The 141,063-nt window shown below is 39.3% G+C and overlaps 12 protein-coding genes and 3 long non-coding RNA genes across 21 annotated transcripts; 11 read left to right on the forward strand and 4 right to left on the reverse strand.

Annotated features, from left to right (window-relative positions):
- Positions 1–3,119: 3,119 nt before the first annotated feature.
- LOC133739727 (chloroplast envelope quinone oxidoreductase homolog) lies at positions 3,120–5,314 on the forward strand. Its single transcript, XM_062167518.1, has 4 exons — positions 3,120–3,275; positions 3,713–3,854; positions 4,271–4,362; positions 4,470–5,314. The coding sequence occupies exons 1-4, from the start codon at positions 3,201–3,203 to the stop codon at positions 5,160–5,162; spliced, it is 1,002 nt and encodes a 333-aa protein (XP_062023502.1). The 5' UTR covers positions 3,120–3,200; the 3' UTR covers positions 5,163–5,314.
- A 4,253-nt stretch (positions 5,315–9,567) lies between these two features.
- On the forward strand, positions 9,568–12,052 carry LOC133738227 (chloroplast envelope quinone oxidoreductase homolog). Its single transcript, XM_062165691.1, has 4 exons — positions 9,568–9,724; positions 10,041–10,182; positions 10,962–11,053; positions 11,142–12,052. Exons 1-4 carry the CDS (start codon positions 9,650–9,652, stop codon positions 11,829–11,831), a joined length of 999 nt encoding a protein of 332 aa, XP_062021675.1. The 5' UTR covers positions 9,568–9,649; the 3' UTR covers positions 11,832–12,052.
- Positions 12,053–15,844: 3,792 nt separating this feature from the next.
- On the forward strand, positions 15,845–17,899 carry LOC133739854 (chloroplast envelope quinone oxidoreductase homolog). Its single transcript, XM_062167660.1, has 4 exons — positions 15,845–16,009; positions 16,282–16,423; positions 16,954–17,045; positions 17,150–17,899. Exons 1-4 carry the CDS (start codon positions 15,944–15,946, stop codon positions 17,837–17,839), a joined length of 990 nt encoding a protein of 329 aa, XP_062023644.1. The 5' UTR covers positions 15,845–15,943; the 3' UTR covers positions 17,840–17,899.
- A 121-nt stretch (positions 17,900–18,020) lies between these two features.
- Positions 18,021–21,156, forward strand: LOC133739853 (chloroplast envelope quinone oxidoreductase homolog). Its single transcript, XM_062167659.1, has 4 exons — positions 18,021–18,806; positions 18,938–19,082; positions 19,621–19,712; positions 19,813–21,156. The coding sequence occupies exons 1-4, from the start codon at positions 18,741–18,743 to the stop codon at positions 20,503–20,505; spliced, it is 996 nt and encodes a 331-aa protein (XP_062023643.1). The 5' UTR covers positions 18,021–18,740; the 3' UTR covers positions 20,506–21,156.
- A 10,934-nt stretch (positions 21,157–32,090) lies between these two features.
- LOC133739601 (chloroplast envelope quinone oxidoreductase homolog) lies at positions 32,091–34,249 on the forward strand. Its single transcript, XM_062167386.1, has 4 exons — positions 32,091–32,394; positions 32,521–32,662; positions 33,155–33,246; positions 33,334–34,249. The coding sequence occupies exons 1-4, from the start codon at positions 32,320–32,322 to the stop codon at positions 34,021–34,023; spliced, it is 999 nt and encodes a 332-aa protein (XP_062023370.1). The 5' UTR covers positions 32,091–32,319; the 3' UTR covers positions 34,024–34,249.
- A 3,384-nt stretch (positions 34,250–37,633) lies between these two features.
- On the forward strand, positions 37,634–39,819 carry LOC133738534 (chloroplast envelope quinone oxidoreductase homolog). The gene is made up of 4 exons (XM_062166091.1): positions 37,634–37,792; positions 38,164–38,305; positions 38,627–38,718; positions 38,987–39,819. The coding sequence occupies exons 1-4, from the start codon at positions 37,727–37,729 to the stop codon at positions 39,674–39,676; spliced, it is 990 nt and encodes a 329-aa protein (XP_062022075.1). The 5' UTR covers positions 37,634–37,726; the 3' UTR covers positions 39,677–39,819.
- A 1,341-nt stretch (positions 39,820–41,160) lies between these two features.
- LOC133740374 (serine/threonine-protein kinase MHK) lies at positions 41,161–47,538 on the forward strand. Of its 4 annotated transcripts, none has more exons than XM_062168323.1 (18): positions 41,161–41,422; positions 42,121–42,460; positions 42,568–42,646; positions 42,840–42,908; positions 43,047–43,136; positions 43,309–43,447; positions 43,553–43,655; positions 43,881–43,933; positions 44,133–44,199; positions 44,327–44,438; positions 44,518–44,583; positions 44,667–44,735; positions 44,831–44,888; positions 45,014–45,139; positions 46,026–46,060; positions 46,217–46,262; positions 46,625–46,700; positions 47,155–47,538. In XM_062168323.1, the coding sequence occupies exons 2-18, from the start codon at positions 42,453–42,455 to the stop codon at positions 47,282–47,284; spliced, it is 1,326 nt and encodes a 441-aa protein (XP_062024307.1). In that variant the 5' UTR covers positions 41,161–41,422; positions 42,121–42,452; the 3' UTR covers positions 47,285–47,538. The 4 variants fall into 4 exon arrangements, with proteins under 4 accessions (XP_062024307.1, XP_062024308.1, XP_062024309.1 ...); XM_062168324.1 differs by having other exon boundaries at positions 42,194–42,460; XM_062168325.1 differs by having other exon boundaries at positions 42,284–42,460.
- Positions 47,539–47,802: 264 nt separating this feature from the next.
- LOC133740373 (uncharacterized) lies at positions 47,803–52,114 on the forward strand. Of its 2 annotated transcripts, none has more exons than XM_062168321.1 (9): positions 47,803–47,956; positions 48,089–48,158; positions 48,361–48,561; positions 48,774–48,955; positions 49,046–49,220; positions 49,312–49,523; positions 49,672–49,797; positions 49,882–49,976; positions 50,316–52,114. In XM_062168321.1, exons 1-9 carry the CDS (start codon positions 47,929–47,931, stop codon positions 51,852–51,854), a joined length of 2,628 nt encoding a protein of 875 aa, XP_062024305.1. In that variant the 5' UTR covers positions 47,803–47,928; the 3' UTR covers positions 51,855–52,114. The 2 variants fall into 2 exon arrangements, with proteins under 2 accessions (XP_062024305.1, XP_062024306.1); XM_062168322.1 differs by having other exon boundaries at positions 49,885–49,976.
- A 1,609-nt stretch (positions 52,115–53,723) lies between these two features.
- LOC133738545 (GTP cyclohydrolase 1) lies at positions 53,724–56,903 on the reverse strand. Of its 3 annotated transcripts, none has more exons than XM_062166104.1 (3): positions 56,256–56,394; positions 55,539–55,782; positions 53,724–55,271 (listed from the first exon to the last, which is right to left on the reverse strand). In XM_062166104.1, the coding sequence occupies exons 2-3, from the start codon at positions 55,579–55,581 to the stop codon at positions 54,088–54,090; spliced, it is 1,227 nt and encodes a 408-aa protein (XP_062022088.1). In that variant the 5' UTR covers positions 55,582–55,782; positions 56,256–56,394; the 3' UTR covers positions 53,724–54,087. The 3 variants fall into 3 exon arrangements, with proteins under 3 accessions (XP_062022088.1, XP_062022089.1, XP_062022087.1); XM_062166105.1 differs by having other exon boundaries at positions 55,539–55,629; positions 56,256–56,377; XM_062166103.1 differs by lacking the exon at positions 55,539–55,782 and having other exon boundaries at positions 56,256–56,903.
- Positions 56,904–68,664: 11,761 nt separating this feature from the next.
- Positions 68,665–70,027, forward strand: LOC133738880 (uncharacterized). The gene is made up of 3 exons (XM_062166548.1): positions 68,665–69,428; positions 69,541–69,665; positions 69,742–70,027. The coding sequence occupies exons 1-3, from the start codon at positions 69,151–69,153 to the stop codon at positions 69,771–69,773; spliced, it is 435 nt and encodes a 144-aa protein (XP_062022532.1). The 5' UTR covers positions 68,665–69,150; the 3' UTR covers positions 69,774–70,027.
- A 6,730-nt stretch (positions 70,028–76,757) lies between these two features.
- Positions 76,758–80,365, reverse strand: LOC133740552 (cyclin-C1-2-like). Its single transcript, XM_062168509.1, has 9 exons — positions 80,211–80,365; positions 80,015–80,121; positions 79,687–79,726; positions 79,543–79,587; positions 78,666–78,784; positions 78,437–78,551; positions 77,826–77,876; positions 77,414–77,561; positions 76,758–77,107 (listed from the first exon to the last, which is right to left on the reverse strand). The coding sequence occupies exons 1-9, from the start codon at positions 80,240–80,242 to the stop codon at positions 77,003–77,005; spliced, it is 762 nt and encodes a 253-aa protein (XP_062024493.1). The 5' UTR covers positions 80,243–80,365; the 3' UTR covers positions 76,758–77,002.
- A 15,905-nt stretch (positions 80,366–96,270) lies between these two features.
- LOC133740296 (uncharacterized) lies at positions 96,271–104,731 on the reverse strand. The gene is made up of 4 exons (XR_009861105.1): positions 104,411–104,731; positions 103,875–103,945; positions 103,541–103,608; positions 96,271–97,904 (listed from the first exon to the last, which is right to left on the reverse strand). It is a non-coding gene; the product is annotated as an uncharacterized LOC133740296 (long non-coding RNA).
- Positions 104,732–106,870: 2,139 nt separating this feature from the next.
- Positions 106,871–108,910, forward strand: LOC133739759 (uncharacterized). The gene is made up of 4 exons (XR_009860812.1): positions 106,871–107,124; positions 107,210–107,354; positions 107,940–108,008; positions 108,603–108,910. It is a non-coding gene; the product is annotated as an uncharacterized LOC133739759 (long non-coding RNA).
- A 5,778-nt stretch (positions 108,911–114,688) lies between these two features.
- LOC133740182 (dimethylnonatriene synthase-like) lies at positions 114,689–117,404 on the reverse strand. Its single transcript, XM_062168104.1, has 2 exons — positions 116,386–117,404; positions 114,689–115,734 (listed from the first exon to the last, which is right to left on the reverse strand). The coding sequence occupies exons 1-2, from the start codon at positions 117,352–117,354 to the stop codon at positions 115,111–115,113; spliced, it is 1,593 nt and encodes a 530-aa protein (XP_062024088.1). The 5' UTR covers positions 117,355–117,404; the 3' UTR covers positions 114,689–115,110.
- Positions 117,405–117,873: 469 nt separating this feature from the next.
- On the forward strand, positions 117,874–119,585 carry LOC133735962 (uncharacterized). Its single transcript, XR_009859368.1, has 3 exons — positions 117,874–117,998; positions 118,069–118,977; positions 119,137–119,585. It is a non-coding gene; the product is annotated as an uncharacterized LOC133735962 (long non-coding RNA).
- Positions 119,586–141,063: the final 21,478 nt, after the last annotated feature.

Below are 141,063 nucleotides of genomic sequence, written 5' to 3' on the forward strand. Positions count from 1 at the left end.
ATGGCTTTTACAAGCGATAAACCCTAAAAGACATAGTTCTGGAGTCCACCAGAGAAATAGAGAAAAATTTCTAGATTTTATTAAATTTGATATGATAAACTGATTCTAGTACAAAGCATAATGGTGCTTATATAGGCATCCAAAACCCTAAATCATAATCTATCAAGAAATCCTAAAGAATCCAAATTAAAAAGGAAACTAAAAACCTAAAATAAAAGGAATCCTAAAACAAATGTAAGACAAGCCTACAAATATATCCTGAATCGGATAATTAAAACGATATATTTTGGCTTAAATCTTTTAGCACGAGAAACCTGAAAAGTCCAAAACCAAATTTTCTTGGATATTGCAGCGGCTAGTAACCTCATTATGCGTGAATTACCTATTTTCCAATCACTCTTCTTGATTTCATGCCGCTTATTTATTTTTCTAGTTTTCCTGCTAAACCAGACCCATTCTCGTCCTACATCATACATGGTCTCTATATCATGTGGATTTCTTGGACAGTCCTGCTTTGGTTAGTGTCGCTGATTTATTTCATGGTTCTAGTTCATTCCCTTGTCTTGAGAAACTGACTCCGTGATTTTGCAAAGGTATAACCGTATAAATCATCTCAAAATTAGCTGCTATATAGGTGCATTTTATTAATACTCATTTTATCTATATATGCATGCCGTTTCAATCAAAGGTATATTTTGAAGGGGGTTTACCATTCTCTTTTATGCAATTTAAGACCTTGAAAATCAAATTTTGTTTGAACAAATATGATATCCCAGGCATGGCATGCTTGTTCAAGAGCTCTCCAGTAGTCCACACGCTCAAGATTAAAGTTTATATTTGCTGCAAAGAACCTAATCTAAGTTATCTCATGGTTCCTGCTTTTATTTACATTAATTTTGCACAGTTTTACACCTTAAGAGAACCAAAAACTCAAAAAGTGAAAATGACTAATGCATGACCCTAGGCATAGGCATGTTCACAGAATATAAAGAAGTGGTTCAGCAGTTGGTTGGAAGAAGCCTGCTGCACTAAGGAGGCAGAAGAGCTATACTGGGAAACTTAGCTCAACCTTTGAGTCATTTTCTCTGTCACCTAAAGGTTGTGAAGATTAGTTTTTGACAGGGGAAGTATGAACCTTGAGAGAGTGATTCAATTCGCTTAGTTTTTGCTCAAACATGGGAGATTCTTGCAAGAAATTATTCTTAGTTCTAAGAGTGCCAATATTCTACCACTTCAAGGGATTTCATGGGGCTTCTGCCCATGTTAACATCAGTGAAGCAGATACTGGTGTTTTCCCAAGTAAGAGAAAAATGTCTATTTAAAGGTTCGTAGTGGGTGACAAAGTTGTAGCTTTCTTTCCCTTGATCATATTCCTAATTGCTTCCTATTCCTGGTAATTCTGCTTTGCCTCACTTGCAGTATGCTGATTGAAGTTGCATATACTTGTTCTGCTTAGTACCCTTTCTTTGCATATACTCACAAATTTACTCATTTTGCATGTTCATAAGTGGTCTTCTTCTAGACATGGCCTAAGTTTTTTGAGGATAACAGTCAATCGGTGTCATATGCTTAAACATATCAATCAGTAGGGGAACTGAAGCATAGGAGGACAATTTGATTGCAGACCATCCGTCAGAGTATGGAACAACTTGTTTACATTTGATTCATACATGAAAGTATCAGGACAGCAGTAGTGACTAGTGAGCAAACACTTGTAAGCAAATATAAAGAGAGACATAAATTAAAGAAAGACATAAATTTCCCTATGGCTAACTACCTAATCATATAGTAGTCAGATATCAACCAAAAAAAAAATCTAATTGGAAGTGACTGAGAAATTTTCCAGATGATGATACAACAACTGCCCCTTATAAAACTACAGTACAACAAATTAAAAATGAGTCCCAAGGGTTATATTATGTAAACTAATCCCTGATGTTAACAAATAACTAACATTACCTATAGCCTATAGGCTATAACCTTGTGACCTCAACTGTGTTGAAGGTTCAATGATACTTATATAATAATTAACAAACTTGTAGCCTAGTCTGTTCTCAAAGACTTGAACCAATCAGCAAAAATGGCTTTCTTCCTTCTCAAGTTCATCTTCTTCACATTGAGATTCATATCGAACTTGGTTTCACGCTTGATCTTATCTGCCACTGCCCATCTTCTGGTGTTATTCATCCACGGATTCAGAGCACCAGGCCAAGCCAGCCATGGTGCAATACAACGAGTCTCAGAGGTCATCAAGTCATGGTTTGAGTACTTGTTGGAGCTTATAATGGAAGCAATAAGTGCTCTAATTTCTACCTTGTTTGATTATCTAATAGAAGGTCTCACAGCGTCTGCTTCAGGTGCCACTTCAGCAATTGGAGGTCTCATTGAGAAAACAAAGAATTCGCTCGACGGGCTCACAGGTTTCCCAGAAATTTTTGAGGGAGTTCCTGAGATGGTTTTTGAAATGGTGATGGACTTGTGGAACAATTGCAAGGATGCTTTAGGATATGTTATAGAGAATGCTTGAGATATACTGTGTAACTATATACTTCATTGGTTGTAAAACATGTCGCATTTATTTGGATGGACTGCAATTTTTTTTCTTTTCTTTTTCCCTCATCTCTCAATACTTGTAACTCCATTTTTCAATAGGAGAATCGGAAATGATGCCCTACTGCCCTAAATGATGTTGTGTTTAGTTACGAAACTCCGTTACAAGGCTTATAGCAATCTCAAGGGTATGCTCCAGCATAGTCAAAGGTGTGTTACACTCCTCCAGGAGGGAAGAAAATATGGAACATGTCCATGGTTACCATTTCATGGGCAAGTCTTATAAGAAATTAGTAGTATACTAGTATATACATGTCCCCCAGTTCACTCTTTGCATCTTCACTTCACGAAGCCAAGCCTGGCCTACGGTTCTTTTCTTTTTATCGCTAGATATGATTAATTACTACTCGCAAGAACAGAAAAGCAGTTGATTGCTTTCTTGTTTTCTACTTATGCTCTTAATTTGGTTTATAGTATTTCTTCCACTCTTATAATATTAAAAAGAATTCATGTACAGAACAATGAAAAGTGTCGTTGGTGTTTGTAATTTACTCACTCGTCCGGCCGCTATAAAACTCTAAAACCCATGTCAGAAACCTCGCAGCCTCCTCTCTCTTTCTCTCTCGAAAGTTTCTGTCTTTGGGTTTATCATGGCAGCCATGCCGAAGAAGCTTATGCATGCGGTTCAGTACGACGGCTATGGTGGAGGAACTTCTGGTTTAAAGGTTCTTTCTTTATCTCTGTTCCTGTTCTTCTATCAATGCTATTTTGTGAGTAGGCCCTCTGATTATTCTTCAATGCCAAGAAAAAGTGGGAAGTTCTTAGCTTTGAAATTAGGATGAGATTACATGAGACAAGCCATAAGCTAGGAAGGTGATTTTATTTTCAAGATTTTACTTGAGACAATCTTGCTGCAATTTGCCTATCTGTGATTCTTGATTTAAAGGATTTGCAATTGTTTGCATCAAATTATGGGTCACGTGATTGAAATGCCTGAAGGGAAAAGAGAGTGAGCAAGCAAACCAAGACTTGAGTTGAAGTTGTGAAATGGGTTTGTGGTGCTGACTTGATTATGTTTTTACTTCTGCTAATATCTTTAAATTGATATAAATAATAGAGAAGATGTTGATGTTAACTTGATTGTATGTATCTGTTGTTGCAGCATGTTGAGGTTCCAATCCCAGCTCCAATCAAAAATGAGGTTCTGCTGAAAGTGGAAGCAGCTAGTCTAAATCCAGTTGATTGGAAAATTCAGAAAGGCCAGCTGCGGCCTCTTTTCCCATTGAATTTCCCTCTAATACCTCGTAATGCTGCTTTCCCTGTGATTCTGTTATGCTTTGGCTTTTGTAAATTGAATTTATGCCTGGACAGTCGATATAATTTCTTATTATTTTTTTTTTTTTTTAACTTTCGGAGTGAGTTTGTGTTACTAAGTTTGCAATTTGTTAGTCCTGTGCATAAAACTTGGTGGTAAACTGGCATCTACTCATAAAAGTTGTCTGTCCAATTGTTCTCTCATTTGCACTTGATTCATATATGTAACCAAGTATTGAGAGTGTTGTCAGGTAGATGAATTAATTGCGTTCTGAATTCAGAAAGGATGTGGACATCTTTCTTAGCTTGAAATATGGGTTGCTTTTTGCTTCAAGTCGTCAATGCCATCGAGTCTTATACTGGCAGGTTGCTTACTAACTCTGGTTTATGATATTGTTGGGAACAGTAACGGACGTATCTGGAGAGATTGTAGAGGTTGGAGGAGGAGTCAAAAAGTTCAAAGTGGGAGACAAAGTTGTTATAATGCTCAACCCTTTTGTAAGTGAATACAATCTCTCCCTTACTTGAACAATGTGTTACATGTGTGTATGGTTAGGAGTTTCTGATTTAAAGGTCATTTGTTTGTTGCTGATACATATTGGTAGTACGGAGGTGGGTTGGCTGAGTTTGCTATCTCTAATAAGAGACTGATGGTTACTAGGCCACCTGAAGTTAGCGCAGCTGAAGGTGCAGGCTTACCTATTGCTGGTCTCACAGCTCACCAGGCTGTCACACAAGCTGCAGGGATCAAGCTCGATGGCACTGGTCAGAAGCAGAAGAACATATTGGTCACTGCGGCCTCTGGTGGAGTCGGTCACTACGCAGTCCAACTAGCAAAGCTTGGAAACACTCATGTTACCGCCACTTGTGGAGCTCGGAACATTGAATTGGTGAAGAGCTTAGGGGCAGATGAGGTTCTTGATTACAAGTCCCCTGAAGGGGCTGCTCTAAAGAGTCCATCTGGTCGGAAATATGATGCCGTGATCCACTGTGCAACTGGCATTCCTTGGTCTACTTTTGAGCCTAACTTGAGTGCAAAGGGGAAGGTCATAGACATTACTCCTGGTCCAAGTGCCTTCTCTACTTGTGTTCTGAAGATGCTAACTTTCTCCAAAAAGAAGTTGGTGCCACTTATGTTGTATCCCAAGACTAAGAACCTGGATTATCTTGTGAAGCTAGTGAAGGAAGAAAAGCTCAAGACGGTGATCGACTCGAGGCAACCTCTGAGCAAGGCTGAAGATGCTTGGGCTAAGAGTATTGATGGCCATGCAACTGGGAAGATCATTGTGGAGCCTTAATTAGCTAATAGAACAAGGGATACATAATGTGTGTGTGTGTGTATTGATTTGATTTCATTTGAACATGACTGAATATTGTAAATGGGTGGTTTGGGTTTATAAGGTCATGTCTTGTGGAAGTTATACTTGACAGGACTTCACTGGTTCATGCACTTGTTTTGGTTTTGAGAAGAAGTTTACTACATAAGCTTATCCTGCCGAGAAGAAGTTTACTACATAAGCTTATCCTGCCTTTTGAAGCTTCATTTCTCCTTGCTAACCATCTCCCTTTCAAATCAGTTAGTCGAACTCATTTTCTTCCAGTTCTTGTCGAAGTTTGTTTGAACATTTGGTTTCATATACTCTTTCATCATGCACGTGAGGTGAATTTAACAAATTCTCTCAAAAGAAAAAATTAACAAAAAATGTAATTTCACAAAAAATAGAGTAATATGCCTTTTATCAAAACTAAATTAAAAATTTAGGTCTTTTCAAAAAAAAAAAAAAAATTAAAATTGAGGTTCTACTACAAATGGAGGCTCTTTTTTTTTTGTGTCAAATGACTTCACTAAATTTTGAAATGCCCATAATACCCTTATATAGCATAATTATCAAATTAAGCAAATAAAATATAAACAGACAAAAGTGTAAAATTAAAAAGATAACCAAACAACCACTATTTTATTCTTTTTAATTGATCCACTAAGCCAACTCTCTAGGGAGATGGTTAAAATTTTAAACTTCCTACAAAGTCTTTGATTCATAAAAATGCTTAATGCTCCAACTGCAAAATTATATTTGACATGGGTAAAATTGGAAAATAATTTATCAACACATAGAGATGTTGAAAAGAAAAGAAAGTGGCAGCAAGCAACCGACATTGGGATAACACTCATCAGTTTTCAGTAAACATGTAGATAACTATCATTCGCTATCTCATGAAGAAATAAAAGGGAATAACTCCAACTCAATCTCAATTTTCTTTTCACCCAACCTTAAAAATTGAAGTTTGCTATAGTCCTCATTGTCCTCACTTGAAGAAGATTTTTTAAAAAATTTGTTTAGGATTAAAGTATCACTTTCATTACGAAAGAAACAATGGTGCAGATAAAATAAACGGCGAGAGAAAATTTTATGAGAAAATCAAAATGAAGATAAAGATGAAGCTAAGTGTCGTCGGATTTATCATCTGGCGGCAACATAGTAGGAAAGCTGTGCTAAAGCTGGCAATTATGCTACGTTGTAATCGTGTTACATATCGAGTTATCTTTCCGTTATGTCACTGCTATTTCAAAGCAAATGGAGCAGCTTGTAGCGCGCTCTTTGCTAGTTGGTGCTTGTTAGAATACAAGAATTGTGTAGAGATTCCTGATATTATTTCGGGACATACTCTAGTTGCTTATTGTAATTAGGGGTTAGGCTCAATGTCCCCCCCTTGTATTCAACAGTTTCATTAATCAAGGCTTGAGGGCAGCTGCACCAGCCCTTCTTTCAAAAAAAGAAATGGAAATAGAAGTCGGCGAGGAGAAAAAGTTGAAGATGCATGAAAAAAAGGTTGGATTGGGAGAAATTGGTTAACAAGAGAAGAGAGCCAAAGCTATATGATAATCTTTAATTGGTTGTAGAGCCGGAAAAATGTATTCAAAACATGTTAGACTTTATATATTTGTTTTTTTTTATATTTGAAATAGAAGTTGAATTCATTAGATCAACAGCCAAAGGCTAGAGTCTATCATAACTTACAAAAGCAAGCCTCGGCAAGAAAAACCGAAACAACCTATCTAAGCTAAAGCAGATCATTAAAATCTTTAGGACGCTCGCTTTTAAGCAAGCCTATCTAAGGATGAATAAACCTCGCCCTCTACGAAAAGGAAATCATTCAACTAGTCCTTCCTTGCCAATCACGCAATTGTGGTATAAGCAAGAAACTAGAAACGTCATAGAAGACTCATAGAAGTCCATTCACTCTCACACAGGCTTATAACCCTAGAAAGAAAATTAAAAAATAGTCAACTCCTTCCCTTTCGAGTTGGAGCTCATACCACTAGTAGAATCAGCCACATTGTCCTTCTTAGATGTCTTTGTCTTCTCAAAAGCCTTAACAGGCTTAGCAACCTTCTTCTTACCAAAAGGCAATAAAATACAGAGCCCAAAAACTAAGGCCCAAGGCCCAGTAGAAGGCTCCAGACTCGAGCCTGTAACAGCGCTGCACAGATCTTGCCCTGCAACCCAGCCGTCATGACATCAGTACCATCGCCGAACTCAACGCCCTGCAACGCTGACTTGGTAACCTTGGAGCTACCACTGGTCTTCCAAAAACTAGAACTGGCACACAAACTACCATGAACAGCACCGCCAAAGCCACCGCCGGTTCTAGCAAACCAAGCTGTCGCCCTAAAAGGAAAACCAATCCGGTCTTCAGCCCACCAAATCGAGCTGCCAGAGCCTAGAGCCATCACCTCCTCAACGCCAATCCCGCCATGGCAGAACCAGAAGAGGAAACGAGAAGAAAGAGGGCATAAGCCCACCAAACACCCCAAAAGGGGATAGTGACAGACACACCAACCCGAGAAGTTGGTGGACCAAATTCATGCTCGATTAGTTTTGCGGCTAGGCAAAACCCTAGCAAAGCAAAAAGTCCCATCTCGTCTAAGGCCGCTGTTTCCAACTAGTAAATTGTTGAATTGAGTTAGACTTTATATATTTGTTGTTTGTTCTGTTGTGTTGTTTCATACAAGTATAAGATTTAAGTTAATACTAATATTTGTTTTTAGGAGACTATATATACATCTAACATTGCTTTTTGTCTTTGTACGAAAGGATACAAGATTGACATATAGATGCTTATGCCCATTGTACACTCCAAGCCAATCTCGACACCAAAACTCTCTCTCTCTCTCTCTCTCTCTAATCCATCAGATTCCGTCACCCCAATTCAATCCATGGCTGACATACCTAGATCGAGCTCCGACAACCGCCGCAACGAAGCCTTCTCCAGCATCGCACTACACCCCCGGCTCTCTCCAAATAAACCCTGTAGCTGATTAGAATGTCGCAATCCCTCTCATCTCCCCCTATCATCTGGCTGAGACCTGAGACCAAACCCTGGGACAACTCATACCTCCTCCACCACCAGAAATAGCAAAAATTTAATTTGCCACTTCATTAGGCCTGCCCCAGTTCCAATTAAGTTTTGCCACATCTTCATCACTGGTGGATCTAATGACATCGGCCTCGCCCTGACCCATCGCAACGGAAAGCCTCGTAACACGTCTTCTTATAGATAAATTGTTATGTTGGATCGACCTAAAGAAAGATAGATTATAATGATCATTTTGATATGTATTGACATGCATGTACTGATAATGGTCAGCAAATAGTGACATGGTTAGCGACATGAGACAAGTCCAAATCCAACTTGATTCAAAGCCCTCAGTTTTCCCAACCCATAAACACCGGTACGAGTCTTGATTGTCCTCACTAACCTCTGAACCCACACCATTGAACTTCCATGGCTTCTCTGCCAAGCTCTCTCCTTCTTAAGCCTGAAAGCTCTAATCTTTCTCTCATGTTTTCACAATTTGGGTTCGGTTTCGTCCAAATGGAAAGGCCAGTGCGTAACTAGAGAGAATTTTCCAGCAAGTTTGTGTAACCAAAAGTTCATGCTTGGTGGTCCGGGAATGCCCGACTTATCAATATATCCTATAAACTACTGGGGCCCATGTCTGGGTTCGAATCCTACTAAGAGGTCCACTAGAGATTAGAAATTGTTGGAGAAAGAACAAGATATTTCTTTTGTTCCTTACAGGCGATCGGAGCAAGGTATTTCTGCGGTTGGTACGGTTCTACCAAAGGGGAACATGAACAAGACTTGAAGGGCAAAATAGGAACCAAGTCAAAAATTAAGTGAGTAATTTAACATAAACTTTAAAGATTAATAATCTAATTTTGTATAACATGTAAAAGTGAAATGGAATTGGTTTACTCATTTCATTTCATAGTCCATTCATATAGGGAGAGAATTACAACGGAAATATTAATTACAATGATGACATTAAATGCTGATTGATCTGTAATCCTTCTGATTTATGGTAATCGCTAATTCCTTAATTCTCTCTTCATCAGTCACTTTAACGAAGATACATAATGTGTTTTTCCTTTAACATAACACATATTATAAACCTAATTTAATATTTCATTCTCAAAAAAAAAAAAAAAACTAATTTAATATTTAGTTACTCATATAAGAGATATTTATCATTTCTCCCATTTTAAATTAACAGCAAAAATAGAAAAGGCAATTGGCTTCCTCCGGCGATCGACATACCTTAAAACAAAAACAAAAAACAAAAAAAGCAGATGAGTCATGAGCTCTTTTTTTATTGACACGTCATTTCCATCAGTTGACAGTGGTATACATATACACCTGGCGCTACGAACAAATTCGAATCCCATTCCGGAAATCTAGAAACAAAACACCTTACACCTCTCTGTCTGTCTCTTCCCGAATGGCAGCCATGGCGGCCAAACTTATGCATGCGGTTCAGTACGACGCTTACGGTGGAGGACCTTCTGGTTTAAAGGTTCGTTTACTGTTTCTCTCTCTGCTTTCTTTTCTCTCTTGTTATCCAACCTTTTCTGATTTTTTTTCAAATATCTTTGGTTTTTTCTACACATACATATTTGGGCCTCCATGTACAATACTAGCAACGAAACTGTACTAACATCTGTGATGATTGAAGTTAGAGAGTATGTTAGAAATTGAAATTAGAGAGACATTGAGAGAAGTCGAAATGGAACGATCTCAGTGTGGAAATGATTTAAGGTTGAGTTAAGACTATGTGCTTTTCTTTTGATTCTTTTATAAAAATTGATATGATTTAATGTTCGTTGTTGCAGCATGTTGAGGTTCCAATCCCCACTCCCAAAAAAGATGAGGTTTTGCTGAAATTGGAAGCGGCTAGCATAAACCCAGTTGATTGGAAAATTCAGAAAGGCGTAGCGCGCCCTATTTTGCCACGCAAATTTCCTTATACACCTGGTAATTTTGCTGTTCTTATCGCCATTTGTGGTGTTGTGATTGTGTGATACCCATTTTGAGAATTTGAGTGAACAATATGTCTGTCATAAACTCGGGAAATTGATTTTGTTCTGTTGGTGTGGGCCGGGTCTGAGCGGTTTCAAGGTTACCTGAACTTGTGTGTAGATTGGTACAATTACAAGCTGGTATTGGTAGGAACTTTGTTTTGACAAGGTCAACAGTTCAAGAATTGGGATCTGTTTTTATAGATCTCTTATCGCATATCCCTTATTGCTGTTTGTAGTGTTTAGTAGTGTCAAATTTAGACACTTTTGTTTAGTCTTTGGATAATTGGTGCCTGCTCCGGGCAGCTGACTAGTTAAGTCAAGTCATCTTGATAGCATTTGATTGGTGTTGTAAAGCTGCGACATGTCATGCAATGTTCTGAGTGATAAAGTCGCCAGATTTTGATTAATCACTATATCATTGGCAACATAAGGCATTTGTTCGTTCTGCCATAGAGCGTACTTGGAAGAATTTAGTATTGAAAAGATTTAATAGTATGTCTTCATTATAAGCTCTCATTTACACCTGATTCATAAGCGTAACTATTGGTTGAGTTGTGAGCTAGATGGATAGCTTGAACGTACTCTTGAATTATTTTCTACCATAGATGATTAAATGGATAAACTCGCATACATTGACTAGTTTAGTAGTTTGTTATTTGTGCATCAATATCTTTGACTTTGAGGCTGGTAGATTTATATTTTGAATTTGGCTGTTGAAATCATTGGGTACAGTTACTGATGTGGCCGGAGAGGTTTTGGAGGTTGGACAAGGAGTTCGGAAGTTTAAAGCAGGCGACAAAGTTGTGGCATATCTCCACATCGTTGTAAGTGCTCATTTTTGTTCCTTTGGTAACATCATTTGTTTTATGCTGATTTCATCTATGGCCCGACTTTTATCTGTGGTTATATTAGAATGGAGGTGGATTTGCTGAGTTTGCAACTGCTAGTGAGAGTTTGACGGTTACTAGGCCGCCTGAAGTTTCAGCAGCCGAAGCTGCAGGATTACCTGTTGCTGGTCTCACAGCTCACCAGTGTCTCACCCAAGCTGCAGGAGTCAAGCTTGACGGCACTGGCCCACAGAAGAACATATTGGTTACTGCTGCCTCCGGTGGTGTGGGTCAGTATGCAGTCCAACTTGCAAAGCTGGGAAACTCCCACGTCACAGCTACATGTGGAGCTCGTAACATTGATTTCGTCAAGAGCTTAGGGGCCGATGAGGTTCTTGACTACAAGACCCCAGAAGGGGCAGCTCTGAAGAGCCCATCTGGTCGCAAATATGATGCTGTAATCCACTGTGCGACGGGCATTCCTTGGTGCACTTTTGAGCCGAATTTGAGTCCAAATGGGAAGGTTATAGACATTACTCCTGGTCCAAGTGCTTTTTTTACTTTCGCTCTAAAGAATCTCACCTTCTCCAAGAAGAAGCTAGTGCCGCTGCTCATGAATGCCAAGGCGGAGAATCTGGATTATCTTGTCAAGTTGGTGAAGGAAGGAAAGCTGAAGACAGTGATCGACTCAAAGTATCCTCTGAGCAAGGCTGAAGATGCTTGGGCTAAGAGTATTGATGGCCATGCTACTGGGAAGATCATTGTGGAGCCTTAAAATAGTTGCAAGGCTGAAGCTGAAGTTTGTACTGTTTTTAGTAAGGAAGAACAGGATAGTTGGTGTGTGCTATAGAATACCGGATTTAATAATACGCGGATTATGTTGTAAATGACAGCGTTATACATGTTTTTTCTTTTTTATTTAATTACAATAATTACTTTGACACAGTGGATTTTTGTAAATAATGAAGATTGGAAATGTGGTGATATTTTTGTAAATTTTGATATTTTTATTTTATTTTAGTGGTTTTATAAGGAATAAAACCCGTCATGAAAAAGGCTAGTTCGAAGTTTGATCTCCAAACTTAGTTGCAGATTTGGAGGGAAGTTTGATCTCCAAACTTAGTTGCAGATCAAAATATCAAAAACCGAGTGAATCATATCAAAATATCCATTCATGTAGACTCGGATGGGTCTATTTTTCTTCCTCCATCGAATTGGCAGAGGAAGCTGGGGCTCACGCTTTAGGCCTAGCTAGCATCAAGACTCTAATGCCGATCCCCACCGATACCACCACTTTGTGCCCAGCTCCATGCAGTCTCAGACTGACCTGCATCAAAACCCATTTTTCTCTCACTAAATAGCATTCCAAATCAGAGAGAGCTTTTTCATTTAAAAGTTGAAACGAAGAAGAAGAAGAAATATTGCATTTTTGGTTAAACAAAGAGAAAGGGATGTGTTTTCATGAAAAGGAGGAAGACAAATTGGTTAAAGGAGAAGACTATTTTTGGCTATAGGTTACCGATTTGAGTTATATATTATTTTTGTTTCAAATATACCAATATATCTCAAGTGACCTAGTGCTTGGGCTCACACATTGCATATGCAAGGGGTGGGATTCGAATCTCGAAAAACTGAGATCTTAGAAATGTTAAACCGCCGCCGAACCGGCTTACATGAACATGTTCGGTCACATTATTAGTTAATGATTTTCTTAGTTTGGGGCGGTCCGATTTTGGCTGGTTCGGCCCACTCGACTAAAGTTGCCAGCCCTAACGAGGAAGGAAGAATTTACCTCTTAAGTTTCAGCCAAAATTTTTCGACTATGCTTTCTCCCTCCATGGATAGATCGAATTGATGTGCATGATTGGTGATGTTGGAACAGTAAGGAAGAGAGAAACATAACCCAAGTGGTGGCGGAGTTCGCGGTGGCAGGAGGAGGAACCTGTTTGGGTTCTCCTCTTCAATACGCTGTGGTGGGTAGTTATAGAGGGTGGTGGAGCTTAGGCAACAACTAGATGAGGGTAGGTGGTTCTTTCGAGACCAGTTCCATGGTCGGAGGTAGCGCAGGAACAGAGGAAAAATCGGATCATCATTTTTTCTGTGGTGGTTGACCCACTAGTATATATACACCTACAATGTATAGAATAGGCTCTGACAATTTGACTTGTTTAACCATGTTGCATCAACTAGCAATATCATAAAGGGTGGTTCTATTCAAACTTCCTAATTTGCTATTTAGACCTCTCATAATTTTTGTATAATTTTATTTTCTATTTTACTCATTTTTTTTTTTTTTGTTAACCCCAACCCTCCTCACCCTTGAAATCAATATGTCGCCGATCGATTTTTCATGTTTCATCATTGGGAAAGATCACATCATTGAGTAAGTTAAACTGAAATGGAGAAGAAGACGACGGGGATGGGAAAACAACTACTATGGCTTTGTTGCACTAGTGGATCTTTTGTGTTTTTTTTTCCCCTATTTGTTAGAGGGAGGAGGGTAAAATAAGAAATAAAATTATAAAAAAAAATTTGAGAGATTTAATTAGTAAATTGGAAGGTCTGAACATATAACCAACCAATCACAAATTCTTAATTACCATAATAAACTCGCCCACCTAGGACCAAGAGAACATTAATTTTCATTGTCTGGCAATAGATAAGGAATAAAAATATTGAAAGAGGGAAGCTAGGTTTTGCTCTGAAAGACCCGAACTGCGTCTCGGGTACTGAACTTTTCTTCTCGTCCGGCGGCGCTCGCCGGCTCTGGTTTGCCTCTTTGGGCTGCTGCTGGACAAGCTCTGGAATGCTAATGCCTCGGTGGCTTCATGTGTGGGAGGTTTGGCTCGATGGTTTTGCCGGAATGGGTGGAGGTGGAGTCCGGACTACTTCTCTGATTCCAGATCGAATTGTACAGAGACGGTGGGTTTTGTCATGGGCTTCCAGGACCTGCGGTGGCGTCTTCGTCATGAGATTTCCAGTTATGGAGGCGGCGGTGGCTATGGCGGAGTCGGAGCAGATTGTGTCGCGGAGGCGTGGTTTCGGTGGTCTGGGTGGATTGCTGCGGCAGCGTGGCTATGGAGGGTCTGACCAGATCGTAAGGGCCGACGTGGCTTGGTGGTTCTCGGCGGTTTTGTGGGGTGGCGGCGAGGTTCTGGATGGTGGTGGTCGGTGGCGCTGCACCGAAGCTGGGTTGGTGATGGTGTTTCGGCTGGGCTTGGAGCACCCTTCTCTACTGGGTCGTGAGCTGGACTTCCTCTCTCTTGGAGTTGCCCTCTTGGGCATTTATTTTGGGCTGAGGTGTTTTGCCCTAGGCCCATTTCTATGTTTTAGTTTATCTATTTACAATAATTTCCATTTTAGGAACCTATGCACTTTTGTGCACCCTATGTACCTCTAACGGCTCTAGAGTAGTATCGAAAGAGGACTCTCGCTATGTCTACATACTCAATTGTCTAATGAGTGGGTCTATAGCTATGTATCATTGTGGGTACTGTTGGAAAATTTGGTTGATGGATGTTATTTGAGTCACCATATTTTGATTCTCCTACAAAATCACATGAATACAATATATATTAATAATAAATAATAAATAATTATAATAATATTATTGTCACAATAAATTAAATAACAATGATTATAGAACTTATGTCTTGGATTTATAGGCTTCCAAATGACATATTACTCGAAAAGAGTTTAAGGTTGAGGCGTGTAAACACTGCCCTTAAGAGTAGATTTCGCCCCTCGGAGACAATGTCTCGGTGTAGCAGGTTTGTGGCACCCTACCCTCCAGGGTACAACCTCGATCATGTAGGTGTACACTCACAATACTCGGATCATATCGAACAGCTTGAAACTTTCTTTTAGAGGAATAAATAAATAAAATGAAACACATGAATATTTTGAGCTCGGAAAGGAAACAAAGGAGATTGAATATTTCGCCCCTCGGAGACAATGTCTCGGTGTAACAGGTTTATGGAGCCCTACCCTCCAGGGTACAACCTCGATCATTGTAGGTGTACACTCACAATACTCGGATCGTATCGAATTGCTTGAAACTTTCTTTTGGAGGAATAGATAAATTAAAGGAAACACATGAATATTTTGAGCTCGGAAAGGAAACAAAGGAGATTGAATTTCTTGTTGTATATTTTGATTTGGAAAGCTAGAGATTATATAGGGCAAGGATGATTAATGCAATAACAATTTGCCAATAGTAATTAAGCTTTGTAACTTATGTAACAGAAATGAATATAATGACATTGATTAGGAAAAATCAAAACTGAAGGTATCAAATAAGGAATGAACCAATATAATTGCAGAGTTAACCAAATGAATAATCCAAACTGATGAAATCTTTGTAATAATCACAATCAAAGAGAGTTAATGACACAAAAAGAATTAATGACTATTACTATCTACAAATAACGGTTTAAAGGAGGTTTAAAAACTAGCAGGTATTTTGAAATATTCTAAATAAATTCCAACAGGTACTACCACTAGTTTCTTGTCTACGGCGGAAGGGTATGTACTGGCCTATTCTGACTTGTGATGCAATATATTGCCACCCGTTTCGGGTTTGATTCAAAAAAAAGAGAACATTAATTTTCATTAAACCCTCCCACGGAAAATAATAATTTCTTCTTATCGTTTTGGGAAAAAGAAAATTCAAAAAAAAAGAAAGAAAGAAAATCTCTTTTATTGCCGAAAGGGACTGGAATCACTGGATTTCTGAGATCGCGCTCATCAGCAAAAATATCACGGGTCATTTACGTCATTTTCATTATTTGAAACGGTGGCATACAGACACCTGGAGCTACGGATAAAATTCGAACCCGCAAATCCAGAAACACACCCTCTCTCTCTCTCTCTCTCTCTCTTCTTCTCATGGCGGCAAAACTTATGCATGCGGTTCAGTACGACGCTTATGGTGGAGGACCTTCCGGTCTAAAGGTTCGTTGATCTCCATCTGCCTCCTTTTCTTCTCCTCCAAATTTTCTTTTCTCTTCGGGTTTTTGCTACCGATCGACGCATTTTATGGTCCACAATCTTCAGGGAACTTTAACAACCTGTCACTATATATATATATATGGGATTAATATTTATGTTCGGCAATTGAAATCAAAAGTGTGGAAATGTTTCGGTTGTGTCTTGGGTTGAAAGTTTTGTTAAACTAATGAATATATATGTGCACTGAAATCTGAATGTTATGTTTGTTGTTGCAGCATGTTGAGGTTCCGATCCCAACTCCGAAGAAAGATGAGGTTTTGCTGAAATTGGAAGCGGCTACCATAAATCCAATTGATTGGAAAGTTCAGAAAGGCCTACTGCGCCCTTTTTTACCGAGAAAGTTCCCTTATATACCTGGTAATTTTCCTTTCAATTATCGTCAGTGTCTGGTTTAATTTTGTGAGTTTTGGGAATTCGAGTGAATAATATGTCCGTGAATTTTGAGATATCTCGTATCACTGTTTATAGTTTTTACTAGTGTTGAATTTTTGCTTGCTCCAGGCATCTAACTTGTTAAGTCACTTTGATAGCATTTGATTGGTGTCATAATTAAGCTCAACAATCTGATGCAATCTACTGATTGATAAAGTCACCAGATTTTGATTTATTACTACATCATTGGAAACATTAGACATTTCATTCCGTCTTCCATACAGATCAAACTTGCTCATTTATACCGGAATTATAAACAAAAGTGTTGGGAGAGTTGTGAGGTAGATGGATGAGTTGAACTCTTATATTATTTTCTACCATAGATGTCTAAATGGATAAATATCTCTCATGCATTGCTGAGATTAGGAGTGTTGTTATTTGTGCATTAATGTCTTTTAAGTCTGAGGCTGGTAGGGGAATTTGTTGACTTTGGCTAATGAAGTGATCGGGTACAGTTAGTGATGTGGCTGGAGAGGTTGTCGACGTTGGACAAGGAGTTCAGAAGTTCAAAGCGGGCGACAAAGTTGTAGCATTTTTCACCCAGGCTGTAAGTGCTCAATCATTTTGATTTTTTGGTAATATCATTTGTTTCATGCTCTTTTCATCTATTCACTGACTCCATCTGTTGTCATATATATAACAATTAAATAGAATGGAGGTGGATTTGCTGAGTTTGCAACTGCTAGTGAGAGTTTGACGGTTACTAGGCCGCCTGAAGTTTCAGCAGCCGAAGGTGCAGGGTTACCTATTGCTGGTCTCACAGCTCACCAGTGTCTCACCCAAGCTGCAGGAGTCAAGCTTGATGGCACTGGCCCACAGAAGAACATATTGGTTACTGCTGCCTCAGGCGGTGTAGGTCACTATGCAGTTCAATTGGCAAAGCTTGGGAACACTCACGTGACAGCCACTTGTGGTGCACGCAACATTGAATTTGTCAGGAGCTTAGGGGCCGATGAGGTTCTTGACTACAAGACCCCTGAAGGGGCAGCTCTGAATAGCCCTTCTGGTCGGAAGTTCGATGCTGTTATCCACTGTGCAACTGGCATTCCTTGGTCCACATTTGAGCCGAATTTGAGTCCAAATGGGAAGGTTATAGACATTACTCCCAGTCCAAGTGCATTGCTTACTTTCGCTCTGAAGAAACTCACCTTCTCCAAAAAGCAACTGGTGCCGCTGTTCGTGAATGCCAAGGCAGAGAATCTGGATTGTCTTGTGAAGTTGGTGAAGGAAGGAAAGCTCAAGACAGTGATTGACTCAAAGTATCCTCTGAGCAAGGCTGAAGAAGCTTGGGCTAAGAGTATTGATGGCCATGCTACTGGGAAGATCATTGTGGAGCCATAAAATAGTTATAGTAAGTTTGTGTTGTTAACTTCATGTACTTTGTTGGTATGTGCTATATAATATGGGATTTAAAAATATGTGGGATATGTTGTGAATGATAAGGTTTATATTTGATGTTCGAGTTCTTGTTAGTTACATCTGATATTGCTATAATGCTTTTCATCGAAATTTTATCATCTCGTTTGTTGCATTATGATTTATCGGAAAGGAAAAAAAAAAAAAAAAAAAAAAAGGATAGAAGCAAGATATAATTTGCAACATGTTTGAGTTGAGAAGAAGCAAGATGAGTGAAGGAGATATTTACCCTGTTCTTGTTCATAGAAGATGTGTATGAGTTTGTTACACGATATACGTGGCTCCTTTCGTCATTTCACAGGTCTGATGGTGGTCTACGGTGTACCCCTACCCACCCATTTAATGCATAAACGTTCATAAAATCTGGGACGACCTTCAAGCTCGGACGGCTTTGGTTCAAGTGCAATTGACAAGCTAAAGATTTGCACAAGCTACCCGAACCTTGTTTGAAAATGGGCATTTGACATTTCGATGTTGTGTGTGATCATAAAAATGTCACAGGAGGAAATTCAAAGTCAGGCTTTTCTGCTTTTCTTTTCTCTGGTTGGGGTTAGAGGTTGAGGTTGTGGCTGGGAATGATACTTGGGAGTCAAGACACTTCGGTGAATTGCTAAAACAAGTTGTGCTTGAACATAGATTGTTGAACATTGAATAGCATATGAATGATAATTACAAGTCACGAGTCATGACTAAGAAAATACCAATTTTGATACCCTTAATACTTTTGTTTTCTTTGCTTTTGCCAAAGGAACCATTGCGATAAATTAGTTGGAGAAAGAAACGTTACGCAAATAGAAACTTACACTCTCCTCTTTCTGCAAAAGCCATGGCCGTAAAGCTTATGCATGCGGTTCAGTACAACAGTTATGGTGGAGGACCCTCTGGTTTAAAGGTTCGTTACTTATCTGCTTCTTTTCTATCTAGCTTTTCAATCCAAAGTTGAAGAATGAAATGAAGTTTGTTAAGAGAGTTTTTGGTGGTGTGCAGACTTAATTAGATGATACTGTTTATTTCTTGTTGCAGCTTGTTGAGATTCCAATCCCAACTCCGAAGAAAGATGAGGTTTTGCTGAAATTAGAAGCAGCTAGTCTGAATCCCGTTGATTGGACAATTCAGACAGGCTTGATGCGGCCTTTATTTTTCCCGCGCCACTTTCCTCATACTCCTGGTAAAGTTGCTGTTCTGAATTCTGATCATAGTGTACGTGCATGGTTTGTGTTTGCCTTTATTTTTTTGAAGAGCATTTGAGTGCATTTGTAAGTCATAAACATGGGAGCCCCAATGGATTAGCTTCGAACAACAATGAATTTTAAATGCTCTGTTGGTGTATGTTGAGCAGATTCAGGGTTACTTTGATAAAATGATTGGAAACTTTGTTTACACCAGCCACTGTTAATTGGTACTGTTTGGTAGTGTGAAATTTATAAGCCATATGTGTCCCATAGACATTGAACTTGGAAGAGTCGAATATTGAAAAAGATTAACATGTTTCAAAATAATCTCTCATTTACAACTCTCCCAACACTTCGATATATTGAAGTTGAATTCTCCAATTACTTCTGCATAGAGTTGAATATTGATAGGATCAGTCGCATGTTTTCAATATATATTTCATACGTTGATTATTTTGTTAGTTAGACATCAATTTGATTCTTAGCCTGGTAGATTAATATCTTGACTTTGGCTGACAAAATCATCGGGTACAGTTAGCGATGTGGCCGGAGAGGTTGTCGAGGTTGGACAAGGAGTTCGAAAGTTCAAAGTGGGCGATAAAGTTGTGGCAATTCTCACCCTCTCTGTAAGTGTTCATTTTGTGTCTCTTCGGTAGCATTCATTTGGTTTATGCTGATTTCATTGATGCCTTACTTTATATCTGTTGGCATATTACAATCATGTAGAATGGAGGTGGATTTGCTGAATTTGCAACTGCTAGTGAGAGTTTGACTGTTACTAGGCCGCCGGAAGTTTCAGCAGCCGAAGCTGCAGGGTTACCTATTGCAGGTATCACAGCTCACAAGTGTCTCACTCAAGCTGCAGGAGTCAAGCTGGACGGCACCGGCCCGCAGAAAAACATATTGGTTACTGCTGCCTCTGGAGGTGTAGGGCACTATGCAGTCCAACTAGCAAAGCTCGGGAACCATCATGTCACAGCCACTTGTGGAGCGCGTAACATTGATTTGGTCAAGAGCTTAGGGGCTGACGAGGTTCTTGACTACAAGACCCCTGAAGGGGCAGCTCTAAATAGCCCTTCTGGTCGGAAATATGATGCTGTGATCCACTGTACAACAGGCATTCCTTGGTCCACTTTTAATCCGAATTTGAGTCCAAATGGGAAGGTCATAGACATTACTCCCGGTCCAAAGGCTATGCTTACTTTCACTCTACAGAAACTCACCTGCTCCAAGAAGCAGCTGGTGCCGCTGCTGGTGATTCGCAAGGCTGAGAACCTGGAATATCTTGTTAAGTTGGTGAAGGAAGGAAAGCTCAAGACGGTGATCGACTCGACGCATCCTCTGAGCAAGGCTGAAGATGCTTGGGGTAAGAGCATCGACGGCCATGCTACTGGGAAGATCATTGTGGAGCCTAAATAGTTATACAGTATTTATTGTAAACTTCATGTACTTGATCTAGGTTTTCTATATATTGACATATGATGGATAGTATGCAGAATAGGATATGGGATTTCATTATGTTTGTTTCCCTTTTTTGTTCTTTGGGAATTGGGAAATGATTTCAATATTGTAAATGATATGGTTTGGATTTACATTCATTTTATCTCAGATTATGTGTGACATAAATTTGATAGATCTCTCCCAAAGTTCATTATATTGCATCATGGGAGGACATTTGTTATTATCTTCCCTCTTCCTTTATAACTTATCTTAGTTTGAGTCCAAATGAAGGTTATAGACATTACTCCCGGTCCAAGTGCATTGCGTACTTTCGCTCTGAAGAAACTCGATCACCTTCTCCAAGAAGCAACTGGTGCCGCTGCTCATGAATGCCAAGGCGAGAATCTGGATTATCTTGTGAAGTTGGTGAAGGAAGGAAAGCTGAAGACAGTGATTAACTCAAAGTATCCTCTGAGCAAGGCTGAAGAAGCTTGGGCTAAGAGTATTGATGGCCATGCTACTGGGAAGATCATTGTGGAGCCTTAAAATAGTTATATATATAGTAAGTTTGTGTTGTTAACTTCATGTACTTAGTTGGTATGTGCTATAATTATATGGGATTTAAAAATATGTGGGTTATGTTGTAAATGATAAGGTTTATATTTGATATTCGAGTTCTTGTTAATTACATCTGATATTGCTATAATGCTTTTTGTCAAAATTGTATCATCTCGTTTGTTGCATTATGATTTATGGGAAGAAAAAAAAAAGGACAGATGCAAGATATAATCTGGAGATTCTGGAACATGTTGAGGTGAGAAGAAGCAAGATGAGTGAAGGAGACATATATTTACCCTGTTCTTGTGTTGAGAATATATACATCTCACATAGAAAAAATGGGACATTGCCTATGGGTTTATAAGGATTTGGGCTACTCCATCCATTGCCAATTGGTTTTTGATGTGAACCCTAGATTACTTTATCATGGTATCAGAGCGGGTTTCTCACGTAAACGGTTTCAGCGATGGCCACACGTGTTCACCGTCACCCAATATAACTTGTCCACGTGTATGACTTGAGAAATTGCCACACGTGCGGGGGCATGTTGAGAATGTGTATAAATATAACTCCCACATTGGAAAAATATAATTTTGCTCATGGGTTTATAAGGGTTTGAGCCTCTCCATCCATTGCCAATTGGTTTTGGATGTAAACCCCAGATTACTTTATCATGGTATCAGAGTAGGTTACCCATGTGTGCATGCCTAACGGCCACACGGGTTCCACGTCACCCAAAATTTGTTCACATGTATGGCTTGAAAATTCGCCACGTGTATGGCTTGAAAATTCGCCTCACGTGCGGGGGCGTGTTGAGAATATATACATCCCACATAGAAAAAATGGGACCTTGCCTATGAGTTTTAAAAGGTTTGGCCACTCCATCCATTTTTCTTGAGATCCATGGAAGTAAGCCAACCCTCAAACTCGACCAGTGTTATTGTCTTCGCTGATTTCATATATTCATCAAACTTCAAGTACAGAGATCCAGATGTTGCATGTTCCGTATAAGATCGGTGACCATCCATCCCAGGGCCAGTGTCAAATATAGAGATCATGTCATCTTCAACATCCATCTACACTTGGGGCCGATGTGAGAGAGCGGAAACCCTAAGCGGCGGAAGAATCTCTATGGATATTGCAGATGACATTATCTCTATATTTGACACTGGCCCTGGGATGGATGCTCATCGCTTAGGGTTTCCGCTCTCTCACATCGGCCCCAATATGGATGTTGCAGATGACATGATCTCTATATTTGACATTGGCCCTGGGATGGATGTTCACCGATCTTATACGGAACAGGCATCTTCCGCCAATGTCACTTGTTCCGTATAAGATTGGTGAACATCCATCCCAGGGCCAGTGTCAAATATAGAGATCATGTCATCTGCAACATTCATCCGCACTTGGGGCCTATGTGAGAGAGCGGAAACCCTAAGCGGCCCTAAGTACAGATGGATGTTGCAGATAACATGATCTCTATATTTGACACTGGCCCTGGGATGGATGTTCACCGATCTTATACGGAACAGGCAATATCTGGATCTCTGTACTTGAAGTTTGATGAAGATATGAAATCAGCGAAGACAATAACACCGGTCGAGTTTGAGGATTGGCTTACTTCCATGGATCTCAAGAAAAATGGATGGAGTGGCCCAAACCCTTATAAACCCATAGACAATGTCCCATTTTTTCTATGTGGGATGTATATATTCTTAACACGCCCCCGCACGTGTGGCAAATTTTTAAGCCATACACGTGAACAACTTTTGGGTGACGTGGAGCCCATGTTTCCGTTAGGCATGCACACATGGGTAACCCACTCTGATACCATGATAAAGTAATCTGGGGTTCACATCCAAAACCAATTGGCAATGGATGGAGAGGCCCAAACCCTTATAAATCCATGAGCAAAGTTATATTTTTCGAATGTGGGAGTTATATTTATACACATTCTCAACATCTTGCTCATAGAAGATGTGTACGAGTTTGTTAAACGATAGACATGGCTCCTTTAGTCATTTCACAGTTCTGATGGTGGTCTACGATGTACCCCTTACCCACCCATTTAATGCATAAACTAGCATGTTCATAAAATCTGGGACGACCTTCGAGCTGATCGGACGGCTTAATTTGGTTCAAAACTTCAAGTGCAACTGACTACGATGTTTATGGTGGACAAGCTAAAGGTTTGCACAAGCTACCCGAACCTTGTTTGAAAATGGGCATTTGACATTTCGATGTTGTGTGTGATCATAAAAATGTCAAAGGAGGAAATTCAAAGTCAGGCTTTTCTGCTTTTCTTTTCTCTGGTTGGGGTTAGAGGTTGAGGGCCGGTTGTGGCTGGGAATGATACTTGGGAGTCAAGACACTTCGGTGAATTGCTAAAACAAGTTGTGCTTGAACATAGATTGTTGAACATTGAATAGCATATGAATGATAATTACAAGTCACGAGTCATGACTAAGAAAATACCAATTTTGATACCCTTAATACTTTTGTTTTCTTTGCTTTTGCCAAAGGAACCATTGCGATAAATTAGTTGGAGAAAGAAACGTTACGCAAATAGAAACTTACACTCTCCTCTTTCTGCAAAAGCCATGGCCGTAAAGCTTATGCATGCGGTTCAGTACAACAGTTATGGTGGAGGACTCTCTGGTTTGAAGGTTTGTTACTTATGTGCTTCTTTTCTATATATCTAGCTTTTCAATCCAAAGTTGAAGATCGAAATGAAGTTTGTGAAGAGAGTTTTTGGTGGTGTGCAGAGTTAATTAGATGATACTCACTACTAGCAAAAAGAGCAACACGTACACACAAATTTTAAACACACTGACTCTCACACTAATAAAAAATCAGTGGGTTTTAACATGTAGATACAGACATCTGTGAGAATGAATGGGTCTCACACAAGAAAATGCTTACACATTTACTCACTGAAATCAGTGTGTCTAAATTTTCTCACATATGTCGGTATGTACCAAATATTTTGTCTATACTGATATCTGTGTAAAGCATTTATACATGGATATCCGTAAAGAATAGCACAATTATAATTTGCAAGATGAGTTTTAATTCATAGAGACATATGTTACAACAACTTCCACACTGTCATCCGTATGAATATGAAATAGCCACTGATATCTGTATGAAGTTTTACATAGTTATCTGTAGCAATTGCTACTTGTTTGGCTCCAATTTTGTTGCAGCTGGTCAACAGTCTCTTTTCTTGCGCGGGCGTGCCAGCACCGTTCGGGTGCGGTCGTCGGGGGTGTCCCTTGACCTGACTTCTTTCAAGCGATTGTAGACGAGGAGAGCACCAACCTCGTCGTGGGGATTCTTTCTGCCTCGTGGTGAGGACTTTGCTGAAGTTTCTTCTTGTTAACACAATCGATACTCAATATTGTAGATCGAGCAGAGCGACATCACCGGGAAATGTTGAGATCTTGCTAAAGCGTGACTTTAGCTTGGCTGGGTTGCTAGGGCGTTACCCTTGCTTGGCTGGTTCTGTAACCGTTGTGGTCTCGGCACTACCGTCGGCTCCCGAGGAGACTAGGACCGAAGTACGTTGACAGAGGGTTTGGTGGCACTGAAAGTCGGCTTCTGAGAAGACTAGGACTAGGAGTGTGATCACCGGTAAGAGAAAGAGAAAGAGAGGGAGAGGAGTTGCTCTTAGAGAGGTTTGCTCTAGAGAGAACTTAGATCATCTTAGAGATGTTGTTGTTGAATGTGAATGTGTGTTTTAGAATGAGAGGAGAAGGTGTTTATATAGGGAAGAAAAAGAAGAGTGAAATGATGAGTGGAAGAAAAATAATGAAAGTGGAGTATGAAAGTGATTTGTAAAATATGGAAAAGATAGAGAAATGATGAAATGAAAGCAAAGCATGAAGGTGTAGAAACATGGAAGTGATGATGATCTATTAAAGAGATTGTCTTGAAAAATATATCCAAGGAAAAGAAGAAAAGCATCTAGCTTTCTTCATGTGGGTAGGAAACATGAACATGTGAATATTGAGCTGGTTTTAGGTCAGTTTCTGCCCCTTTATTCCTTCAATTATTTCTCCAACAAGACTTCCGAATGAGCTTTCGGCTTCTTCATAAAAAATGTTCCACTATGAGTGTAGATCATCCTGACAAATTTTCAGAGCTTTATTCCATGCGGTTGGGCTGGAAATGCTGCTGGACCTCTTACAGGTCCAGTTTTCCAGTTTTGCTTCTGTAGAAAATTGGACTGATTGTTTGAAGGCCTTCCACTCTAAAATATCTCTGGCACTCTTCATAAGAAATGATCCTTGGGCTGTCTAGAATGGATCTGCAGAGTTTCAGCTCATTTCAAGTTCATTTGGTCAGGCGGCCGCCCCTCCTTCCTTGTTTAGCTCGGTTTCTCCTAGCCGAAGTAGGAAAATGTGCTAAAGTTAACTTTTCATGCTTCCATGCTTCCATAGTAGGCTTTATTTAGCCTCTAAATATATAGGGAAAAATGCATAGACAGTGTCTGAACACTCTGAGGACTGTCAAAATGATACCTGGACTTTCAAATGTATCAAAGTGATACCTGGACTTCTAATTTGTTGTCAACGTAGTACCTACGGGGACTTTCCGTCACGGCTCCGTTAAATTTACCACGTGTGAGGCACGTGAGGTACAAAATGAAGGTAAAAAGACTGATTTGCCCATATAAATGACATTTTATTTTTTATTTTTTTGGTAAAAACATATTAAATATTTTTAATAAAAAAGATCTATTTACCTTTAATTTTTTTAATTAATTTTTGTTCACTTCTCCACCTCTCGTCTTCTTCCTCTGCCCTCGATCAACCACTCTCTGAAACGACTGACTTGGCTCGCCGATTTTCCCATTCAAAGCATACCCATTGATCATCGAATGCCACAAACTCAAATTTCTCTCAGGCATTCTATCAAACACCTTGTGTGCATCTCTCATACTCCCACACCTCTCATACATTTCGATCAATTTCACATTCAACTCGATATCTCCTCCTTCATGTACTGTTCAATCTTTCTCCCAACCTTCAAATCGTCACAAAACTCCAGTAACATCCAAAAAATATGGGGCACCCAATCACTCCTCCCTCCTCATCCACCACCACAGCCACCATTAGATCATCTACGGCCACCACCACCACCACCAATTGGGTCTTACCTTCTTCAAACTCCAGTAGCTTCTCTGTAATGGCCAGAAAACATCCAGTAACATCCAGAAAACACCATAATCAGCAGAAACGCCATGACCCATATACTCCAAGGCCTCTTCGACCTTACCCTCCTTGCACAAACCCATCAAGTCCACATCTTTTCGTGATGCGTCACTCACATTTCGATCGTTGGACTCATTTGTGGGTTCATTTGGGTTCGGGTAGTTGCTGTTCTTGTGTAAAGGTTGGGTCTTGTAGACGGGTTTGGAGCGAGGCCTGGTGGTTTGCGGCTGGGAGGAGCAGTCGTAGCTGCTCGATTTCAGGCACACAACGCCGACGCAATTGACCTCGACGAAAGGATCAACGGCGCACTCCATCGCTGATTTCAGATCTTCATTTTGGAGAAGACTTCGTCCTTCATTTTGGAGGACGAAATTGAAATTGGGATTGGGATTGAGATTTGGATTTGGATTGGGTTCTCTGTAAACTTTGATGGTACTCAAAGCAGGACTTGAGATCGAGGAAGGAGGACGGAGAGCCCAGCTAGCTATGAACACCAGAATAGAATCATGATGATGATGATGATGATGAATATGAAAGCCCAGCTAGCTATGAACACCAGAACTGATTATCATCATGAAGAAAAAACCCATATTCAAAAAATAAAAGAAAACCCAATATACGTGAACAATCAATGGAACTTATAGAAAGGTAAAGGATGATGATTCTTCGTTCTACCTAACAATTCTGCTTGTGTTCTTCGTGGCTTGAATACCCAGAAGCGAAAAGTTGAAGGCTTTGGACTTTAGAGAGAGAAAGTCTCAAGCTTTGGACTTTAGAGAGAGAAAGGACTCTTTTTCAGAAGAGGTAAAAACGTTTCTGCGAGAGAATGAATGAATTCATGAATGGGTTCAAGAACATGAACAATTGGGATTTCTTTTGTTTTTTTTTTTTTTTTTTTCTTTTTTTCTGGGTTTGAGAAGATGAACATGAAGATTGGGTGGAATGATGCGTATGAGTTGTGGGCTTGGTTCATACCTATCGGATTGGGATGTTTTTTTTTTTTGAGAATATAATGGATTGATCTTGGTTAGTAGAAAAAGCAAAAAAAATTAATCATCTTTTATTTTCAATATAATAAATTATTCTGTTTTTATTTTAAATTTTAAATTTATTCATTTAGGATTTTGATGGAGTGGAAAAGTCTTTTTTGCCCTCATTTTCGGTCTCATGTGCGTCCCACGTGGTCAAAATTGACTGAGCCGTGACGGAAAGTCCCCGTAGGTACTACGTTGACAACAAATTAGAAGTCCAGGTATCACTTTGATACGTTTGAAAGTCCAGGTATCATTTTGACAGTCCTCAGAGTGTCCAGACACTGTCTATGCATTTTTCCCAAATATATATCTCGAGCTTGTCGACAATATATAGCTTGAGCCACTGACATTGGCTCAATTTCTCCAACACATGCCTTGTCAGGCCAAAATGTTCATTTTGGGTCCAAACACTACTCTCCCACAGATATCCGTGTGAATATTTGATTGACATATACGATGTGACATGTTTGCATCTCACACGGATATCAGTTGTATTATTGTTGTTAATTCATACTGATATCAATGTGTATTGAGGAATGTGAAAAATAGACTGATATTAATTTATTTAGAAATCAACAACAATATTGTAAATGTTTTCCTTATTTGTTCTTTGGGAATTGGGAAATGATTTTAATATTGTAAATGATATGGTTTGGATTTACATTCATTTTATCTCAGATTATGTGTGACATAAATTTGATAGATCTCTCCCAAAGTTCATAATATTGCATCATGGGAGGACATTACCTCTTCCTTTTAAAGTTAAATTTTTTTTTTAGCTCAGTAGCCAATTTGCTACTCTTAATTTTATTTTTGTTAATTTAGTACCATAAGTTTTCATAATTAGTCAACTTGTTATCTTAAGTTTTATTTCAACCAATTAATTACTCTAAGTTTTCAAAATTAGTCAGTTTATCATTCTTTCTTGAAATTTATTTTTTAATAAAATAAACAACTCATATACAACAACTAGTCTATTGTGAGTCGACTCACGACTTCCCACTTATAAAATAGAGACTTATACCACTAGACCAAATGGTATGTGGGCAGAAATTAACTTGTTTTAATTCATCCATTGTTTCGTCCAAATATTGGTTAATTTTGAAGGGTGAATTAATTAAGAAAACAAATTTGAAATTTTTTTTTTCATTTTGATAGACCTGCAACCTGAGTACCTAAGGAGTAAAAAATTCACAAACCAAGAATTTTTTGTTCTTAACCTCCAAATAAAGTTAATTTACTCTATGTTACATGAAAATTTAAAATTAGTTTTTCAATTGATAATCTTGATCGATTTGGTATTCTAAATCGGGTTTTGTCTGCAGTAAATGAAGGATTGAGAAAAAGAAATTATTATTTAATCTCAACTAATTGATCACCATAGACCTGCAACCTGAGTACCTAAGGAGTAAAAAATTCACAAACCAAGAATTTTTTGTTCTTAACCTCCAAATAAAGTTAATTTACTCTATGTTACATGAAAATTTAAAATTAGTTTTTCAATTGATAATCTTGATCGATTTGGTATTTTAAATTGGGTTTTGTTTGCAATAAATGAAGGATTGAGAAAAAGAAATTATTATTTAATCTCAACTAATTGATCCCCCTCCCCCCCCCCCTCTCTCTCTCTCTCAATTTTGAAAGACTAAAATAGCAAATTTGATGAAAGGGTAGCAAATTAAATTGGCTGATTTTGAAAACCTAAGATAACAAATTGACGGAAACAAAACCTAGAGTAACAAATTAAAAATTATGCCTAGCGATTTTTTTCAAGCATATTCTTTGTGAAGCAAACTTTACTGTAGATATCATATGAAAAAAATGCTCTTCCTTTAAGTGCACTTCCTGCTTCCAATAACTTTGATTTCTCTGGATGTAACTGCAATCGAGGCTTTTCCTTACTCAATTGTTAATGCGCAAACGCTTCATAAATTCTTAGACGAGCTTTCAACTCCTGACTGCTTTGGTTCAACTGAAGCTTACTATGGCAAACAAAGCTTATGCATGCGCTTAAATACCCAACTGTAGTTTCTTCCTCACGTAATAACTCACGGTTACTCCCTCTTAATTTGTACACAATTTCTTTCTATAAATGTTCAATCTGTAACTGTTATTGTTTTTATTTTTATTTTTTAGAAGTGTGTACATAACTTTTTTTTTTGAGAGAAAGATAGACATTCATTCAATCAACCAGAAAACATACATGGGGGGGGGGGGGGGGGAGGTGGGGACAAGAACCAAAACCCCAAGAAACCGCGATTACAGATACCATCAGGTCAAGGGGCCCAAACTCTAACCACCATACACCCCTTTCCAAGGCTACTTTGATCATATGAACCTGAAAGTTCCAGTAAAACCTCGTAGTCAACCGCAAAGAAGACAACGTCCTCTTCAACACCATGGCCAAAAGTACCAGACCACGTGTAAAGGATCACTCATCAGCGAATCGACAACAAAAGTAAACCAGAATTGAACCAAATCGTCCTCGTCCTCGTCCTCGGGAATGACACCATTTACATGGCATAACACCTAGACCTGATCCTAGCCTAAAGGAGTAGGAACCCAACCCTATCTCGGAAAAGTAGGGACTTCTTAACACTAAACTAACCAAAAATAAAACCCTAATTAAAACCAATTAAACAACCGCCTCCACGAACCATGTCCCGTCGCCGAGTAAACGACCCTGATCCTTCGATAATCCCCAGTAGCCGGAATAGGGAGGTCGGTGACCAAACCCCCTCTATTAGATCTGAACCACGATGGACCCTGAACCAAACCACCGTATGGAGCCTCCCCCAATCCAACCTCGCCTCCATAATTCCACCCTTGCTGGAACCATCAGGCTCCCATGAACACCATTGCACTCCCCTAAGATCCACCACAGCCCATATCCGACACACCCCTATCACACCATCGGGGCAAATCACAACACATCCTATCCAGCCACTGAGAGCCCCTCCACCATTGATCAAAACCCAGTGCGGCCCAACTAGAGAAATCTAGCCATGCCCGCAGTCCAAGCCTTAACCAAAGCAGGAAGCCAATCAGAAGAACTGCCGCCGCCACCCTGACGAGAGAGACATCACGAACAAAAACCCCTCCTACGAGAACTCCACACCACCGGGGAACAACCATAACCCGTCTTGCAGCAACCACAGCACCATAGCGTGGCCAAAGACCAACGCCAGAATGAGGGGGCCGCCAGACGAGGACCGTCAAACACAGGGAAACCAAGTTTTTTTCTAAGTGTGTACATAACTTGAAAGTATAACAATACAATAATTAGTTAATTACTGGCTTTTGACTATATCACGCCATTGTGTGCTTTTGCTAAACTAAGAAATATCTGGTCATAATTAAATTTCCAAATAAAGCAGGAAGAGACAACAAATTAACCACAAAACTACCCAAAGTTTCTAAACACCACACTTTAAACTTAAACCCGCAGCCAAAACTCATATAATTAGCCAATGGCTCATAGTTTATACCAACATCAAGTGAATACGATAGAACTGTGTACGTTATAGCAAAAAATCATGGGGCTATCAAACATGATCCTTCGTCTGCTCATAATTAGCATGGTGGCGTTGAACCATGAAGTCGCAGGTGATAGGAAATTTCTTGACCCTGGAGTTATTGATCCTTGCCAAAGACCCGGTGGATCGCACCCAGGTTGTCTTCCTAGAAACAACAACGGTGAGCGCACGCCTGCTAATCCTTATCAACGCGGTTGCTCAAAACTTACTCGATGTCGTTCAGATCCACTATGATGGTGATTATATAAAGTTCTTATCTAAGAGTGCGCTAAGTTATATGGAATAAGATCGATGTGTTTCAATAAACTGACCTCAATGTTGAAGGTATTTGAGAGATGAAATTAAAGTTCTAAAAAATAGTAGTTTTGAACCGTGAGTAAAGGAATTTCTCTAAAATTTGTAATAAAGCGAGGCCATTGCGTGTCTAAAATTGTATTATACCCCGTCAAGTTGACTTGCCTTCTTAGTTCCTTTCTTTGTTTGTTTCCTATGTACAATGTGTGCTATTTTTACTACGTATGTGATCTTACAGGTCTTTGTTGGTATGTTTGATGCTTTCTTTCTCTAGTTATTTCTTACTTAGCTCTGCATTCTCTGGGTTGAAAATTTGTTACACATCGCTAAATATATAAAATGCAAAGTAACAAACTGGCAACAATTTGAACATTCTTTAATTGATCGATCTAATACTAATGATAAAGTAAAATATTGTCAAACACACTATCAATTCAAGACGAAGAATAAGATCATAGCCTACTGTAAGAACAATTATGGCATTTGATCCACACCCAAACATCTATAGCATCTTTTTATTGTTGCATTCGCACTTTAAATCATTTGTGTTCGTTTTTAATTCACACTCAAATGAAAATCTCAAAACGGAGATATGTGTCACTATGAATGCGATTTTTACAAATATGTCCCTGCTTTGTAACGCTTCATAAATTCTGAGACGAGCTTTCAACTTCTGAATACTCTGGTTCAACTGAACATACTATGGCGAAAAAGTCTATGCATGCTCTTCAATACAATGCTGCTGGTGGGCGACCTTCAGGCTTAAAGATTTGTTCGGCCCGCATTAATTTGCTTCAGTTCACATAAGCTGACCTCACCTTATAATTTGAAAATGGGCATTTGACCTTTCAACGTTTTGTGTGTGATCATAAAAATGTCGAGGAAAATTCAAAGGCTGGTTTTTCTACTTTTCTCTTCTCTGATTACTTGGTTAGGGTTAGAGGTTGAGGTTGAGGTTGTGGTTGTGAATGATACTTGGGAGTACGTCAAGACGCATGCTATTATGACTAGCTAGCAGATACCAATCTTGATACCATTAGTCCATTACTACTTTTCTTTTGTTTTCTTTTGCCAAAGCACCCGTGCTTATAAAATTTGAAAGCCGTTCTGCAAATCTACAAACTTACACTCTCCGATCCTCTCTCTCTGCAAATGAAAGCCATGGCGGTAAAGCTTATGCATGCGGTTCAATACAATAGTTATGGTGGAGGACCTTCTGGTTTAAAGGTTGTTATTTATCTGCTTCTTTTCTTTCTGGCTTTCGAATGCACAGTTGAGGGTTGAATTGAAGTTTGTGAAGAGAGGCTTTGGAGTTGTGCAGAGTAAGATGATACTGTTTGTTTCTTCTTGCAGCATGTTGAGATTCCGATCCCAACTCCGAAGAAAGATGAGGTTTTGCTGAAAGTGGAAGCAGCTAGTATAAATCCAATTGATTGGAAACTGCAGAAAGGCGTGGGGCGGCCTTTTTACCCACGCAATTTGCCTCATACACCTGGTAACTTTGTTGTTCATTTATAATTTGAGTGAATGTGTTCGTCATAAACATGGGAGCCCCAATTGTTTAGCTTTGAAAAACAATGAATTTTAAATGCTCTGTTAGTGTGCGTTTGAGCAGATGCCACGTTACTTGAAAAGTTGGCATTGATAGTAACTTTGTTTAAACAAGGCATTGTTGGAACTGTTTGGTAGTGTGAAATTTACATAGCATTGGTTCTGTGTCCCATAGAGATTACATTAGGAAGAATCGAATAATGAAAAGATTAATATGTTTCGATACAAGCTCTGATTTACAGTTGAGTTATAGATGAAAGAGTTGTTAGGTAGATAAGTAAGTTGAATATTTAAATTGCTTCTGGATAGCTAGAAATGATAGAATTGAATATATATTGAAAGGATCATGTTTTCAACATAATCTCTCATTTGTACATTGATCCTTAGCCTGCTAGATTAATTTCTTGACTTTGGCTGATGACATTATCGGGCACAGCTTGTGATGTGGCCGGAGAGGTTGTCGAGGTTGGACAAGGAGTTCAGAATTTCAAAGTGGGCGACGAAGTTGTCGCAGCTCTAACACTTGCTGTAAGTGCTCATTTTTGTTCCTTTTGGTAACGTTCATTTGCTTTATGCTGATTTCATCCATGCCTTGCTTTATGTATATGTTAATAGACTGGAGGTGCATTTGCTGAGTATGCAACTGCTAAAGAGTGTTTCACGGCTACTAGGCCGCCTGAGGTTTCAGCAGCCGAAGCTGCCGGGTTACCTGTTGCTGGTCTCACAGCTCACCAGTGTCTCACTGAAGCTGCAGGAGTCAAGCTGGATGGCACAGGCCCTCAGAAGAACATATTGATTACCGCTGCCTCTGGAGGTGTGGGGCACTATGCAGTCCAACTAGCTAAGCTAGGAAACACCCATGTCACGGCCACTTGTGGAGCTCGTAACATCGATTTCGTCAAGAGCTTGGGGGCTGATGAGGTTCTTGACTACAAGACCCCTGAAGGGGCAGCTCTGAGTAGCCCGTCTGGTCGGAAATACGATGCCGTGATCCACTGTGCAACAGCCATTCCTTGGTCTACTTTTAAGCCGAATTTGAGTCCAAATGGGAAGGTCATAGAAATTAGTCCCAGTCTAAGTAACTGGCTCACTATGGCTGTAAACAAACTCACCTTCTCCAAGAAGCAGCTAGTGCAGCTGATGGTGAATCCCAAGGCTGAGAACCTGGATTATCTTGTTAAGTTGGTGAAGGAAGGAAAGCTCAAGACGGTGATTGACTCCAGACATCCTTTGAGCAAGGCTGAAGATGCTTGGGTTAAGAGTATCGATGGCCATGCTACTGGGAAAATCATTGTGGAGCCTTAAGTACGTAGGAGATTTCAAAATGTTGGTATTGTAAAATTCATAATATTGCATCAATTTTCTTAGTTAGTAAAAATTAAACAGAGAGATGAGCGGTAGATTTTCAGTTGTGACGATTTTTTTATTTTGAGATTGTAGGTGGGTGCTTGATGCCTCAAATTGATCGTCACAGAAAAACTAATATTGCCTAATCCTCCATTTTTTTTATATAAATAATACTATTGCATCATGGCATACTCATTGTTAAAAATAAGAGGGTGTTATCATAGTAGTGTTGTACGGGTGCCTCCAAATGACACCCAATTGTTGGAGCGCTATTGTAGTTGTGTTGTAAATTTTTGTGTTGTAATTACAATTATGTAACCAACCACATAATTATTTTGCGGTCAACATATGATACTCATTAGTTATAAGGGGCCGTGACCACTTACCCGATTTTAGGCTAAAAATTGCCACTTACTCCAGCAAGAGTTTTTTAACCTCATTTACCCAAATCAACAGTGTTTGACAGTATTACCGTCGTTTTACTTAATAAATTCCATTCATCTCTCTCTCTCAGACTCACTCTCTCAACTGGATCTCGCCGGCCCTCCCACCTACGTTTCCTTCTCCCACCACCGATCACCTCTCAATCTTCTTCTTCTTCTGCACTTGCCACCGCAATGTCGACCAAGCCCTCCACCTCCTCTACCACCTCCGCCTCTGTGGCTACCGCCCCGACCCGCTCAACCTTAGCAGCGTCATCCACGCTCTCTGCGACTGCAACTACCTCGAAGAATCCCACGACTGATTTGCCCACTCCTTGACTCAGATCTACAACTCAGGACATCAGCGAATCAGACCGCTGCAATCCCTTCCTCTGACGCTGCTCGTCTCTCATCCTTTGATAAATTCCATTTCTCTTTCTTTCTCTCAAAGATCGGAGCCCAGCCATGTCCGACGAGGAGTACCATTTCGAGCCCAGCCATTTCCTTTTAATTTTGTGACGGATTGGATAGTGAAGAGAGAAGAGGAGCAGGAGGAAGAAGAAGAAGAAGGCATGGGGTGCATGACGTGGAGAAGACGAAGGCGATCCGGCCGGAATCATTCCGGAATCGGGCTGGAGGAGCGTGGGTGGCCGGAGAATTTTTTTTCTTTCTTTTTTCCTGATTTCGATGGTTTTTTTTTTTTTTTCCTGATTTCGATGGTTTTTTTTGTTTCTGATTCGATGGGAAGAGCTCCGAGAATGGGGGAGGAAAAAATATGCACAACTAAACATATTGGTTTCATTGATCAATTGTGTCTATATTGTATTCATTTTGGTTTTTGAGAGTTTACGAAATTCACTTGAGGGCAATAATATGATTATTAGAGGGTAATAATATGAGCATTGGGGGCAATAATATGTTTATTGGGAGACAATAATATGATTACTGGGGGACAATACTCATATTACTGGGGGGCAATAATATGCATATAAATTGATCAATTGTGTCTGTAGGGTATTAGTTTTGGTTTTGGGAGTTTATACAATTCACTGGACGACAATAATATGATTATTGGAGGCAATAATATGATTATTGGAAAGCAATAATATGAGTATTGGGGGGCAATAATATGATTACTGGGGGGCAATAATATAGTTACTGGGCATTATTAGGGGGCAATAAATTCAGACGCCGGAATCCGGTCACCAGTCCGGTAGCCGGATTCGAGATTCGGCGACCAGTTGCCGGAATCCGGTCACCGGTCCCCGGAGTCCGGTCACCGGAGTCCGCGGCTACCACTGGTCACCGGAGCTTAGCAAGGTGGAGGATGACTTCTCTCTATAAGTGAGAAAGAAGGAGAGGGCAAAAAAGTCCCAAAAATAAATAAAAAGAATTAAAAAAGAATTAATTGGGTAAATGGGAAATAATCTCTTAGAGTGTTTTGGGTAAATGGGGTTTTTAAACTCTTCGTTGTGCAAGTGGGCAATTTTTAAGCTGAAATTGGGTAAATGATCATTTCCCCTAGTTATAATCTATTATTAGGAAACTTGAGAATGATCACTATGTAATTTGGAAGTGTGAGTTTTTTTTTTTTTTTTTTTCCAGATATGAAAGTCTCTTGCAACCAGAATTTACATTGTCAAATAAAATGGCTCTAGAATAAGTTATTTTGTGAGTAATTACCAAATTAACTTGTGAGTGATCATCAAGTAACTTCACCCCTATATATATATTTTTTTGAAAAGCCTTCACCCCTATATAAAAAGAACTAAGAATGAAAAAACACACAACTTTCCCTCTAATAATCTCTTCATCTTCTTTCTTTCCGGCAAAGTTAGCTTTTTTTTTTTTTTTTTTTTTGAAAGGAAGTTAGCTTATTTTGTTAGCTTATTTTATAACAATCAAGATTTCTTTTTTTTTAAAAAAAATAGCACCTCAGAGTCAAATGGCTCTAGGGTTTGAGCAGAGAAGAGTGCAGCGGCGACCATTGCGGCCTTGCCAGACCGACGGATCTAGTGCGGCGAGGTGTCACGTCATCGCGGGTATTGTGGCAGCGACGTCAAGATCAGAGTCGGTTTCTCCGGCTGGTGACTTTGGCGGCGTCCTCGTGTATGTGCGTTTTCAAATCGGATCTGGTGCAGAAGCGGCAGTAGGTTCTTTGGAGGCGGGGCTAGGCTTGAACCTCCTTGGTGTGGCCGGCTGTGAATCGGGGTTTCGTTTGCAGCAACGAAGTCGGCGGCGGTTCATAGCAAAGTTGATCGCCGAGGTCGATTTGGGAGGCAGATCGGGGTCGCGTTTGGATTCTACTGGTTTCCAGCCGGTCGGATCTCGCGGGTGGATCAGTTTGCTTCGATACAGAAAGTCGGGTATGGCTCTCTGGAGAAGACGGCCGCCAGAACTTGCAGCGGCGGTGGCGTTGCTCAGAGCAGATTCCTGGTCTTGGAGTTGGGCCTGGGGTTCTGGGTCTGACTTTGAGCTTGGGTTAGTTGGGCCTAGTTCGTGGGCTATCAAGGAGGGTGCCTTGCCACCCTCATTTGTTACTTAGTGACTTGGGCAGGCCCGGCCCAAGAGTTTGACCTAATTGGGCATGTTTGGGTTTACCTATGGTCTTCAAGGGCCAATCTATTCGGATCATGACTTCTTCGAAAGTTGGTAATTATCTTGGATGTGATTGGTGTATTTCAAGCGGCTTATGGATAAGGAGATACTCCTATTTGTTGGCTAGGAAGTGGCTTTCTGTTGGTACCACAATTGCGTGATTGGCTAATGGGAGGCTAGTGAATGATTTTGCCCTAGAAGACATGGAGTTTCTTTGTTTATAAGTTCGCTAATTATAGCGAGCTTATCATTGACTTGTAATGAGTTTGTTTCGCTTAGATTAGGGTTTCCGGTTTTTCTTACCGGCTATCTTTTTGTAAGTGCATCTAGACTCTAGCCATTGGCTGAATGCCGGCTATTGATCCTAATGATATCAATTTCTATTCAAAAAAAAAAAAAAAAATCAAGATTTCTTTTTGTTTTAATGAAAAGTATGAAGATATTTAGTAGTCTCATCTGGTTGACAGATAGATTATGTGTACAAGTTTGTTCCACAATAGTGGTGGGGCTACTTTAGTCAATTCACACGTCTGATGGTACACAGTGCACCCTTTACCCGGTTGTCGATGCAACGCTTCATAAAATCTGAGACGAGCTTTTCAACTTGTGACGGCTGAGCTCTGGTTCAAGTGAAGCTGACTATGGCAAAAAAGCTCATGCATGCCCTTCAATACAATGCTTATGGTGGAGGTCCTTCAGGCTTAAAGGTCAGTTCAATCCGCATTGTCTTCAGTTTTCTATGGTTGTGTCTGTAATATATTGGTCGTTTTCTGGCTTCTTTGATGTTTAGAAATCTCTAGGACAAATTCCCAAAACCTTGTTTTAAAATGGGCATATCCCATTTCCAAGTTTTGTGTGTGATGATTGAAATCTCAACTTGTTAACCTTTTCCATCTTTCTCTCTCTTTTGGGGTTGGTGTAGTGGCTTAGGCTGTGGCTGTGTATGGTACTTGGAAGTCGAGAAAGTTTGTTTATGTTGTGATTGAATGTAGATCATTGAGCATTGAAGAATATTTGAAGGCTACTCTTTGGCCTTTTCACAATTGGGGGGTATAAAACAATTTGGTGTGTGTTGCAGCATGTTGAAGTTCCGGTTCCCACTCCAAATAAAGATGAAGTGTTGATGAAATTGGAGGCAGCGAGTCTAAATCCATTTGATTGGAAAGTTCAGAAAGGCATGATTTGGCCTTTGCTGCCTCGCAAGTTTCCACATATACCTGGTAATTTGGTTTTGTTATCTTGACAGACTTTCATTTAGGGGATATATGTTATATAATGCTTTGGTACTTCCAAATATCATACTGAAATTTCAACTAGCTTTTTCTTGAACAAATGGGATGAATATATGTTCTATAATGCTTAACATGCATGCTGATAACTTTAATTAGTGCGTTTCTTTTTCATTTTGGGGTGTCCTTGTGTGTGGGTAGCCGACTAGCCGGGCATTTTCTATTAGATGAGCCTTAAGAATGAAGTTTCCGTTGGACCAGTTGTTTTCTAAGAATTGTTTGGTGCACTGAACATGTTGCTTGTTGGAATAGGCACTGATCTGGCGGGAGAGGTTGTAGAGGTTGGACCAGAAGTCAAAAATTTCAAAGCCGGTGACAAAGTTGTAGCCATGGTTAACCCTCTTGTAAGTTTCTATTGGCATATTTCATCTTTTCCACTTCATTGAATATGTTGGAATTTAGTCTTCACCATTGAAGAAGTATGACCCTGTGTTGATGATTTAAAGTGAGAACTCAAAACTGCCATCATAGTTTCGTTACTATCTTGTTAAATTCCACAAACTTTATATGCTGAATTTGCAAACGAGGTACGTGATAAGATGTTTGTGCGTCGTGCATCAGTTAGTGAATACTCATTTTGTCTGCTGTTGATCTTGGATAATGAAATCATAGAGTGGAGGTGGCCTAGCTGAGCTAACCGTGACAAAGGAGAGCTTGACTGTTGCAAGGCCACCCGAAGTTTCAGCAGCCACTGCTGTAGGATTACCTGTTGCTGGTCTCACAGCTCACCAGGCACTCTGTCAGTCTGCTGGAGTCAAGCTTGATGGAAGTGGCCAACAAGCAAACATTCTGATCACAGCCGCCTCAGGCGGTGTAGGTCACTATGCGGTTCAATTGGCAAAGCTTGGGAACACTCACGTGACAGCCACTTGTGGTGCACGCAACATTGAATTCGTCAAGAGCCTAGGGGCTGATGAGGTTCTCGACTACAAGACTCCAGAAGGAGCTGCTCTGAAGAGTCCATCTGGACGGAAATATGATGCCGTGATCCATTGTGCTACAGGCATTCCTTGGTCAACTTTTGAACCTAATTTAAGTGCAAGTGGTAAGGTAATAGATATTACTCCTGGCCTCAGTGCAGTGATGAGTTTTGCTGTAGGAAAGCTTACCTTTTCCAAGAAGCAACTAGTGCCACTGCTCCTAGCTCCCAAGGCCGAGAACCTGGTTTACCTTCTGAAGTTGGTTAGAGAAGGGAAGCTCAAGACAGTAATCGACTCCAAGTATCCCCTGACCAAGGCTGAAGATGCTTGGGCTAAGAGTATTGATGGTCATGCTACAGGAAAGATAATTGTGGAGGCTTAGTAGGTGTATCTTGTACTTGAAATTGCCCAATTTTATCGTTTTATGAAGTTAAATGGGATGGTTGTGTATATGAGCTATATGGATGTGCCGCATGGTCCTACTGTGAGTTGCTGTAAATGATGATGCTTTGAGATTCCTCTCCATCTGGATTTTGGTATTTTGGTGATAAATCTATGAATCAGTCTGATGTTCTTTTGCTTCAAAAGCACATACTGAAACTCTTAAGAGACCAAAATAGCTAATAAAACATAAGATGGTGGATAAACTGAAGGATCTGATCAATACAAAAGTTAATGTTGAAGTCAAAGTTGAGAAACCGAACTTCTCATAAGCAGTTCCACCGTTTTTTTTTTTTTTTTTTTGAAAGGAGACACTAAACGCTATGGGTTTAGTGTTTCCTTTCAAAGAAAAAAGAAGGTGTTGAGATGGCTTCTGTCACATCATTTTTTTCTTTTGGCAAGTTTGCCACATCATTTGAGATTCATGTTTGGTATAATATTTTAGTATATGTATTTTTGTAATACTACTTTTGAAGAAATATAGATTCTGGGCGTTGGGCTTGGTTGGACATGATGACATATCGGGAAGATTCTAGCAAACTCTTTTCTTAGTTTTGCGAAAACCGACCTTGGATTCCCATTGATATCTTCTACCACAATTGAAATATTTCGAGTATTAGACATCGATATGGGGCCAATACTATTTGGATCATTGTTTTAGTTTGTCTGAACATGATAATTTTTGTTCTACGGGTTGGAATCCAACATGGTGTATATATTATTTTAACTCTAATCATGTATAATTACTGAAAATTTTACGTTTCTGCTAATGAGAGTTAGTTCAGTTGGCAAGAGCGGACTTGAGGTGTAAATCCACACAAGTTCGATCCCCGCTACCAACAATCTCTCATTTGGTGGGCAATCTAAAAAATCACCTGCATAATTCCATACCAATGGACTGGGCTGGGACACTGGCCAGTTTCGTAAATCCTGTTGGGTTGAGGTCGTAGGTTTGCCCTGACCCTGGTAGTGTAGGGAAGCCTCCCTCTTACCTAAACTTTTTGTAACAAAAAAAAATTAAAAAAAAATTTACGTTTCTTTCAGAAAAAAAAAAAAAACTGGTAGCTTCTACAGTTCTACTCTATTATTGTTTTTATTCAATTCTTCCACATTCCAACAACATTTGAGCTAATTTCAAAGAAGAAAAACCTCAGACTTATTTGTTATTGTGGTTTGGCAGTTGGCAGTCACCCTTCATCCTACCAAAGTCAATCTCAAAATTCTCGACTAGCGGATTATCGCCTAAAGATAAGATGAAATTATTTTCATAATAAAAAAAGCAACAGAGGAAAAAGAACGAAAATATTGAATATGCCCATTGGGACCCACCCTGTGTTCCCCACCACAACCAAACATCTCCCCATATTTCCATTTCTATTTTTAGTTTTTAAAATAATTATAAAATAACGAAACGATTAAATCATTACAAACCAAAAAATTAATTTTATATTAATTCGCTTTGGTTTCTTCCTCCTCCTCCTTCTTCTTCTTCTTCGCTTCTTATGCGGAATCCTTCTTCCGCTCATGGCTTCACCAGCAATCCAAATTCTCTCTCTTTCTAAATCTCTCTCTCTCTAGAACCAATATACGTATCTCTCTCTTCCTACAATTTCATTTCTGGTCTCTCCCAGAAAATGCATTGTTGATCTGTTTCTTCACCACACCTATTTCTTTGGTTTTCTCAATTGTGAGTTCAATTTGTTTTCAATTCTGTGCAATTTTTCAATTTAAGGGCTTTGAGTTTGTCTTTATTTTTTATTTTTTTATATATAGCTGATTGAAATGGAGTTGGGTTCTCAGTCTAGGCTCTGTTTGGTTCAAAAGAAAAGGGGATGAAAATAGAAAAAGAAAGCAAAGAAAACAGAATTCTGGGTGTAGTTTTTTGTGTCTTTGGCTTCAACTGGTTATGTTAGTCATCTAAAGTTTGATTCTTTTCTAGTGTATTGGAATTTACATTTTTCTAATTTAGTATATATTTTCATGTGTTGTAGAAGATGGGGCTATGTTTGTAGATTTGCTATTGCCTATCATTGTTTGATCTTTGAATAAGCTAGGATGGGGAGGGGATCAAAAACTTGAATTGCAGAGTTGATTGTAAGATTGAAAGTTTTGTAAGCCTAACCCAAATTTAATGTTTGGTTGGTGTGATATTTTGTTGGGGAACCAAAATGTTGGGAGGCATTTGATATTTTGATTGGGGTTTTCGGGTTTGGTGTTCTTTTGTCTCTGCTTCATTTGTGGTGACCAAACAGTATTGTTTCGTTAAAGTAAAGGAAACAGTAGTTAGGCTGTAGCTAATCATCACACATGATCATTTTTCTTATGCTGCACAGTTGGGTTTGTTAAGAGTTCTATTAATCTTTTTGTCTTTATCATCTGCTGCAGTGATATAGCCCCAGTTTTTTTTTTTTGCGGCTATTAGTAAAGCATATGTAAAGAAAATGGATTGATATTTCAGCATAAAGTTTAATGCTTGGTGTCTGGAGCTTCACGTCGGGGATTGCAAAATGTTGATAAATTTCTTGGTGATTGTGAATCACCCCTACAGTGACCACTGGATTCTTGATGATGCCAAATGCTTGATGCTTGACGGTTGCACTACACCATGCCTACAAGCAAATGACCAGAACTGTGTTGACAGCGTAGACACCACAATTTGGAGGATGTTTAAGTTTCACTAAAACGATTGTTGACTATAATCTGTTGCAAACTCACAAATGGAGAGGCAAGTTGCTTTCTAATACACTGAGCTGAGTAAATTTGAGTAAATTGATCAGGTTTTTATTTTATTTTATCCTTGTGATTATATTTGTTTCAAAATTCTTTTTCCAGATATAAAATTTTGGCGGAACTTGGTGATGGCACTTGTGGTAGTGTATATAAGGCTCGTGATTGGAGAACAAATGAGATTGTATGTTTCTCCTTACAAAAATAATCTAATACTTCTAGCAATATCTATTTAGCTTTACCTGTCAGTACTAAATTTTGCATGATGATTATCAGTTAATCCTAATATTGTCATAGGAATAAGTTATTTAGTATTGCAGAGTAGGCATTCATAAAATAACACTCTTCCTCGTTTTACTTTATTCTTCTCTTCTCAGGTTGCTGTCAAGAAGATGAAGAGAAAGTTCTTTTTCTGGGAAGAATACTGGAGATTGCGAGAGATTAAGGTATATTCATGGTCATTTTGCATGGTTCAATATTGTTTTGCCATGTGCCTCTTTATGTGAGCTTTCACATTTTGTCGGTTGGCAATAAATATATCCCTCTTTTGTTGTTACTGATAGAAGTAAAAATGCTTTTCTCAGGTCCTTCGCAAACTAAATCATCCAAATATTATAAAGTTAAAGGAGGTGGTTAGGGAAAACAACGAGGTGTTCCTCATTTTTGAGTACATGGTGAGGACCTTTTGCGTCTCATTGATCTGTGATTTATTTGAGTTTCAGTTTTAACTTTCATCGCAAACAAAATTCTATGATGCTCTTAGTTTGGAAGTTAGATGAACCCCAGCTTATTAAATTAATATAAATTAGGTAATATGTGTCTGATTCCAAATTTTACGTTTTACAGAACTATAATTTGTATGAAATAATGAAAGAACGACAAAGACCCTTTTCAGAGGATGAAATTAGGAGCTTTATGTCTCAACTGCTGGATGGGCTTAATCATATGCATAGAAGGGGATATTTTCACCGAGATCTAAAACCAGGTGAGAACTGTTATCAGTGTTGTGCTTTCAAGCATCTGAATAGTCTGAAATATCATTTTGTATGTTTAGGAAATTAATATTAAGACAATTTTTTTTTCATTGAAGAGAATTTGCTGGTGACAAACGATATTCTTAAAGTTGCTGATTTTGGATTGGCTAGAGAAGTGTCATCAATGCCTCCTTATACTGAATATGTTTCCACACGCTGGTGAGTCATATCCCACCATGTTATTGTTTACACGCCCACATATTCTCCGTGTGTATGGTTGTTGGGGGATTAGGGTGTTCATCTTAAGTGTTATCTTATTGAGAACATGTCCATGCACATCTGTGGGTGCATGTCTGCACGTGAATGCTGCTGCTTGTTTTTGCACATGTAGGGCTATGCAGACTAATATTCTTTTCCATTGTGCGGTGTTTGTGGGCGTCGTAGGTATCGAGCACCAGAAGTCCTGTTGCAGGCCAAATCATATACTCCTGCAGTTGGTAGTCATGTTTTTTCTTTTCCTCCTTAATTGCACCTTTGTTGAATTTTTTTTTTCTTAAAAAGGATTTTTGGGCTATTACTTATTAGAGGTGTTGTGTTTCTATGATTAGGCTGCATGAGGTTTTCCTATATCAAGCTTGACTATCTCTTGGTTTGTAATTCTTCAACTGATGATTAACAAATGCAAAACATATGCAGACATGTGGGCAGCGGGTGCAATCCTAGCTGAACTTTTCACTTTGTCCCCTATTTTCCCTGGTGAAAGGTGATTATACCACTCCCACATATGACCAAATTGTCAAATTCTTTGCTTAGATTTTTCTCCTTAAATAACAGAAAACCTTGGAGAACCTCCCACTACATCTTACAAAACTAGTTTCTTCAATGGACAGTGAAATAGATCAGCTGTACAAGATTTGCTGTGTACTTGGTACACCAGACTTGACAATCTTCCCTGAAGGGACAAATATATCTCGATTATTTAGCATTGTCAATTTTGAAAAGGTAAGCTTTATCGAGGACCTGTTTATTATTGTTTTCATATTTACTTGGCTTTCACTCATTATGTCATTCTTGTGAATAGATCTTGCCTGCAAATCTCTCTGATATCATTCCAAATGCAAGCGCAGAGGCTATTGATTTGATTATGGTAGGAGTTGTTTTATAGTTTGCACCTGTTAATACTATGACGATTTGTACAATGCTTTAGTATTCTCTCTTGACTATATGCAGAAACTATGCTCATGGGACCCATCAAAGAGGCCAACTGCAGATGAAACATTACAACATTCCTTTTTCCATGTAATATATCTTTTGAAGTTATCAACTGTTCTTGTATGTTATCTAACTGCAATCCTGTATATTTATCAACTTACAAACAAACGATATATATATAGGTGGTTTGGATTCCTCGTTCACTGCGTGATCCACTTGACCTGAAGCTAAGTAACATAGGTGCGTCTTGAGGTTCTCCTTTTCCTTTCTTTGTTGTGTACCTCCCGTATAGTAGTGTCCATTTAGATTCTTCATTTTTTTTATTGGATTTAAATGCATCACTTTTCTTCTGTATTCTTTCGCAGGGGCAAAGCCAACACTTGAGTTGAAACTGTCGGACTTTGGTGCTGAACCTGAGGACTGCTTTCTTGGCTTGACGTTGGCTGTGAAGCCCAGTGTTCCAGACTTCGGTAGATTTCATTATAACTCTTGTTCGTATACCAGTAAATTTGTATCTTATGTTTGGCTATGGGTAAACTAAAACAAATCATTGCACAAGAGTTTTGTTTAATTGCAATATGTCCATTACGTGCTTGCCATGTTCCTAGCTTCTGTTTTAGCATTTCTTTTTTAATCCAGTTATGTGCAGGCAGGCCCTGCTTCATTTTAAGCTCTAGGTACTAATTGTTTCATTGGTCAACAATATCATTATTTGCATTGAACCGGAGATGCTTCCATTTTTGTTCTCTTGATTCCATGATAGTGATTATTCTTCAGAATTTTGTAGAATCAATTTAGGTTCATCAAATTTTGAGGATCTATCTGACCAATTATGAGACCATTAGTACTCGTTACAATAGCTCTTGGGAAATGTTGGAGCATTGCTTAGTAAACTCTGAATTTTGTTCATTAGTTCCTGGAAGTTTTAGTTCTGGTTATCGAGTAGTTGCCTGATTAAAGTATATTTTAACCTGTCTATCGAAAATGTTAAAGCAACATTACCATATTGATTACTACCTTCAATAGCAACTAGAAACTGTTTCTGAATTTTAGCCTTTAAAGGCTTTCATCTCTCCGCAGATTACCGCTTGAAATATGTGAGTGAGTTGCTTTTATGGAACCCTGTTACATATATTTATTTTTACTCTGATATAATGTTATAATGCCCACACTTCATTGGTCAATATCTGTCTTGTTACTGCTTTTTAAAGTCCCATTAATCACTTCTTAGGGCAAAAGCTTCCTTGATTCCAGAATTGTCATGATTGAAAAATTCAAACTTGCTGCCATTTTTATAGATTCTCTGTTACGGGTTTCCCTTGCACTTTATTTTGCTTCAGAGAGCTATATTCATCTGACTGTGATTTTGTCATGCAGATGTGGTTCATGATGTGTCTCAGAATATGGAAGAGGTAAGCCGTACTATTTTCATAGGAACTTCTCTACTAGAAACAACTTGCATGGGCCTCTTTGCCGTTAACTTTTTTGGGACATATTATGCTCAGAGCATTAGAACCAAATGAAAGATAATTGACTGTAATTTGAATTATGTTAATTTCATTATGCAGGATACATTATTTTGCTCTGGTTTGGAAGATCATTCAGGACAGTCCGGTAATTATCCTTTTTCTCAAATCCCTTCTAGATTAGTAGGCCTGCCTTAATTAGGGAGGAAAAATAGCTTAGTAGTTGCTTCTACATTTGCGAGGCAAAAATGATCTCTGGAAAGAAGTTTCTGAAGAAAACCGTTTTTTTTTTTTTTTTTTTCTTTCCCATTTTTAAGCCTCTGATATGTAGGTAGCTTACTCTACTGCTGAGAAAAATTCATAATGTAGGCCATCATAACTTTTTTTTATATTTTTACTGCAAATAAATGTAGCTCAGTAAGAATAAGTTATAGGAGATAAGAAGAAGAAAGTTTTGCCTTTTCTTGGATTTCTTTGTCATTGAACTGATGCGTTGTTACTACTCTCCAGTTTTTTGGTCTCTAATGCCTCCTGGTCAATCTGGAATATGTGCCCCAGTTGAGCCTTCGTTTTCTTTGTCATTCAGGTCAGTTCACGTCTCTATATAGACAATAGTTTGTCTTGCTTATGGTACAACTGGTGTATGTGGTTACAGTAGACAATTTTTGTATCCCTTCTGCTTTGGAAATTTTGTTGCGGTGAGAACATCTCTCTTTTGGGTCATGTGATCTTCCAACAGAATCAATCTAATTCAGTGCAACGGTTATTTAACATATCATAGAGGCAATTCAGCAGCAGTTAATCCGATACTGTCGCTCTATATCTTAGCTATCTTTTGATGCACTTCCTTCTCTATAACAAGTAAATGATGATAGACCAAGAAATTGTGTGCCTGTGCTATTTAGCTAGGGAAGGGAATATAAACAGATAGAAAATGATGATAGACCGAGACATAGTCTGATGTATAATAGTTTCTGTGGTTGAAAATTCCTGATTAAATAATGACTTACATCTGCTCTTCTCCACCTCATTTTCTGCAGTTCAATACAACATCCATCAGTCAGAGTTCCACAATCACCTGGGTTCTCCATGCCTTCTTTGCAGTCTAACATTGTAGATGGTCCATTATTGGCCATGTCTTCTCCCTTCCCGCAAAGTCATTGCCACTGAGCGAATCAAGTCGATAAACTTGGGAATGACCTAAGAACGAAGGCTGTAATCTATTTCATTTGTTAATACAAAGGTTTATTGGGCATGGTGAAGTGTTGTTGTACCATGAACATGTAGAATATATTTTCCTGGTGTTCCCTGGTTATGAATTTCGGAAGTTACAACTGGAACACCAGAGAGTATTGAAAATTTGAATCAGAATCAGAGACGATTGTATTTCGTGAAGTTTTCCAACTGATCTCTTGAACCCGGTCTTCTCTTCTTGCCTTTAAAATTTGTTCATCAGGCAGCTTTAATGTTCAATGAACCAACTATTATAAACAGTCAAAAGGTTCATGTAGTAGTATTACCTCATTGAACACCCAAAAAGAGAGAGAAGAAAAATGGAATATTGATTGCCAAAAAAAAAAAAAAAAAAGGAACGACTTTAATAGGAGGATGACACGATACAAGGTGCCGTCTCCATCCACAGCTTTTTTTAATTTTGGTTCCTTAGTAGTTAAGGGACTTAACCCACAAGTTATATAAAAAGAAAAGGAAAATTCGATTCGCACCTAAGAAAAGAAGAAAGGAAAGGTAAAAAAAAAAAGCAACCATCGTCTCTCTGAGAAGTCTGTGTGTTCTGAAACTGCTAGAGTGGCGATATGGGTGGCGGTATAACCATTCCTCCTGGTATTGGTGACTCTGATTTTCCCTTTAAATTTTGTAATTTAGTTTTGGGTACCTCAAAGATTGCGTCTTTTTGAGTTTTTGATATGTTGGGTCAGTGACACAGTAGGGCTGACTCTCTAATCAAACATGCAGATAACACAACAGGGGAAGAAGACTCCTCCCTGGACCAGGATTCTTCCCAACTGTCGTCTCCACTTCTCAGGTTCTTGAAATTTTCAGCTTTTGTTTACTCCCTATATATGATCATAGTTAGTTTTGTGGTATATGAATTATGCATATTGGTAATATAGGTAGAACCCATGTTTCAATATTTTGTGTATAGCGTTATACCGGCCAAAATGGAATTTGGGTTTGTTGTGAATTTGTCTGAGAGGTGAAAGTGGTTCTGGTTTTTGATGAAGCAGAAGTGAATTGAGCATGGGGGCTGAGGAGGGTGCGGTAGATAAACAAAGTCAGAGTGGTTCGGTGTCTGGAGACTATAAGAGACTGCGTGATTGGGAAGCCAGTGAGAGGATGAGGGAAAATGTTTATAGGAAAATTATGCAGACTGGTGAGTTATTGGGGATTCGAGGCAAATCGAAAGAGGCTAAGGACAAAATACTGAGGTAACCCATCATTCAACTTAAGATTTTGTGAGGAACAGAAAATTTTTACGTTCATGTTCATGTGGAACAAAACCTTTAGTATGGTCATTGGATTGTATGTAATTATGTGAAGATAGCTCCTGTTTATGAACTTTGTGCTATTTATGGTGCCAATGATGGGCAGACTGTTAGAATGGTTGCTTGAACTGATTTGGTGTTCTTGAGTTTCACAGCTACACCCCTGGGGCATGGATTGAGACTGCAGGTGGCATGAAAAGGAGGGACTATGATGTGCCAAAGACGACTACTCTATTGTTGGTTGGTCCAAAAGGATCTGGAAAGAGTAGTCTTATTAACAGAATATCAAAGGTGCTTGAAGATGACAAGTTTGCATCAGAAAGAGCACAAGTCTCATGTATGCTTTTAGTAATGTTTTCTGCATAATTGGATAAACTTGCTCCATTTATTTTAGTACGGCTTCACATTTATTTATTTTTTATGTCAGACAATTCATCTATCGGAGATGGAACCCTTTTCCTCCAGGAATGTATGATACCAAGAGGTTCAACTTCGTTTTGCATCTATGATACTCGTAGTCTGTCTGACGATTCAGCTGAAAACATAAAAATGCTGAAGCATTGGATGGAAAATGGTGTTCGTCATGGGGAGCTTGCTATTAGGTTTGAATTCTTAAGTCTGCATAGCCTCTCATTTGGGTTTAGGAATTTGTCTTACTTTCAGTATTATCAATCTATGTGAATTAAATATCAGGGATTCAGACAGTCAAAGTTTGAGGACTGCGATGATGTGCAAAGCTCATGACAATGATCATCTTTCCAGTGCGATCAGGAAGGTTAACTTTGTCATATTTGCTGTTAATGGCCTTTCAGTTCTGAAAGCACTGGAAAGTGAGGAAGATGCAGAGACTCAATACACTCGAATGATTGCTTCCATGTTCAACTGCCCATACTTGGCATTTAAAGGTATTAGATGTTGATTTTTCATGAATCAATTTTACCTATAGTACTTATTTTGTCAATTATAATAGGATAAGAGTAAGGGGACTTTGTGAGAACGTGAATTTAAGGGGACTGAACTCTCCATCTCTATTTTTTTGTTCTTTTTGGGTAGATGATAAACCTGCTGTTGTTGTCACTCATGGTGATCTACTTTCACATGACGAACGTGCTCGTGTTCGTGTCCATTTGGGAGAACTATTGGGTATTCCACCTACAACCCAAATATTTGACATCCCAGGTGAGCAATGAAGTTATTACTCTCTACCGTCTGATATTTACATTAGTGGCATCATATAAGATGAAACATAACTCTTCGTGATAGCAGAAAGCAGTGACCCAGTAACTGAGTCCACAACAATTGACATGTTACGCTATTCGCTTGAGCATGCTGATAAAAATTTTACTCATAAGAAAAAGGTATTTTCCTTCATGCACCAGGTTCATTCTTTTTGTTTAATGAATCACAGACTCTGCTAGAACTTAATAACAAATATAACATTCATCTTATGAATGCCAAATATGTCTTAGTTTCTAATATCCAACCCACTTACTGTTTTCAATGATCTTTCAAAACTCATGCAATAGCACCTGTTCATTAATTAATTAACGATTCTGTTAAAAATCAGTTCGATCACCAAAATAAATAAAAAATACTCCACGGAATTGGCCTGTCTGTTTTGACTTTTGGAAACAAAAGAAATTGTTTTGAATGGCTCTCTAGTTCTGCTTCTCCTGATTGTGATTGATTACATGCAGGTTCCTGCAATATCACTACTACCATTTATGCTCCTGTTAATGCTTCTTGGAACTGCCACCAATTTATGGTGTATGTATCATCATGCACATATTCAGCAGGGTCCTGCAACCCTACCGGCAATTCAGCACTGTCAGTGTCCCCAAGCGCATATTCAACACTATCCTTTGCCCCAAGCTCGTATTCAGCATGACCGTGGCCCTTTTACCGAAGAACATAATCAGAAAGAACCTTTGCCTGAAGAATACATGCAGAAAGAACCTTTGCTTGAAGAATACATTCAGAAAGAACTACAAGACCCTTTGCCCCAAGCTTTGCCCCAAGAGCAGGTTCAGCAGGACGCTTTGCCCCAAGACCAGGTTCAGCAAGACCCATTTCCCCAAGACCACGTTCAGCAAGGCCCTTTGCCCCAAGACCATGTTCAGCAAGACCCTTTCCCCCAAATGCATGTTCAGCACTGCACTTCTCCAGAAGGTCATGTTCAGCACGATTGTGGCCCTTTGCCTGAAATTCTTACTCAGCACAGCCCTTCACCCTCTTTGGCCACTTCAACCCCTTCGCCCCTTGCGGCTCCTTCAACCCCTTCAGTCCCTTCTGCTCATGAGGATGGCTCCTTGCCCTCTTCTCCCCAAGCACATGTTCATCCTGACCCTTCACCCTCGAATCCCTCATCCCCGCAAACTCCACTTCATGGTCCTTTGCCCCGAGTGCAAGCAGAACTTGAGAAAATTAAAACTAAAGTTGAGAAATTTAGGACAAAACTTGATTGGAGTAAAATCCGTCATTGGACCCCTTCGGTCCCTTCTGCTCATGAGGATGGCTCCTTGCCCTCTTCTCCCCAAGCACATGTTCATCCTGACCCTTCACCCTCGAATCCCTCATCCCCGCAAACTCCACTTCATGGTCCTTTGCCCCGAGTGCAAGCAGAACTTGAGAAAATTAAAACTAAAGTTGAGAAATTTAGGACAAAACTTGATTGGAGTAAAATCCGTCATTGGACCCCTTCGGTCCCTTCTGCTCATGAGGATGGCTCCTTGCCCTCTTCTCCCCAACCACATGTTCATCCTGACCCTTCACCCTCGAATCCCTCATCCCCGCAAACTCCACTTCATGGTCCTTTGCCCCGAGTGCAAGCAGAACTTGAGAAAATTAAAACTAAAGTTGAGAAATTTAGGACAAAACTTGATTGGAGTAAAATCCGTCATTGGACCCCTTCGGTCCCTTCTGCTCATGAGGATGGCTCCTTGCCCTCTTCTCCCCAACCACATGTTCATCCTGACCCTTCACCCTCTAATCCCTCATCCCCGCAAACTCCACTTCATGGTCCTTTGCCCCGAGTGCAAGCAGAACTTGAGAAAATTAAAACTAAAGTTGAGAAATTTAGGACAAAACTTGATTGGAGTAAAATCCGTCATTTGTATCTAGATGAAGATTCTAAGATACATATAGAGTGGAAGAAGATTCGACACTTGTATCTAGACGAAGATTCCAAGGTGCGGATAGATTGGAAGAAAATTCGTCATTTGTATCTAGATGACTGAGACATCGTTGATGACTACTTATAGTCTTTCTAGACAGAGGTTGGGAGTTACAAAGACTGCCTGTAAATCTTTGTTTTGATATCTTACGATCCACTCTTGACAGAGTATAACACTCGGTTGATGCTTTATGTATTGTGTGACATAATGCTCATGTTTTTGTGGTTTTGCATATTTTAGCTCAGAGGCAAACTTCCTTGTGGATGATGATGATATCTTTTATTATGTGCTGTTGATCTTTTGACAACCAAGTTATTTGCACATTCACGCTGTTTTATTTTTATGGCATTCTCATTAGTAGCTCTCTTGTTTGGTTGAATATAGCTTCGAGTTAATTGGTAGTATTAGTCCTTGTCTGGATCTGGATAAGGTGGATTCATAATAGTAGTCTATTACCTAAAACTGAGTCAATTTGTAACATACTGCTCATCAGTTTGATCAAATTTCACCTCTGGTTTCTGACGAGGAAACTTGGTCGGCTCTCCAACATGAAAATACTTCTTTTCCATCAAAAACATTTTGGTACAATATGTAACTGTAGCTAAACCGATAGAAGTCATCTCAGTAACCCTATAGGATATAGCCACATAGGTATGAAATTTGGAAGGGTTTTATTTTTGATTTGTCTAGAGCAACGAGATCTCAACTTTTGTGTTGATAATATAGTACAGGTTCAGCGTGCTCATGCTCGTGTCCATTTGGGAGAACTACTGGGAATTCCACCTACAACACAAATTTTTTACATCCCAGGTGACCCTTGAAGTCGCACCTTCTTCTTTATGGTTCTCATATTAAAATGATTAGAAAAAAAAAATTAAAGCTTTGTTGTAGCAGAAAGCAATGCTCCGGTAACTGAGTTGACAATGGTTAACATGTTATGCTATGCTCTTGAACATGGCTGACAAAAATCATCCTCACAAAAGACAGGTATATTGTTTTTCATACACTAATATACATTCAATTTTTTTACTTCCCTTCTTTCCTCCCAAGTTCGTTATACTAAATGGTTGCACGCTTGCACGCATTCAGTGACATAAATCTCATATATATCATTTTTACTTCCCTTATTTACTGCAAAAGTCACCTTATAGAGCCTATTTGTTTCTTATAAGCTAGTAATGTTAAGAGATGATCCTTCAAAACCCATGCAATAACCACAGCTAATTAGTTAATTAGTTGAAAGTCATTTGTAATGTATCTTCCAATAAAAAATTGTTCTGCCTCTACAGAATTGACCCTCATCTGTTTGCCAAGGTAATTTCCCATGTTTTTAATGGGATCCTAGGTTTTCTGATTGTGATAAATTACTGCAGGTTCAAGCTGTGTCAGAATTACTATGTATGCTCCTGTTGATAGCAATCCTGGGATTGCTAATAAGGGATCGCCAATGAATTATGCCCTTGTGCCCATATCAGAACTTCACTTGAGTAGGAAAGTATTGGAGAGGACAAAGGTTTAATTTTTGCCTGTGTGTACTTGTGGCTGAACACTTCCATGTATATATAGTGACTGGCCCATAATCGTATCGTTTTCTATTTGCATTTGCAACTCTGTTATCTCGGGCAACTCTCTGACAGATGAAATTTAACTTTCTGTTGTTTGGATTGTGTTTAGTGCAAAGTTATTTTTGTTTTCTGTGGTAAAAGTCCTTTCTGCAAGCACCAAACAAGCAAATTGTTTTATGGCGCTAAACATCAGCTAGAAGCCTACAATTTTTACTTTCACAGGAGATTACATTTGTCAAAGTAGTTTGGAGTTATGTTACTTGTTAATGATTGATGAAAGCTAAAATGTGAGCAAGCTAAAAGACATAATAAACCAGATAGAGCCTTCCATGGTCAACAATTTAAGGTACTGCAATGACTAATCAAGTAACAGACTAAAGCTTTGTGGGTATTCAATAATCAATATGATTCGTACTATCAATATATCATTCGTATGCCAGTAAAGGGAATGGAAACAATCTTTGAAACAAAGAGAAGCCTTGGAATCTTGCAAGGGTATAATGCTACAGATAATAGATGAAACAAAACAAAACTTTAGGATCCTCTGTCATGAGACCATGGGCATTTAGATAGTTCAGTTAAAACTTCCATACCACCAAAACAAAAATGAGGCAGGACGATTGGCTACAGGTCATCCTTTGACAATGTCATAAACTTATGGCTGAGCAGCATAAACCACCAAGGCAAAGAACTGAGTAGAAAAGAATCGATAGTTAATAGATGAATTGGAATCACGGTCCTGAAATGGCAATGTTTGGGAGGCTCTGCAAAAACTTGGCCCTTGCAGCAGGGTCAGTTGAAAAACGACCCAGTACTGCGATGGTAGCTGTGCTACTTCCAAACTTCTCAATCCCTCTAGAGATCATACAGGTGTGGTTAGCCTCCACAACAACTATCACATCTCCACCTGAAAGTGATGCCACAGTTTCTGCTATCTGGCGTGTAAGTCTCTCCTGCACCTGGAGCTTAAAACCATAGAAACAGACAATTGATTGTAGAAGAGATTTTCCAATGGGATTGGATCCTTCTGTGGCCGTATATCCTATATGCACGACACCATAAAAGGGAAGTAAATGATGCTCACACTGAGACCACACAGACAAGTTGAGCTCAGAGTGGATTTGCTTTTCTTTGCAGCTATCTCCATTGGGGTGTAGAGGATCCACCCTAGCAGAAACAAACCCATTCAGATTCATATCCAAATTACAATTCTGGAAGTTCATCAACCATTTCACAAAGCGAACAGGTGTTCCTACGAGCTCCTTTCTCAATGGGTCTTCACCCAGTGATCTAAGAATTGAAGCTACTGCAGTGACCATTCTCTGATTGGCTGATTCAACCTTGGAGACAGAATTAGCACAAGCTGAAGATCGAGATGGACACCAATTGCTTGAGTCTCTCAAGCCAGTTTTCTCCACATCTATGCCTCTGAATTTCAGAAGACTCAAAAAATCTGCCCAAATATCGGCACTTTCATTTTCAAAAACTCCAGAACCTGAACTAACCAGCAATTTTACCCATCCTTGGTGGTTCGAGTCGAGAAAAGCTGATTCTAAATTTGGGAAATGAATGTGTGAACACTGGAGCATGACAGCGACACCGGCTGGCTTGATGCCATGGTGCAGGGCTGAACACACTTCATCTGCTAGACGCTGCGGCTCTTGAAGACGTTTTCCAAACACATCAGCTACTCGAGAGAGCTTGCTTAAGCCTACAACTCGTTGACCAGAAGGGACATAACCCACATGACATTTAACCTGGAATGGTAGCATACAAGATTCACAATAGGAGAAGAGGTTCAGATCTCGAACAACCACAAGTCCACCAGCTCCTCCAGCATGACCTACTGCATTATCCAGACCAGCTTCAGGGAACAAAGCACCTTGCACAATGTCCTTAACCTTTTGTCTATAACCTTGAAGAAAAGATAATGACTCAAAATCAGTACATGCCCTAGATTATTTTGATGTGAATAGTATAAAGATATCAATATCACCAACAACATCCATTTCAAAAGAAATATATGAATGAATCCGGAGCATGCTCAGCGCTGCATAAAGAATCAATTTCGAAAGGGCCTTGAAAACAGCCAGTTTACTTGGTGATGATGTATATGCACATATATGCCAGTGATGAGCTTTACCTCATACGGTTTACAATTACGATAATTACTCTACCCTACCAGGCGACAAGCAGAAGTCATTCTTGATGCTTTTGATAGGCATGATGAAATGGAAGTAGGAAGGTTGGGTGCATCCAAGATCTCCATCTAGCTACAGATAAATTAGGCACAGTTTGAAAAGAATTGACAACAGATGGTCCCTTCTTATTAGATTGATTTGTCATCCCATTACTTACGCATTTGAAGCTACAGTTTTAACATGAAGATTGATAATCCCAGCAAATGGCATATATATTTTTAGTTCCTGAAAGGTAAGAGTTTTATTAGGGCATTAAGTTGCAGAGGGGGAAGCATTTTGAACTGTGTATAGTGTGTTATCTATCTGGCAATCAAGCTGAAAAACAAGAATAGTATCTTTAATAATGGATCATAAGTTTATAACACATACACACTACTGTCACCATCTAAGGCTACAGATATTTCATTTACACACTAAACACATTCCATGCAATTAGTTCTAGCCAACATAAGAATTTCAGAGCATTCAGGTCTTGACAAACTTAAATAAAATACTACCTAACCAACTACCCAAATCTCAAAATTTGGTAGCTATCAACAATAACTAATCAAAATGGTTGCCCAAATACAATAAGCAATGGAAAGTTAGATTAACATAGCACAAGAGGAACAAAACAAAGTTACAATCTTTCTGAACTATATTGATAAGCATTGAATTAGTAAGTAAAGTTATCTAAACAAGGCAAAGAAAACAGTTACCCCTTGTTCCTTCTCGAAGGGCCTTGGCAACACGAAGAGGTGTCTTCTTGAGACCTTCTCTGTTCACATCCTCTCCAAGACCCTGCAGGAGAACTTTGACAGCATCCTCAATAGCTACGGTCTCGGGTTCGGCATCAACACTCAGCTCAATACAACCCAGCTTCACTCCATTCTCAAGTTCCGAACAGAAATGCCCCTCATCCAATGCGCCCATTGACAGACCACCAAATCCGAAAACAGGCACCGACCCAGATCCCAAATCAACCACACTGGAAGATATCACTGCAAACTTGGAAGATAAAGACCAAATCTTTGACGCAAACCAACAACCAATACTCGGAACAAAGAGCAACCCAAATCACCCAGACAAGAGAAAAATCAATAGAACCCAAGAAGTAGCTTGGGAAGAAACGAACGGAAATGGCCTTTAAAAGGAAGAGGGGAGGCCGAAAAGATGTGAAAATGAAACGTAGGGTTGGAGTTGTTATTGGAATGTGTGGATCTTCCTTGACGAATCTCTCATCGGAATGTGGGACCCAATCAGGGTGTGACCGGAGGACCTGGGTCGGTGGTAACCACAGGGCTCTCTCTCTCTCTCTATTTCGTTATCCCTCTTTTGAGTTGTGTCTGCTCTGTTTTCTTGTGTTATATAGACGAATGGGGGCGATTTGACGCTTAAAGAAGTGAGTCAGAAGAAAACGAAAACCAACCCAAATGGTATTAAGATGGGGTATGGTATGGTACCTATCACACACCAACCCACCACCACTTCCCACCAACGAAGAAAGAGTAGTACTCCAATCTCACCCACCGCATATCCCGGATCTCTACGACTTTGGTAAGAGCAACTCCAACAGCTTCCCTATATTTTGATTTTTCTCTACTTTAGGGAAAAATAAGCCTCTTTTGCTCCAACAGATTCCCTATAACTATCTCTATTTTAGGGAAAGTGAGGAAAGAGAAAACCAAATTCCCTATATTTACAGCAAGCTCTAAAAATTTAAGGAAGAATATGGAGATTTTAGAAATTGCTGTAAAATAGAGAATCTGTTGGAGTTGGAGAATAAAAAAATGCTAAAGCTTTGACTTTTACTTCCCTATTATACAAAAATTATAGGGAAGCTGTTGGAGTTGCTCTAACGATGCTCTACTCCTTCTTTATGGTCAAATGTATGTGTATCTTTCTGTATTGTAAAGTTTTATTCTATGATTGTGGTGGTCAAAGGTTTCATAAAAATCCTTGTACTTTTCTACTTGTGGAGAGTGAATCATTGTACATGCCGCAGGATCTAAATGAGTCTAAATGCATCCATGGCAAGACCTTAAGGGAATATCAACATTGGAAATACACCAATGTATTTGTCTTGCCTACCAATGTATTTGCTTTACCTATACTCACATACATTACTTAGGTAACCATATCAAATCTAGCTATAAATTGCGGTGTTTGTTACTATAATTTCTCGACAGTTCAGTATGGACATTTCATCATGAGCAAAGCAATTTCTTTACTTTTGTAGTTGCTGCAGCTGCAGCTGCAGCAGGCCAGCAGCCAATGCATATATGGATTTTAATAGTATTAGGAAGCGAGATATTCTTTAAAACCACTCTGCCACCATCTTGTGGCAACCTGCCCCTACTGATACTGTCAAAATCAATTTTGATGGTTTTGTTTCAAAAAATAAGAGAGTTGCAAGAGGGTCTGTGATCAGAAATCATCTTGGTGAATCTATTGTGGCATATGTTAGAATAACGGGAGACTCCACTATTCCAACTACTAAAGCAATTGCTCTCCGTGACAACCTGCTTTAGCAAGGGAGAGAGGATTTACAAAAATTCTTATAGAAGGAGACTCAAAATTGGTGATAGACTGCACAAATGGAAGCATTTCCACACCTTGGAGGTTATTAAAAATCATTCGAGACATTCAAGAAATTGCTAAAGGATTTGAGAACATCCAATTTAGACGTATTTATAGAGAAACAAACTATGTTGCTGACGTGCTGGCAAATATAGGTCATTCTTGTCCCAATGGTAGATATTGGGATAAAATATTACCTTTACGTGTTTCTAGGGCTTTAGATTTTGATCATTTGGGATATGGATGCCCTAGAGGCTTTTGTATTTAAACTCCTTTCTATTATTTTTCTTATCAAAATAAAAGTGTAAACCTCTAAATACATGCTCCTTTCACTTTCTCTCACTATACTAACTCTCTCTTTCTCTCATCACCTCGTGAGTGACTTGAACGACAGAGAGTTATCGATTAATACACACCAACCATTCCCCTAACCACTTCTACGTCTTGCAAGTACTGAAGCCAATCTAATTAGTCCCCTACAAATCACATCAATAAAGAGAAATAACATTGTTCATCAAAAATCATATTCGCTTTGTTTAATTTTCCATGTCTAGTTTAACTTATTTTTCATAAGCATGACTTTTGATTTTATTATTATTATTATTATTATTATTATTATTATTATTATTATTATTATTTTGGCCAAAGAAAACTAGTACAGAAAGAAGAACATAAAACAAAGACTCAACTCCTCACAGAAGAAGGAGGAGGCAATCCATCATACAATAAAACATGAGACAGAGAGGAAGGAGGCTGTTGAACCCAACTAGCCGGACACATCCTCTTTCGAGCTAAGGAGGCTACAAGATCAGCAGCTTTGTTAATTAGCATCCTTGTTGGTCCAATGCCAGTTGATAGAGGGAGCCAGAGGCCTGCGCCAAAGAGGTGAAGGTCTGTAACTAATGGCTAGGCGAGCCAATCCACTAGGAGGCGGTGATCATTGATTGCATTGATCAACTGAATGGAGTCCGATTCTAATAATATTGGAGGCCTGAGGCAGAGAAGAACAGAGAGAATAGACTAACTGGAGAGCAAGAGCTTCAGCTACGCATGGGGAAGGCGTAGAGGAGAGAAGAGCTGCTCCATTGATCAAATATCCATCAGAATTTCTCACAATGGTAGCTAAATCACATTCCAAAGAATTCAAGTCTGAAGAAGCATATGTGTTTATTTTAAAGGATGATGGGGGAGGAGGGTTCCAATGATTCGAAATTGAAGACTGAACTTGCTGTGGACCAGAGGAGAAAGGTTTCTTGGTATCCTTCTGGAACTCATTGAAAGATTGGGTTGCTTTCTCAATAACTTTGGCAGGCGAGGGGGAGAGATGGTTAAACACACATGAACAATGATGTTTCCATATTTCCCAGTAAAGAAAGCTAATAGAAGACCAAATTACCTTTTTTTTCCTTTGATATGCAGTCCAAAATGGACTAAAGCTACTAAATCCACCGATCTAAGGAAGAGATTGTAGAGGGATCCATCCTATAACTCAAAGGATGGCTGAACCATACCGCTGAAGTCCATGGACAAGTGAAAAGAAGATGCTCCAAAGTTTCAAGATGAGCGTTGCAAAAAGTGCATATTGGACTACTAGGAAGGTGACGCCAAAATAAGTTGGCTTGGGTGGCAAGAGCATTAGAACAAGCTCCCCAGAAGATAATCATAATATTCGGAAGGGTATTGGGGCTCGAAATCCATTTCCACACAGAGGAGGGAATTTGGTGCGAAGCTTGGGGGGTATGTCTGTGGCAGGCTGAAAGGATCTCTGCAGATGATAAGCCTAAGTGAACCAAATATGAACCTTTTTTCATAGGGCCAAATAAGCTTGTTAGGCAAGGAAGAAGAGATCAATGGAATGGTCTGGATTTGCATTAGCTTCTGCAAGGTTAATGTGGTTCTGTATTAACTGAAGATTCCAATTGCAGGTAGACCAATTGATTAAAGAAGAAAAAGAGACATGTTGGGGAGGAGGAGCAGACTGAAGCTTGAATTTAGGAAGAGTTGGGACCCAATTATCATCCCAAACTGAAGTGTTAACACCATTACCAACTTGAGTAACCATACCCTTGGTAAGAAGAGTTCTACTAGCAAGAATGCTATTCCAAATCCAAGAAAGAGAAGCCCCCTATCTAGCTTACATTAGAGACGAAGATGGGAAATATCTTGCTTTAAGAACCCGGACCCAAAGAGCATCCAGGTTGTTTATGACTTTATGATCTGCCAAGATTGCTTAGCTAGTATAGCTAAATTGAAATCATTAAAATGACGAAAGCCGATACCTCATTCTGACTTAGAGAGACCAAGATGTTGCCAATTCTTCCAGTGTATCCCTCTTTCTCCATCTTTTCCCCACCAAAATTTAGCCTTGGCAGAATTAATATCATTGCAGATCGATTTCGAAAAGAGCAAATAGGCCATTGGGTAAGCTGGAATTTTATTGAAATCTCCTTTCCCAGCTTGAGTCAATGTAGCTTGCTTCCAGCCTTGCATGTTGCAAAAGATTGCGTCCTTGATGTAGGTAAAGGCTGTGAGTTTAGACCGGCCCCAAACTATGGGCAGCCCTAAGTATTTGCCGAGATTTGTAACAGCTTGCATGCCCAGAATAGTCTATAGTTGAGATACTAGTGCTTGAGGAGTATTTGGGATGAAGAAAAGAGATGATTTCTCTTGATTGATCTGTTGACCCGAAGTTGTGTAGTAGGCTTTGAGAATATGAGAAAGAAAACTGTAGCTTTGTTCAGATGCTTTGATGAAGAATAACGTGTCATCGGCAAACAGTAAGTGGCTTATGTCTGGGCCATTTATCCCAATAGAAATAGGGACAATCTATCTAGTAATGCAGGCCTTTCTGAAAATGGTGGATAACACGTCGCTCACAACAAGAACAGGAAGGGGGACAAAGGGTCGCCTTCTTTAAGGCCCCGAGTAGGAGAAAAAGGCTTGGAAGGCTTCCTATTGATAAGAATCAATGAGGAAACAGAACGAACAGTCGAACACAGTTCATATTCAATAGAATCTAGCAAACCCCAAATCGGTTAATACAGCTTCAAAAAAATCCCACTAAGGCGATCATATGCTTTATTCATGTCCAATTTGATGCCTAATTCATATTTTGATTCGGTCCTAAGGAGCTTGAGATGGTGTAAAATTTCATGGGCGATGATGACATTATCATGAATTTGGCGTCCAGAGACAAATGCTGATTACTGTTCCTAAATCAGTACCGGCATCAGAGGCTTTAGTCAGTTGGTGAGGACTTTGGATAGGATTTTGTAAGAAAAATTGCAAAGCTCTACAGATCTGACTTGAGAAGGAAGTTGAGGGGCTCTGACTTTTGGAAGCAGGAATAATGTGGGTTTGATTAATAGAATGTAAAATGGAACCTATATTCCTGAAGTCTGAGGTAGCTTCAGAGATGACTCAGTTAATTATTTCCCAGTAAATCTGATAGTAGATTCTCGAAAAACCGTCAGGGCCTTGAGCTTTAAGGCCTCTCAATTGAAAAACCGCATCATGAATCTCCTCCACAGACGCAGGAGCAAGGAGGGAAGAGTTCATATCAAGGGTGACAATCAGATCTATCAAATGTAAAACATCCTCCCAATCTCGAGGACCATCTGATGTATAAATCTATTGAAAGTACAAAGATATGGTATCATAGATGTCTTTTTCAGAATGAAGCCACTGATCAAAGGAGTTCTTGATCTTAGAATCTTGTTTCTTTATCTTCTTTTGATGGTAAATTGATGAAAAAAATGCGAATTGCGATCACCAAGATTTAGCCAACTGATTCTGGATCTTTGGTGCCAGAATAATTCATCCAATCCCCAAAGATGATCGATTTGAGAGTAAATTTGCTGAATATGATCACCATCAAAGTAGGTAGCGTCTACAAGAATGATATCCAGCTCAAGTGAGAGTTCATCAATCTTTTCTTTATTATTGGGAAAGGCTAACTTACTCCATTTTCGTAGAGCTGGAATTAGACATATAAAATAAAGTTCTGATCACATTGAATTGTTTTATAGAGCATAAATCATGCAATCTCTATGTTTTCTTATTCGAATAATCTCTCATTGTAAGGTTCCATATTCCAATAAATGTAATCCTATCTCAATTTTACACGTGATGAACATGTGACTCTAATGATGACTGAGATACCTTCTTTCTTTCTTTTTTTCGATACATAACAAACAAAAGCACAAACGAAAAAATAAAAACTAAAATCTGCAAAGGAAAAACCTATACAACAACCATTGCCTAATTGTTATAAATACAGAGCATTTACAACCGACAAAGGCAAGGTTGAGTTGATCGATGTCCAGTATCTACAACAACATTCACTAAAAAGTTGGTTTTCCTAAGCATATGCTTAAAACAGATGAGAGACAAACAATTGAGGCAAAGTTAGCTCTCAGACTAGCACACTACAAAAAAAAATTCAATTGGCCACGGCGCAAGGCCGTCGCCGAAAGCCAAAGTGCCGTCGCAAAATGCATATCATTGATTAAAAAAAAACCTGGCATGCAATTTTGCATACCAGATTTTTATTTTTGGAGCAAAAGAAGCCAAATAATAAATTTTATATAAAATGCACCAAAACATGAATACCAGATTCAAATACATATATAGCTAATAACCCTGTTTGATCAATTGAACAACACTTGTCATCAACCAGAGAACAAAAGAAAATAGGGAATGCTTTCTAAGTACTTGGCCCAACACAGTACAACACCTTCTCTAATATTAGTTATGATTTCTGCACATTTCCAATGAGAGATATTATTGATCGGTGCTGAAGATTGACAACAACAATTTTCTCCAGTTCTTCCACAACATGGTCAAGTTCCTGCCAACGTGCTTTACCAATGGTTGTAGCTGTCAAATCACTACCATCTCTACCCAGCGTGGTCACTGCACATGATCTCCACCCCTGCAACCAGAAAAACGAAGTCTTCTTCTATTCCACAATTCATTGTTACTGCAATAGCCAATAGTCACAACATGTCAAGTATCACTAATTTGAGTAATTTCAGCAATGAATGAAAGAACTTTTCGATTTTACTCTTCGAGTTCTTGACACCATAACTGTACTTTAAAACTATCATCTATCAAGTACAGATGTAAAACTGGAAATCAAAATAAGATCAAAGAAAACAAATTGAAACAAATTTCAGAAACCTTTACCATACATGAATAACAAAGGTTAAAAACGCTATCAAATAAAGTAGATAAATGTTAATGTTCTGTTGTGGGTTACACATCATTACACCATTACAGTTTCAATTATGTTTGCAGTTCATTGTCATGAGAACAGACAGAGAGCAGAATATATATATATATATATATATATATATATATATATATATATATATATATATATATATATATATAAAAGAAATATCAATATTGATTCCTCTACTTGGCAGCTATGTTTTTAGAGTAAGTGTTAAATGAATAATAAATTATCTCTTGGCAAAGCAAAACCAGGCAATCCAACAATGTCTTTAAATGAGAAAATACATAACAATAAAAGAATAGAAATTCAGAAATTCATGAAATTTAGATTTTCATGAATAAAAATAAAATTACAAAATTTAAACAAAAAGAAAAGTTAAGACTGTTTTCCACAAAGAATCAAGCTCAGTTAAACTCAAAAACAAATTGAACAAACAAAGGTTAAATAGCTCTATATTAAGCGTAGTTGCACAAAATTAGGTTGTGATTTTTACTACAATAGGAACAAAGATGATCGATAGTCCTTCGAAAGTTATACCTGGATCCAAAACCGTTAAAGAATCTGACTGCAAACTGTTCCTAAAATCTGCAAAATGAAATAACAGTTAAAAGGAATTGATGCTACTACGGCCGAACACGTTATAAAGTGAACATAGAAATACTCTTATAGGACTTTAAAGTTTATACCTGAATAACAATATGAAACCAAGACTATATTGGGTAGCAGACAAAGGAACAGCAGCAGAAAAATGGTGCCAAAACTTTTATGCATAAAATCTGCAAAAAAAAAAAAAATCAATGTACACTGCAGAACAAAATAGATACATAAAACCAAAAAGCACTATTCAATGTACACTGCAGAAAAGAAGAAAAACAATTTTTGACACAAAAATTGAAGGACTTGAACACAACGTTTATTTGATCAAAACTTTCTTTGCCATTACTCTTGTTCCACTCTTACTTCATCATTAAACTCTAAAATCCAATAAACAGTATGCAAACATTTCCATGACAAAACCGAAACCATTATATGACATCCGCAAGGCATAACCAATACATCTGAATCAACAATCTGAATAGGAAAGGCTGCTTCTCTTTTCACAGAGGTTACAAAAACATTTGTTTTTGTCTTTTCTAGCGATAAAGGACTTGCTCACTTTTAAAAGAATTTTCTGCAATGTTTTACTGTACGATTTTTGAACAACTCTTTGCCAAATAAAAGAAACATAACACTAACTCTCTTTGCTGTTTAGCATATCGTAAAATCAAAAAATAGGAAAGAACAAACCACTTACCAAAAAAGTACGTCCCTTGACGTTTTGAATAATAACTATCAGCCTCCTGTACAGGGGAGGAAAAAAAAAATTAGACCTTTTTCTCTCTTCTGCTTTGGCTTGTAGGAATTTTAAAACTTGATCTTTCAAACTCCCTCAATATACGTAATGTTCAATCCCCAACTACACAAAAAATTACAAATCAAATTTTCAATGTCAACCAATGATAACAATAATCAATAAATAAATAAAATTTTATAATATCTAAGCGAAATAAAGCAAAGACACATAGTTGACAGTAACCATTTGGCAAACAGAATGGGAGCACTTCCAAAAATCCACCATCACAAAATGAAATGAAAGTGTTCACCTTTATTGAAGTTACTATGCAAATGCATGCATATAAGCTCAAAATATTAAGACTTCATTGAAAGCTGGACTCAACCAAAACCAATCTAACCAATGGACAATCTTTAGTTTGTTGCTAAATCAAATTCTCTCAACCTAGTCCGAAAATCAAAGTTTGACATCAAATTTCTTTTCATCCAAGCTAATGTAATGAATGTGAAAATTAAATAATTAAACAGAAAAAACAAATATCATGAATCCAGTATCTTCCATTCAAAGCCATAAGCAGGACCATTTACTAAACAACAAAACAGGTGAAGGAGATTAAAAACCAAACCTTTCCTCTTTGTTTCCAGTCCAAACCTCTGTCTTTGGGAGTAGCAAAAGTCTTGGTTTTCTCAGCTTCTTGATTATAGGATTAAAGACCAGCCTGCATTTTTCCAACATCGATTAGATTTTCAGAAGAAGGAAAAAAGGTCTAATTATTGTAAATGAGATGACATATTTTGAAAATTTATATGTGAGCCACAAAGCAGTCAACCCAGATTTTTTTCATCTGATATATACCAGAAAGAAAAACTTCTTTGACCTTCATGATCAAGTAATTAACCTTTTTATCTGGTCAGTCATTTCTTTCACCTAAACAGTAAGGCACCAGATATCAAAGGGAAAAGTAGCCTAAGGGTCAGTTAGTCATATTATTTTGGAAAGCAAAAACAAAAAATCCCGGAATTCCCATTTCCATTCAATTGAATTCTCAGTTTCCAACCAACAATTTATTTTATTAACATGCCATCTGAATTGTGAACAGCACAGGAAATTCTCCACCAACATGTTATAAACAATGTAAAGGTTCCACTTTAGTTCACTTAAAGAAGGTTTAAACAGTCAAATAGGATAAATCTCCTTTCAACGAAACAATAGGGTCAACTATTGCAATAAAAGCCTGTACAGAGTCCATAGGAATAATGACCCACCAATCTGTCTGAACTAATCTGGTGATCTGTACTGATATTCATTCCTCCTCTAACTCAGATTTAATATCAAAATTCGAAAACAAAAAATTAAAGAAAGAAAAGAGGATCGCATGGCTATTTCTTAATCTTCAAATCTTAATTCAAATCATACCCACAGAAAAGCCACATGATTCACCACAGATCTGGAATCTCAGATAGGCTCGAAAAATCAACAAAAACCCAACACAGCAAAGACGCCCACAAAGAAAACCTCTCAAAAAAAAAAAAAACACAGATATAACATATAGATACAGACATATACAGGCACATGAGAGAAAGATAGATAAGATAAGAGAACTTGCAGAAAAGAAGAAAAAAAATTCAAAAAGATCAAAGTGAAAAAAGATCATTCTCTTTCTTTCTGGATCGTGGATCTTTCTTCTTCTCTTTCTAATCACATCAAAACGCAATTATTGTTCTGAAATTCAATTTCATATATCTATTTGTATATATTGGGAGTTTAGGGGCTTACACTGAACAGTTGATTAAGCGGCATGAGAGAGAATTAGAACTCCAAAGATGCCGACCAAGAATCCTAAACTGAAACCCATCTTTTCCTTCTTTTTCAGAAGCTGGAACAATTTCTTTCTCCATTGTCAAATGACTCGAATCATCAGTGGCCATATTAAGAGTAAAATACTAAAATCCCTATCAAAACAGAAAGTACCGTTAATCATTTAATTGAAATAAAATAATGGATCTCTTCTACAATTCACAACTCAAAATCAATCAAAACATTCAAATAATCAAATCTATTAACTGGAGATCGATGGGTCGGAGACCAACATCCCAACAATGAAGTATAGAGAGAAGGTTTACTTACAGTGGGTCGAAGCAAACCCGTGGGTCGGCGGTTCAGCGGTTCGAGATTACGAATAGGAAGACTGAGACTGAGTGGCTGAGGGAGTGAGATGACTGACTGAGAGGTTAGAGCTAGCTTAGAGATAAGGCCGAACCGTCGAACTTTGCGGTGGGTCGGCGGCGACTGAAACTGAGGGACAGAGGGAGTGAGTCGAAGAGAGGCTGAGGGTCAGGGTCAGTCGAAATCTCGAATAGAGGCTGAGGGAATGAGGGATTAGGGTTAGCGACTTAGATTTAGGTGGGATCGTAATCCCCTGCAACAAACATATCGTAAGCATATTATTTTACTACGGCTAACTCTTTCCGAAGTAAATCATTGGGTTTGCCACGCCCAGTGGCGACGGCAGTTGTTACCGTCGCAAATATTTTGCACAATCGCGACCCCTCAGTTTTTGCCGTCGCAAAAGAGGAGGCATTGGCGACGGCAATTGAAGGCCGTCGCAAATTGGTGAAGCTAATACAATTCTTTTTTGTAGTGACACGAGTCGAGGCTATCAATATAATGTCATAATTAGTTGATCCGTGTCAAATAAGCAAAATAAGGTGTATAAACAGAAATTTTGATGACTTCACAACTTTGAGCTAACCAGGAGATGTTTGAACTGAAAAATCTCCAAGACATTTGAATACCTCCCTTAATACTTACTATCCATCAAAATCTTGGAATAACGTTCTATTTAAATGTTAGAGTACCCACAAAATACTGCTTGTCTAATAACCTCACAAAGAACTAAAGCTTCAGTCACAAAAATAGAAGTCTTTCCCACATTCTTAGCAAAAGCCAGAAAGAAATTCCAACTAGAGTCTCAGATAACAAACCCAACAGTAATTGGTTGATTTTGGTGAACATAACCATCACAATTGATTTTGACTGTATTAGAAGCAGGAAGATTTCATGCTAATCTTCTCTATATCATTTCAATTGGGTCTTTCTAAATATACCCAACAAATATCTAAATACACTCAACACTTAAAATATTGTCATATACTTTCCAACTTTACCCTTGCTTTGATTTACAAACCCAGCAACCAGATCCAAGAGACGTCGACAAGACTAGGAATTGATCTCTCGCAATTGGACCTCAACTCTATCCGTATCCCTAATGGAGAAACCTTCGGCATTCCAAGTGACGATGAAGATATCGGCAACGATGCGAATTCGGAGTTGCAGTCCAGGTTCGGCAACATAATCGTTGTTGATATAACCTTCCGGTGGTTCCGATTGAGAAGTTTGAGAAGCTTGAAATGTCATTCGCATAATTTACAGCAAAGCTAGCAATAACCTTCTGGTGCCCACTGATCAAGGAAGATGGATTTTGGATGCCTCTTGAACCCGAAACGCAGAAGTCCATAGGCTATATGTTGCTTCATTGAGTTCAATACTCCTCTGGAAGCCGAACTTGCCAGGGAGAAGACTCATGGATACAAGCTGGACAGATCACACATTTTTGTTGTCAGCATGTTTGCTGACTTTGATTGATTCATGAAAGTTCCTAATCAGTGGGCTCCTCTATAAACAAGACTAGTGTTCTCTCTCTTTGGTCTCAATTCTCAAGTCTTAATTGTGATGATGGAGATGACATTTACGTTTATATCGAGTACATGTTTGCTGGGTTTGAAACTTTGAATGATGCTTGCTGGGTTTGAATGGTGCTTGCTGCCTAGAAGATTGCTAGGTTTTTGGCTGGGTGTATTTTACTTAAGGGTAAATTTGGAAAATTAAACACAATATTCTAGGACTTGGTATGTTAAGATATTTGCTGGGTATATTTAGAAACACCCTTTCAATTTTATCTGTCACACCCTAGGGAGGATAGTGCACCTGGTTGCCTGCTAGTGCCTCTAGTACCCGCCCACATAGGTCGAGCACGGTTTTATTCTTGGGCTTTCAAGCGAGAAGATCTATCACTTCAAGGATAAGCTATCGGCCGATCGCAACTACCACCGACCTGATCCAAACCCAGCCTCCCAACTCGACTCGATCTATTGCTCTACGAACTGCAATAAGATACAATCACAATTCTTTAAAAAAAAAAGGTTACAATCACAAGACAATAGCTTGCACCCTATTCGACTGCCTTTCACCCCACTGGAACCACCAAGGCCAACTGAAGCACAGGCCTAGAACACACCGCCAAGGTACCCGACCAAAATCCCCAACAAATCGAGCCAGCTCCACCACAACACCAATTGATCCAACGAAATATCCAGGCCGATTGGCGAAAAAACAAATTCAGAACCCAAAATAGGTTCCAAGATATCAATTTGCCGGTCACTCTTCCCAGTTTGAACAATCCATGGATCCTCCTCATGGATGCAGGTCATGGAGGCCGTGCTTACTTCACCATCCCCACCACCATCTTCACCATCACCATCATCACCACCCCTTATTCCTCAACCCCCACCACCACCACCATCACCACCACCACTTCAACTGCCACCACCACCATGTTCGCCCCAATTTCACATCTTTTGCTCAAAACCCAGAACAAGCTACTCCCGTTCCTTTCCCAACCTATTCAAAGTCGGAAACTTCTGGGATCAAAGGCGCGTACGATTACAATCCTACCCCCCTGTAAGTAGCTTCAACTTCTTATAACTTCATCTTTTTGCTTCCGCATTGCTGCATATATTTATTTTCCTTTGCTTTTAGAATAATGCTTCGTTTTGACTGGACTTGAAAACAGGGTATTGCAGGAGCAGAATCATGATGATGTTGCGTTAGAAGAGGAAGAGGATGATGACCCAATTTTCGTCTTAACTGATGAATGGAAAGAATTTTTCGCGAAATCTGAAGCTAAGAGGAAACTAGGTACACACCATTTCTTAGTCTATAATATCATAGATACTTACTTCGATGTCTAATTTTTGTTTTGGTTTAATTACAGAGAGGAAGCAAGCTAAAAAGGGAAAGAAGTAATGTCTCAAGATTCCAATGTCCTAGAAGAGTGATATGAAATCTTGTTTCTCTTTGAGGTTATGGGCTACGAGTCGAATAGAAATTTTTGTATGTATGACTCTGATATGGTGATATGAATTTTGATTGTGATCCCATTGTTAAGATCAGTAATTCTTGTAGACATTTTCATTGAGGTATGTAAATGATGGATTGATATTATTCTCTGCCTTCTTGAAAATATATGCAAGTACAGTACTCAATGCATTACATTTTTACATAGTATCTCACCTAAAGGATAACTTTATCTAAACTGATACTCTTAGAACACAGTTTGGCAGTCTATAATCAATCAACTTGGGTGTTGTTCAACGTATTAAAACAACTCTTGATGTACATTGATACTTAGAAGATGTAACGGGAACAGGTAAATGGAAGGCAGAGTCATATGAAGATGTAACATTAGATTTCCTTAGAGAGACTCCAGTTTCTATCCAACAGGAGATATGATTCTTCCTTTGACTGTGGTGACATTGTGTGTGATTTGTTGTTCATGCGTGTCACATCTGTCAGTTATATGCAGGAGTTAAAGTGAAATAGATGGTGGTGAATGATGAGGTCAAGGTCGTCCGCCGAGATGGCGTTGTCAATACGTACAGATTTCTTGTTGCAAACATCACATGTATGATCACCCCACATATTAAGTTATGATATCATATTGAAGTACTCCAACTAGCTAGTAAATCTGAATGTTTGATGAATGATCCTGTCTTCAAGCTTTGGAGAGTGGATCACCTTTATATATAGATGTCTGGTGTGCGAGTCCTTTTACCTATACACAATGGTTTATTTTAGAATTGTGAATAAATCATTCTGTCTGTTTCGGAGCTTTTCTTGCAGGTTACCTCTTCTGGGTTTCAGATTCCCCTTTCATATGACACAAACCCAATTATAAGTTCATCATAGTTCAACAATTCTGTTATTCATCTCATTTGCTTTTGATCTCTCTACAGTTTGGTTCTATTTCTTGTGTATATTTTTCCGGGAATTGACTTGAACCACACAGAAACCGATCACCGGACCCTATTTATCAGCTAGCTGTTACCAAAGATAGAGCCTATTCCTGGTAGACTAAAGCATATTACTGGTTACCCCAAGTCTGCCCTAATCCTAATTAAGTAATCTGCCTTTCTTAGAACTATAGAAAATCTGTCTTTCTAGAGTTGTCATCATTGAATTTCAAATTATCTAGGCATGTCCACGAGCGAAAACAGAACACAACACAACACCTGATAAATACAAGAAAGAGTGACAGGGGACGCGGACAGACCCTCTTGTATGTTCTTATGGCTTTGGCCCTAGTTGTGGTGGCGATGGCCTTCCATAACGGCGGCCGGTGGACTTCCATAATAAATCAGTTATGGTGGTGGCAGTGGCCTTCAATAACAATGTAGCACCACTAGTGGTGGCCTTCCACAATAGCTCGGTTTTCGGTGGAGCTACAGGAAGAGTTCCATTTTTAAGGGTATAGTTCAGTGTAGTTTTGAAGCCTAATTTTGTAACCGTTAGCATAGCATCTCTGAACCCTTGGCCATAAACTTCGTCTTCCCGCGTCTCAATCCCTTGTGCCAAGTACTTTATCAACTTTCTTGTGTATTGAGCATGATCTTTGGTTTTGTAAGAAGAATGAAATCCAGTACTAGAACAAAACCATTTCAACCACTTGTAATACATTACTTCGCAAATGCCTTCTTCAACTCTTCTTTCCCATTCCCATGGCTTACCTATTAATTAGAACACATATACCGGAAGAAAATGAGTACCACTCATATACAAACAAACAAACAAAAAAATTGTAGACATAATCAACTAATTAAGTGCAAGATAAACCTCTTTCTTTTTCTTTTTTTTAAGCAAAGTCGGATTCAAACAAAAAAAAAACACAGAAAATCAAACCTCGAAGGCGTAACCATGCATGCATCATCTCATGTGCCAAGATCCCACCGATTTCCACACTGTATGCAAATGTAAATACGATTTTTTTTAGTTAGGTATGTGAAGTAATAATAAGAAATAATTCCTAGAAAAATGCATGGCCTAAATAAACAAGATATGCAAAGGAAGGAAACTATGATGCACAATAATTTATGAACATAAAGAAGATAGTAAGCTATTTGCTTACTTTGGTTTTCCGAACAAAACTACAATTGTGACTCCTTCTAAGAGCTTTGGGACTTTCGTCAACACTTCAATATTTCCTTTAGTTTTCAAATATTCAATCTGTTACAAACAAAACAAGGAGACGATGTGCATATATATTATACTCATAATTTGAATATATACGTACTGAGCAATTTAAAAGATTGGATAATAACATATGATATGACCAAATGTTACTAAGTATATATATTTACAAGAAAGTAGGAAATCAATTTAGCATCAGAACTCTTACAGTTAAAATAGACAGGTTCTTATAACCTCTTGAGAAATATAAACCATCAGCATCTGCATAAATTACCAAAATGAACATGAAAATATATATTTTATTATTTCAGGGTCCTCCTTTTCTAAAATTTAGTCAACTCATGCCTTAATGTTTTTAGTAATCATCATTTTTATGAGACAAATTATATTAAACTTTTTTTTACTCAATTCTCAATTTTCATGAATAAACAATTCTCAATAATCTGACTGAGTAATTTCTTGCAATGATGTATCTTTCTATAAACAATTGAATTTGCTCTCATATTACCTTCTTTACATGTATTAATTCTGCGCATCTCATTCTTGTCGGCGAATAGAATATGAACGCTTTTGTCTATTCTGAGATTTAAACTTCTGTAGAACTTGAACACATTTTCAATAATGGCATTGCATTCCTCTCGATTCAAGACCGCTATAGAAGAGCAATATGAGCAAAGATATCGTCCATCACCAAGGTTCAAATATTCTGTTTCTCCAGCTTTCTACGTCATGTTAGCAACCAAAAGAAAGTTCCAATTATCTATGTCACGTAAACGTGTTCTTAGATTATTTAAACAAAATTGGAGAGAGAAGAAGATAATATATCAAATATCTTTCCACGGACCTTAAATCTGAAACAAGTACTACACCGCAATGTACCATCGGAGTAATGTTCCTGACAGCATCTTTGATCCCAGAATGGTCGACGCACCAGTCCAGCCTGCATGAAAATAAGAAGCTGGCTGTTAGTCTATTAACTGCATGTTATGTAAAAACTGTAAAATATGTGTTTCTTTTTATGGGTTTGGAAGGGAAATTCTAGTGGAATCTCAAGGTTTTCATCCCAACGTACTCTATCTTTTTCTTTCTTTGTGTGTGCATCTATTCTGTTTTCTAAATAATTCCTAGCTAATTCTATTATAACGAGATAAAAGAAAAAGATTTCAAACGACGACAACCTCCGCACCTGACCTCCAGTCACCGGCAGTCCTCCCACTCGACGAACGACAGTGGAGTGAGAGAGATGACGGCGAATAAGGAGGTGGAGGTTGCCGGCGTAATGGCGTTGTGAATACTTACAGACTTCTTGTTGCAAACATCACAGGTATTAATGTCAGACATATTTATGATTATATTGAAACTCTGACCAGGACGTTTGATGAATGATCCAGTCTTCCAGTATAGGAGAGTTTAGGGTTTAGGATTTAGAGATGTGGATAAACCAATAATTCGATCTCTTTCGAGGTTTTCTTGGCGCAGGTTACCTTAAGGTTTAGAATTTCCCTCCGAAAAGAATTCCTAGCACACACGGTATTTTCACCATATAGTTATGTTTAGTTATCTAAAGTTGTGATACGTACATATACGTAGGCTGATGCTGTTCATGATTCATTGTCAATTTATCAAACAAAAAATAAAAAATAAAATTGTTTATCGATCACGCACAGAATGAAAGGATGAATTCATATTCGATTTAGACTTACCACATTTCATATAAATCGGCACAGATCGAGCTCTTCGAAGTTCGAACTACGATAGCATTCTACCGATGTATGATGTATCAGCAGCAAGTTTATGCATGACAGAGAAGAAAACGGAAAGTTCTATAGTACGTACATATTAGTATCTCATCCTCACATTTACAAATGTGACAACAAATTTGTTGTCATTGTGGTAACTTGAATCCTATTTTGTGTAATCTTAGTTCTATTAATGGTAATTACACCACCTACGATCTTGTTACAAATTTTTGAACAAATTTGTTGTCAATATTGTAATTTTGATTTAACTACATGTAAATAGTGTAAACGAATGTAATAATTTTGATTTATATAAATTGTAATTTTTGTTCAAATAGATGTAAAATCAATGTATGATAAACATCACAGTATCATACCCTTTTCTATGACTCTAATACCCTTTTATACGACTATAATCTATTCCAAATTTCCGATCATGCAAATATGTAATACAACACTTTAGAAAATTAACCAAGCGATAGATTGGATTCCTACAACTGGCATGTTTATATATGTGTGTGTTTATTTTTTTATATATAGTCCTTCTTGGCTAAGGACATCCTTACCTAAGATTAGGTACGGATTTACAGTTTTTAGCCACTTTTCGATCACATATTCACATCTTAACCGTTCAGTTTTTGAGTCCTAATGTATAGATCATCTCTGCAAAATTTCACTCAAACTGATGATCATTAAGGCATTCAAAACTGCAATTTACAACAATGTACACGAACGGTTCTGGTTCGACAGATTCGGTTCGTTCGTGTAAATTGCAGTTTTGGATGCCTGTTACGATCATCAATTTGGCTGAAATTTTGTAAAGATGATCTATACATTAGGACCTAAAAATAGAATGATTAAAATGTGAATATGTTATCGAAAAGTTGCCAAAAACTGGAAATCTGTTCCATAAGCTTAGGTAAGGATATATATCCTTACCTAAGAAAAATTCTATATATATATACCGTTTAGAAGCGGGCGTCCGCAACCCAGAAAAAATGCAGACGTCCCTCCTCTGGCCTCGATCAAGCGGCGATGGAGGCACTGTGGTTGCCGGACCCGAACTAGGCCTCGATGTCGAGCCTCTGCTTGCTGCTGGAGTCGTCAATGAAGAGTTCGAAATCAACTTCGATGGGCTTCCATGGTTTCAGGAGAGCACGCCGCGCACACCTTCTATTCTGATCAGCTGAGCCTTCGCCTTGATGGTGACGCAGTCCCGGATATCCAGAGGGTTCGTCCGGCAACCGCAGCGCCTCCATCGCCGCCTGATGGAGGCCGAAGGAGGGACGTCCGCACTTTTTCTGGGTTGCGAACGTCCTCTTCTAAACGGCTCTCTATATATATAAGAGATAAGAAACTCACCCATTTTCATGATTGACTTGCCAAATAGAAAAAAGAAAAAATAAAAAGAAACATAATTACAAGGGAGGGTAGTTAAGATAATTTGTAGAAACAAATTGAATTAAAATAATAAGAAAATAGAGGGGGTGTGTAAATAGATAAAATGAGTGTGAATAGCACCATATGTATATATATATATATATATATATATATATATATATATATATATACAGTCCGGCTACACTAAGGATGTCCTTAGTTTTTCTTAGGTACGAATTTCCGGTTTTCACCCACTTTCCGATCAAATTTTCACATCTTAACCGTTCAGTTTTTAGGTCCTAATGTATAGATCACCTCTGCAAAATTTCAGCCAAATTGGTGATCATTAAGGCATCCAAAACTGCAAATTACAACAATGTAAACGAACGGTTCCGGTTCGACAGATTCGGTTCGTTCGTGTAAATTGCTGTTTTGGACGCCTTAACGAACACCAAATTGGCTGAAATTTTGCAGAGGTGATCCATACATTAGGACCTAAAAACTGAACGGTTAAGATGTGAAAATGTGATCGGAAAGTGGGTGAAAACAGTAAATCCGTTCCATAAGAAAAACTAAGGACATCCTTACCTGAGAAAAATCCTATATATATATATATATATATATATATATATATATGAGGGCCCTTCCACTAAGGGATCCCTTTTTTTTGTTTTTCTAGGGATAGGGCATTAGACCAACTTTTCGATCACATTTCGGCATCTCAACCGTTCAGCTTTTAGGTCCTAATGTGCAGATCATTTCTGCAAATTTTCAGCTAGATCGGTGATCGTTAAGGTATCAAACTAGATTAAATCAACGAACGAACCAAATCTGTCAAACTTGAACTGTTCATACTTATAATCTTAAGTCGCCATTTTGAATGCCTTAACGATAATTAATTTGGCTGAAAATTTGCAAAAGTGATCTACACGTTAGGACATAAAAACTGAACGGTTGAGATGCAAAAATATGATCGAAAAGTTGGTCTAATGCCCTATCCCTAGAAAAACAAAAAAAAAGGATCCCTTAGTGGAAGGGCCCTCATATATATATGAGGACGGATCAATAGCCACGTAAATGGTAAATTATAGTTAAAATTGTGCTTTGATTCTAGACCATTAGATTAGATAACAACTAACGATTGAGATTAGATAATAATTTCTTCTAGGTTGAGATAATAATTATATATATTATATAAATATTTGCCGGTGACTGTAGGTTTTGTGAGTATTGGAGAACTTGGAGTCCCCTGGGCGGTGTGCTAATCTTAGGAAGTTGTAAGCAAAATCTTGGGGTTTTCTTGGCTTCTGAAAACCTTTTTAGAAGGGACGCTCATACTTCCCTTCTGAAAAAGTTTCCCCAGGATGCATGGAAGGACCTCTTTTGGAAAAAGTCGAAAAACTGAAGCTTAGCTAGGTTAGTTCTCTACCCTTCACTTCCTTTTTCTTCGGATCTAGAGTTCTGTGATACAATCTCTAATTAGTTGAAGCAGAGGAAGAGTGAGAGACAAATTAAAGGAGTAAACTGAACATTGACATAAAATCAAATTTCTTATTATGGTTCTGCCTTGATAATGGAACGTTTATCAGTATTCTGAAAGTAATGCATGCATTACAAAAAAGGGCCAGTTTCGCACACGTCATAGTAATCATACCAACGAAAATCCATTGCAATCTGAAACTGTTTATCCAAGTGGAAAATCAGAGAATATTGATACATTCAGATTCTGGAAAACCTATAATACTACTTTCTACATATATTGCTGTCCCGAAAGGGTGACTATGAAACATAAATTGATAGTCACAGTAGTACAAGCACAATGACCATCAGAACTCATTCATGATCAGTAGTGGTTTCTCAAGTAGCTTTTACAGTCTGCTGTCCAGCCATCTATACTCTGGAGGGTAGCTTGTTGAGAGCAGCATTACACCGCTCTTCCGTGATCATTCTGTGGTTTTCGTAGAAATCTAATATCTCCATCGATATGTTTTTCACCTGTCAAAATATGATAAACAAATGTGTGAACAAAAATCTAAAATATGAAAGCAGAAGAAACCAAAAGGAAAGATTATAAATAGCAGAATCCATCTGTTGAGGTCTTCAAAAACTTTGGTATAATAAAGCTTCTTGGCCTCTAAGGCCCAGGACTAGGCAATTAAAAAGACTAGCATTGAAAAGCCAATCTCACATCCACTTGAGGTGAATAAATAATCTCCATTAATAAAATGGTCTTGTTCTCTTTTTATACATAATCATAATGAAAGGATGAAGAAACATCTAATGTTCGACTGAAAGACTCACCACATTCATATCCACACGGAGCTCCTCAAACCATGCCGTGGTGTCTTTCTCTCTGAGTACGCTGGCAATGTATATGCAAGCTAGAGCAATAAGGTGTGGAGGATGTACAAGTGCAAGGTCCATCTTGTATGTGTCATTCACAATTCCCCTGTGTGTATTAAACTGTTAAGGTTGTCTTATTTATTTGTAATATCTTTTCAAGACCATGAAAAATGTTTACAAAGAAAACCTCTATCTGAAACATAAAGCAACACAATTGAGGTCAAGTTTATACAGGGAAAAAAAAAAAAAAAAAAGATAACAGAATATTTCATATGGACTGTATAAGCATGCAGATAGGTACCACAACTTTAGTTAAGCATGCAAACACTAAATACAACTAAGAAATTAAACAATCGATAAATGGCCTTACCAGGTTACTTGTGTCATAGTTATATCATTCAAGCCTGTATCCTGAAGCAACCTGGAGAAAAATAGAGTACAACTATTTCAGAATAGAGAAGATGGAAGATAGATTCCTATCAACCTAAAATGGTGTGAACTTGAGAAAAAGTAGTGCATAAAAGCATTTGTGGCATCGACAGAATCAAACTTAACAGTTTTAGGTGCATGGTCTACTATCTTTATGCACATATAGCCAAAATAACTACAACATTAAATTGGATTCTAAAACATATTTGAGGTCATGTGTGGGAATCTGAAACCACCCAATCAAAACCTGCAGGAATTGAAGATTCAACTGTAAAACAATGGAGTGATCAAGAGAAAACAAATGGGCGGATCAGTTGGTACACAAATTTTACTTAAAGTTTTCCACTAAAAAGATAGAACTTTTTGCCATATCATGTTTAATCTCTGCCATTTAGAGTACTAATCTAATGGATAATAATTGAAGTCAAAACATGAGTATAATTTGTACCACTGATCCACCTGCAGTAAAAATTATTGTCATCAGAGCTTAATCAGATAGGAATTATCTCTAAACCTATCCGACTAATCAAAATTGTGAGACAAAATGCTTACTGAGACAATGAACGGTAAGGATGGTATATAACTAGATAATAGTTGAGAGCTTCTAAAATCTTCATCTCCATTTCAAGTATGTCTTTGATCTCGCACCTATACTTTTCATCAGAATCTGTACAGAAAAACAGAAGACTGTAAGTGCTTCGGACCATATATAGAATGCCAATAAGTAAATGATTAGAAAAGATGAAGAAAAAATCTATTATATTCAGTAACAAGTGATTACATAATTTCCTGATGTAAAATACAAGAAGTTTAGCCTGAACTGTGCTTTCTTCTGCTTTTGATGCCAGGTACAAGCAGGTTGGAGCCACAAGGCGTGGATCATACTCAGACATAGTCTTCCTAAAACAAGAAGTGGAAGTCATGCCTAGCAAGAGAAATTAAATATAGACTTTGTAGTCTTGCACTGACAGATTCTAACCCAAAGGACAGAGTGAGGAATGTTAACAATAGCTGTATATACAATGAGCTGAGACAAATAAGAATGATGCAGCACCATACAAGTGAGAGTGAACACCCATATATATGCAAGTGCATTTATCATACAGTTCATACGTAAAAACTCTTCTAGCTGAAGAAACATTATGGATGTGATAAGGAATCTCAAAATTTGCGTCTTAAAAATGTGGGAATAAGGAAATGTTCCAGCATACTAGGTTGAACTTACATATGAATGCAAATACAGATGTTACTTTAAACCTTTTTGGGGATGAAATATTAATGAGTTGATAAGAAATGGTCAGAAAACATCTTAGCAACATGTCATTAATGGGAACAGTCACGAAAACAAAAACAATCAATACGTATTTGTTATCATGATTGGGTCTTGCTTTGAGGATATGCCTAGTTTATTACTTAAAAATTCTGCCATAATTAAAACAAAAGTGAGTGCTGAATCGGTGAAGCCAAAAAATGTGACTTAGCTAAAGAAAATGATAAACTTAAAAGATACGAGTTTGACAGGAAATGCAGGTTCTAGGATTGAAGAAACTCAAGGCTACTACTAAGACAAAAGACCATTAATGTGGTTCACGAATAAACCATAAGCTGGCCAGTGGCTGAACAATTTTTCCTCACTATTGAATATTTGGTTAACATACCTGGTATACACACGCCTCATATATGTAACTGCAGTAGCTACAACCCTGCAAAATTGACGAGTAAAAAAGACACCATCTGAGTATGCAGAAGTGAATCAAATATATTTCTGCACTTGATTAAAAAAATGAAGCTATTCAACGAACCTTTGTCTCACTTTCACATGTTGTGCCACTTTGGATATATCTGAAAATGGTAAGAGGGAAAATAACCAGAAAAATTAGTCTATAATCAAGTATGACATTTTCAAGGACTCTCATCGGAACGTAGCATCACCATGTTCCGCTATTTCACTGAAATTGCTCTTATCAATCAAAACAAGGAAAAGAAAAAACAAAAAAACAAAAGGAAGCGAAACATTTCAGCATCAGCCAGAGATTTTATCAAAAAAAATACAAAGATCCAAATTGCAGGGAAAACCCAATACAGAAACACAATCCAAAAAGCAAAATCAATGGAGAACAAAGAAAATACAATTGGCCATATGCATCTTGATGAGCTTGAAGTCTTCAAGAGTGATGCCCTTCTCTTTATCAAGTGGGAGCACAACATCCACATCTTCCTGGTCCGAAAGCTGTTTGCTGCGCACCACAAGCAGCAGAACCCCAGAATCGAATTAGAGAGTGAAATTAGAAACCAACAAAATCATCGGAGAGAGGATCAAACGTACTAGTGAGACGAAGTCCAGAAATTGGAAGCCATGGCTTTTGTCGGATTTTGAAAAATGTCCCCAAACTGTTAATTACTTCGTCGTTATAAATTTCGGGACTCTCCAATGTTATGGATTCAGATTTTGACCCATTGCGGGACTGCGGGTTGTTCAATAGGCCCACACCCATCTCTTTGTAAATCCAACTAAATCGGTCCAATGGGAATTTTGGTACTTCATATTTATATGATGAATTTTGATATGTTTTGGTCGAGACAAAGTTGGACAACTCAGTTTCAGCAAAGTTCAAAATTTAGGTTTAAACAAATTTTTATTTTTTTTTTATTATTATTATTATATTTTTTTTAGAATGAGGTTTTAACAAAAATTTTGGTACTTCAAAATTGTGGAAATTTCAATAGATATTTTGCGCAAATTCAAATTTAGAAAATTCGATGGAAGTTTTGATATATTAGGTAAATATTCGTACCTAAAAACTAGTTTTGAAGATATTTGGAGAGGCTCAAATATCGATAAGGCTAAGTTTGGAAAATTTTATAATTTCGATGAAATTTAAATCCTTGATTCCATATGTGATTCTGTATACACCAGAATGAACATGAAGCCAAAACTCTAAAGATCAAAAATTACAGATGATCATTCTGAATACAATTCATAAGCAAATTGGCCCATACTTTAGCCGGGAAAAAAAATTACAAACAAAAACGAGTTGTACAAAACGAATGCATAATCTCCTCCATTATGATACATTATACTGTAAATGAAGGCTCGCCCATATTAATAAGGTCATTCATCGTTTCTAAATAATCAAATTTCACAATGAAAAAAGAAAAATAGCTATTTATTGCAATTCACCGAGTCCAGTCTGGTAGCAAAACATTCAAGAGCAAGACTAGAAATATCGCAAGCTTCATTTTTGGCTACCACTCCCATTATATTTTCATGATGTTCCACACCCACTGTGGTGACTCGAGAGGGGGTCCCACAGCGCCGCGACTCCGAGCCAATGAGGAATCGACATGTCACGAATGGCATCTCGATAGCTCATCAACCCGAAACCGCAAGGCCTTTTGAGTTTAGGTTGTTGGTTTACAAAACACTTTCTTGGACAAATCATTCTAGCAACCTAACAACACATTTTCAAAAGCGGAATTCGAAATGGGCTAAGAGTTTTGGGCTTGCGATCGGAGCCCAATTTGGAAAATAAAACACATCTCTAAGTAACGACAAGTATGGGAGACGCGCCCCAGGGTTACGGGTCTCCCGGAATTTTTGTAAACGAGTAGGAAATAAATAAAAAGTAAATAAACAAGCTACTACAAAATCCGATTAAGGACCAAAACCTTCTTTTGATAAAACTAAAGAGAAATGCGCCAAGCCGTGCCATGTGCCTCCCCTGTACGCTTCTCGACCACATGCTCGAAACCTGCACACTATAGTAGGGGTGAGCTTTCGTCCTCGCATGCCCAATAGGGGCCGACCCAACCATGCTAGGTTTGAAAAATAATATACTTGAAAATATTTACTACATAATATTGTGCACGATTATCGAAAAATACTTTAAGTAAAGAGGCAACCACAAACATTTGTTTTCTTTCAAAAAACATATGCAGTATGCTTCACACAATTTGGAGCTCCGAGATACTTACCTGCCGGCTAAAGTAAAATAAATCAGTGACCGATCTGGTTCGTCCTGAGTAAGAGAACCAGCCAACTACTTTGTAGTCCTTGTGACTACAAGTAGCGAAAGTGTCCATTTCCTGGCTCTGAGTCTCCTATGACTGGTTCACTGTCTGTACTTACCTTTCCCCGACAAACATAGGAGCACAGCCCCCTCCGGAGGTTCACGGTTATCGACACCGTGGGATCCCTAGGAATCAACGCGTCTAGGTCCCATTCACTTTCAGGTCACAAACATACAAAGGGTACAGTATCTCAACATGCAAGTCTAGCCTCGGTTTTCGCAATCAACAATTATCAGCTCTGAAAACACATGTATCACGAGGCATCGACTGATGAACAACCAAAAACGTTCTTGCAGGCAACATACTATCATAGTATAGCATTCCACATATACTGAAAACCTCTAACAAGGAAGGGACAGCTCACCCTACCTGGAATTGGAGTGCTTGCCCGCATTCGGGTTCGTTCCCGACTTTCGATCCTTTATCCAAATCCAAGTGCACACGCTCGGTCCTTTATAATAAAATTAAACCAATAAGTAACTTGACTTCATTATAACTCAACTAACCGAGCAACCAAAACATTTACTTAATTTCCTTATAATCCATCGGATTATCCTTTAATCGAACAATGATCTAGAACTTGTGTTTATAGAATTCTCCTTTAGTTGATAAATTCTATTATCCATTCCCAAACAATCCAAATCCAAATGATATAGCATTTGAATCATTTAGGATATGGTGATTATACTTAGCACTTTCACCTTCATTTCTTTACCCTTTTTACCTTAAGAAAACAAATGGCAATTTCCATTCCTGAACAATTCATTTAACATAATAAGCTCATTCGGGATATGGTGGTCACACTTCTTCCCATATTAAAATTTCGGTCAACCGGTTTGACCTCATTTTATTTAGCGTTTAAACCCTAAGTAATTAAACAGCAACCACCATTCCCGAATAATTTCATTATACGATAATTCCAGGATATGGTAGGTTTGGAATATTTCTATTCACGGACTATTAATTCACTTATCCAAAACCGGTCCATTCTTATTTTACATTTCGACGTTGATAAAAATTCATCCTTTTAATTCTCAAGACAATTCTCCTCTATTCAATAAGCCAATTCATTCCAAGTTTCCAACATAACTCAAACAACAAGTACCACTTTCGTTTCTAATATTTCACATAACCATGACTTCACCGAGTACACACAATATACAGCAAAATCATATCCAAATACCCAGACCCTTACCATTCTTCTTTTCCAAATTGGGAATCAAGTCGTTGCTGCTGCAATCCACCATCGACAACAGTTTCAACACCTAACGAGCATAACAAAATTAACAATCCATCTCTTCACCAATACTTGTATTCAAAACATAACTTGTGAGCACTCCTTACCCTCTTTCAGTCGTAATCAAAACTGACGCAGTGGCTTCCTCGTTTCCAAAACTCTCAAAACTGCAGAAATCCATAACCTCACACAATCCGGAATTCAAACGATAGAGTTAGGGTTTTCTGTCCAAATCAAACTACAGGATTCAAGTATAGGGAGGTGTGACGAAATTACCCAATCGTGACGACCTGGGGGTATGGCAACACGAGCGGCGGAGCTGCAGTGGCTCACGTGCTGCCGCCGGCGCGTGTAGTGCGTGCGGAGGCTCTGGTCAGAGTTAGAGGTCGGGGTTATCGGGTTTTGGTCAAGGGGAGAGATGCTGACTCCATGTATGGTGGTGGTTGGGCTCGTTTCGGACTGGAGATCGGAGAATGGAGACATGCAGAACCTCGAGTTCCGGCGAGCTAGCACAGCGTTTCCTGGCTTCGGTGGGTGGCGGAACTTCTGGGTTTTGCTCCTCGTTGCTTGCTGAGTCAGGCGGCGGCGTCGTTGTGGCGAGGTGATGACCGGAAATCAGAGGAGGACAAGGAGCAGTGGCGTCGCTGCTTCGAGGAACCCGTGCGGAGGCTGGAGGCGATGCATGTCGACGGTGAGACTCGGGCTTGGGTCGGTTTTGGGTGCGGCGTCGATTGGTGGTGGCGGTAACAAGAGCTGGTGGCCGGAGATGGAGTTTCCGGCGCTGGCAGAGGGAGAAGGTGAGAATGAGAGAGTGAGGTCGGGGAGAGAGAGAGTGCGGCCGAGAGTGAGGGAGAAAATGAGAGTTTAGATGTTAGGGTTTTCCACTTTTCCTATTTATACCCATGAGTGTGGAATGACGGTTTCACCCTTAAGACAAATTACGGAACTCTCCTAGCTTACTGCTTTCCGTTTTTGGGCTCGTAATCTTTCTTTTCTTCGTTTTTCATCGAGAACTTCCTAAATTATTTCTCGACTTCGTCCTAGGCCCAAACTTAAATTGTCGGCCCAGTAGGTGGTCTCGACACCAAAACAATTTCCAAAATCGATTTCTTCACTTAAATCACCTTGCGAAAATCTTATTGGCGAAGAATTACATTCTAAAAATTAAACAAAATTTTCGGGGGCTCACACCCACACCCACACCCACACCCACACCCACACCCGTCAACAAAAGAACATTAAACTAAGAAAGACAACCAACAAAACCTATAATAGTCTCAAAAATACAAACATGATATACAGTTTTGCATGGAATTTATAAGAAAAATAATATATAATGTATATTATAAATAGGTCAAAATTCATTTTCGTACTTCGATCTCAATCCCCAATATCCCATTTTTCGATCCCCATCCTGATTCCCATCCACTAGTAATGAAAATAAAATTAAATTTAAATTGATTATTCATTTAAAAAATCTAAATACCAATGAGTTATATATATATATATATATATACTCGTTACTCCTCATACTTTGCATGAAAAACAGTTTAGTCCAAATTTTTTTTTTTTTTTTTGAATAAAGGGCTGGTGCGGCTGCCCTCAAGCCTTGATTAATGAAACTGTCGAATACAAGGGGGGGACATTGAGCCTAAACCCCTGATTACAATAAGCATCTAGAGGATTTTCTGAAATAATATCAGAAATCTCTACAGGAGACTTGTATTCTAACAAGCACCAACTAGCAAAGAGTGCACAAATAGCTACTCCATTTGCTTTAACATAGCAGTGACAAAGCGGAAAGATAACTCGATATGTAACACGATTACAACATAGCATAATTGTCAGCTTTAGCACAGCTTTCCTACTATGATGCCGCCGAAAAAGAAATCCGACGACACTTAGTCTCACCCTGCCACTAGGCGGCAGCGCCCATTTGACGAAACAAATAGCTCGCTGCCGACCTAGAGCAGACAAGGCACGTAGAGTGCATACACAGGCACATGGCCCGATTAGGCCTACACAATACATGTAGGATTTTATTGGTCGCAGAAAGCGCATCCAACTTAAAGAAAATAAAAGTAAAAAAACTTCAGAAAATAAAATAACCTGGGCAGGACCCAAAAATTGGGCCCAAACCCTAACATAGATCCATGAAGCAAGGATATTCCAGCCACAGTTTAGGGCCAAGCCCAAATCTGATCCAGCACGCGTCTTGGGTCGCCGCCCATGAAACCTGGTCGCCACCGCCTGAAACGGAGCACGCCCACCTACATTGGACCCTCCCCTGCGTCCGGCCACCACCTACGTCAGACCTCTGCCGAAGTCGGAGTAACCTCCGAATCGGGTCTAGACCTGCAACAAATCGTCCCCGGCCACCTCATCTCCAAACCAGTTGTCTGAAGACGCTGTTCGCATCCACCATCCTCGAGCAATCCGACTGCCGAGCGTAACCCAGGATCCGGCCTCCCATCTGACCCGCCACATCGTCCTGCCAAAACTGTACAAAACCCACACCGCCACCGCAACAATCCCTGCCACCGGACACCTAAAGCTCCGATCTGAAGCAAAAAAGCCCCGATCAAAGGAAATTCGATCACTTAGGAATAGATCTCGTCCGACGACAGCGTTCATGCAAAAATATGAGGAGTAACGAGTATTTAGTCTATATATATATATATATATATATGTGTGTGTGTGTGTGTGTGTGTGTGTGTGTGTGTGTGTGTGTCAAATTGATTATTTTGAAGGGTAAATTTTTTTATTCAAGGATGTTAAAAAAAATGGAGCTTCTATTCATACCTCCAAATTTGGCATTTGGATCTCCCCACTTAATAGACCTCCAACTTACTTTTACAAATAACCATTTTGCTATCTACACCTCTCTAATCTTCCTAAAATGCCCATCGTCCAATAAAATCAATAAAAGCTTTTTTTTTTTAAGATTCTATTCATACTTTCAAAAATCATTAGTTGGACCTCCTTCAGTTTTTGAAAATTTGGAATTGCAGCAATTTGTTTTTCTTTTTTGGAAGTTCATCCTCCATATGCCAGTTACAAAGGTGCTAGCACTTTTTCAATGAATTGTCGACTCTTGGTTAGCATAGGCAACAATACCATGTTTGCTCATCATCTCGTACAAACATGTTTTCCAAGTATTATTTTCATTGTATTTAGGTGTCATTATCCCTAAACTGATTCAATAGCAACTTGAAATGAACATAGTTCTTTTGTTTTAGATATGTATGTGATAGTAGAGGAAATTACAATAATCAACCATGAGTCTAGTGCATTCTCTATATATTTATATCATAAGGTTGAATTTTTCATCATATCTATAGAATAGTTCCACATAAAATTGCTCTGACTAATGATGTGCGGGAAGATCGATCTTGTGGACAACTACCCATTGCTGCATTTATCATATAAACGTGCTGGAGTACTGCTTTTTGTCGCCACTCGTTCACATGTTTGTTTGAGTAGGGCTTCATCAACTGAGGTGTCTTTGTATTTCCTATTTTCTCTCCTTTTATTTTTTATAGCGCAATGATAGATTTTGTAAATTGTCAGCTGTGTGAGCAAGGAATCTATCACTTTACGAGGACAAAGTCAAATTATGAAAATTTTGACTACAACGTTATATAACGTTTGGCGATATATATTTTAGCGTTTACATTGAAGGAGAAAGTTTTTTCCAAGTTGAAGAGTATTACTATTCGTAGAGATAAGAAGAGATTTTTTTTTTACCTTATTTATGTCTTTATTAGTAATTTGACATGAGTTGACAAAGTCAACTATTATTTTAAAAAAGGGAGAGGTCCAAATACCAATATTGGAGGTATGAATAGAAGCTCCCTAAAAAAAAAAAATAAACAAAACAAAACTGGGTTTTGGGTTTAAAATGAGTTTTGGGTTGTGAGTTTGTTGCAGAGATGAAGACTCGAAGTCTGGGTTTAATTGATGAGTGGGTTTGACATGAATTTTATGGAGGATTAATTTAAACTCCTTCAACCTCTAAACTACTCTCACAAAGATCAAGCTTAACAATGGCGGTTCCATGAAATCAACAAGCACAAGTTCAAGTGAACTTTTCCAGCAAAAATTAGGGTCTCCAGGGAAATCTCGCATTTGGGTCTCTGAATTTCGATACTCGAAACGCCTCTACCACAGAATAGCTTAGATAGTGTAATGTAGGGATACTCGAAACACCACTACCACAAAATAGCTTAGAGGATACACTGTCTGTATTGTAGGGATCCTTATTTAATTAGAATATCCTGTAATTATAAGAAGATTGTTTCCTATTAGAATACCACTTGTGCCTGTATATATACCTCCAATTGTGGGAATAATAATACACCGAAAACATTCCTGAATATTGAATTCTCTTTTTCTACTTGGTATCAGAGCATGTTCAATCCTTTGAACATGTTTTGTTTCCTCTGAATTCCGATACTTGAAACGCCACTACCACAGAACCGCTGCATCACCACCATCAAATTATTGTACCACCATCGAAACCCTATACCATCACCGAACTTGAATTCAAACCCTTAAAAATTCCGAACTCGGATTCTCTACCAGAATCACAAACCCTAATTTCCTTTCTCTATTCAAATGACAATCCCAGAAATCACCTCAGGCGATGGTTTAGAAGCACAGAACTCTACTGTAGCCCACACTCCTCCACCACCAACTCCACAAGGCATCAATCACTATCATACCACCACTCAAGACAACTCGGCTTTTCCCTCCGGTGTTGCCTTGAATGAGTCGAACTATACTATATGGGCTCCCCTCATGCAGATGCAAATCGGAGTACGGGGAAAGGTTGGCTATCTGACTGGAGCCAAAGCCGAACCAAATGTTAACTTTGCTAAATATGAAGCTTGGGCGACTAACAATGAAAAAGTGAAAATTTGGGTCATTGATTCTATGGAGTCATCTCTCATGAACATGTACATATGTCTTCCCACCACGAAAAATGTTTGGGATGCTGTTATGAGAAGACCTTTTATGATGATTCTGATGAGACTAGGATTTTTGAGCTGAACAAGAAGTGCTTTGGAATGAAGCAGAATGGTCGAACTCTCCCTACCTTTTACAATGAGTTGGTGGGCATGTTCTAGGAGATTGATCAACGGATGTTCTCTCAGAATAATACTGTTGTAGCTATAATTCAAGAGACATCAACAATGGCCCAAATGTGAGTTCACATGTTCCTAAGTGGGCTCAACTCAGATTATGATCAGGTGCACGGTGAGATCCTGCGCAAGGACCCTAAATTTGATTTGGAGCAGAGCTATGCCTATGTTTGGAAGGTACAATCAGATAGGCAAGCAATGGAGCACTCTTCTGAGTCCTCTACCATGGCTGTCCAGTATAGGTCGGGCCCTCCTCCTGATTTCTCTGGTCCTCCCTCTCGTTGTCCTGTAAGTATACTGGGTACATCCACTGTTCGCAAGTGTACTCATTGTGGAGAGATTGGCCACTCTAAAGAAAGGTGCTATGAATTTATTGGCTATCCTGCTTGGTGGGACTTCACCAAGAAACCTCGGAAGAACTTGGGCAAATTTGCAGTAGCTACCACACAGGAAAATCATCCATCCAATGCCTTTGCTAATGTAGTACAATCAGGTATGAAGGGTAAGGTATCTACGAATAGTATATGGATAATTGATACAGGTGCATCAGATCACATGACCAATGACCCTAGCCTCTTGAAAACACTTAAACCCTCCTCCCAAAATATTGTGTCAACTGCTGATGGTACTCCAACTCCGGTTACTGGAGAAGATTCTGTTGGTTTATCTGATACACTGACTCTTGATTTTGTGTTGGTTATCCCATCAAATCATCCTAGCTCTTGCATGTATTGTGACCTTTTATCCCTATTTCTGTGTGTTTCAGGACATTTTGACTTGGCGGAATCTTAGTTATTGTGTTAGAAGGGGGAAACTTTACTACTTGGATCTAACAGACAGTTGGGAGCAACAGTTACACTGTTTGGGGAAAGCTAATAAGATCAATGGAGTAGAAAGTGCTAAGGAAGATGTGTGGCTATGGCATCGTCATTTAAGACATCTATCTTTCAGTTATCTTAAGAAGCTGCAACCTCATTTGTTTTCGGTTATCAGCTAGTCTGATTTTCATTGTGATATTTGTGAACTAGGTACATAAGACCCATCGTATTTCGTACTCACGTAGTCTTAATAAAAATCCCATTCCATTTGTGAAGATTTATTCTGATGTTTGGGAACCTGCCAAGGTTCCTTCTCTTTCTGGAGCTCGTTATTATGTGACTTTTATTGATGATTGTACTTGGATGACTTGGGTTTATTTATTGAAGAACAGGACTGATGTGTTTGCTATGTTCAAAGAATTCCACAAGATGGTTGCCACTCAGTATCAACAATCCATAACAGTCTTTTAATCGGACAATAGTGTAGAATTTGTTAATGGTCCCATGACAAAGTTTCTATAGTCTCACGGAATCTGTTTTATCAGACCACATGCTCATATACTCCACCACAGAATGGATTGGTAGAACGGAACAATAGACAGTTGTTGGAAGTTGTTCGTGCCTCCTTATTTGGCATGAACGTGCCTCGTTCTTATTGGGGAGAAGATGTGAAGTCGGCTTCCTATCTCATCAAACGCACTCCTTCTTGGGTAATTCCAAAATCCTTAGCAAAAACTCCAGAAACTCCTTTCTGTTCCGTCCAAACCTAATTTGGAGCCCCGGGTATTTGGATGCACAGTTTATGTCCATATCCCCAAACCTCAACGCAGCAAGATTGATCCATGTGCCAAGAAATGTATTTTTGTTGGTTATGCGGAGTTCCAAAAGGGCTATCGATGTTATGATCTACTCATGGACACAATTCATGTCTCCTTTGATGTCTCCTTCCGTGAATCCGAACCCTACTACACAGGGGGAGTGTCTTAGTCTTCTCTTCAAGGGGAGAGAGAATATGAAGGGAATTCTTAGCCTATTTTTGAGTTTGATGAATTTGAAGAGTTGGAGAACTTAGAGGCTCATTTTGAAGGAGGAAACTTTGAAAAAAAATACGAATTCGGATCCAATGATCGATCACATGGAATATGGCAATGGATCGTTTCTTGATGTTGGAGAACCCATAAACCAAACGATCGATCGCATAGAACCTGGCGATCGATCGTTTTCTGAAATTGCAGAAAATTTGGATAATCAGAATCAGAATCAAGAAGCATCTAAAGCTAGCACACAAGACATTTCCCCTTCTACATCACCAACTGAAGAGTTCGCTAAGAATGATCCACCTCAGGTACCCCTAAACTTAAATGAGTCTTCCGGGTTAGAAAGTGTAGAACCTAGGAAATCACAAAGGGTTCCCAAGGGTATTCCTAAGAAACAGTATGAACCAGACATTAAAGCCAAAGCTAAATATACTATAGCTAGTTTTATGTCTAACCATAGGCTATCTGAGTCACATGTACTTGTTGTTGATCAATTATCCACTGTATATATTCCTAGTAATGTACATGATGCATTAGCGGATCCGAAGTGGACAAATGCAATGAATGAAGAATTGGAAACCCTATGGAATGTAGGTACAAGTTTTGACCAACTTTGGATCATCCCCTGTGACAATCATATCATCAACATATACTATTAGAGCTGTAATCTTACCACAATTGCGCTTGATGAACAAGGTATGATCAGAATTGCTTTGTTTGTATCCAAAGACTCTCATTGATTTGGAGAATCTCCCAAACCAAGCTCTCAGAGGCTGCTTCAATCCATACAACGACTTTTTCAACTTACCTCGGCTACAATGATTAGACAAAATCTAATACAAAGTTTGTCTTCCGTCTTGAACTCCTTCACTTGAACGATCACCAAATATCGCTCCTCTCTACTGATCTCAAGAGAATTTATGCATATGAAAACATGATCAAGAACACTTATACATGGACCAAGTGTCTTTGATTCTTATGAAGACTCAAACTTAGACGCACAAGCAAGACTCACAAAACCTACTTGCGTTCAAGACCCCTCTCTCTATCAGCGTCTCTTCTTTTTATATATCCAAAGGGAAGTCGTGCAATGCACCAACAAAACAGATTTTTACCCTAATTTCACTCCAACAAGGAAACTATCTTTTGTGTTAAAGATAACCAATTAAAGACACCCAACCCTAGGGATCCTTATTTAATTAGAATCTCCTATAATTATCGGAAGATTGTTTCCTATTAGAATATATACCACTTGTGCCTGTATATACACATCCAATTGTGAGAAGAATAATACATCGAAAACATTCCTGAATATTGAATTCTATTATTCTACTAGAGAGAGAGAGAGAGAGAGAGTTACGAAAATACTAAATATCCTTTTAAAAATGAATAATGGTCATGAGAGTTAACGATGTTATTGACGGCAGGTACCAAAAATGTGTCAAGTTTGTAAAGTCAGGTACCATTGTCAGGGGCGTAGGGACACTAGGGTGAGAAGGGTCAATTGACCCTTCTCACTAAGCTGCCATTGGTTGAAACATTTGATACTTATATACATACTTATATTTAATATATTAGTTTGACCCTTCTAACATGAAAAAATGAAAAGAAATAGTAAAGCTTTTGGACTTTTGTCTCATTCACCCATAACTCCACAGTTTGGACGTACTCCACCATCTTTTAATTTTTTTATTATATTTTATTCATATGTTCTTCATTGATCAATTAATCAATGACAGTTTCGTTACATATATATTTAGGTTTATAACTTTATACACTTATTTTCTTCTCTCCTGCTCATTCTCTGTTCTGTCTTCTCTCGTCTTTCCACTTCTTCTCCGACGAAACGCAAGTCGAAGTCTGCTACTCTTTCTTTGATTTTTAGTAGATTTATGAATCAAGGCAACATTAATCAATAAGGTAATTCATCAAATCTTAATTATAATTGTTTTATAAAAAAAAATTTGTTATTTTTGAGTATTTTATGACTTATGATTTTTTTTTTCTATCAAAAGAATGACATATAGACGAATATATGTAATTTTTTTTAACAATCAATATATACAAGGGTGCGGTTATTACCACCCTACCATTTTCTTTGTTCACCCTACAAATATGTGAATTATTGAAAGACTATATTACCCAAATGTAAAATTACAAATAAGTACACTAATTTTCTAAATCCAAATTAATCTGTAAGGAAAACTAAATACATAATTAATTAATTAAATACAAAATTACTTAATTTCTCATCGAATAACATTAGTCTTCATCTTCTCCACTCAAATTTGAATTTATTACTATTTTTTTGTCTTTTTGGTGTGTCTTCATTGTTAATTCATTATTCAATTCACAAAACCATTAGTGATAACTTCATCAAAATCTTTGAATATCCTTTATGAACACCGAAAGTAAAAATTTAAAACACGAAAAAAAAAAAAAGCAATCTCTTCTTTCATTGCTCATAGTTGTTAACTTACTAATTTTTTGATATAGATTAAAATAGACGAACATTAAAACTGAATGTAAAAATTAAAAAAATGGAAGTAAATCAAATTATGATTTTATTAGGAAACTTTAATATATTTTATTTTTTTAATTGATATAAAGTAAAAGAGAGATTTTCATTAATTTTTTTTTTTTAATTTAATATGTCATATAAGGATATTTCTGGAAAGTGAAATGAGTTAGATAAGAAAATTTAATAATTGAAATTAAAATGCAGGGTGTAATGAGCAAGTATGATGAACAAAGAAAATAATAGGGTGGCAATAGCCGCACCCTATATAAAATTTTATGTTATTTGATGAAGTTCATTTTTACATGTATAATCATTACTATTTAATTTTGACCCTCCTAGCTAACATTTCTGGCTACGCCACTGACCATTGTGATGTTTTGGAAAGTATAAGAACCTTAATTTAAAGTGGCAAATACCTCATGTACTGTTCTTAAAAAATTTTCAATAAATTATAACGGAGATTGGGGCGGGACATGGGTAAAAAATAAATTTGGGGACAGAGGTGGTCATACCCACCTCATTGCCATACCTATTCAAACTCCTCGTTTTCTTTCTTTAAGTACAATAATTTAGTTGTACCATGGAAAATGGATGATCCTCATTAATCAATTTTTTAAAAATCACAAAGACGGTAGGTGGGCGGTAACTAGCGGTCTAGAGCCAAATCGCTTAGGCGGATTTTTTATTTATTTTAATTTTATTATATAAAATAAGTGTTCAATTAAAACAAGAAACTATAGTTAGTAGTAATTAACTCAAAATATGTAGAAAAAATTCAGTATATAATAAATATTTACAAATTAAAAGTTAATTTTGAAAACTCCGTGTGCCTAGGGTAATCGAGGTGATTAGCCAGCTTGTAACGCATAGACAGCCGCCTAAAAGGACTTTTAGAACACTGGTCCCAATGAATCTCATTACTCCTTATCCTACAAGGGATATGCTTTTCCTCTAATAGGACTTCAGAACACTGGTCCCAATGAATCTCATTACTCCTTATCAATGAGAAAGATTTTTCCTACAAGGGATATGCTTTTCCTCTAATTATTGTACGTATTGGATGCACGTAGGGTTAGATTGTTGCCTCAATTTAAGTACTAGTGCTGCCATATGGGTTTGAACAGAAAATGATGTTTCATTCAAAAGCTTGGTATATATAAAGAAATTATTTTTATTATCATAAAAAAATGACATGTATCCTTTTAAAAAAGAAAAGAAAGAAATTGACAAGTCATGAGAAAACTCATTTTTTGAAGTAAAGAAGAACTGGTATTAATGATTCATACGATTACAATCGTACTGTAGGGCATCCAGAACAGACTCTGGAGCTTGAAAGAACCATTCCATATGAATGTCAGAATCAAAACCAAGACCTGCTAATCTATGAGCAACATGGTTAGCAGTTCTATAAGTATGATGAACACCTATAGAATGCAACTCATCTAACAAACTTTTACTTTCTTCAACAATAGTTCCCAAAGGAGAAAAATCTTGGTCCTCTGCTGTCGCAGCCTTAACAGCCTCTAGGCAATCACTCATTAAAGCAACATTTGTTATTCCAAGTGCCTGGATGAACTCCAACCCAGATTGAATAGCAAGCAACTCAGCATGGTAAGCAGAAGACACATTAGGCACCCTATAAGCAAATGCAGCAATCAACTCACCCTTCTCATTACGCAGAACACCTCCAATGCCTCCGTGCTGTAGGGAAGGAACATAAGCACCATCAACATTCAAACACAACATACCAACCATGGGAGGGGACCAGGATGCATTAGCTTTCGTCCTCTTATAAGTTACCAGTGTCATGCTTCTATTAGCTTGAAGGAACTCATTATTAAAGATACATGTTGGAATAAACATGTTGTGTTATTTGTGTGTAAACAAAAGAAAATTAGAATGTGTAATAATGTATTTGTTCAAGTAAATCCAGAATATGTGTCCGGCCTAAACTCTAGGTTACTTGACCTAGTTGTAATAGGATTTTGAATTAAAGATATTCTCAGAGATATTCATAGATATCCATTTAATTGTATGATTATCTTTCCTTGTACAACTCTGATTCTATGTCTTGTAATCCTTTATATAAAGAGGGCCATATTATCAATGAAAGTACGACTCAATTCTCTCCCAATTTCAGTTTTCCTTAAACACATTATCAGCACGAATCCCTAACCCTGAAACCCTAAATTTGTAGCCTTCAAATCCTAGCCACCACCGCCGCGTATATTGAAGCCCTCAATCCTAGAATTCCAGAACCGGCGGCGGAACCACCAGAACTGGCTGGAAAACCAATGAACTGGCCACCGGAAGTATCAAAGTAGCCCTTCAAAAAGAAAAAAAGGGGATCCCTGCCCGGTTCACAAGCTTCCAGACAGCCTTTCATCACCAAACTTGGCCACCATCACCAACCTGACCCCAGGATCCAGGAACAGGGATTACCTCCTCAGAAACCAGCCACAATGTAACCGGACCGGCAGCAACTCCGCCAGCGAGAAATGAGGAAAAAAATAAACAAAAACCAAAAAAAAAAAGCAGCCCAAGAGAGAAGGAGAGGCCCGCAGCCCACAAACGAGACTCGGCCCACTGACGCACCTAGCCCACTGCCACGTCAGATCGTGCCACGTCAGCGCATGTGCCACGTCCGCTAGTGCCACATCAGCGCCAGTGCCACGTTAGTTCCGACGACTTTCCGATCACTATTTCGATGTATTTTTTACTAAAAGTTCCCCTTTTTGAAATTTTTTTTATTGTTTTTCTCCTAAACCCTATTGTTTTTCGTGGTAGCCTTTTTCACTCCAAAACTAACCCTAATTTCTTGTTCTCTTTCAGGATGAGTAACCTGAACAAACTGGACTCCATTGGGAACAACTGGCTCAGGATATCACAAGTGGGTTCATGATGTCCGCCAGTATCTCAAGGCCGATGGAATCTTGGATACGATTCTCGAGCCTAGCCAGGACGTGCTAATTGTTGAGCAAGCTCAAGCTTTGGAAGCAAATCGAGCAACCTTGGAGGCAAATAAGGTGAAAGCCATCATCCTAATGACTCGTCATATGGATGATTCGCTCCAATACGAGTATATGAATGAAGAAGACCCCAGAAGGTTGTGGGTCTCATTCGATGAAAGATTTGGCAACGTCCGTGACTCCCTGCACTACACCAAAAATGGTCTTTTACCGCCCACAATGTGCGCCGTAAAAGGGTATTTACGGCGTAAAAAAATAGGCTATAAATGCCCGAGCCATAAAAGACATACCTCACTTACGACACACTAAAATGCGCCGTTAAAGTGCATCCAAGAACGCCGTCAAAGTAATATCACAAATGTCACTCACGTTATTTACAGCACATGCTACACGCCGTAAAAGACTTTCTTTTTAAGGCGTATAATGCGTGCCGTAAAAGAGCTATTGAGATCCTATTTAAGGCGTACTTCGCACGCCCTAAATAAGGTTTCAAAAACAAAAAAAAAATTAATAAATTTTAGCTGAACCAATTTCACATTATTATCACCACTGATCACTCATGCATCCATGACAAATTAAATGAATGAGAAACAATTTAATCAAATTATAATTAATTTCTTTTACAAAATGCATGACAATATTTGAAAATGTATAAGTAGCAGATTACATTACATCAAACTTCAACTCTACAACTTAAACCCACATAATCTGAAAATATATACCAAACCAAGTTTATCAAAACTTACTCCTAGCCTGCTCATTTGTATAGGTGGCCGTTAGCATTCTTATGTCATTCTGTACACCATCAAAACCGGCAGGAGGAATTATGAAATCACTGGGAATGGCATTAACATCAGCGCTAGGAATTCCCAGGTTTCCAGCTGGAACTGAAACCCCATTACTATGACCAGCATGGTCACTTGAAAGGTGGTGGTTGATACAATCATCACAAATCTATCTGCATAATCAAAATATTGTTGCCAGTCGCTAGAATTAAAGCAGGTAGATCTACTGGTTATGGAAGGTAGAGGCTTTGGTAGGTTTATAAATTGCAATTACCAATTACGCAATTCAAACCAAAACCAAACTACACAGGCATGAAGTTCATAATTTCCAATAGATCTTACATCAACTATGCGGTGCATGAAGAAGAGTGTGCTGGCAGCATTGCTGCCTAGACGCTGCCATCAGGTAAACAATATGCTGTAGAAAAATATCATGCACAACAGAATCATGGGACTCTTCATCAAATTGAAGCACATAATGCCATCATCTAGTTCTACCTTTCCAAACAGATCAAACCGAAATTTGAATTTACTACTTTCGCAACTAATAGCAAACATAACTAGCTCACAGATAAATGATAATTCCTTATCCGTTCTTTCAATCCACCAAAAAATGACACAGGCATGAAGTTCATAATTTTGAAACTGTACGCCGAAGGAAGAAGTGAATTAAACCCAAATTTAGAGGGAAATCTTACTAAAGCAGCTGAACCCAGATATTTAGTTACATAATATCTGCCTGCAATCATGGTGTTTTTCACAGTAGGCAGATCCTTGTTTGCTTCAAATCCAGTCCTCCAAATGACAGACTACATGATTACAGCTGATAGAAACATAAACTCGAACCTCTATGTAGAGATTCAAAGATACAAAAAGAGCCTCTCAAGCTAGTGATTTTCCTAGCACTGATAAATTAATAAATTTTCAATGTAGTAATGTGGCAACTTATTGTTAACTTGTCATATATCACAACAAATAAGTATTTTCTAGATAATGTATTCACTCGTCTGCTACGACAATATAGAACAATCACTATTTCTCAACCAAATACAGTCTTAAATAGAAAAAAAAGTGGTTTATTTTTTAACAATCTAAACTGACAACCTAGATTCATTTGTACTTAAACAGCAGCATGATAAAATTATTAAAAGAGAGACTCTGTATGAGTTTCCCAAAAACTGAGTTCATTTGCCTACTTCTGCTGCAATCTTTATTAGTGAAGACACGGGCTGGCTTATAAACTGCAAAAACTTTGTGATTTAAGCAACTTAATGCTCTAGTTAACAATATCAATGCATACGTCTACAATATGAATCAAGATCTTGGGGAATTACACATATTGTATAAAGAAAAAGAAAAAGAATTAAATAAAAAGACTAACATGAACATTGCTTTCTTTCATCAATATGTCCTGGGCCTTCTCATAGAGCCCCCTTACCTATTGAGCAAATAAATATGTCAACAAAAGATATCAATGAATGAAGGATGAAAAGACATTTGACTACAGAAATTACCAGGAAACTAAACAAACAATCAACAACTCGAACCTGGGGGTTGAAGCCAAAATAATTTAGATATGGTATAGATTAAAAGGCAATGATTTACTGAAATGGACTTGATCCTTTCCAACTTTTGAGAACTAATCAGCTTAAATATGTAGTTCAAAAGTGATACACTACACAAACCATTCCAGAAACTCATAATACATAATATAAAAGTAATGCCATCAACAGAGTCATTAATCCTTCACTTTGTGATTTAAGTAATTTAGTTCTTGCTAACTGAGTTGCATCACAAGAAGAAAAGCAGGCAGAAAATGTAGAAAGCTATGACTGAACATAACACAAGAACTCCATACAGCACAAGGAAAAAGCTAATCATTCAAATTTCATCCAAGGCAAGCACACAGCCAATACAGCCAATACTTCTATATACATTTATATATGTTACAAGCATCTTAATTTCTGTAATATACACACACACACCTAAACCTGCTCGGCTCAAACAAGATGCTAAATTTGTGGTCTTAAGTTTTCCCATTCATAACCCACTAAGAAGAATCTGAGACCATAAGAAGGCAAAAGAAATTTGATAGATCGAGTCTCCTAGTTAATCACCTTTCCATGTTAATGAGAATACAGTTAAACAAAAAGACATGAAAAGACTATGAAGAGTTAGGTCCATATGAGTAACTCATATGTATTTGTTTGCTGTTGGGAAAAGTGGAAAACTATAGTTCGTGACAGAGAGAATTTCAGAAAGAGCATCTACCAAACCTACTGACATTTAGTCCAAATCCACAGATTGCAGTATCTGAAGTCAAATAGAAACTAATCTGTTAATGCTCAAAGTCTGGCGGTAGCCAAACCTTCGTTTAACGCGGGTCCGGCGGGCGGACCGCTACTCTGTATGCTTGGTGATTCCTGCTAGCTGCCAAATGAAAGACAAGGCGTTAGAAGGAGACCGCGTTGGGCGGTCTTCACTTCTCCGATGCCTAAGTCAGTTGATATATAGGCAGCACAGTAATAAATGAGAGTTAATGCGTAATTTAATGAAGGGAGAAGAGAGGACCTTTTATAGGTGAGGAGAGGTCTGATCTTCTCCTTGTTTTCGATGTGGGACTGATGTGCTTCAGTTCCCAGTTTCAGTAGCTTCTGATGCCGTCTTGGCAGAGTGCGTGGCGGCGCGTCAGCGGTGATCCTGGGGAACTCTTGTGCTCCGGCCGTGGCCCGCCTGGCTGCCTATCCGTGGGTTACTCCTTTGATGATAGTTGGTACCTCTGGCGGTACGATGAGTGTGTCTGATTATAGCTAATTATGCTTTGCAACGTACATGTAGGTACAAGTCCCCCAAGTCCCCAGTCAAGGAGGGCAATCTTGGTTGGGGAGTTGATCGGCGGTGTGAAGCGTTTTCTTCCGCTAGACTTTTGCAAAAGCATAATTAGCGTCAGTGCGTTGTCAACCATGGATATTACTGAGCAAACGCTTTATACCCTTTCGGGTGGGCCCCTGCTAGGCCCCCCAGGGAGTCCCCCACTCCCCGGCTAAGATGGACCTCCGGATGGTCGCGAAATTTGTTTGGTGAGGGGGAGCTGCACGGAGCAGAGGGTGTTGGGTAGCGAACCCAATCTTTAGGACCCGAGTGACGGGGGTCAACGTACCTGATCAGGGTCGTCGTAGACTGTTGACTAGTCCCCGTGTCCCGTAGGGACCATCTGACTGTAATGACGCGTGGCGGTCATTTGTCAGAATGAGGCGTGGCCTCGGGATCCGCCGCTGGCGGGAGTCCCCCCGCTGGTTCATAGCAGTAAACAGCGTCCAGTGGACGTGCTTGGAGTTAATTTATTGAGCGGTACCGCGCTGAATAAAGTACGCGATTTGTCAGATAAAAGAGGTTTCCGCTAGAGGTGCGTAGCGGAAGGTGCCCCGTTTGTATGATGACAAGGGAGAAGTGTCGCTTTTAGGAGACTTTGTAAATAACAGCCAGTGAAAAGTTCTGCTGGCGGGGTTCCGCCCAGCGGAGAACGTCACTAGGAGAGGATAAGTGAGAAGTTTCGCTGGCGGGGTTTCGCTCAGCGGAGACTCACTTGGAGAGGACAAGTGAGAAGTTTCGCTGGCGGGGTTTCGCTCAGCGGAGACTCACTTGGAGAGGACAAGTGAGAAGTTTCGCTGGCGGGGTTTCGCTCAGCGGAGACTCACTTGGAGAGGACAAGTGAGAAGTTCCGCTGGCGGGGTTTCGCTCAGCGGAGACTCACTTGGAGAGGGGTGTACCCTGGATTGCTTTCGTGATACGCCTTGACACGTGGCAAGTAACTAGAGGGTTAGCGTGTGGAGACGCGTCTCCTCAGTCCGGCCGTCTTCTCGTCATTAATGCGAGTAATGATGGATTTCGTAACCGAGGCGACGCCTCGGTTAACCCGGAGGGTTAGTGCGGACAGGGGACACGTGGACGGCTGGGGTGTGATGTCGTTTTCTAGCGGACGGCCCAAAAGCCGCTGATGTTGACATAAAAGGGGGGGAACGTTTTGAGAAAGGAGATCAGAAAATCCATTCGAACTGTTTGTCGTCTTCAAGCTCTGCCCAGCCGAGATTTGCAGAGAGAGTGCCGTGAGTTGGTGGAGTTCTCGTGGTCGAAGAGACGAAAATTTTCGTCGTCGGGGCATAGCGAGCATCAGTACGCCGGCGAGTTAACGACAGGTTAGTGTTCTGGTTATCCTTCTCTTCGGTTTTGTGTTGTTGTCGAATTGTGGGTTTGGTATTTGTGTCTGGGATTGGTGTGTGAACTGGGTTTCTTGATGCTCGTCGGGGGTGTAAGATGAGATTTGAGGTAGGTTACGATGCTTTGACAGAGAGTTGACAGTTAGGGTTTTGCTAGATGATTGAATCTGGGTTGAGGGGGGGGGGGGTTTGTTCATGTTTTGGTATTTTCTGGGTAGCTGTTCGTGGTGCTTTGCTATGGCTGATATAGGGATAGGTTAGATCCTTCTGTGGGCTAACTGATTTGGGTTTTAGGGTTTTTGGGATGGCCAACGTCGTAGAGATCTCGAGCAGTGAGGACTCCGGGTCTGACGTGTCAATCAGTGCGGCGGATAGGGTTTTTATTGACTCGTTGCGTCCGTCTGCCCGTGCAGGAACCTCACTGCCAGAGCCGTTAGACATCGAGCCGCTGCAAACCATACCCTGGGAAGTTGTCATGGGCCGTACGTCGCGTCCGGAGAGTTCTAGGGCGGGTGAGGAAGCTGCTGCGCGGGAGAGGAGTGAGGAGCGGCTAGCAAGTAATAGTGCCGCCAGTGGTTCTGCTGACGGGGGAAACGTGACGGGGGAGGAAACAGAGTCGGCGTGGGTGCTCCCGGATGGGACCCCCGTCGACGAGGCGGGAGGGCGGATGACTGCCGCCGTGGTCAACCGGATGAAACGGACATACCGGCTGCTGGGAGTGGTGAAGCTGCGCCAACCGACTGCGGACGAAAAGGCCTCAATTCTTCCAGCGGGGTTCGCCGCCGTTCACGAGGCAATATTCCGCCAAGGAGTGACGTTGCCGCTAGTGCCCAACCTTCAGATCCTGGTGTGTGAGTTCGGCGTCGCTTTTGGGCAGATCTGTCCCAACATGTGGCGGTTGATGCTGGAGATGAACTCCTTGTGGCGGCTATCCGGGTGCGAGGGGCCGACGGTGGCGGAGGTTTTGCACTTCTACGAACTGGTGTACATTAATCGCCAAGGGTGTAGGGGGCAAGTAAATTTGAGCCGCCGGCAGGGAGCGCCCAAGCTGATAGAGAATTTGAGGGATTCGATGTCCTACTGGCGGGGGACGTTTTGCGTGGCAACGACAGGGTGGGAGTATCAAGCGGAGTCCAACCAGGGGGAGCCGACATTTAGGATTAAGTCGGAGTTTCAGCCAATCCGAGGTTGTCCGTCGATCTCCGCTGAACATAGCTGGCGGTTTATGGTATACATGTTGCAATCGTTTGACTGACACTGTTGTTTTACAGCGGGCCTGCGCTATAATCTGACGCGGGAGGAAGAGTGCCGGGTTGCGCGTATCAAAGGTTGTTGGAAGAACCGCAATTTGCTGGACTTCCGTCTCCTCACCGGCTGGGAGCTGTTGGTCGATCAGCAGCTAACGCACGCCATTGGTAAGAGGCCTCCGCCACATTGTATCTTTTGATAACTTGGTTAAAGCTGACAAGTGTTTGCATGTTCTCAGAGACTCCGCCAGGCAACAAAGCGAGCCGTGACGCCTTTGACAAAGCCATGGATCGCGCGGAGATAGACAACTTCTTGGAGACAATGTATGCTTCAGGCGAGGCGGCCCAGATGACAGTTGTGAACCCGGAGACGCTGGAGGTGAGCGCATCCGAGGTTGCGGTGACGCTGCCCATGCCGCACCACTCGCACCTAGGGGCCGACGGTCTGCCCAGCGTGCAGGGGGATGGGAATGCGGGCGGGGGAAAAAAGGGATCCTCTACCGTGCCGCAGAAGGAAAGAGCGGTTGGTGCGTGGTACCGACTCTGCTTCCTGCTCCAACATGAGTTGGGGAATGGGCGGTGGTCCCATCCCCAGTAGTTCAGGGGGGTCCAGCGGGACCTGCATCTGTACAACTGGTTCCGGTCCCAATGCACCAGCGTTGGGATGACTACGCCTTGTACTATGCGAATGCTCGCTTTGTACCGGGTTGGCGGTTCTTTCTAACGTCCTTTTCAGGTCATCAAAACGTGACATCAGTGCAGCCACCTGCTTTTGGGCCTCGGTCTTCTCTCTGCGCTCCTCTTCACGTTCTCTGTTTGCCTTGTGAAGGTCTGCCAGTGCCAACTCGTACATGGCGGCAAGGTCCTGGCCTGGTGGGCGGCTGCTGCATGGATCCGTTTCACCGCCAGGGTTAGTTGGGGTGTTGAATAGTGCGCGGTTAACACCTACCGCTGGATTGGATGGTTGGGGGATGGCGGATTGGTCTGCCTGCTCATCGGCGTTTCCCCCGCTACCGCTAGTCATGGTAGTTGTGATGGGATGACCTCTTGTTCAAGGGTTCCCACAGACGGCGCCAATGTTAATGCTCAAAGTCTGGCGGTAGCCAAACCTTCGTTTAACGCGGGTCCGGCGGGCGGACCGCTACTCTGTATGCTTGGTGATTCCTGCTAGCTGCCAAATGAAAGACAAGGCGTCAGAAGGAGACCGCGTTGGGCGGTCTTCACTTCTCCGATGCCTAAGTCAGTTGATATATAGGCAGCACAGTAATAAATGAGAGTTAATGCGTAATTTAATGAAGGGAGAAGAGAGGACCTTTTATAGGTGAGGAGAGGTCTGATCTTCTCCTTGTTTTCGATGTGGGACTGATGTGCTTCAGTTCCCAGTTTCAGTAGCTTCTGATGCCGTCTTGGCAGAGTGCGTGGCGGCGCGTCAGCGGTGATCCTGGGGAACTCTTGTGCTCCGGCCGTGGCTCGCCTGGCTGCCTATCCGTGGGTTACTCCTTTGATGATAGTTGGTACCTCTGGCGGTACGATGAGTGTGTCTGATTATAGCTAATTATGCTTTGCAACGTACATGTAGGTACATAATCTAAATTTGAGAGGCTGCTAACCTGTTTCTCTATATGGAAGTGGTTGCCTTTGTGTGTTGAAAAATAACTGGAACTATGGGCTCCACAACCTACAAATAAAAAATAAAAGGTTTGAATGAGTGATCTAAAGAATATTGATAGAAATGTTTTCATTAAAACATTTCAGCTATCTACTCAAGCATTCTCTGTTTAAAAATGACTTCTAATTCTTTTTCTCGATTATATATTTGATTAAATTATGCATACCTCGTCGAGAATGAACTCAGAAACTGAAAAGCATTTAAACCAAAATGTAGACAGTAGCACTATCTTTTTTCAGAAACGTATGGATTTCACTACACAGCGAGAAGATTACCAGTGCAGTCTAGTAAATCTACTGAAAATTGAGTCTGACACTAGCTTGCTGATTGAGTCTTTTGTGCCATTCTAGATGAATCAGCAAAGACAAAAGGATCAGAACAAATGCATATGTATTTCAATCTCAAGAAATACTCACACTCAGCCCAAACCCATCAAATACCCATCTCAATTCTTAACTTTCCGTAAACCAATATCAAGACAGATATGAAAATATAGAGACTCAAACCCAGTTATGCAGTGATGCTAAAACTAAAACTAAAACAAAACTAAACAATGGAAAGCAAACCCATTAAAGATACTATAGATAGTTAAAGCTCTGTTTTGATCAATAGCAATACACACGAACCCTCAAACACAACCCAGAAAACCCAGAACAATCGCATCAAAATTGATAAAGAAAAGCATGGGAAGAATTGAAGAACTTTCAAGTATAATAAACACATAACCATAGATCGCCCAAATTAGTGATCGAAAAACGAAAAACTCAACCATAGAACCCTACATTCACAGTGTAGGTGAATAAAATTGTACCTTGATTTGGCCAGAGAAAAAAACCAATGAGCAAGACAAGGCCAAAGTTCTCAACTTTCTCCAAAAAGGGTTTCAGAAACTTCAAGACCCTGAAACCAGTGGCCCCAATCTCCGAGAGCGGCAACCACTTCAATGTTCTTTAATTCGTAGCTCAATCGATCCACGACATCTCGATGAGAGGAGCAGAGAACGTGGTGGTGGTGGGAGATACGCGGCCGGCGACTCGGCGGTGGAGCAAATCCAGTGAACGGCGACTTGGCGGTGGGAAGAGACGTGGAAGGAAGAGATGGCGAAAATTGAGGTATGTGTAGGGAGAGAGAAAAGTTTTTGTGTTATGAAATGAAAAAAATAAAAATGAAATGTGTAGAGGGAAAAGATGGAGGGAAATAAAAACTTTGGTGAAAATTTTTGCGCATTTTACTTTTACGGCACACATCAATGCATGCCATAAAAGACTAAATGAACAATGACATTAACGGCGTGCATCTAGTGCACGCCGTAAAAGACCATATCAGAAAGGGTATTAACGGCCTGCGTGAAAGCGCCGTAAATGTGTGTCTATTACGGCACGCATTAGATGCACACCGTAAAAGACCATATCAGAAAGGATATTAACGGCCTGCATGAAAATGCGCCGTAAATGTGTGTCTATTACGGCACACATTAATGCACGCCGTAAAATGTGCGCGGTAAAAGAGTCATTTTCTTGTAGTGCTGCTTCCTGACTTAGAAGTGAGATGACATAGCCTCCGCTTCTGTTATTTCAAGACAGTTCTTGAATACAACTCGGAAGCACTTCGCATTAAATCCTTAATGGAATTCTGTGGAAAAGATATCACAGATGCGATATTGATTGAGAGGACTCTCTCTACCTTCCCCGTCTTTGCTTTGATGGTTGCAAAGAACTATCGAATCGATGTTATTGCAGGACAGATCACAAGGTTTCATGAGCTCATTGGAGTTATGGATGTTGCTGAAAAGCATGACAACATCCTTATGAAGAACTATAATTTGAGACCCATGGGAACAAAGTATATTTTGGAGTCCAATTATAGTCGCGCCCCTAAGGGAGGGGTCCAAGAGCGAAACCCTAAATCTAGGGACAATTCTGGACATTGTGGTCCATATTCTCGCTCTAATGAGGAAGGTAACCGCAAAAATAGGTGAAAATGGAACCGAAGAGGTCAACGTGGAAAGAGAGAGGGAGGCAACACCTCTGGCCATGTTGGTGGCGCCACGAACACTAAGAGTCATTCAAATGACGCTTTCAAAGCGCCTCAATCAATGGAGTCTGAGCACAGAGATGTATGTTCTCGATGTGGATTATCCGGTCATTGGACACACATTTGTAGAGCTTGTGAAGAAATTATCACCGCCTACAAAACATATTGTGAAGCAAGAGAAGCTCACTATGTGAAACAAAAGATCAAGATGATGATCTAGAGTGAAGAGTTGAAGACTACAAATCTGGCTGGGATCAATAGGTCGCTAATTCTATTTAAGTCTTTATTTTTCCAAGAAATGTAATAGGAAATTGTCATATACTTTGTAGTAAACGCCATTGGTTTAGTTTTTCTTCACATAGGCTCATCCAAAATGAGTATGATGTCTAGGAAGGTTTTGAGATAAATGGTACTTAAGTGAGCCTTGCTCCACCGACATCTCTCTATTCACCTGGTCATATTTATTTTAGAGTTACCAAAAGAAGTCAAACGACTACCTTTGTTTTGCATTAGCTAGCATTTGGATTAGATTCTCTTAATGGTTAAGGGACAATGATGTACTTCGTTGGCTTATGTATAAAATTTCGAGTTCTTTTCATTATGACTCCATTTTGATTCTGAGCATATTACTTTGTGATTACAATTGGCTGGGCCATCAGTATTAATTCAAAGACATGGAATAGCCCAAGTTCCCCTTGCCAAATGACACCTTGGTTACTGTCACAGAAACTCTCTATGCTCCTAGGGAAAATCGCACCTATGAATAGCCAACGGATTCCATGCGAAATAGCATGTAGAGAACGGAAATGAGTTCCTTTGCAATACCTCTAATGATTGCGAATAAATGCGCATCTTAGAGAAGTTTATGTGTCTCTCTAGTGAACTCTATGTGTGAGCCCCTGTAATTCTATTTATTAATTTCGGTTTTTCATAGGGTTGGTTTTGGATTTTAATTCCGAGGGTTGGGAATTGAGCTAGTTCCGATGAGGTAGGAATTTTCCGATTTAGCTCGGAATTAATGGTTCTCGTTGGGCTTTAGTAACCTAGTACAAGTTGGGCTTATAGAAGATTTGAGTCAGCCCATGTTGGTAAACGTAGAGAAGGAGTTTAATTGGAACAATAGCCAACTTAAGAGTGCATGAGTTAGTTGAGGTGGGTATCTGAAAATGGAACACGTTAGCCTTGGTCAGTCACGCGTCTACACCTCCTGCCTACAACGCTCACCACCTCACTGACAGCCTTCTCCACCTATATCTCTAGACTTTTCCGTCACTTGCATGCAAACCATTCTCAGAATTGAACCACAGATTACACCCACTAATCTCATCTGCATCCACCCAAAACCCAAATCACCTTTCTTACCCAGCCTTGCTAAAGAATGGAGAAACCAACCATGGCAACGGGTTAGAAGCCACTGAAGCCCCATCTCCTTCTGTTGCTAGTACAGAAGCTTGGCTTTGGAAATTAGACTGAAATTGGCTCACTTTTAAGGTAATCTCCACCCATCCTTGGTGTTCAATTGGTAATTTCGATTTGATTATAAGGTTGGGAAATTGATAGTTCTTCTTAAATCAAGGTTTGGAATTTGGGAAAAGTAAAAGTTTGGAGCTGGAGTTAATCGAAAGTCTTTGTCAGCTGAAAGGTGGAATTGTGCAATACATAAATTGAGGGAGAAGGTTTCTGGGTGAAGGTAGTTGTTGACGGCAACTGACCAAATTGAGGTAAGAAGGGTTCTTGGACTGAATTCAATTCTTTATTGGGTATGATTGTAATTAAAGTGGAAATCTGGTCAGCTTTTAATGGTGGTGTAGGTTACTATAATTGATTAATAAAAGATCTTTGGAATATGTTCTATGAAAGGTGACGTCCAGCAAGACTAGTCAATGGTTTGGTCTTGATATTTGTAGATTTTTATACATAATTGTGTGTTGTGGGAGCCAAGGTGATGGATGTGATTGCTGTGTATAATTGCAGTACTTGACCAAACCTAGATTATAGTTGAAGGCTTAGTATGGTATTGAGATTCAATTGTGAGCTGCATGTTGGTACATATTTATATATTTCGTAGTCAGACAACTTATGGCTGTCAACATATAGAATTATAGTTGGGGTTTTGGTTAGAAGGTTATTGGTATGAATATAAAGGGAGGCCATGAATATAAAGTTTGGTCTGGGAATGTTTATATCGTTGTCAAAGCTCACTATAGTTAGTACTGTTGGATATATGTTTGATCGAAAAAGCTATATAGGTGAAGGATAAATTATTTGGTCTAAGGAAGTTACTGACTTAGAATTGTCGGATTTAGGATTTCCAGTTACCCAAGGCTTGAGCAACAAAGGTGGAAGCTCGGAGATTTCTTGAGCGTGGATTCCAGGTAGGGGGGACTCACCTACGCCTCGCTAGAGTTTTCTATATATATTCGTTTTAAGTATTTCATGACTTACGCACGGTTTCGGTTTATTATATTATATTATATTCTATTCTATTTTATTTTATTTTTATCGACACGGAAAATTATTAATAACGTGTCGAGGCCGTGCCATGCGGTTGAATAAGTTAGATGACTTGAGAGCGAAGGGTGACACTGACTTCCTTGGGTTCGATCCCCTTAACCTCCGAAGGGTTAGTTACGCCTGTCGTTCGGGTATCCCGGTCGTAATGACAGGCCCGGTACGTGTGTGTAACTAGGTAGTGGACGCTCTCGCTACGCTTACCTAGTAATCACACTAATTAAGGTAAGGTCGTGTAGTTGGTCCATGGGACCGGTCATCTGGTTATAGAGATACTGGGATCCCATCTTTGAGTCGTATGCTTTATAATTTTATGTACCTTACTTATACGTTATACGGTATATGCATTTCTTATTTTATATCACGTTTTACTACATGCTATTTATAAAACCTAGTGGGGTTGAGCTCCTCTACTGGGCGATGAACGTATGTGATGCTCACCCCTACTTTCCCTCTAGGAACTGAGCAGGAGCCAGCTGAGGACCAGACTTAGACACTTGGGTGTTGGCATCGTCAAGTTGTGAATAGTTTCTTTTGGACTTGACTGTTGGTTTGGCAGGTGTTGATCAATCTCCCTCCTTTTGAAATTGTGAATGTGACTTTGTTTTGTTGTGGGAACCTTTGTAAATTTGTTATTATCCGCCTGCCTATCTTTTGGTGTGTGTTACTTAGCGTGAATTTGAAACCCGAATTTTGGACTCGTGACTTTTGTGGAATGTAAATAAAGTACTCTTTTGTTGTAAAATCTTTACGCTTCCGAATCGTACTCTCAACCTCAATTGTAAACGTTCTTCTCACCACATTTCTAAAAGGCCTTGCAAGCTTTTTGTGGCATGGGTTTGTAGCACAAGCTACAGGCTCATGTTCAGAGGCTTGCGGCGCTGTAACGTGATCCTTCTGAGGCGTTACACTATGTCACTATTCGAGCTATTAAATTCAATAAAGTTATGAGAGATGATCTCTTGGATTTAGACACATATTGGCTTTGTCATGACAGGATAGGTCATCCTGGCGATGATATGATGATCCGTCTACTAAAGACTTCACATGGACATCCATTTTTTCGAGTGAAATGAAGCACGAATCAAAGGTTGATTCCTGGACTAAGTATGACCGCCGCCACTGCCTAGGGCACCACTGCTGTCCACCACCAGCCTACGGATGACACAGTCTATATCCATAACGCCATGGATGGCGTCCATCATGGTTGTGGCACCATGGGTGATGCTGCAATCTCCAACTTTGCTACAAATAACGTTTCAGACGCTCAGGCCCAACCAAAATTTTCATTGGTTGCTTCTAAGGCCTCTCGCTAGTTTTACAAAGCCCGTTCCTTAAGGAAATTAGGACTAAGACCATCCTATGCAAATGATATGAAAATACTCATTCTATTCTTACATAGAGTCCGTGGGGATTCTGTGGATTGATTCGACCAACTTACGGACGTTTAAATATTTCATGATGTTGGTTGACACGCAAACACGCTGGTCACGTGGTATGCCATTGTCCACCTGTAAATGCTGCTTATACTACACTCCTAGCACATATCATATGACAACGGGCTCACTCCTCGGATCATCTTATTCAGTCAATTAGACTTAACGACGCTAGAGAGTTTACATCGAAGACTTTCAATGGTTATTGCAATGAGACTGATGTTGAACATCATATTCCCATAAACACACCCAAATGGTCTCTCGAAACGACTACGATGGTAGCCCGGATATTGGTAATGTGCACCAATCTCCTTATATCTGCTTGGGGTGATGCAATATCGCATGCATCTATGCTAATTCGTCTACGACACACCGCCACTCAATCTATCTCTGCGTTACAGCTAGTGACTGGGTACAAGTATTTCGTACTTACACATATTTAAGTGAGCCATTTATGTGCCAATTGCGCCGCCACAGCGCACTATGATGGGTCCTTACAGACGAGTAGGCAACTCAGTTGGATTTGAGACTCCAACAATCGTCCGCCACTTAATTCCCTTGCAAGGCGATCTCCTTACCGCTAGATTTGTGGATTGTTAATTTGATGAGACAGTCTTCCAGTCGTTAGGGGGAGGATAAGAACACAGATGTTCATTAGGAATGACATGAATTGTCGTGGTCTGTCCTCACTATGTCTTATCTCGATCCTCGCTAAAGTGATAAGATCACACATATCTGCAGCAAATTTGCCTGCAAGGATGGATGTCCCTAAGAAAGGACGTAACGCCACCTTACATGGAAGTAGGCATGACACCAAAGCCATAGAGAGTTACACTCTGGCGTTATAGGCCATGACCCCAGCTAGGATGCGTGCGAGGCCCGTGGGTTCGACCGATACTTTGGCACAAACCAATCCTTGGATCATTGACACTCAAAATCTATCTCATGAGAATCTTCCGGATTATGGTTATCATTGGGAAACACCTCAACGTCAGAACCTATTCCTGAGAATATAGAACTTTATGAAAATTACACTAATATACATGAGATGTGGGATAGAAACTCCATCATAATTGATTATGTAATCGCGCATTTCGTTACGCATGAGTTTGTTGAGTCTGATGATATCAAACCACTCTCCGTTGATGAACGAATGCCAATATAGAGAAATTTGGCCTAAATAGAAAGATGTGATCAAAGTTAAGTTGGATTCTCTAACGAAGAGGAAGGTTTTTGAGCCAATGATGCCAACACCTCCTGACATAAAACCTGTTGACTAATGGGTCTTCGTTAGAAAGCGTGATGAGAAAAAGAGATAGTAATCTCGCCTTATGGCGCAAGGCTTCTCACATAATGCCATGGAATCGACTACAATGAGACATATTCTCTCGTAATAGATGTCATTGCACTCCACTACCCTGTCAGTTTGATAGTTTCTGAATAACTAAACATGCAGCTTACGAATGTGGTCACTATGTATCTCTATGGGGATCTAGACACGAAATATACATGAAGGTTCATGGTGAACTTCATTTACCCAAGTCCAGTGGCTCTAGACCACGGATCGCATTTTACAAAGAGGTTGAAACGCTCACTAAAGTGACTACTTGATTGGGAAGGGATATGCCCGCATGTTTCCATAACAAGTTTTGGATTCTATCGTGGTTCATGTTGGACATGATCTTCATTGGAAGCCCTTAAAGAGTTAAGGGAAACCGCTGAACACTTGAAATCCGAGTTTAAGATGAAGGATTTTGGGAGAACACGATTATGTCTCAGTTTGGAACTTGAGCATCGTGTTGATAGATGCTTAGGCATTTTGACAAGGTCAAGCTTTCAAGCACCCCTATGATCGTCCGTAGTCTTGATCCTGAAAATGATCTTCTTCGTCCAAAGGATGATGACGAGGACGTGTTAAAGGCAAAAGTGCCATGCTTAAGTATATAGACACATTATTGTACTTAGCTCAATGCGCAAGACTGGACATCTCATTTGCAGTGAACTTGTTAGCTAGATATAGCTTTGCGCCAATGCGACGCTATTGGATTGGTTTAAAAGATATATTTCAGTACTTGAGATGTACGATTGATATGGGCTTGTTCTATCCCTACAGAGAGACACCATGAACGCCGCCAACACTGGCCTACATCCTCTATCCCCATCCCAAAACAACATTTGTTTTGGAAGGTTTTACTGATGTCGGATATCTCTCTAACCCACACAAAGGTCATTCCCAAACTGGTTAAGTGTTCACCATGAGTAAGACCGCGATATCTTGGAGGTGTACAGAACATATCCTAGTCGCTATATCTTCGAACAATGCAGAGATTATTGCTCTTCACGAAGTGATTCGTGAATGTATATGGATTGGATCTATAATCACGCATGTTCGAACAATTGTGGTTTCAAGTCTACAACAGATGTGCCTACGAGTATTTAGGATAATGCTGCTTGTTTTGAACGAATAAAGCAAGGCTACATCAAAAGTGACAACACCAAGCATAATCAGCAACAACAGACTCTCCTGAAGATCAAAGTGAACTAGGTTCGATCTGAGGACAGTGTGGCAGACTTGCCCACTAAGTCATTGCCTAAATTCCGCTTTCGAGAAACATGTTGGTAGCATCGTTTGTGGAAGTTATCTGAACTCCCATGACCGTAGTCATCAGGGGGAGATGTAGACATCAGGAGGAGATGTCTACATGTATGGTCTCAAAACGTGAATGGTGTGTTGTGCTCTTTCTTCCGTTCGACCGAGGTCATTTTTGTCCCACAGGATTTTTGTTACTCGACAAGGTTTTTAATGAGGCAACTAGAGGAGCACCACGTTTGGGAGACACAAGGGGGAGTGTTTAAGTAAATCCAAAATATGTGTCTGGCCCAAACTCTAGGTTACTTGACCTAGTTGTAATATGGTTTTGAATAAGATATCTATGAATATCCGATTAATTGTACGATTATCTTTTCTTGTACAACTCTGATTCTATGTCTTGTAATTCTCTATATAAAAAGACATCTATTATCAATGAAAGTACTACTCAATTGTCTCCCAATTTCAGTTTTCCTTAAACAGTATTTTATTTTTAGTGAAACTATTATTACAATTATATATACTACACTGCACTTTTTTTTTCCTTATAACTTTTATGGTAGTAGGAGGATTGCACTGAAACTTACAATAAATTTATGTTGCTCATTGTAAGATTTTTATGGACTTATCAATTCTCAATAAGGAATGTAACAATTTAGCATATCTTGCAAAAAAAGTAATTGGGTAGGTTATGATATTCTAGTTTATGTCCTTATTCATGATGGATACAACTCATATTTTGGCCATTACTTCTATCATAAATATTCCTATATGTACATGAAACTTGTTGACAAAGGCCCATATTAATTAGGACTTAAAATCATTTATGGGAGGTACTAAGCCCTATAATGCCTATATAAAGAGTCTCAGGACCATGCTCTAGCCATTACAAGCACTACATTATTCTCTGCCTCATTAAGAGACTGCATAAAGGATTGCTTAGAAGAGAAGATCTATCATGACTAATCCAAGTTAGTATATATTATATAGGACTAAATTATGCTTACTACCCTGTACTTTCAAGGGTTCATCAGTTCAGTCCCTGCACTTCTAATTTAATCGGAAAAGTCCTTGCACTCTCCAATTTCATCAAATCGATTCAATCCGTCACCACTCCGTCAATTTTCGGAGAAAATTTCCAAACTACCCATCTGCATTCACAACACTGACGCATCGGCGGGCTGCCTAGCAATGGGTAGTTTGGGAATTTTTCACAACACTACATTGACTTAGTTTTTCCTCAGTATTTTTCTTTGGCCGTGAGGGTGATATATCTATGTTGCTTGTTTTTGGGGAAGCATTTAGATAGTTATGTACATAAGTAGTTGATGTTGTACGTATTGTTGCACGATAATAACGGACGTTACTGGCTAATTAATAACTATGGTACAGAATCCACATGAAGAACCAAAAGATTGAATTGTGCATAAACTAATCAAGATGAAGTGAATCAGTGATACTTGCATTGAAACCTAGGGTTCTGAATTTTAGAGGGAAAGAGATGAGTTTATACCAAAAAGGAATTATTTTCCCTATAGAAAGAATACAAACATCAGAGCCAGCTTCCAATAGGAACAAGAGAGATGGCAGTCTTCTCTGACTAATATGTGGTTAGAACTTGGGCTAATTATCTTGGTATCCCTCGCTATCGATAATTCGAAACATGTCTATAGTACTCCTTAATTTTTAACAATGAAAAATTGTATGATCCTAATGAATCTCGCTTCTTTTCAAGCAATTTAGCTTGGTATCCCTCGCTATCGATCGTTCGTTTGAAACCTGTCTATTTAAGTACTTCTTTTCAACCATGGAAATTGTTTGATCGCAATGATTCTCACTTCTAGGTATACGTCGAGGGAGCTATATTTTGTGTGCTAGTCTCGAAATTAAACTTTTACGAGAAAAGTAAATCGGTATCTATAGGAAAGAAATTTCTTTTGCTTGTTTTGATAAAAAAATAATAATAATAATAATTAAAAAACATCATTGAACTTGGATGAAGACACCCTTACTAAGAGAAAAAAAAAAAAAAAAAAAAAAAAGAATAAGAAGAAGATACCCAACTAAATTACCTTATATAGTAATAGTAGGCTTTGATGGACTAAATACTGTTTTTTTTTTCTGGTTTAATAAGTTTTATGAAAAATATATCCCTTTGTTTTTGCCATTTTAAGGGATTTCTTGTGGGACTCATTTTTCGATCGTATTTCGTCATCTCAACCGTTCAGTTTTTAGGTTGTAATGTATAGATCACTTCTGTAAATTTTCAGCCAATTGATTGTCGTTAAGGTATCGAACTAGATTAAATCAATGAACGAACCAAATCTGTCTAACCTGAACCATTCATGTTTATAATTGTAAATCGCAGTTAATGTCTTAATGATTATCAATTTGACTGAAAATTTGCAGAGGTGATATACTCATATAGTCCTAAAAATTGAACGGTTGAAATGTGAATATGTGATCGAAAAGTGGGTCTAATAAGCGATCCTTTAAAATGACAAAAAAAAAAAGATCATTCACCAGAAGGGCCATGTATATAGATACACGTAGAGTTATATAGATACACATACACTTTGTCTACACTACTTAGCTATACTAATTTTTCTCAATAATATTAAAAGAAGACTAGTACAAGTGTACAACTACTTACCCGTCTCTATAAAACATATTGCATGATATATATTATTCAGTACATATAGTTGGATTATAGATACATTATATTCACCACATATCACGTACGTACACCAAACTGTAGTACTATCACTCTTTTAATTTATTGTTATTCTAACTTAATTAGAGCAGCCATGCTCTCTTAACGTGTATTCATATAAGTACTTCAGGACTCAGAAGCCCTAAATTAAATTATATATATATATATAAAAAAAATTAAGTATTTACTACGTACTTGCGTACTTATTCTTCAAATAGTATGAAATATCAATAGTAGAGCTCTACAGGAAGCCGGGGAGCAAGCACAGCTTCAAGTGGAGTTGCCTTAGGCAAAGCAAGACCCAACCCTGCACGCATATCCACTAGCTCATCACCTTCTCTCTTCATATCAAATCCCTGAACCAAACGAGCAAGAACCAAATGAACCACATGCAAACCAAGCGTCATGCCCGGACACGACCTTCTACCTGCACTGAACGGAATATACTCAAAACTTTGGCCTCTGAAATCCATGTCAGCATTTTCGGTCATGAACCTTTCTGGTCGGAACTCGCAGGGGTCCGACCACATGAGGGGGTCCCGCTGTAGCTTCCATATGTTGACGAGTAAACGAGTGCCTTTGGGGACGTAATAGCCACCGACATAACAGTCCTCTGTGGCCTCACGGAGACCTGTTATGGGACCTGGTGGGTTTATGCGTAACGTTTCTTTCACGATGGCTTGGAGGTATTTGAGGTTCTTGATGTCTGATTCTTGCACCCATCTGTCTCTTCCTACATGGTGGTCCAACTCTTCTTGAGCTGCTTTTAAGACTCTTGGGTTGTTCAGGAGCAAAGAGAGTGCCCATGTTAGGGTAATAGATGTGCTTTCACTACCGGTTAGGATTAGAACCTGCGATCAAGAGGAGAGTAGTTTGAGCTCCATGCCATTTCGAAATCGATCGATACTGATATATATATATATATATATATATATATATCCTTATTTTCAAATTATTTGATGTCCTTAATTAGCATTATTGTACTTCTATATATATATGTTCTATATTTGACGATTGGAACCAATGCTACACATGCAAGTGCCAAAAAAAAAAAATAGTGCTAGCTACAATTATTCAACTCAACATACCTGGATTTGTCGGCCATCCATATTCCTCAAATAATTAGTCTATTGAATGTGTGATATTATTCTCATATATGGTTATTTTCCTATTTATGGCTCTTTCATGAAACTGAATATGAAACAATTAATTATTTATTTACATAAAAGTTTTATGTACCATTGCAAGAGATGGATTGAGATCCCGATCTACTGATTAAGCTGGTATTGATGTCACATGACTTATGTCTAAAATCCGACGGATTACTAATTTTAATTTTTTATTTATGTTCAAAACTTTAAAACACAAGTTCAGATAGGGGACTGTATAAATTAATCTAGCAGTCTTTGCTAGTGGTCATTTTGAGTTTAGATCCACCACTACCAAAAGAAACGTAGACAAAACATGAATGAAAATAACGTACGACTGCAGTTTTAACGTACCAGTGCCGTCGCTTTGATGACAGTATCACGGCTATGGCCAGCTATTTCATCCTCCTCTTCAAAGTTGGATATCATCGCAGCCATCAAGTCACTTTCAACCGTACCATTCTTGCCTTCCGATGATTTTCTTTGCCTATGCTCTTCAAGCCACTCCCCAAGCACAGAGTCGAATTCCTTGAAACATCGTTTCATGGCACTCACATGCCCACCTATGTCAAGCCACTCGAGAAATGGCACCGCATCGGACCAAACAAAAACTCCGAACAGGTACAAAGCTTCTTTTGTTGCTCTTTCGAATCGCCAGGCCGTACTGTTCTCCTCGTGATACTGGTCACTGGAAAATCTCTTCCCGGCGATCAGCCTCAGGTTCATATTGAACGTCAGTTGCTCTATCAACTCGCTCAAATGCACTACAGGAGAGTGTGGAGTACTCGTACTCTTTGTTGTGCAAAGTGAGAACAAGCTTTTGATGAACGAATCCAATTCCGTGGCTCTAACGTGGCTCAAGAGCTCGACCCTGTGGCTCGAGAGAAGCTCGAGTGTGGCCATCTTTCGGACGTCACGCCAGTACTGTCCGTACGGGGCTAGAGAAAAGATGGCGCTGTTGTAACCCAAGTACTTGCCGCCTGTGATGCTCGGTCGCGTAGCGAAAACCCTGTCGTTTTTTGCGAGGCATTCTTTTACGAGCTCCCAACTGCTCACAACCACCAGGTTGTGCAGACCAAGCTTGAGTGAGTAGATTGGTCCGTGTTTATCAGCTAGGGCTCCAAGCATTAAGGCAACTGGGTCTTGGGTCCTCCCGAGAAGGTGGAGGTGGCCTATAAATGGCCATGCACCGGAGGGCTCGGGAACTTTGCTGATCTTTTTGGTGTTGATCTTTCTAATGCTTGTTGCGATTCTCCAAGCGCCGTAGAGAATAAACGAGGCCAAGATTGTGTGGAGAATTTGGATTGGAGAAATAACATCCATGGTGGTTGGAGTGGGAGTTGAGCTCTGGAGTTGAGTGAAAATGTGGAGGATATTTGTTGCATATCGTGTATTTATAGAAGAAATTTTTCATATTGGGTCCACTAAATTCATAACATATGCATGGTTCATAACATGCACGTTATAATTGTGCCGTCAGCTCATAGCCACACATTGCATTTGTACCAAAATAAGCATCGATGACTACAGATATTGAACTAATGTGACATGTTCTGATTGGTGGAGAGGCTAACATGTGTGCGGTGGAGAGCTGACGCTGACGCTGATCACTACAAAAAAACAAGCCTTTTGCGACATATTTTTTGCGACACATAAGCGCGGCCGTCGTAATTACTCATTAATGGGATAGATAATTGACCAAATTTTTTTTTTTTGCTCGGAGCCAAACTATTTGCCACACTGATTTAAGTAATGTCGCAAAAGTTGTAGCAAATAGGTTCAATGGTAACTGCTATTCGCTACACATACGCATCTCGTATTTGAGATCTTTTTTAGATAAACTTTTTTTCTTTGTAGGTTATTGATAGCGCCTCTGCCAAGAGTTAACTGCTCTTAGTTTCCCCTCTTTCACTCTCACCTAGAATTAGTGATTGAAGCCTCAAATCGATACCCATCACAAAGTTCCTGTAAGTCACTGCGGCCACAATCTTCTTCTCCTTAATTAGATTCATATCTGATTGTTGGTGGTTATTGCAGTTTTAGGTCGAAGAATGTTGTCCGTCCTTCACCTTTGAAGTCGTCTTAGGGTTCCTCCCATCAATCTTTGGTTTGCCCTACTTTTCTAATTGTGCATACATTTAATTGATGTGATCAAGTTTTGTTTTCTTCTCATAGTGCAGGAGAAACCCAAAACAAATCAAGGCCTTCTAGATTGGGCGTCCTTGTTCTTCATATGATTGATGGGTAAATTATATAGTTTCTTTCATGTGATATTTGTATATTAGTTATCAAAGTCTAATAGTTGAATGTCAACAGGCAAAAGCCCTAATTCTTATTTGTTGAGTCTACCCTAATTTGATCTAAAAAGCAAAGGTACATCTCTCTATAGATTTCTTGATCTTTTCTGTTCATGATGAATTTTAGGTAAATTGATTTTTAAGAGTTTTAACAGAAACGTAGATTTTAAAAGATGAGAAGTATAATTAAAGTTTGAGAAGTGTGATGTTTCCTGACCTTGGATGCCTATATACAGATCATGAGTCTAGCTACTTAATTATTGAGTGAAGCTTTTATAGATTAGAATTTTGTTTCTTGAATTTGATTAATTATATATATTATATGTGTGCGTCCACTTGATTTCTCTATTGAGTTCATCCAAATACTAACCCATGTCTCTATATAAGTAGCTCTGTAAGTCTGCATCTAATCAAACTTATTAATAACTGGTTTGGTGTTTTCCTTTGCAAGATTGTTTAAATCATTTAGTTGGGTACTTTTGCTTTATTTAGTGAAATCTCTTGACCCTATTTTTTTATCTATGTTTCCTCCTCTGATTTGGATAGTTGTCTAATGTTTAGGTTTTTCTTTTATTTTTGCAAGGTTTTAAACTTCTATTTATGACAAGCACATACTCTCGCTTGAGATAAGGATTCTAGTTTTTGGAATGTATGATTAACTTATGACAAGTACCTGACCTTAACTTAGTTATGATGATATAATTTTTATTTTGGCTACTATTCATAGTTCTGGGAGTTTTGACTTTTTTCTTTACTTGGGTGGTTTGATTATTTGTTAATCTTGCTGCTCCATATTGTTTTGTCTTAGGATGTTGATTTCTGAAGTTCCACTGTTCCAGTAATACAAATCACCATGGGGATTGGAGAGATGAGTTTTGTTACAGCTTTGCCTCTTTTTTTCTTTTTTTTCTTTTTCAAACATTTACATCTTTGCTTTGATTCTCTTGTTGAAGCACAATTATAGATTGATAAGTCCATATAAATATCATTATAAAATAACTTGGTAGATCGTAAGAGTGCATATAAATTACAGTAAGTGAATGAAAATGGGAGGTCTGGAATTTTGTTTACAGTAAGTGAGGCACTATTTTTTTTCATGACCATGCTAATTAAATCTAATTGTATATGTGCAGGGTTTCAATCGAGATTACATACCAGACCTTACATCCCCATATGAGTATTTTTAATACTAACATTTGTATATGACATTAGAATATTTTTTGTATAAACAGTTAGATCATATATGATGTTTACCTACACCCCCTTAGATCAAAAATATATATGATATATAAACTTGTTATAAGTGAATGGTATTTATAATTCAAATGCAAATAGTGTATATTTTCAATTTACCTCTTACTGCGACAGTCATCTTGGCTGTTGCGATTTTTTTTTATTTACCTCACAATGTATTTGCGACGGATAAAAAACGTCGTAACCTTGTCGCAAAAGGTTTTTGCTACGTTTGATTACGCGTCGCATTTAATGATAATTATTTATGACATAAGTATTTGCGACACTTGAAAAAACGTCGCAAGACCGTCGCAAAAGGCTTTTGCGACGCCTCTTTATGTGTCGTAAAAAGCGAAAAAGTATTTGCTACGCGATTTATGGCGACGGTTCACCAATTAAGCGTCGCAAAACCGTTGCAAAAGGTTATTTACGACGCTTTTTGTTCTTTTTACGACGTTTTCCTTATGTCGCAAAAAACTCTCTTTTTTGTAGTGTGACATCAACCTTGAGTGTGTGTTAACACGGGGCACCAAGTGTACTACTCCTTAGTTGACACGTGTCAGTTTGCCCCCTTAATTAGCTTTCATCACCAACTTATTTTGTAGGGGGTGAAATTTGCACACCAATTTAATAGAAATTATTACATGGTCTGAGACCATAGTACATGTGGTGGTCCCGAGTGATATTATTGGCCAATGTGACTCGTAATTATTTCTGATTGGTCTCTTAAATTAATTTTTTTTAACCCCCTGCATGGTCCCCACCACATTCGAGTGATATTATTGGTTGGGACCACCACATGGCAGTGTCACGTGATATTCCAGGACCATAGAATAATTCCCCCCTCCTCAGGAAATTATTACATGGTCCCGGACCAAAGTACATGTGGTGGTCTTGAGTGATATTATTGGCCCATGTGACTCGTAATTATTTCTGATTGGTCTCTTAAATTAATTTTTCTTTTCTTTTTTAACCCCCCTGCATGGTCCCCATCACATTCGAGTGATATTATTGGTTGGGATCGCCACATGGCAGTGTCACGTGGTACTCCAGGACTACAGAATAATTCCTCCTCGGGAAATTATTACATGGTCCCGGACCATAGTACATGTGGTGGTCCTGAGTGATATTATTGGCCCATGTGACTCGTAATTATTTCTGATTGGTCTCTTAAATTAATTTTTCTTTTCATTTTTAACCCCCTTGCATGGTCCTCACCACATTGGAGTGATATTATTGGTTGAGACCACCACATAGCAGTGTCACGTAGTACTCCAGGACCACAGAATAATTCTCCCCGGACCATAGTACATGTGGTGGTCCTGAGTGATATTATTGGCTCATGTGATTTGTAATTATTTCTGATTGGTCTCTTAAATTAATTTTTCTTTTCTTTTTTAACCTCCCTGTATGGTCCCCACCACATTCAAGTGATATTATTGGTTGGGACCACCACATGGTAGTGTCACGTGGTACTCCAGGACCACAGAATAATTCTTCATTTCGGAAAATTATTAAATGGTTCCGGACCATAGTACATGTGGTGGTCCTGAGTGATATTATTAGCCCATGTGATTTGTAATTATTTATGATTGGTCTCTTAAATTAATTTTTCTTTTCTTTTTTAACCCCCTTGCATGGTCCCCACCACATTTGAGTGATATTATTGGTTGGGACCACCACATGGCAGTGTCACGTGGTACTCCAGGACCACAGAATAATTCGCCTGAATAATATTAGCTAGGAGTTCCTTCTTTATAGAGAAGTCTGTCCTGCATGCTCCCGATTCCCGGCATGGTCCCCATCATATTCAAGTGATATTATTGGTTGGGACCACCACATGGCAGTGTCACGTGGTACTCCAGGACCACAAAATAAATTATTACATGGTCCGGGACCATAGTACATGTGGTGGTCCTGAGTGATATTATTGACTCATGTGACTCGTAATTATTTATGATTGGTCTCTTAAATTAATTTTTCTTTTCTTTTTTAACCCCCTTGCATGGTCCTCACCACATTGGAGTGATATTATTAGTTGGGACCACCACATAGCAGTGTCACGTAGTACTCCAGGACCACATAATAATTCCCCCCAATTTGCACTCCCACTCTCTAAATTTAATATATTTTATGATTGTATGTATTGCCCTTCCTTTTTTACCCTTGTATTCCATCCAAAATGAAACACACTTCTTCTCTTTGAGATATGTAACTCTGTTCAATGAGGCTGTCCTCATCACGCTTTATCCCTCTCCTCCATCACCACCAGTTCTCTATCTCTCTCGTTCTCTCCATCCTAACTTGTCTGCAACTTCTAATTGTGAAAACAATTGCTTCGTCCAAAGATGAGGACGTACCCTTGTACATTTTACTTCAAGACTTTGAACTAGAAAGTGGGTCTTCAGCCACTAGCAGTGATGAGGATGATAATGCCGAAAGTGAGACTCAGAAGCTTATGGAAGGCCCAGTGGAAGAGACTCCGGAAGAAGAAGAAGCTTAAGGAAGGCCCTTCTCGATGCAAGCAAATCAAAGGGCATTTTTATCAACACAATCAGTGAAGGTGAAAATTGCACTCCAAGTGTTCGACGAAATGCCTCTAAGGGACCAAGTGAGACGATTAACTTATATCTTCACTTGTGGCTGCAATTCTTGGATTGTAGTTTCTGGGTTTAATAGATTAGAGAGTTGAAAATGAATACATGAGGTAAATTCCAAATGGGGAGGTCAGAAGAAGTAGTGGGGCTCAGAATCTTGAAGGTTGAGGAGGATTGGAAAGGTGACGACGCGATGGTGCTTTGAACTAGAGAAAGAAGCATTTCTTGGGTTAGTGTTGGGAGTAACAAAGTGACTGTGTTAGTCCCGAAGAAAATGGTGTGTTAGAATTCTGTCTTCCTTGGAAAAAAACATAAAATAAAGAAGAGAAAAAAAGGGGCAAAACGGGAAGTGCAGTTGTAAGAAGTATAAAATATATTAACTTTAGATAGTGGGAGTGTAGATTTCAATTTAGGGTGTGCAAATTTCACCCCCCTTTTTTTATCAGCAACTTTCTTTCATTCCGTACCCATTTTTTTCTAGAGAGAATTCTCTCTTCTCAATTTCTCTCTCTAAAATTTCGGCAGATCAAACTTTTAATCCATAATTTTGATTTGGATCTGGAAAAAGCTACGAATTCATTTTGATGCAATCTTTCTATCCATAGAGGTTTGAGTTAGATCTAACGGTAATATCTAAAATGCTCGTTTTAGGAGGCTCGGTTTACGATCGGTATTCTGAAAAGCGATTTATATTGTCGAGGTGAGTGATTGTGTAATATGTTTCAAATATTCTTATTTACTATAAAAATGGTGAGAAAACATGATTTTAGCTATTTTTGAAGGGATCCGGCTCCTCTAAAGTGAGGAGAGTGTGAATTTACTTCAATTTCATAAAATCTGGATTCTCTATCTAATCTATAGGTCCTAACAATTGACACATCACTCTTCCATCAATTTTTGGTTTTTCGTCTAAACTACAGTTAACATTGCCGTTAACTCTAGAAAATTTTTTTTTTTAGAGATTTGGTGTGGAGTTGCTGCGTTTGCTATCTCTGTGCTTCCATGGCAACTCATTCATGGTTGCAGAGAAGGAAAAAAAACTGACTTGCATTGCATAACAGCAAGGAATATGCAGAGTGAATTGGAAAAATAACCTTGGAACGAACTCTTGTATTTGTGTTAATTGGAAGATTCATCAAGAAGCAATACCACGCACACTTAAAACCTCAAATCAACCAAGAATGAGTTCATAATTCCATGACTAATACAAGTTAAATGCACTTCCTCTTATCTTCTGATAGAAATTCCCAATGTTTTCCCAAGTTTCAATCTTGAATGCTAGCTAATAATAATCCTCCTTTGTTGTTACACAAGTATTTTTGTTCTTCTTAAATTCATGACTTTGGCAATATGAATCACTCATGAACATGTTCTTGAATAATTCTAGAGTCGGAAAAAAACAAAGGGCAAATGCAATTGAAAGAATGAACAATATGGTAAATCAATAACAGCTCTGTTCTTTTTTTTTCTTTTTTTTTTCCCCCTTTTCAGGCTTTTCTTCAACCATGGATGAGTTGCCATGGAAGCACAGAGAAACCAACGAGCAACACCACGCCAAATCCCTAATTTTTTTTTTTTCTAGAGTTAACGGGCAAGTTAACTGTGGTTTAGACAAAAAACCAAAAATTAATGGAAGAGTGATGTGTCAATTGTTATGACCTTTAGATTAGATAGAGAGTCCAGATTTTATGAAATTGAAGTAAATTCACACCCTCCTCACTTTAGAGGAGCCGGATCATTTTTGAAGTATCTCTCTATTTTCAAGTGAAGCATGTCTTTTGGTATAAGTCTTGCAACCCAATTTGGATTCCCACAGGCAGCGCGTGGGGGCGCGTCCGGTAGTTTCCGTTGTTCTAGTTTGGTGTGTTGGGTAGAGCTCATTGTTACGAGCATGTGGATATAGTTTGGTAGTCATACGATGAACTTTGGGATCAATAGAAATTTTTGAAGTTTCGAAAATTTGGGCTTTGATTCGGGAAGATCCGACCATTGGATCGACCCCATTTTTTGATGGATTTTTATATTTAACGATTCAACGTAACTTATGAAATTTGAGCTCGTTCCGATGTGATTTCAGATTTTCAGGGCAGGTCCTGTCAATAAATTTGCTGGGTGTAAAAAATTTATTGAGTGTATTATATTTGCTGGGTACATTTAGAAAGACCCATCTAAAACTCTCATATGGGGACAGAAAAACATGTATCCCGTGCTACAGATCAAAGAAATATCACAATAAGAATCTAGGAAATTCTACGATACATACATGTATGTCATACACACATTTACAGTATGATAACAAATTTATTGTCATTGTGGTAACATAAGTCTTTTTTTGTGTACGTAATCTTAATTATGTTAGAAGTAATTACTCTACCTACAACCTTATTTCAAATTTGTGAATAAATTTATTGTCAATATTGTCATACTTGTTGTAATCTTATCCTTATCTTCATTGATCATTCATGAATTTATAGTGCAAGTAAATTTAGTCATTACTCCGTATGGTGGCCGATAGTGAGAGAAGAGGTGTTTGCATGTTGCTTCATGTCTCTAAAAACTCTTATATTTTATTATTTTAAGAGTTTAAATTGCATAAGTCAAAATGGCCGTAAAGGATTTTTTTCGACAGTCTTTCGCAAAAATTTCCTAAGGTTTTTTTTTTGGAGATTTCTCCTCAGGGGATTTTATTCCCTTGCAATTGAAATGAATTCAACATGATTAAAATTTGATTCATCTTATTACCCCAATCGATTTAAGGTGGAAGGTACCAAAGCAACCTTCTTGTTGGAGTATTAATTAGACTGGTTTCTCTGTTCCAACTTGACTTTGAAACTTTTGGGTCCACTAGTGACCCTAGTGTTGAGATCGAGAGATGGAGAAACTAATCATTGAGATCATCTTCCTATTCTTGTATGAACTATTAATATGAAAACTAACAAGAGAATATTTGTTTTTGGTAGTCAAATTGTGGCTTGTGTATATTTGGAGTTACGAAGCACACTTTTGTTAACTTTTGGAAGATGACGGAAATCTAACAACTTTTCCCTTCATAATCAGTGAACTATACTATGGCATCTCAGTTTACAAAAACCAATCAAGGTGCTCAATTAGGACGGAGACCAAGTTAACAAAAGATAATCAAAGGGCGTGCTTTATGATGAATTATTAGTGTTTGCTCATTCAAACCCTGAACATAAATTTGCGCAACATGAGGATAGTCGTAAGAACAAAATAAATTACAAAAAAAAGAAAAAAGGGTTCTTGACCCAAAGCACCAAAATGATTTAAAGTTATCTTACTTACCCAGTAACAGATTTTAATTCTCACTAACTCAATTTAAAGTAAAATACCGATTTTGCCCTAAGCCTAATCGATAAATTGCATTGTATGCCACTCATCTCTCTCTCTCTCTCTCTCTCCCCCTCCCCCCTCCCCCCCCCCCCTACACCTACGATCAATCATCAGCTCCATCGAGGCCCGCTGCTGCCAGCGACTCCTTCACCGCCGCAAAGAACGGAGACGACACCGCGATGAGTTTCTGGTTCTGCGGGTCGGGCCATCAGATTTTTGCCGAAGGATTTTCAAACGACTGAGATAATCGACAGCATTTCGCCGGAGGATCTTCAAATGACTGTCAAGATCTATGTAGATAGGCTCCAATCGCCGTCGATTTTCGTCAAGCAATCTGCTGCAGTCGGAGATGGAGGCAGGCCCGATCCAAGATTATATCCCGTCCTTGAATGTCACCGCCGGTCTGCTCGGGTTCTTCTTCGTCAAGTCTTGGACCGGGTTCTTAGCCCAACTTCAGTTTCAGGTTAAGCCCTTCACCAAGCAAGAGAACACATCCAAACTTTGTCGTCGCTTGCTATGGCCTCGCCGGGAACTCTGACAAAGAAGACATGGGTTTGGTTGGGCAGTAGAAGCAAGATGACAGTGGGTTTGCTCCGATTCGGTGCGCAGATCATTTTCTGAGGGCCTAACTCTTTTTTTATTTTTTTTATGTAAACTGTGGCAGAAGTTCAAAAAAGAAAGGAAAAAATAAAAAAAGAATGTTCTATTGAGAGCAATAGACGGCTATTGGGGGGCAATAAATGTTTTGAATTGATGTAATCTTCTCATTTTTTTTTCCTCAATCAAAGTTTTATTTGTCTAATTTTAAGGAGATTAGTTCCCATTTCGGCGACCAAAATGTCTATTGGGAGGCAATACAGGTCTATTGGGGGGGGGGGGTAATAGACCTCTCCGGCTCCATATGAGATCTCCGACTGCCTTTTTGGAGACTTCCGGCGAGGTTTCATAAACTTCTATTGCCCCCCAATAAAGGTCTATGAGGGGAAAATAGAGGTTTATTAGGGGGCAATGCATATCTATTTGAAGGCAATAAACATTTCCAGTGACCTATGAGATCTTTGACGATCTCTTTAGGGACCTCCGGTGAGCCGATAAGGTTTTCAGAGAAGTTTCGTGGGCAGCGACCGGTGACGGCACTCCGACGAAGTCCCTTATGACTCTCTCTCTTCCATTCTCTCTCTCTCTCTCTCTCTATGTAACAAAGGGGTAGAGGTAAAATAGTTTTTTTTTTTTAAAAAAAAAAAAAAAACTTAATTGGGTATTAGGGAATACCTTATTAGAGTATTTATGGGATAAGTGGGAAAAATATCCTTGGAATTAGGGTAAATGGACAAAAACCCAAAAAAAATATGAGGATTATGTAATGGTGTAGTACAAATGTACAATAATACAATTTATCTTGATGATGTGTGCATGCTTCGATTATAATCGATCTGATTGAACATATGACGAGTTATATCAACCTCCGATTTCTAAGGCTATATTTCACGTCAAATATCGTTTAAACCTGAATTATAGCACATAGCACATATATATACAAATCTTAAATGAAGGATTGCAAAATTTTCCAGAAAAACATAGAAACATAACTTTATCAAACTCCGAAAATAAAAACATAAATTTTTTTTCCTTCATGCCATGTATCTAAACTACCAAACTTAATCACTGAACTAGTTCATGAATCACGAGTGTTGCCGCATTAAAACTCCATAAACAAAACATTTGCAACGTGAAGACAGTTATTGTAAGAACACGTTTCATTCCGTAAAATGAAGAAAACGTGAGGACAGTCAATCAATTATAATGGTTGAGTCCAATAATACAATCTCATCTTCTATACCATCGTACCTAATTGAATATGAAGAATTGTATGTGCCTTCCATTTCTATGGCTATCCTATTCACGTCCATATCGCTCGAACCTGAAGTTTTTAGGTTCCGTAAGTCAATTTGATAGTCATTTCTGTGCATTGAAAGTTCAGCTTTCCCAAAAGTCGGTGTCGTCCATGCAATTTTCATCCAGACAACACAACGTAACATCATCCTACTCAACTTTCAACCAAATAGAAATATCGATCCAAATTTGAATAGCGGGAATTCTTTGAATTTTTCTTAGAATTAATTATATTTTACTCCCCGACCTATGGAGGCGTTTTCAATTTCATACCCTAGTATCAAATTTTATCATTTGGATACCCGAACTTAGCTCTGTTAGTCACTTTCAAAAAATCCTTAAAAAAATGTCAATAGCTGATGTGGCAGTTAACTGCTGAGGTGGAATTGAAAAAAAAAACATTTTAAAATCAGTGCATTTTTCAATTGCGCCGTAGAGCCAATCTGCAAGTCAGAATCCTGCTTGATCACCAGCGTGTCCATCAACTGAGTCCACGCAGCCTAATCGAAGGGCAGATTTCTGGTCGCGGAGGCGGATCGGTGACTTATACGATGCGTCAGTGTTGTGAATGAAGATATAAAAGATAGCAAAAGACTCACGGGTAAAATGTAATTAATCATTTTTCTTATTAATGATTCAAAATATCAATAGACTAGATAAGTTTTTTTTTTTTGACAAAGAATAGACTAGATAAGTTAACTAACTTGACTTTGCCGACAAAAAGCTCGATATACTGACTCAGAAGTTAAAAAAAAATGTGTTGAGCCATATGATACTTTCCCATCTACTAGCAATTACTGGACTTCTAGTCCTGGTTTGCTTGTTTCTATGGAGGGTGACAAATATGCAGCACTTGGGTTCTCACCTTACGGCACATATTTGCGGAATACTAGGAAGTTAGTCAAGGTTGAGTTGCTCTCAAGCCAAAGGCTAGACACTTTGAAACATGTCCAAGTCTCTGAGGTTCATGCCTCTGTTAAAGGGATGTATTCAGCTTGGAAAATAAAAGGACATGGTGGCCGGTCAAAACAAGGTGGTGATTAGTGAGTGGATTGAGCACCTAATCTTGAACATAATAACTAGAATTATTTTTGGGAAGAGGTACTTTAGTAGAGAGTTTGATGATGATAAAGAAGAAAAGAGGACTGGGAAGCGAATGAAGGAATCTATGAAGATCATTATGCAAAAGCAAAGCCTGTTTTGGCACCAACAGAGACCGGCCCATTTCATTTCGGGCCGGGCTTGCGGGCTTTAGGGCCCGAATACCTGTTGAGCAAAAAGAAAGAGACTGACATTGAAAATTGAAATTGAAAATTGAAAGAGACTGAAATATCAAAATATGAACCGCTTCAAGCAAATTTACAATTGAAATTGAAAATTGAAAGAGACTGAAATATCAAAATATGAACCGCTTCAAGCAAATTTACAACTGAAATTGAAAATTGAAAATGATGGAAGGAAGCTGAAATATCAAATTTACAATCGAGATTGAAACTGGCACTAGTTGCTGGCTTCTCCTTCTTACAATTATTAACTTTCTAACAATGAAGAACTTAGAAGCAGAGGATGGAGGGATAGAAGAAGAAGAGGGGGAGAGGAATCTTTACTGACTTAATCAATCAAACAATCACACCTCCAGAGCCAGCAGTTCGAAGTAGAACACCAGTGCGAACTCCTTTTCTTCTTCCTGATTCTGGGTCTGTTTTCTTTTGCCCAAAGATTGAAGCTTTTTAAATTGTTTATTTGTTTTTGCCTTTTCTGGGATTCTTGTTGTTTAGAGAGGGAAAGGTTCAGATGCTCGAAATGGCTGATGTTTCTTCCTGGAGCTATTACCTTTGGCACAAACACACAAATAAGCACATATCTCATCAGAGAGTTTTGTGCGTTTAAGTCGGATTAGGGCAGAGGACCCTCGAAGAGGAAGAAAGAAGGAAGCGGCTGATCGAGAGAAGAGTGAAGACTGAGCTTGGAGATTAGGTTTGGGTCTTTGGTGCTGAAGACTCTAATTCAGTCAGTCTGATCCTAGAATAAGGATTTTGAGCCCTTATCGATACCCAATAATATAGAGCCACCTGTATCTTTTTAATGTATTACAGGCCTAGCGGGCCTTTTCATTTCTGAAATTCAAGGCCTGGGCCTCACCCGTTTTTTTTGACTACCAAGGCCCCGCCCTGACTGTCTTTTACTAAAAAGAAAAATTAGGCCCAGATCGTACGGGTCGGGCTTTCACAGGTCAGTCCGGGTTTTCAGGGTTAAACGCCCGGGCCCTACAAAAGAGTGACTCAAGCGACCAACAAGACTTCATTGATGTCATGCTATCTGAGATTGAATTCCTCTTGTTTGCTTTTAGTTTTTTTTTTTTTTTGGGTCAAAGTAATAATATTTCATTAATAAGTCCAAAGGGATAAACACAATGAGGGAGCCCAAAGCAGCCCAATTACAAGATAAACTTAATATAGGAAAATTACATCTCTAACCTAATATCACATGGATCAATATAAAAGAGAGTAGCCCTAAAAATTAAAAGGAAAATATCATAAATCTAAACCACCGCTGCCGCCTTCTCAGCAAAACTGCACAGCCACACAATTATCGACCAAGATGTCGCCAGAAGAGCCAAAATCAAGGAATACAATCCAAGAAACAGATCCCAATGGAACCGCAGAAAGCAGATCAAATCAAACCTAAAATATACGCTGATACGAAAGTAGAATAACACCTCAAACTAACCTTCTCATCCCCACCAGAGACTAACGATCCAGGAATGAACCGCAACCACCAAAAGAGGATATAAGTCAATAGCAAAGAAAAGTTATAATGGTGAATGGGTGTAGATACCTCTACTAGCAAGCTAGTTTGCTATCTCACCAAGCATAATTAACACCCACTTTGGGACATCCACAAGACATGGCAAGGCCCAACCGAGACATGCATCGTGTAACCCTATGTTCAGGCTACGCGGCGGTATCCGAAAGTCGCAAATCCGCCACCGGGAAGCCACCTTCCCGCCCTTGCCAAGATGCCTCCACAACATGGCTTTCTACATGCTTCTTGGACTAGCTAGAATTGTATGGTTGCTTGTCCCACATCGAAGAACAAGTAAAGGAGATGGCTTCCTTGACTTATAAAAGGAATGCCTCCTCCCACTTAAACACCATTCATCCCATTACATCCTTTGTAATCCCTCTTGGGCCGCAAGGCTCAACACACTAGTATAAGCTTTCAAGTGGACGTAGTCTCCCGCCAAGGCGGAGACGAACCACTATACATCTTGTGTCACACACACTCTCTCTCTCTCTCTTTACTTATCGTTAATTAGATCCCCACGGATCAAAGCATTAACATTGGCGCCGTCTGTGGGAAGCCAACACAAAGGCTTCGTCACCTACCACGAACTTTGACCCGAAAATGTCGAGTCGACGCTCATTCAACATCAAATTGGGGTCGGTCAACGCCCAACATGGCTGGTCAACGCCCGTAGGCAAAGTCAACGCCCATCAAAGCTTGATCAACTTTTGGTCAACGCCCAACTCAAAAAAGGTCAACGCTGAACTATTCACTTGGCAAGGCCAACTACAAAAAAAAAAAAAAAATCTTGGGCGGCTATTTACTCTGGACACCCAGAGATCTGTTCTTCACACCCACGACCTACAGCGCTTCTTCTCCGCTCAGCTCTCCCTCTCCTCTCCGCCAGCTCCGAACAGCAAGAACCGCCACCAACCTGCCAGCCCTAGGCAGGCAGCAGCCCTCCCCGCGCACAGCCCAAGCTCCGCCGAACTCAAAACCTCCGCTGAGCTCCGAGTTCCGCCGGCCTTCTTCCTCCGCTGATGAGTTTTCTCCGCCGGACTTCTCAGCTAGGCGAGTTTTCTCCTCAGCTGGGCGAGCTTCCTCCGCCAGCCTTCCACCTCCGCCAAACTCTTCTTCTCCCCTCTGCTGAGTTCCAAATGCCGCCCAACTTGCATCTCCGCCAGCTGCAACTCCTCCGTTCCGCCGACCCTCAGCTGGTCAACGACCTCCGCTGAGTTCCAAAACTCCGCTGAACTCGATCCAAGCTCGCACCTTGGTGCCGTCGTGCAAAGCTCCGCTGAACCCCAACAATTTGTCCAGCTTTGCTTCTTGTCTTGACGCACCACCAGGATATGGGTTCACATGGATTGTGCACCATTCTACGCACCGCCAACAAGAACTACAGTTCTACTTCTCCTTGTCGCACCACCAGACAAGCAAAAGTCAACGCTGGCAAAGCAAATTCCAACTTTCTCTGGACACCCAGAGTTCTACTAAGTACACCCAGCCTCCATGGTTGATTTTCCAGCATGCTTCGTCACCTCCAGCGGCCTTGCAACCGCTCTGGACACCCATCTGCCAAGGTCCAAAGCCAATCAAGGCTGGCGGAGCGTCAAAGGCAAGCTGCGAGCACAGCAGCGTCAGCGCCCCAGGTCAGCCGCACTTCTCCGCTGCGCTGCCCCGCTGCACGTCCCCGTCCGCTAGCTGCCCACTGCTCCGCCGAGCATCTCCGCTGGTCAAACTCCATCACCACCGCCCAACTGCCTCCGCTAGAGCACCACCGCCAGAGAAGCTCCGCTCCGCCGAAAGCTGGAAAACAGAAGTTTTTCTTTCCTCACCCAGGCGTCGATCGGAGATGGAGCTCAGCGCTTTCTTTCTGAAAAGCTGGAAAACAGATAAGTTTTTCTTTCGGTGCTGCAAAGCTAAATTGCGAAAGCATATACATATGCCTATTATAATCATCTAAAGCACTTTCACAATTAAGTGGCTACCATGAACACGACGTGTCGAGTTCTCCTTATTTCATGCTTTGCTACACATTCAATTCTCATTGACCAAGCATATATATAATACATTATCATTGCTTGCAAAAGATGATGACTTACTGTATTCAGCACGTGAACATCTTAGGCACCATAAGCCTTGAATACACATGACATGCATTTAAGTGGCCCATCCGTGGCTTGTGATATACATGCATATGCATATATTTGTATACATATTATAAACCCATCTGTTAAAGCATGCCAGTCCCATGAAACCATGACAAGTGCACATCCAACATGCTATGCCATACATGTAACTATACAAACAAACTTGTCATCTGCCCATCCAATTTTTTGGTAATTAAAAAGCTGACGACGGGTTCATGCTTCTGACTTTATCATTTATGGGTAGGAACTTGTACACACATATATATATATATAGGCTATTGCGTGCGTATACCAAGGTGATTCTTGTCACTTGGGCCATATACATTTACATGTAAACGCTACCATCACGGCCATGTTTCATTTTGCTTTTACACTTTGTTTAAAACTTTATCAAAGTACTTATGCAAATTGTTGATGTTGATTTTACAAATCCACATATTAATCATCTACTTTGTTTCAAGGAAGTTTAACTATTTCTATCGAGCATTCAACCTCAACTACGAGTTGACGGACATTATCGGAATACTTTATCCGCCACCCAATGGATCATCACGCTCGGCCAACTCCGCTAGCCTCCAAATTGGCATAAGATAAGTCGCCATGTCTTTATCTTTTACGCTCTTACACTTAGAGCTATTGCCATGTCTATACCTGTCTCCATGACACTTAAGCATGCCTACAACATGTTTATTAGCAACTTTACTACAAGTACATGCTACACACATACATGCTTAAATGCACTTTCATGTGACATTCATCTAGAAGCTTGTGACACTTACGACTTAGTTAAAACATGCTCGGATAAACGACTTGCTCGGGTTACGACTTGCTTGGGTATCGAGTATGGCCACGACTTGCGCTTGGGCCACGCCTCGCATGCTCGCACAGCGCCTACACACTCAACTACACCCAACTTGCTCGAACAACCCAACTTGCTCGATCATGTCCAACATGTTTTACTTAAGCCCCAAGTTCACAAACGCTTCATTCTATGTCACCGGGACTACTCCCACAAAATTACTATGGACACCCATTACACTTGCCACTATCTATTGTGCGTATTAATGGCCATAAGATCCACATATACAACTACCAATATTTTACATGTTCATACATATTAATGGAATATTGAATTCTTCTACCATTTGTTGCCTGCTACAAATCGAATTCTTTTCGCATTCCATTAATACGAACGGTAGCCAATACAACAAGCATTCTACATATGCGCGTTTTTTGTCTCATTGTGCAGGATTAAACGAGTCCCTTCTTGCTTACGGAGTTCGGGGACTTGTAGGGGCTCCGTACCGCCCGGTTACTTATGCTTGGTGACATCATGTGTATAACTCCCCAACCAAGAAGCTCCTCTTACTTGGGGACTTCGGGGACTTGTAGATACCTCTACTAGCAAGCTAGTTTGCTATCTCACCAAGCATAATTAACACCCACAAGACATGGCAAGGCCCAACCGAGACATGCATCGTGTAGCCCTATGTTCAGGCTACGCGGCGGTATCCGAAAGTCGCAAATCCGCCACCGGGAAGCCACCTTCCCGCCCTTGCCAAGATGCCTCCACAACATGGCTTTCTACATGCTTCTTGGACTAGCTAGAATTGTATGGTTACTTGTCCCACATCGAAGAACAAGTAAAGGAGATGGCTTCCTTGACTTATAAAAGGAATGCCTCCTCCCACTTAAACACCATTCATCCCATTACATCCTTTGTAATCCCTCTTGGGCCGCAAGGCTCAACACACTAGTATAAGCTTTCAAGTGGACGTAGTCTCCCGCCAAGGCGGAGACGAACCACTATACATCTTGTGTCACATACACTCTCTCTCTCTCTTTACTTATCGTTAATTAGATCCACACGGATCAAAGCATTAACAATGGGGTAAAACACCCATGCGTGAGCACCTATACTCCTCTAGGTAAGTGTTTTTCACTTTATAGAGGCAGCCATGAGTACCTCCATGGAAATCAGTGGTAGAGGGAGGGGAGTTGGTATGGGATATTGAGCGGGAAGAGTCATAAGGGCTTATCTCATAACTAAAAATTTTCAGAGATAATTGACAAGAAAAACATAGTAAAAGAAGGAACAAAGTCCTCTAGATCTGGACGCTGCCCGCATAATCACTGCAAGAGGGTATAATATCACCACAAATGATGTAAGGAATATGGTTGGGATGGAAGCAGATGAGGGGTGAAGGAGATGGAGGTGAGTGAGGATGGAAGGTATACTGGCGGTTGACTCTCAATGGGATAGGGAGGGCTGAAAACTCTAGAGAGAGGAAGGAGTCTCTCTCTTGAATTCTAACTCACAAGGACATCACACTACAACTATATTTTTAGTTTATTTTTACTCTTTAGTACGTAATTGGTGGCGTTTTGCCAGTAATAAGATTCTACCGATATTTGGAAGGGTTAGGTGGGATTTGTCTCAGTAAGTGCACTTTGAGTGCCTTGTCTAGCCTAGCGAGGCGGCAAGTTATAGTTAAATGGATGCAACCTTCTAGTGACATGATGAAACTAAGTATCGTCGGATTTGTTTTATAGCGGCAACATAGTAGGAAAATTGTGATAGTGGTAATTATGTTTTGTGTTTGTAGTTGAGTTATCTTTTTGTTATATCATCGTTATGGAAAAGTTAATGGATGTCACGCCCTGAATTTCAAATAAAGAAATTCGAATCCGAAACGCGATAACTCAACAAATCGCCTAAATGCCTAGAATTTTTTTTCAATCAAACTAAGCAAAAAAATAAATTGAAACCACAAATGTTAACATAGACTCAATCTCTGCAGTCAAATATAACATCCCAATTGTTTACATAAACATGAAAGCATCAATGTAAAATGTAACGCTCACTAGGAGCATACCAAAAACAGCAGTACGATAACAAAAATAGGTTATGAACCTAACACTGCTGTACTACTCGCCTCGATCTCAACCCTGGTGGTCTTGACCTGTAGGAATAACCCCTATACCATGGAATAGTGCACCGGGTTGCAAACAACAAACCCGGTAAGCTTTTAAAGCTCGTTTGAGTAAACTCAAATAAAATGACTCAAACTCGCATGCTTGACAATTTCTCAACTCAAGAATAAATTAAAGTAATCTGAAATCAACTCCTCAATTTAGTAAGAACCCAAGTCCCTTAATGGACAATAAAAGAAAGAAACCACCCGAAACTCTCTTTTAAAAACGTGTACTTATGGGCCTCAAGTAACCCCACGTGTTACCCCCATGAGATACGATGGCAGACAGACTAAAGCTCTAACTAAATCGTAGCCCGTCACCCGACCAAGGTTATGGCATTCGATATACTTGCCTTAATCGTAGCTCGTCACCAGGCCAGGGTTATGGCATCCGATATACTTACCTCAATCATAGCCCGTCACCCGACCAGGGTTATGGCATCCGATATACTTGCCTCGATCACCAATGTGATAAAAGGTCTTTAGACCGAAAACATTTAAGAAATCCACATGACTCAAAAGTTACACTCAACCCAAGATACTCTTCAACACAATAAAATCAACAATTATTAAACTTCTCACAATGTCACATCATCAAGATATATATATATATATAGACGTAGTCATCCACTCAGGAATGCCTCTAATACCAACTATAGTTCATGATCACAAAACTTGAGAAAAATTATTTTTATAATTAAAAACTCATTTTACTTACCTATGAACCGCAGTCGATCAAGTTCATATAATTTAAAACAAATATTCATTTCCGAAAATGATTTCACAATTTATCAATTACTTCTGAAAAAATAAAGTATCTCCGTTCATAAATGAAACATGTGAGATTTACTCACCTCTAAATCCCGCTGCATCTTCTCTTACAATTGAGTTAAAGTATCAAATATGCTCCGTCAATCACTTAAGTAAAATACGTCTCAACTTAGTACACGAATCCAAAAGCGATTAAAGTTCGAACCCCCGTTTGACCTAAAACCCTGAAAGTAATGCCAATCGAGGTGAAACTTCATCCTAGACCACCCAAAGTCTCCGGAATACTTCTACGATAGATATAACAAAGCTACAAGTCGATCGAATGGCCGAATCATCACGGATCGAATCGAAAACGCGAAAAACCCTAACATGCTCATAAGATCTCCAAAAATTACATATCATAGATTGAAATGCTCGTATCGACCAGTAGCGGATACATGAAACTGCCCAGACACGCCGCCATGCGCCGCCAACAGTTGCTGAGCATGGGTTTTACGCCGCCGCCGACCCCCAAATTGGGTGGCGAGACGTATGCTAAAATGTTCCTCTCCACATGTACAACAACATTCATAACTAGCACAAAGTCTGAATCAAAGCCATTTGGACGGAATTTATCTTGAAATGAAGAGGGCCGATGAAAACCGTAGAAATTTCAACTCCAAAATTCGATCTCCACACTTTGAATCGTTGCAAGTCGCTTGAAGGGGAGTATCTACATCCTCTGGCCTACAAAAGCCCGCAAGAGTTGTCGCCTAAGGTCGTCGGAGTTGGGAGTTCCAATGGTGGCTCAAACTGCAGCACCGCCACCACTTTCGGGCCTTACTGCGCCGTCCACAGCTCAAACTGAGCCACCACACCGCCGAAGATGTGAAGAGGGAAAATAGACGAAGAGAATGGACCGGTGGAGCATCGAATGGTGGCCGGACGAAGGAGAAATCTCCTGTCAAAAATTGGTCCCCGAAGTATGGCTCGGGAGAGACAGAGAAAGGTAACTTTCCAAAATTAGAAATTAGGGTTTTTTGATATTTTTTTTGAAATTTTTCTATTTATTCCAAAATAGAAACTTTTCCGAATGTCATAACTTCGGGCAACAGCAATGGTATGTTCTTTAACATTACTTTGAGTACACTTATATAGTCCCTCGTGAAGGTAACCCCAAAAGCAACTTTCTAAAAATCCTTGTAGCAGAGTTCGAGCGGTAAACAGAACCTTTATTAATAACCCATGGACTACTAATAGCTCAAAGCACACATAACACAATGATTTTCATATATAATAGGTGGACTGTCTCTTACATTTTAAACACTTGACACAGAAGAAAAGTGAGTTAACCACACAAAGAAACTCATACCAAGGTAATATAGCTAGATTAAGCCAACAGATTGGAGAGAATCATAATCAAACTATATATGTTGAATATTATATTAGGATGAACCTATGACATATTTCGGTTGGGTACTGGTGACTGGATTATATAAACAAAATAAAATAATAAAACTAACTCCTTCAATACATTATTATGGAATAAATATAAGCAACCTTTTAAGTTTTGTCAAAGTATGCTTCTCCATCTTCATGGATAAATTTGCAGGCTTTGGCTTGTTGTTTTTCCTCTTCTTCTTGTTTGCTGGTATTGGGGTGTCGATGAGCCCAAGGATGGCTTTTGCTGGTGGTTTGGAGCAGGATGATTGGCTTGTGTTGATGGGGTTCGGCAGCCGGGCGGTGTCTTTAACCGGCCACCGCATCTGAGATATCGAAAGCTAGGGATTGGGACGTGTGAATGGAGTTCGATCACGTTACTCAAGGTTGGGTTGTCGGTGATGGAGATACCGAGAAACCATACTGGATCTCAAAGGTTGATGCTAGATGGGCGTCTGGTGGCTCTGATCGGACTTGGCTTGCAGCTTTGACATGGAGTTGGGTCGGTGGGGGCGATTCTTGTTGGAGGTATGATCTGAGGATGACCTTTCTTTTGGCTGCGATGAGTGATGATGGCGTAGGAGATGGCTTCAGTTTTCCCGCTACAAGTGCTCTAGGATTTTGATGTGGGTTACCGGGGATTGAGGTCAAACTCAATCCCTATTAGGTTGCCGTGGGACTAGAGAACTCATTTTTTCTAGTTTATCTTTTTTTTTTTTTCCTTTAATTATTTGGTAGTTTTTGTATGATAGTTTAATTTTTGAAATTGATACAAATACTTTGGGTAAGTAAATTTGTAAATTGTGGTAAGAAAAGACTAAATTGAGCATCTGAAAATTAGTAAGAAAGTCTTGTCTATTTGCTATTTGCTTATTACTTATGCAATTTCACATTCTAGTCAATTTTTAAATTTGGTTAAATATTTAGTGCTTAAACTTATTTCTTTAAATTACAATTTGATTAGAGCTTGTAGTTTTTAAGTAAATAGGATTTGGATTTCATCTTTGTAACGTCGAGTTTATTCACTCTTCACAAGTAGGCTCATCCGATTGGATACGATGTCTAGGTAAGATTTGAATGAGAGAAGTGTATTCAAGTGAGCTTCAACTCCACCAAAATCTCTTCCTACTCTTACCTGGTTGTATTTCATGAGGAGTTACCGAACAGTTGAGTGTTAGACAACACCCAAATTTGGATTCCTTTTCCTTTTTGTTTTTCTACTTATAAATTCTAATTTAAGTTTTCTAGAAATTGTTAAAGTTCAAATTTTATTAGTTTGTTTTGTTTTGAGATGAGGAACATTGGACCTTGTTAATGTCCTTAAACTTAAACCCGGATTGGCGAACTCCAAACCGAAGAAATATGAACTACACGATGAAGAACTATGGAAAATGGAGAGGAAATGGAGAGAGAAAAGAGATGAAATGGATGAAGGAAGACATGAAAAACGTCCAAAGTGAGGGGAGGGTGTTTTTATAGGCCAAAAGTGATGAATGGAGGGTGAAGATCAAAGGAAATGAAGGACTAGATGTGATTGAAAAATGTGTAAGCACAAAATGTGGATCTATTCTTTAACTCCACATAGAAATGACCTAGAAAGCCCATAGATATTTTGGTGGAGGAGAAAAAGTAAGGGTAAAAGGGTCATTATGTAAGGAAACAAGTAAGGGTAAAATGGTCATTATTTTGGTGGAGGAGAAAAATTAAGGGTAAAATGGTCATTATATAAGGGAACAAGGTAATAAATGGGAGACAAATGTGTAAGGTGTAAAAATGGGACAAGTTGTCATATTTCAAATTTTGAATTTCAAAATAATCTAGACCTAAAGTCTCTAACCCTAGTCAGCTCTTCATTGTCCTCCACACATGTTCTTGGCCAGAAATGTCTGAAATCCGGCGTTGACCTCCGTTGACTTCTTTTTCGTCCGTTTGAGCACTTTCTTCTCCTTTCTTCCTTCAATTAGATCTCCACCAAGACTTCGGAATTGGCCTTTGACTTCTTCATACCAAATTCCTCCATGAGTGTAGATCATCCTGGTAAAATTTCAGAGCTTAGTTCATCGTGGTTTGGCCGGAAATGCTGCTGGAATCCGTACAGGTTCGGTTTTGCAGTTTTCATCTTTTAGTCAGAAAATTGGACAGATCTTTTGATGGCTTTCCACTCTGAACTAGCTCTTGCATTCTCATACGAAATGATCCTTAGGATGTCTATAATGGATCTGAAAAGTTTCAACTCATTCGGAGTTCATTTGGTCAGTCTGTCACTCCTCATTCCTTGCCTAGCTCGGTTTCTCCTAGCCGGAGTAGGAAAATGTGCTAAGATTGACTTTTTAGTGCATTTCCAAGCTTCTCCCTCATTTCCTAGCATGATAAGGAAAACATAATAAATATATAGGGTTAAATACTTGTTACTCCTCAAACTTTACCCTGAAAAACAGTTTAGTCCCTCTCCTTTTAAATTAAACAGAGTAGTCCTTATTCTCTTTAATTCTCACACAACTGGTCCCAAAATGACTATTATACCCCTCACTTTTTTTTGGTCTCTTTTCTTTTACTTTTTCTCTTCTCTTCTTTTTTATATATTTATTCTCTCTCTCTCTCTCTCTCTCTCTCTCCAGACCTTCACATCATCCATTTATCTCTTTTTTTTTTCTTCTTCCGATTCCTCCCCCTTTGGGTTCCTATCCTTTTTTTTTTTTTGAATGGTTGGGTTCCTATCCTTGTCCAACAGTATAGCTCTGCAGCCCTCTCTTCCCCAAACCCACTGCCACTGCCACCGCCGCCGTCACTAACTCTTCCTCACCCATTCCCTCCAATCTAAAACCCTCAAAATCCTCGAATGGCTCGAATGGGCCTCCATCTGCAACCACATCTCAACTCTCGCCTCCACCTCCATGGGATTCTCCACCGCGCAAAAGGCCCAAATTCCATTCATAAAGTCCAAATCCGAGAGCCAGAAGCTTCTACATCAAACCACCGCTGCAGTCTCTGCCATCGCAGCTATCAGGTCTCCGTTGTCCGATCTCCACTCCATCGAGGACGTATCGGAGATCGTAAATGCTGCCGTTTTGGGCAAACTGCTTACCATCAACGAGCTTTGCGCCGTGCGTAGAACACTCATAGCCACAAAGGTCTTAGCAGATTCTCATAGGTGTTGGTGTTATTGAGCTTGCTTCATCTTTATGTGATTTGAATTGAGAAATAGGAGGAGGATCCTGTGATCATTGAGGATCAAGATTCCGGGTCAGGTCGCCCCAAATCGAATCCCTCTGATATCGAATCCTATTCCGACTTCAGTGCATAGAACGATAGAGATTAAGAGTCCGATTGCGAGAGTGAAACCACTTAATCGAATTCTACTGATGAATTTGGGGCTTTCACCGGAAATGGGATGATGTTCAGAGTGAATGATATGGGTGGGCCTCCCGGTGCTATTGGGTCTGAAGAAAGCTCCTCCGGTGGGTCCTGGTTGGGAGGGTGGGTTGGGAAAGGCAAAGAGCTTGAGAATTTGGGGTAGGCGGGCTGGGAGTGGAGCTCGGTGGAGGCAGGTTGGTTG

Source organism: Rosa rugosa, chromosome 3 (assembly GCF_958449725.1).
Source record: "Rosa rugosa chromosome 3, drRosRugo1.1, whole genome shotgun sequence".
NCBI lineage: Eukaryota > Viridiplantae > Streptophyta > Magnoliopsida > Rosales > Rosaceae > Rosa > Rosa rugosa.

Bases quoted from the DNA above. Each gene is read 5' to 3' on its own strand.
- LOC133739727 (XM_062167518.1), top strand. From the start codon at position 3,201: ATGGCAGCCATGCCGAAGAAGCTTATGCATGCGGTTCAGTACGACGGC. The intron at 3,276-3,712 runs GTTCTTTCTTTA...CTGTTGTTGCAG, and splicing joins GAGGAACTTCTGGTTTAAAG to CATGTTGAGGTTCCAATCCC. The intron at 3,855-4,270 runs GTAATGCTGCTT...TGTTGGGAACAG, and splicing joins GAATTTCCCTCTAATACCTC to TAACGGACGTATCTGGAGAG.
- LOC133738227 (XM_062165691.1), top strand. From the start codon at position 9,650: ATGGCAGCCATGGCGGCCAAACTTATGCATGCGGTTCAGTACGACGCT. The intron at 9,725-10,040 runs GTTCGTTTACTG...TCGTTGTTGCAG, and splicing joins GAGGACCTTCTGGTTTAAAG to CATGTTGAGGTTCCAATCCC. The intron at 11,054-11,141 runs GTAAGTGCTCAT...TGGTTATATTAG, and splicing joins TGGCATATCTCCACATCGTT to AATGGAGGTGGATTTGCTGA.
- LOC133739854 (XM_062167660.1), top strand. From the start codon at position 15,944: ATGGCGGCAAAACTTATGCATGCGGTTCAGTACGACGCTTATGGTGGA. The intron at 16,010-16,281 runs GTTCGTTGATCT...TTGTTGTTGCAG, and splicing joins GAGGACCTTCCGGTCTAAAG to CATGTTGAGGTTCCGATCCC. The intron at 17,046-17,149 runs GTAAGTGCTCAA...ACAATTAAATAG, and splicing joins TAGCATTTTTCACCCAGGCT to AATGGAGGTGGATTTGCTGA.
- LOC133739853 (XM_062167659.1), top strand. From the start codon at position 18,741: ATGGCCGTAAAGCTTATGCATGCGGTTCAGTACAACAGTTATGGTGGA. The intron at 18,807-18,937 runs GTTCGTTACTTA...TTCTTGTTGCAG, and splicing joins GAGGACCCTCTGGTTTAAAG to CTTGTTGAGATTCCAATCCC. The intron at 19,713-19,812 runs GTAAGTGTTCAT...ACAATCATGTAG, and splicing joins TGGCAATTCTCACCCTCTCT to AATGGAGGTGGATTTGCTGA.
- LOC133739601 (XM_062167386.1), top strand. From the start codon at position 32,320: ATGAAAGCCATGGCGGTAAAGCTTATGCATGCGGTTCAATACAATAGT. The intron at 32,395-32,520 runs GTTGTTATTTAT...TTCTTCTTGCAG, and splicing joins GAGGACCTTCTGGTTTAAAG to CATGTTGAGATTCCGATCCC. The intron at 33,247-33,333 runs GTAAGTGCTCAT...ATATGTTAATAG, and splicing joins TCGCAGCTCTAACACTTGCT to ACTGGAGGTGCATTTGCTGA.
- LOC133738534 (XM_062166091.1), top strand. From the start codon at position 37,727: ATGGCAAAAAAGCTCATGCATGCCCTTCAATACAATGCTTATGGTGGA. The intron at 37,793-38,163 runs GTCAGTTCAATC...TGTGTGTTGCAG, and splicing joins GAGGTCCTTCAGGCTTAAAG to CATGTTGAAGTTCCGGTTCC. The intron at 38,719-38,986 runs GTAAGTTTCTAT...ATGAAATCATAG, and splicing joins TAGCCATGGTTAACCCTCTT to AGTGGAGGTGGCCTAGCTGA.
- LOC133740374 (XM_062168323.1), top strand. The intron at 42,909-43,046 runs GTATATTCATGG...TGCTTTTCTCAG, and splicing joins GGAGATTGCGAGAGATTAAG to GTCCTTCGCAAACTAAATCA. The intron at 43,448-43,552 runs GTGAGAACTGTT...TTTTCATTGAAG, and splicing joins TCACCGAGATCTAAAACCAG to AGAATTTGCTGGTGACAAAC.
- LOC133740373 (XM_062168321.1), top strand. From the start codon at position 47,929: ATGGGTGGCGGTATAACCATTCCTCCTG. The intron at 48,159-48,360 runs GTTCTTGAAATT...TTGATGAAGCAG, and splicing joins CTGTCGTCTCCACTTCTCAG to AAGTGAATTGAGCATGGGGG. The intron at 49,524-49,671 runs GTATTAGATGTT...CTTTTTGGGTAG, and splicing joins CCCATACTTGGCATTTAAAG to ATGATAAACCTGCTGTTGTT.
- LOC133738545 (XM_062166103.1), bottom strand. From the start codon at position 56,469: ATGGGCGCATTGGATGAGGGGCATTTCTGTTCGGAACTTGAGAATGGA. The intron at 55,272-56,255 runs GTAACTGTTTTC...CTTTTCTTCAAG, and splicing joins CCTTCGAGAAGGAACAAGGG to GTTATAGACAAAAGGTTAAG.
- LOC133738880 (XM_062166548.1), top strand. From the start codon at position 69,151: ATGGATCCTCCTCATGGATGCAGGTCATGGAGGCCGTGCTTACTTCAC. The intron at 69,429-69,540 runs GTAAGTAGCTTC...ACTTGAAAACAG, and splicing joins GATTACAATCCTACCCCCCT to GGTATTGCAGGAGCAGAATC. The intron at 69,666-69,741 runs GTACACACCATT...GTTTAATTACAG, and splicing joins TGAAGCTAAGAGGAAACTAG to AGAGGAAGCAAGCTAAAAAG.
- LOC133740552 (XM_062168509.1), bottom strand. From the start codon at position 80,242: ATGGCTTCCAATTTCTGGACTTCGTCTCACTA. The intron at 80,122-80,210 runs GTACGTTTGATC...TGTGGTGCGCAG, and splicing joins TTCTGGACTTCGTCTCACTA to CAAACAGCTTTCGGACCAGG. The intron at 79,588-79,686 runs GTTCGTTGAATA...TCAATTTTGCAG, and splicing joins CATGTGAAAGTGAGACAAAG to GGTTGTAGCTACTGCAGTTA.
- LOC133740182 (XM_062168104.1), bottom strand. From the start codon at position 117,354: ATGGATGTTATTTCTCCAATCCAAATTCTCCACACAATCTTGGCCTCG. The intron at 115,735-116,385 runs GTACGTTAAAAC...TCTTGATCGCAG, and splicing joins TCATCAAAGCGACGGCACTG to GTTCTAATCCTAACCGGTAG.